This window comes from Lepidochelys kempii, chromosome 1 (genome assembly GCF_965140285.1).
Source record: "Lepidochelys kempii isolate rLepKem1 chromosome 1, rLepKem1.hap1, whole genome shotgun sequence".
Taxonomy (NCBI): domain Eukaryota; kingdom Metazoa; phylum Chordata; order Testudines; family Cheloniidae; genus Lepidochelys; species Lepidochelys kempii.
Genome location: NC_136380.1, coordinates 350464505 through 350586400, shown reverse-complemented (window position 1 = coordinate 350586400; position 121896 = coordinate 350464505). Strand labels below are relative to the sequence as shown.

Here is a 121896-nt window from a genome sequence, read left to right as displayed (position 1 = left end):
TTCCCACAGCAACGTTCCAGCCAGCTCACGACAGTGCGATCGTAGCGCCCGGCAGGTTGAGCCCAGGACCGAGACCCCACTGCGCTAGGCGCTGTACGCACACAGGGCGAAACGATGGGCCGTGCCCCTATCTGCATGACACAGCCTCACCATCGTCATGTTTCGTGTGGGCATCATGGCAGAGGAGAGCTTTAAGGAGGGCTCTGAAGGTGGCTGCCGAGGTGGCTTTGTGGATGCTTCCAGGGAGCTCTTCCCACACATGAAGGGCAGCGTGGGAGAAAGGACCAAGGAGCTTGTTGGCAAAGTTGACAAGGGGCTGATGGAGGCTGATGCCAGGAGCCGATTGCAGGCAGGTGTCAGATAGTGAATGAGGCCTGAGGAGTTGCACTTGAAAGTCAGTCTGGTGGAACTATCCTGGCTAGGGGTGAATACTACACGTGTGGACACAGTTATACCAGTATAAAGGTGCCTTGTACGGGTACTTTATTACCCTTCCCAGGCAGGAATAGCTCTATTGGCATCAAGTACCCATCTAGTAAAATAAATGCTTCTCCACTAAGGGGCTCCTACTGGTTTAATTACACCAGGAGAGTTAAAGCGATACAACTGCCTCGTGCAGACAAGGCCTGAGAGATGATAAGGGGGATGAGGCTAGGCCACGAAGGGGCTCAAACGTGCAGAGAAGCCACGCAAGAGAAGGGGGAGCCGGGGGAGACATGGCCAAAAGGCAAATGGTCTTTGCAGCGGCATTGAGCCTGGCTGGGAGCAGGGCGGGATGGCATTTGTCAAGGCCAGAGACGGTGAGAGGTCTGGCTGGGTGGATGGCCGGGAAAGGCCGGATCTTAGAGCTATTAGGCAGAAAGCAATGGCAAGATTCAGAGGTCCCCGGCTGGGAGGACCCACAGAGAGGGTGGAGTGCAAGATGACCCCCAGGCTATGGGCTTGTGTGCCAGGCAGGCGGGTGGTGCTGTTTAGAGAATGAGAAAGGACGGAGGAAGGGCATGGGGTGAAAGATTAAGTGCTCTGGGTTAGCCAGGTGGAGCTTGAACTTCCTGAGCTTCCCCCGAAATGTCTGGGTATGTGACCAGGCCTCTAGCTCCGCAGGGCCCGCTCTGCTGGGATGGCCTCTCCCCTTCCCCAGTGCGACCCACTGCCCGGGGCACAGGACAGGCCACTGGTTTGTGCCTCTCAAGGACACAGATACGAGTTCTCTGGATCAGCAACAAGATCCTTCTCCCACCCCCGCCCCTCCTGCAGCTGTCATTCCTTAGCTGTCAAAGGCTCACACATTAATTGCTTTCCCAGAGGCTACTTCCAAGCAATGAGAGTTTGGCCCAGGGCTAGTTAACTGGTGACTCATTGCGCCCTGGGGTCAGCACTTCTTCAGGCAGGTTCTGGCCAGTCCTAGGCCCTCCTTGCATAACTCAGGGGGTTTTATAAACCCAGAGAGACGCCTGCCCTGGCCCCAGAGACTACAGAGCTCCCCTCCTCACACACTCTCCTCCTCCAGGGGCTGCCAGGGTGAGGAGCCGGGATGAAGGTCATACGCTTGGTGAGTAGGGAGAGGCAGACTGGCCTGGGATCTGAATCCTAGAGGCAGCAGAGGAAAAGCCGTGGGGTCACTCCCATCGTGCCCAGCCATCGGCCCCCCCGCCTCCCATCCTCCAGGTCCGGATTTGCCTAGCGTCTATTAGCCAGGGCTAGGCCCTGGCTAGTTTTCAGTGTCCCAAGAGACAAGGCTCCCACTCATTCCATTGGGGACATGACTCACCAGCCAGGCTGGCAGGAAGGTTTTCCTGTGGTTCCCCTGAGATTTTCCTTTGCTGGGTTTGGTCCTACGGCTCCCTCTGGCTCCTCTGTGTACACACCCCACTGTACCTCCCCACCCCCATGCAGAGCTTGCATCTTCCACTGGATCCCCCACATGCAGAGAGACCACTGGATCCTCTGTGTTCAGACCCCACTGGACCCTGCTGGATCCCACACACAGAGATCCTGCTGCTTCTCATCTGATCCCCTATGCACAGACCCTACTGTCTGTGCACAGACCCCGTCATACCCCATCAGGTATCCTGCACACACAGACCCTAAAGGTTCCCAGATGTGTGTGGATGCTCCTAGTCAATCCTATACATATAGATCCTGCCTTCCCCCACTGGCTCCCACATGTACAGATCTGCCAGATCTGCTGTGCTCAGATGCTAAGGAGACGCCCAGGGCTCAGGGTCCAGCCCCTTCTCCTTGATCTCATAGCAGTATCAGGCACACTTGCCCACCTCTCACCCTTACGCTCGGGCCCTACAAGAGTTTGCTAGGAGGATAGGGGGATTCTTGTCCCCACACTCCTCCCCGCCATAGGTCAGGGCAAAATTGAGCCCTAAATAAAACAGTGAGCCCTTTAACCATCAGTAAAAGATAGACACACAGGCCAACGGATTGTTAGGGACCATCAGGAAATGGATAGGTAATAAGACAGAAAATATCATAGCGTCACTAGATAAATCCATGGTCTGCCCACAAATTGAATCGTGCGTGCAAATGTGGTTGCCACATCTCAAAAACGACATCTTGAAATGGGAAAAGGTGCAGAGAAGGGAACAAGCTTCCGAATGAGGGGAGATTAAAAAGACCGGGACTGTTCATCTTGGAAAAGAGACGACACAGGGGGGATAGGATAAAGGGCTGTAAAATCACGACCGGTGTGTGAATAAGGAAGTGTTATTTACCTGTACACAAGAACCAGGGGTCACCTGATGAAATGAATAGGCAGCCAGTTTAAAACAAAAGGAAGCACTTCTTCTTAAAGCACACAGTTAACCTGTGGAACTCATTGACATGGGGTGTTGTGAAGGCTAAACATATAACTGGGTTCAAAAAAGAATTAGATCAATTCCTGGAGAACAGGCCCATTAATGGCTTTTAGCCAAGATGCTCAGGGACACAACCCCATGCTATGGGTGTCTCTAAACCTCTGAATGCCAGAACCTGGGACTGGACAACAGGGGATGGATCACTCAATAATTGCCCATTTCTGTTCATTCCTGCTGACGCATCTAGCACTGATTGCTGTTGGAAGACAGGATACTGGGATAGATGAACCATTGTTCTGATCCAGTATGGCTGTTCTTCTGTTCTTATGACATAAGTAGTGACATCTCTGTACCTTTCCTCAGCATATATTTTTGACAGGTTTCCAACTCCCCTTCCCCCATGATATTGTCTCAATTAGACTTCAGCATTAGACCCTCTTTTTGGTCCAGTGAGTTGGCTGTATGTTTCTGGAAGTCCTTCCTATCATGCCCTCCCTTTCCAGGGCCCCTAGGGTTCCTTTCGAGCCACGTGTGCATTTATGGTGCCATGGGCCCGGTTGGGAAAAAAACGAGATTTAAAAAAAATGTTAATTAATTCATTCTTCTGGAATCATTAAAAGGAAATGACTAAATACATATTTCATGCCTTTCACTCATTTTAGAAAAAATATGCTTTTTATGCCATTACTACAATTCTAAATAAAGCCAAGTAAATAATTGTATGAAAGTGCTAGCAAAATTCTCAATACATATGTGCAAAAGGTTTAACAAAGGAATAAAAGTATCTACCCCCAGACACCCTCTCTATCTATCTATCTATCCCCAGACACCCGCCACATCTATCTAATGCATTTTCCTTTATTTTAGAGAAAAATATGCATTTATATTATTAGTTCAATTCTAAACAGATTAAACACTGGCAAAAAGGGTTAGTAACAGAGGAACAAAGAAGTGTTTATATATAAATACATAATGCCTCATGCATTTTCCTCGTTTTTCGAGAAAATATTCTTTTAAGCAGTTAGTACAATTCTAAATAAATTAAACACCCGCACAGACACAAACACTCACACACCACACTCTCCTTTGTGGCTGCTATTTAAAAAATTAAAGCCGAACTGCAGAGCGCCCTGGTTTAAACTCTCCCAAACTCCTGAGAAAAGCACCATGAGGAAAAAGTTATTTTCTTTGAAATCTTCCTGGCCATTTTGTCATTGTGTTGCTAGATAACACAGGTATCTTAAGTGTGAAGACAGAGAACAGGTGTTAGTTGCTTTTTGAAGGCCAGTAACAAGGCTATGCAGGACCTGCAGGATTGCCCTTCCCCCTCCCAAATTCCTCTCTCTCCACACCAAGCTCTGAAAGGATAAAGACGGCAGTGCTGCCTTTGGCTAATGTTAATGTCTGAAATACCGACACTCTTCCATAGCACAGGCTTCAGAGGAGCAGCCGTGTTAGTCTGTATTCACAAAGAGAAAAGGAAAAGGAGGACATGTGGCACCTTCGAGACTAACAAAAGGCTTTACCAGTTTCGCCACCCTCCAACGTAACACTTTATGTAAGCAGGGGGAATGGGCCTGCTATTGTGGGGAACTTTCCTGGCTTATACGCTAGCCCGGTGAAGTGGGCTAGGGAAAGGATCTGAGTCCTCACTCCCACTTCCTTTACCCAGGGGCCCACCTGACCTCGAGGGCTCCCCTTCCACCCTCCTGTGTGACGGAGTCCTTGTAACCCCGACAAGACTGGGCCCAGGATTCCTGGGGGGGCTCGACCCTCAACTTTGTCGTGGTCACTCAAGGCAGGGGGTAGGGTGTCCCCACTCTGGGGGGCTCTCTCCGCACTGGACATTTCCCTGACCCACTGATCATTACATATAGTTCAAAGCAAATACAACTGATTAAACAGCAAGCAACTTTCAAAATAAGGAAACAGTGGGAAAGGTGAAAGGAAAACCCGTCACCCCGCTCTGTGGCCCGGGGACATCGCACCCAGCGTCTCTGGACTGTCAGGGCAGTTCAGTCTGCTCCTCACAAGTCCCAGGCCCCTGCCCGGGCCATAGCTGTGCTGCAGGGATGCTGCGGGTCGGATCCTTGCTCTGCCGGTTCCCACACGCCCTCGGGCTCTCGGTGGCAGGACCCTTCTTCCCAGCGTCAGGCCCCGTCGGGGTTCTGATCCCCGCCTTGGCTGGGGGCGTCTCCCTGCGCTGGCCCCTCTGCCCAGGGTCCCCCACCCACCCTCCCCAGCTGCCCACTGCACCCGGCTCCGGACGGCTCCAGCCCCAGCCCCAGCCCCGGCCCCGGCTCCACTCTGCCTCAGCCTGGGTGCGGCTCTGCCTCCAGCTCCCTGGGCTGCTTCTCTGGCCCCTCTGGATCTGGCCCAGCTCTGCTCCCCAGCTTGCCGTGGGCCCCTGCTGTCTCCTTAGCTCAGCCCCAAGCTGCCTGCCCCAGGCAGTTCCAGCTCACAGCAGGATGGGACCCCCCCGACTCCCTGATTAGCCTGCCCGCCCTGTCAATCAGGCTGACCTAGAGCACTGGCCTCTCCCCATTGGTCCTGGGGACTGTCAGTCTCAGGGTCCTGATTCTCCATCGACCCTTCCCCTTTCTTTTGGTACTGGGAGCCAGCAACCAACCCCCCCCCCCCGCCCCCCAGTGTTAGTAAGGAGAGAACAGTGCCCTTGTATTTAGAAAACGATGCACTCTGGGCACATGTGGACAGCCAGTGCATGCATCACAAGTGCACGCAAATGGAAACTGGACATACGCAGAGGACCATGCGAAGCCCTGCTCAGCAACCGGTGTGTGCTGCCTGCACGTGGTCATATGGGGGTCGATAACAAGTTATTTCAGAGGAATCAAGAATAAAAACCAGGCAATCGCATGACACATGCGTGGAAGCCTGTAGACGTCCCCCTGGGTGCACACAGGCCATGCACAGACAATCCCCCGAAGTGTACACACTCAGACTTGTTTTTCAGCCCTAGTTTATACAACACACACAGAGCCCAACTTAAAGGAACTCCAACTGTGTAAAATTGGTCAATACACCCGGGCAGGAGACAAAATGCAGGCCTAGATGAAACTATTCCTACTCTATGTAAAAGAATTCATAACACTTTTTACTTTTCTGTCCACAGCTGCTGCCCGTTTTGTTAACCTGTAACTCGTTCAGTGTTTAAGGCGCCTGCCTGGAATGTATATTGATAAAACTTGGATTTAATAAATGAAAAAACAATAATGGAGTGTTCAGGAAACCCATATTTTAATATTTGGGAGGCGATGGATACAAACAAAATGTTCAACGCCTCTGAAACGGTTTAATAGTCAGTATTTTTACATTATTCACTTATTTGACCCATTGAGCAAAATACAAAAAAGAAATGAAAAATCCTGAAACGGCCACAAACACCTACATTTTATCTAACTTAGAGACAGGAATTTGGCAGTCAGATAAAACCCAGCTGCAAAATTATCACACTCTGCTCTCCCAGCACCCGGTTGAGCATCTGGTTTCGGGTCTGGCGAGCGCAGGCTGGGCCGAACCCAGTCGTGCCTTCAGAGACGGTAGTCTCCCGGTACTCCAAGGCCTCTGAGGAAACAGTGCTCAGCTGCTGAGGGATTTAAATACAAAACACAAGCCAGGTTTGATTTTAGTTTTTATGCCACACTTTAAAACCTTTACACTTTGTGTCAGGAGGCCTCTTGGGCCTTTACAAAAAATTCACCTCAGGCTGGTCTTGCTCCACAGACCTTTTGGCGGGTGTGGGGCAACCAACTGCTCTAGCAAGTTCAGCAACCATAGCCTGCTCTTCTCACCCCTACCGCGCCTTTTGTGCAGCGCCTTAAACATTCTTACATGCAGCTTCATAGATTCCAAGGCCAGAAGGGACCCTTGGGATCATCTCGTCTGATCTGTATAACACAGGCAAGAGAACATCCCAAAATAACTTACGTGTGCCTCGTCTCTTCCACCCCACTGTTTGAATGACTTGGGGTCTCCTGATTGAGTTTCAGAGCCTCAAACAACAGCGGGGCTGAGGAGCCATCTTCTGGTTCTCTTCCTCTGCCCCATCCTTGCGATTACTTTCATTGTCAGCTACCATGGTCTCATGGCTTGTCTGGCTTGGTGCTGGTGTGCCCTTCTCTGCACCTTTTCCAGTTCTAATATATCTTTTTTGAGATGGGGCAACCAGAACTGCAGGCATTATTCAAGGTGTGGGTGTATTATGGCTTTATATAGTGGCATAATGATATTTTCTGTTTTATTATCTATCCCTTTCCTAATAGTTCCTAACATTCTGTTAGGCTTTTTTACTTCTGCTGCACATTGAGTGGATGTTTTCAGAGAACTATCCATAGTGACTCTAAGATCTCTCTCTTGAGCGGTAACATCTAATTTAGACCCCATCATTTTGTATACATAGTTGGGATTATTTTTTCCAATATGCATTACTTTGCACTTATCAATATTGAATTTCATCTGCTCACTTTGCCTAAGAACATTTGGTGTGGGAACTTGTCAAAGGCTTTATGAAAGTCCAAGTACACTATATCCCCTGGATCCCTCTTGTCCACATGCCTGTTGGCCCCCTCAAAGAATTCTGTTAGATTGGTGAGGTATGATTTCCCTTTACAAAATCCCTGTTTACTCTTTCCCAGCATATTCTGTTCATCTGTGCTTCTGATAATTTTGTTTTTTACTATCATTTCAAGCTCACCAGCCTGTAATTGTGAGGATCACCTCCGGAGCCTTTTTTAAAAACAGGTGTTACATTAGCTATCCTCAAGTCATCTGGGATAGAGGCTGATTTAAGTGATAGGTTACATTTAACAAGTACCAGTTCTGCAATTTCATATTTGAGTTTCATATTTGGTGCAAAATACCTCTGAGCTTTCCGGTTTTCTTCCAATCCTCTCTTACATCATATCCTCTTTCACTTCAGCAAGGCCTTCAATCCCTCCCAAACCCCTCTGCGTTAGGGCTTTAGTCACCACAACGCCTCTGTTTTCAATGATTTCTCAGGTCTATCAGATGCTGTCTTGTGTATTTATCTCTATCAAGTATCTAGATCAGTGGTTCCCAAACTAGTTCCGGCGCTTGTGCAGGAAAAGCCCCTGCTGGGCCGGGCCGGTTTGTTTACCTGCTGCGTCCACAGGTTCGGCCGATCGCGGTTCCCAGTGGCCGTGGTTCGCTGCTCCAAGCCAATGGGGGCTGCGAGAAGTGGCAGCCAGTACGTCCCTCGGCCCACGCCGCTTCCAGCAGCTCCCATTGGCCTGGAGCAGCGAACCGCGGCCACTGGGAGCCCCGATCGGCCGAACCTGTGGACGCGGCAGGTAAACAAACCGGCCCACCAGGGACTTTCCCTGCACAAGTGGCAGGACAAGTTTGGGAACCGCTGCTTTAGGGTCACAGTTTGTGTACAATGTAACGTTTGATATAAGAGCGGGGGAATTATTTCTTGGGACCCCTTCAATGTGATGACAAATACGTAATTTTAAAAATTTAATTGTTCCTTTGCAGATACTGATACAATATATCACTGAGCATTTTTCTTGCCAGTTAGAAATGACCAAGCACGGTGTTTTGGCCTGTTATATGTAAGCAGTGTCAGGATGAGCTCCACCCTGACATCTGGTGGTGAGGTGTGGCAAGTTGTGGAAAAGAACTTCAGGGGCCGATCTTATTTGCATAGGCACACCCACCACGCCTAAAATGAGACCATAGCTGCCCAAATGGTCACTTTGGCTGCTGTGGGATCTCCAGTGTTTCTGTTATTGGGGCAGGAAGAATAAATTGTTATTACCCTGATTATGGGAACTGTGCTTGGAACTGTACGTGGCCTTTTGTTATGATGGAGGGATTCACCATCAACTAAGTAGCACTCGCTAGGCAAGGGTCATGGGTTCCAAAACTGTGTGAATGGAGAGAGGCTGGGGACAAGTTTTAATACTTGGTAGCATGGGCTCCTTGGTGAGGGTCTTACATGCTAATTGCACTTCCTCCTCTCTCCACTGTGGAATATCAGAGCTAATTTTGATTTCATTAGAAGTCTAGTTACAGGCTGCTGAGCTCACTTTGGGCTGACAGTGCACCAGCACTGGGGCTTCCCTACTACAAGCTGAATTCACCTAAGAGCTGAAATCACTGAGTGTTGTGTTAAGTAGTGGGGGAGCCTGAAGCTATATTGTGGAGCAGTTTGCGGGATGGCTGGAGTGCCTTGCGGACTGGCTGGTGAAGCAGTTCGATGCGGAGCACTATGTGGATGGCAGGAGCTGCTTGTGGGCTGTGGAGCGGAGCGAAGGAGTTCGTGGGGCGGCTGGCGGAGCGGAGTGCAGCTGAGCGAAGGAGTTCGTGGGGTGGCTGGCGGAGCGCAGCGCAGCTGAGCGAAGGAGTTCGTGGGGCGGCTGGCGGAGCGGAGTGCCGCTATGGGGCGGTCAGCTTCAGATCACGTAAGGTGCCTCTTACCCCCGTCCCATTTCCACACAGGTTGGGAGGTAAAGCTCAGCAGATAAACTTTCGAACTCTGGGGCTGCCCTGACCAGGGACAGAGACTTTTGGGGCATTGGACTTTTGGGGTTGCTGGACTCAAGAACCAAAGGGAAAAGGGCATGCCCAATTTGCTTGGGGTGGGTTTTTTTTGCACATGGGTTGTGTTATGAATCCTGTTGGGGGTGTTTCCCCAACATAATGCCACATTGTTTCTCTCTGTTATTAAAAGGCTTTTCCTACACTCAGACTATGTGCTTGCGAGAGGGGAAGTATTGCCTCTTGGAGGCGCCCAGCGGGGTGGTATATATTTGTCCCAGGTCACTGGGTGGGGGCTCGAGCCGGTTTGCATTGTGTTATTGGAATGGATCCCCTAGATATTGAACCCGGCCCTTGTTGCTGCCAACTCTGACGGGCAGAAGGGTTACATATATATGCCCAATATGTCCGATGCCCTCGTTAATGTAATTTATTTATTTCTCACTGCTGATCCCCTTGGGAAAACGATTAGAAAGACTGGCAAAAGAAAGGTGGGGAGATAACACCTCAGGAGGCAGGGGAGAGCTTTTATATTACATAGTGCTCACCTGTGCTAAAGTATGCCGACTGACAAACAAAGCATATAACATTTGCTTTGCTTTGCTTTTGCTAAATAAAGGTTCCAGACAGTTGTCAAAGTTTCCCCTAAAAGCCAGGTCTGATGTCTTATCCTTGGCCCTATTTATGAATTATACTTTTTAAAGGTTGGGTTACTCTTTCTCTTGCTGTACGTAGCATGTAAGAAATACTTTCTAAACCATTAATTGGGGTGATTTTTTATTTCATTAGACCTTTGACTAAAAATAAGATGTTTAGTAGAAGGAGATGGAGAGGACACAATTTTAATTACCAGCTATTAGCTTGAGAAAAATAGGGAAGGTGAGGTTGGGGGCACATGTTTCTTCAGATAATCACAAAAAATTCAGAAAAATGGAAGGGTCAAGGGAAGGTGCCAAATGTGGAACCTTTATCTCTGTCCTTCAGGCAGTCGGAAAGCCATGACTTAAAATTAGGGCTGTCAAAGCAATTAAAAAAATTAATCGCGATTAAAAAAATTAATCGTGATTACTCGTGCTGTCAAACAATAATAAAATATCATTTATGTAATAATGATTATTAAATAATAATTTTGGATGTTTTCTACATTTTCAAATATATTGATTTTAATTACAACACAGAGTACAAAGTATACAGTGCTCACTTTATATTTCTTTTTGCTACAAATATTTGCCCTGTAAAAACAAAAGAAATAGTATTTTTCAATTTACCTCATACAAGTACTGTAATACAATCTCTTTATCATGAAAGTTAAACTTACAAATGTAGAATTATGTACAAAAATAACTGCATTCAAAAATAAAACAGTTTAAAACTTTAGAGCCTACGAGTCCACTCAGTCCTACTACTTGTTCAGCCAATCACTAAGACAAACAAGTTTATTTACATTTTCAGGAGATAATGCTGCCCGCTTCTTGTTTACAATGTCATCTGAAAGTGAGAACAGGCATTTTCGTGGCACTGTTGTAGCCGGCATCACAAGATATTTATGTGCCAGATGTGCTAAAGATTCATACGTCCCTTCATGCTTCAACCACCATTCCAGAGGACATGCATCCATGCTGCTGATGGGTTCTGCTCAATAACAATTTAAAGCAGAGTGGACTGACGCATGTTCATTTTCATCATCTGAGTAAGCTGCCACCAGCAGAAGCTTGATTTTCTTTTTTTTGTGGTTTGGGTTCTGTAGTTTCCGCGTTGGAGTGTTGCTCTTTTAAGACTTCTGAAAGCATGCTCCACGCCTCATCCCTCTTAGATTTTTGGAAGGCACTTCAGATTCTTAAACCTTGGGTCGAGTGCTGTAGCTATCTTTAGAAATTTCACATTGGTACGTTCTTTGCGTTTTGTCAAATCTGCCGTGAAAATGTTCTTAAAATGAACAACATGTGCTGGGTCATCATCTGAGACTTTAACATGAAATATATGGCAGAATGCGAGTAAAACAGAACAGAGGACATACATTTCTCCCCCAAGGAGTTCAGTCACAAATTTAATTAACACATTATTTTTTTAACGAGCGTCATCAGCATGGAAGCATGTCTACTGGAATAGTGGCCGAAGCATGAAGGGGCATACAAATGTTTAGCATATCTGGCACATAAATACTTTGCAATGCTGGCTACAAAAGTGCCATTCCTGTTCTCCCTTTCAGGTGACATTGTCAATAAGAAGTGGGCAGCATTATCTCCCATAAATGTAAACAAACTTGTTTGTCTTAGCGATTGGCTGAACAAGGAGTAGGACTGAGTGGACTTGTAGGCTCTAAAGTTTTACATTGTTTTGTTTTTGAGGGCAGTTATGTAACAGAAAAAAAATCTATATTTGTAAATTGCACTTTCACGATAAAGAGATTGTATTACAGTACTTGTATGAGGCGAATTGAAAAACACTATTTCTTTTATCATTTCTAAAGTGCAAATATTTGCAAGAAAAATAATAATATAAAGTGAGCACTGTACACTCTGTATCATGTGTTGTAATTGAAATCTATATATTTGAAAATGTAGACAAATGTCCAAAAATATTTAATAAATTTCAATTGGTATTCTACTGTTTAACAGTGTGATTAAAACTGTGATTAATCCCTAAACCACATGGGGTAGCATCAAAGACTTACAGCCCATACTCGATGGGGACCCCATCCTGAAATAAATCTTTCCCGAATGCCCCTTCTGGCCTTCAAACAACCCCCCAACTTTGCCAAGTCATCATTAGAAACAAGCTCCCCACAGACTAGGACCCACCAATGCCAAGTGGCACCAGTCTCTGCCAGAACAACAAATGCAAAACGTGCAGGCAAATCTCCACTGTCATGATAATCAACATCCCCCATAACACACCTTTCAAAATCCATGGGTCCTGCACATGCCTATCACAACATGCAGGGTACTTCATCCAGGAGTGGCGGAAGCCCCTTAAAAATGGGGGGCCCACCATTGCCTGAACTGTGGTCCTGCCCTGCCCCTTCCCCCTGAGGCCCCGCCCCTTCCCCAGGGTTGGATTGAAGTCTTCATTCTGTGCAGTTCATGTAGGCAAAATTTTACTAAAATTATGAGGCCTCTTTACAGTGGAAGCCATTAGGGGCTGATTGCCATTTGGGAGAAGAGGATGATGCGTAAATGGAATAGGGAAATTTGGGGGGAAAGCCTGGTACAGTACCGTAAAAGGCTACGGGGGTCAAAAAAACCTTCTGACTGGTGCAGAAAAATGTGACGCACCCTAAAATTTTATGATGTGTGATTATGCAAAAGGCCGCGTGGTTAAAGACGACTTGCTAATTGGCTCAGGCAGGGGGGTGTGGTTTGTCGCCTGCTCCCAGAGCTGGGAGTTTTCGGTGGGGTAGATTCATAGGTTCATGGAGTTTAAGCTCAGAAGGGACCATTAGACAGGGCGGGCCTTAGGGAAATGGCACCCTGGGTGAACCTGTATTTTGATGCTCTGGCCTCCACTGCCTCCCTGAGCTCCCCACCCATCCCCCTAAGCCTCCATTGCCCCCCACTGATCCCCCCATTGCCCCTGGCCCCCACTGTCTCCCCAGGCTCCCCACCCATTCCCCCATCACCTATGTCCCCTACTGTCTCCTTGGGTTCCCCACTGCCTCCATATCCCTTGACCCCCGCTGCCTCCCCCACATTGCCTCGAGCTCCCTTCCACGGCCTTGCACCCCAGACCCAGCACGCTCCTTCCCTCTTGACCACAACATCCTGGGTGGTCACCCACATTGCCCACCCATAAGGCCGGCCCTGCCATTAGATCATCTAACCTGACCTCCTGCATTTCACAGCCCATTCAAATTCACGCAGTTCCCCCTGTATGGAGCCCAATAGCTTGTGGTTCACTACCGCATAACTTGTGGTGTAGCTAAAGTGGATCTTCCAGAAAGACAGCCAGTCTTGCTCTGAAGACCTCCAAGATGGACAAACCACCCCGCCCCCCCCTTGATAATTTGTGCCAATGCTTAATCCCCCTCACTCACTACGACAAAATGTGCCTTATTTCTAATTTGATTTGGTCTGTCTTCAGCTTCCAGCTGCTGGTTCTTGTTCTGCCTTTCTTAGCTAGAGTACAGACCCCTTTAGTGCCCAGTCGCTTCTCTCTACGAAAGTCCCTATACACTGGAACCAAGAGTCACCTGTCAGCAGCTTGTTGATGAGCTAAACAGATGGTGCTGCTCTTTATGTCTCTTGCTTCAAGGCATTTTCTCCCCCCGCTTTGAGTTGTTTTTGTGGCTCCTTTCTGCATCTTCTTCAGTTTTTCAACATCCTTTTTAAAGTGTGGACCCCAGAAATGAGGATTGTGGAATCAAACATTTTATGTCATGATCACTGGGCCTCTGCAACCACCAACTTCCAGTCCAGTGATTAATTCATCTTTGTCCATCATAATGAGGTCCAAAATATTCACTTTCTGTTGCGTAAATGGCTTTTCTCATCTTTCTCCCGACTCTCCCCATCCCTTTTAAAAACCTTCTTGGCCATCTCTGAAAGGCGGCTGTAGAACAACTAGATCCCGTGCACACGTCATTAATCCTAAAGTTATATTTACCCTTCCGATCAGGAATCCCTTGCAGCCTTTGTGCATGTGTGTAATGTAGTTAGAAATGTTCTAACTGCATACAAATATTTTTTTCTGAAAATTAGAAAAATGCATGATAGATATCATAGAATTATATATAAACATTTCTCCTTTATTCCTCTGTTATTAAGTCTTTTTGCATATATTTAATTGATTTAGAATTGAGCTAACTGCATAAGAGAATACATACCTTTAAAAATGAGGAAAAGTTATGTATATATGTAACCCTTCTGCCCGTCAGAGTTGGCAGCAACAAGGGCCGGGTTCAGTATCTAGAGGTTCTGTTTCAATAACACAATGCAAAACTGGCTTGAGCCCCGACCCAGTGACCTGGGACAATTACACCCCCTCTTCCCCCCAATCGCCTCTAAGGGGCAATACTTCCCCTCTCGCAAGCACAGAGTCTGAGTGTAGCAAAAGCCTTTTAATAAAGGAGGGAAACAATGAGGCATAATGTTGGGGAAACACCACAAACAGGATTCATAACACCAACCATGAGCAAAAGACCCTCCCCCAAGTAAGTTTGGCAGTGTCCTTTTCCCCTCAGGGTCTTAAGTCCAGCAACCCAATAGTCACCCGCCCCCCAACCCCAGTTTCTGTCCTTGGTCAGTGCAGCCCCCCAGAGTTCAGAAGTTCATCTGCTGAGTTTACCTCCCAGCCCGGGTGGAAGTGGAGGGAGGTGGGGGGCATCTTATATGCTCCGCTGCTCCGGTCAATGGCCAAGTGCCATGCCTCTCCATAGGGCTCTGCTGCAGTCTTCACCACCAGCCGCACCTCTCCGCCAGCCACCCTGCTATCCACGCCACTCTCCACGCCTCTCCGCCAGCCGCCCTGCTATCCACGCCACTCTCCACGCCTCTCCGCCAGCCGCCCTGCTATCCACTCGGCTCTCCACGCCTCTCCGCCAGCCGCCCTGCTATCCACTCCGCTCTCCACGCCTCTCCGCCAGCCGCCCTGCTATCCACTCCGCTCTCCACGCCTCTCCGCCAGCCGCCCTGCTATCCACTCCGCTCTCCACGCCTCTCCGCCAGCCGCCCTGCTATCCACTCCGCTCTCTACGCCTCTCCGCCAGCCGCCCTGCTATCCACTCCGCTCTCCACGCCTCTCCGCCAGCCGCCCTGCTATCCGCTCTCTGAGCTAGCCAATTGCCACGTCAGCTATCCGCTCCACTCCGCTCTCCATTCTCCACACCTCTCCGCCAGCTGTCCTGCTGTCTATTCCTCTCCGCCAGCCGCCCTGCTATCCACTCCACTCTCCCCGAGCTGTCCTGCTGTCCACTCCTCTCTGCCCGCCGCCCACACCGCTCTCACTGTCCTGCTGTCCACTCCTCTCTGCCAGCCGCCCACACCGCTCTCACTGTCCCGCTGTCCACTCCTCTCTGCCAGCCGCCCACACCGCTCTCACTGTCCTGCTGTCCACTCACCAAGTTGTCTTCAGCCCCCCCCCATTTAACACAGCTCTCAGCACCTTCAGCTCTCTGACTTTTAGCTGGTAATAGGGGGAGCCTCAGTGCTGGTGCACCACCAGCCTAAAGTAGGTCCAATGCTCACGCCCAGGTGTTAGTGATTTCAGCTCTGCAGGATAAAACAAGACTCCTAAGGGAGCCAAACGTAGTTCTGTTATTACACCATGGAAGAAGAGAAGGAATTAAAGTAGTGTTCAGAGCCTTCAAAAGGGCCCACACTCCCCAGTACATATACCTAACCCCAACCTGTCTCAATCCACTGGGTTTTGGAACCCATGTCCCTTGTCTAGCGAGTGCTCTTTAGTTGAGGGCAAGTCCCTCCGTCATAAAATGCCAAGTACAGTTCTACTGTCCTTGATTCACATAACCAGGATAACAACGCTTTATTACTCCTGCCCCAATAACAGAGAGACTGGGGATCCCACAGCAGCCAAAGTGACCGTTTGGGCAAGCAGTCCATCACACTAGGCAGGGTGGGTGTGCCCATGCAAACGAGATCAGCCCCTGAAGTCCTTTTCCACAGCTCACCACCAGATGTCAGGGTAAAGCTTATTCTGACTGCTTACATATATATATAACATAACACTTCTCTTTTATTCCTTTGTTATTAAGATTTTTTACATGTATTTATTCTATATAGACTTGTACAATTACGTAATTTGACTAAATTTAGAATTGTACTAACAGCAAAAGTGAGGATAATGCATGAGTACATATATTGATTTTTCTCATATATATATATACTATTACTCTGTTACTAAGCTTTGTTGCATGTATTTAATTTATTTAGACTTGTACTACTGTAGCGGTTGTGTACAATTATTTAATCAACTTGATTTAGATTTGTGCTAATTGCACACAAAGTACATTTTAAACGAAAAAGACGGAAGAAGGACGAGATTTATATTTATTGGTTTGTTTTGAATGATTCCAGTAAGGATACAGTAAAAAAAGTACCCCCCCAAAAAAATCTTGTTTTCCCCCCCAAAATGGCTGAATGGCGCTATAAGTGCACGTGACCAAACCTGCAACCTAGGGGGTCCTGGAAAAATAGACAGGACTTCCAGAGCCATATGGCCATCTCATTGGACAAGAAGGAGAGCACTGGAGTCTGATTGGTGGATTATAATAGCTGGGGGGGGCATGGAAACCTGTCAGACCTATAGGAGGAGGAAAGGTGTAGAGTATCACTACTGACACAGAGCTGGGCATTGGAGCTGGTTGGGAATTTGCCACTGGATCATGACTCCATCAGAAAATGCCGATTTGCTGAAGTCGAACTGTTCCATGGGAATGTGTCAATTGCAACAAAACTTTTGCAGGAAGCAGACGGGTCTGTTGCCTGTGGATGCACTTCCTGGCTCTGCGGAAGCCTGCCTGGTAGTCGGCTGGGGAGTCCGGGCTGCCGGGGTTCCCAGTGCCGGCCAGCCCGGCAGGTAGGCTGCTGCGGAACCAGGTCTCTGAGAGCTTTCAGGCTCACTGACAGGTTCTGTGGAACTGGGGGTCCACTGTGGAACACGGACAGACAGACACATGCACAGACAGAGTGACGGACTAACGGACAGTTGGACATACTGACCCAGCATACAGACAAACATACCACCTGGACATACAGTTTGATCTATTCAGGCAATAGCCCCTGGTAAGGACGACCTGGCCAGGGCCGGGTGGGAGGGGCTGGCAGGGAGGGGAGCAGGTGGGCGCTACCCTCGCTGGTCCCTCATGCCTTCCCTCGCCCCAGGACGCAGACCCCTCTGAAGTTTACCGGCCGGAGGCAGGGGCTGAGCATGGCAAGCTGAAAACAGACTACAGGAATTACACGGTGAGCTCCCGCCGCCCTGTCGTCTGCCACTGGATATCTGGGACCTACCTCATGGGCATGGGGTGTCAATCCCCCATGTCTAGGCAGAGACGGGTCCCGGTGCTAGGCGCTCAGGCTGGAGCCGATCTGCTCTGGCCAACAGGCTGGCGACCCGGTGACTGCAGGAACTGCACTCCCTGCTGGGGCTAGGAGGGGCCAAGGGGGAGGCCAGGGCTGGAATAGCCGGGAGTCCCCTATGGCCAGCGCTCCCGCCCCGCTCCCCACAGCGCCCTCTGCTGGGAGAGACCGGGACCGGAATAGCCGGGAGCGCCTCCCACAGCCAGTGCTCCCGTCCCGCTCCCCATAGCACCCCCTGCTGGGAGTGACCGGGACTGGAATAGCCAGGAGTCCCCTATGGCCAGCGCTCCTGTCCCGCTCCCCATAGCACCCCCTGCTGGGAGAGACCGGGACTGGAATAGCCGGGAGTCCCCTATGGCCAGCGCTCCCGCCCTGCTCCCCACAGCACCCCCTGCTGGGAGAGACCGGGACTGGAATAGCCGGGAGTCCCCTATGGCCAGCGCTCCCGCCCTGCTCCCCACAGCACCCCCTGCTGGGAGAGACCGGGACTGGAATAGCCGGGAGCTCCTCCCACAGCCAGCACTACTGTCCTGCTCCCCATGGCCAGAGATCCATAGCTACCTCCTGTGGAAGAGGCTGGGGCTGGAGTAGCAGGCCTGGGCTCTCATCTGAGTCACGGGTGTGTTGTTCCAGGCCGGGCCGCTGCTAGATCGCGTGTACAACACCTACCTGCTGATGCACACGCACCAGACCGTGGACTTTGTCCGGAAGAAGGTACGTCTCCTGGGGACTCACAGAACCCCACCTGTGCCCCTCCAGCACTGCTGATCCAGCCCCCCGAGATGCTGCAGACAGCCCCTTCCTGAGAGGGGACTATAAATCTCCAGCGGTTGTGTCTAGAAAAGGGTTAGCCACAGCCCGGCTCCCCAGGAGCCCCAGCCCATGGGAGCCCCCTCTGTTTCCCTCCCCAGCCCAACCCAGAGCCCCTTAGGGAACGCTGCTCCCCCGACAGTCCCTGGGAACCCCAGCCAAGGGAGTGAGGCTATTGCAGACATTTCCCCGCCCCATTTCTGGCCCCTAGAGCTGGCAGTGACCCCTGTGCTCACAGCTGGGCCTCACCAGCTCCCCTCTCCCCAGGGTGCAGAGTACGGGGCCTGTGCCCAGCGCCGAATGAGCATCATGGAGGCCTTGGATTTACTGGATAACGTGGTGGATGAATCAGACCCTGACGTGGACTTTCCCAACTCCTACCACGCGTACCAGACCGCCGAGGGCATCCGCCAGGCCCACCCAGACAAAGGTAGGGCCAGCCCCTCTGTGCGCTGGAACTGGGGCAGCTTGGGTGCGGGATCCCAGTTGGGGTCTCCACAGAGCTGGGTAGGTAGGAACCGACCCCCTTCCTTCTCTGGGACGAGAGGCTGCTGCATTAGCGGCTCCTCGTGGGTGCAGCCAAGAAACCAGCGTGGGTTTTTCTGCTGCCAAACAGCCCCGCGTGTGGGCTGCCCCCATCCCAGCCCCAGGCTGACCCCTCTCTGCTCTCTCTGTCACAGACTGGTTCCAGCTGGTCGGGCTGCTGCATGACATGGGCAAAATCCTGGCCCTGGCCGGGGAGCCTCAGGTGAACAGCCGTGGAGGCAGCGTGTGCTCCAGTCGAATGCACTCAGTATGACTGGTTACCCCCGTGTGACCCCTGGGGATCAGCCAGGGGAGGGGGAGTGAGGGGGGCAATGCCCTAAGGTGCTGGGTGCATGTGGGCCACCTGCCAGAGACACAGAGCCCTTTGCGACGGGAGCCAGTGGGGGCCATCCCCCATCCCTGGCCAGCTCCTCAACTGTGTGTTTCCAGAGGGATGGGCCAAGCACCCAGCAAGATTCAGAGGGAAGGGCCGCGTCCGTGGGTCCTATGGAGATCTGGAGCTATTACAGTTAATGCTCACAAATGCAAGGCGATGGGTGAGCTCAAGCTGATATCTGGCTACGAGAGCCCAGGATGGGGCTGGTGCAGGGCAGATTACCCTCCCCGCCAGCTACCCACTGAAGGGACCATGGTTGGAGCCAGGACACTGGGTTAGGTGGCCCTCAGCTCGGCCCTGGCTGGCGAGCCCTTTGTTCCCATGTTCTCTCTGCAGTGGGCTGTGGTGGGTGACACGTTCCCCGTGGGCTGCAGGGTCCAGGAGTCTGTCGTCTTCAGCGACTCCACCTTCCACGACAACCCCGACACAAAAAACCCCCTGTACAAGTGAGTCCCCTCCCGCCGCCAGAGCACCTGTGCCCTGGGGGTCCCTTCCACTAGGAAGTGACCCCTAGGCTCACCGCACCCTACAGGGCAGCCACCCACTGGGACAGCTCTGCCTGACCCCCCAGCCGCCCCTACACCCAGCAGCCTCCCAAGGTCTGCAGGCTGGAGCAGCAGAGCGCTGGGCCTGGGGTGGTGAGAGCAGCTGGGCACTGGGGCGGGTGAGGTGTAATCCCCCTCCAATGGCACAGCTGCAGTCCCGAGTCCCCACTGCGCCCCTCAGGGGCAGGTCTGGGTCCTGCCCCCTTCCCCCCCAATGGGGGGCACGAGGCTGAGTTTCCCCAACAATTAACACACCGAGTCGGCCGGTTGTTACTGCGGCTCATATTCCGCACCCGCCTGCAGGCACCTGGCCTGTGTCTCGGAGCCAGTGCTCGTGCCCTGTAGCCCTGTGGGGCGCTCCCCCAAGGAGAGGGGACGAGGCGGGAGGGCTGAGGCCCTGCCGGGAGCTCCGCTGACCCGCTCTCTCTCTTGCTCAGCTCGCAGTACGGGATCTACCAGCCTCACAGCGGCCTGGCCAACGTGCTTATGTCCTGGGGCCATGACGGTAAGGGCGTGCCTGGCGGGGGGCTCCTGGCTGCGGCCGAGGGCTGGGCCTGGCTCCGGAAGCCCCTTGGAGAACGGAGCTGGGGGTGGGGTGGGGATTTGCTTTCAGGGCCCCTTCAGGGTGAGGGTCAATGCACCAGTGGGAGCAGATCCCTGCTCCTGGAGCTCTCGGCTGCCCTCTCCTCCCGGCTCGCCCTCGTCTCGCTCCTTGGGGGTCCTCCCCTGCCCCTTGTGGACAGTGTCCCACAGGGCTCCGTTCGCACTATCTCCCTCACCCCTGGGACCACAGCTGCACCCCCCCTTCCCACCTGCAGTTCCCAAACCCACCGCCCTCTCCTGCCCCACTGTCCCACTCCCCACCTCCTGCGCGTCGGGCCCTGCTTCCCTGGCCCTCTTCTCACCTTGCTGCACCCTTGGCCTGTGCAACCCCCGCACGCCAATAGCCACCACCAAAGAGCAGCTGGGTGGCAGAAAAACAAAACGGTGGGTGTGGGGGCGGCTCTCCAGACACATGATCCTCTCCTCTGCCCAGAGCAACCGGGATCTTCCCCCCAGCAGCCCTTCCCCATCCATAGGGGCTTAGGGCACTGTGATGGAATACCCTTGCAAAGCATCTCTCCTGTCGCCCGCTAGCGGCTGGGCCACAGAGGATAGCAGCCTACTGCTGCTGCCAGCTAACAGAGGTGCGCCAGTAGGTAGTGCGTGACTTGTGTATCCCCCATTCACAGCTGGGGAAACAAAGGCACAGACTTGCCCAAGGTCCCATTGCAAATCACTGTCAGAATCAGGAACAGAAGAACCCTGTTCTGCCTTCTCCCACCCCTGCATCCTTCGGGCTGCACCCCTGCACCACTTTGCAGTCTCTTTGGTACTGTCAGCTCCTGCGATGGGTGCTCCGTCCTGACTGATCTGCACAGCGCCTGGCACCGGGGCTAATATTGTCAGATGTGGGCAGTGATCAAGGGTGCCAGCAAGAAGCTCCCAGGGCCTGGTTTTCAGCTGGGGGCCTGGAGCTGTAGGGCTACATGAACTCCTTACAGTAGGTTCATTTCTGGCTGCCACAGCCCACAAGCTCCGAGAAGGGTAGCAGTGTCTTGTGAGCAGACAGGCTGGGACAGGGCACTGGAGCCAGTCTGGGTGCCTGGGCTCATGGGACTAACACTGCTCTTTCTCCCCAGAGTACATGTACAAAGTCATGAAATTCAACCACTTTGCTCTCCCCCAGGAGGTAAGTGGTTTGGGATTTTTGGAGGTTTTTTGGGGGGTGGGGGGCAAAATGGGGGTATGTGGCTGTGAGAACTGGCTCATGCCTGTCCCACAGCTGAGCCAACCCCCCAGGACTGTCTCCTGCTGCCCCCAGGGACAGCATGCTGGGCATTTGCCCCATCGGCTTTCCCCTGCTGTCCAGCTGGGTTATGCTACCCCCTGCAGCAGCAGGAGGTCTTCACAGTCCGGTTCCTCAGCCTCCACCTACTCCTTGATGCCCCATTGGCACAGGGCTGATACCCCCCCCCCCACCCACGCAGGCTCTCAGGATGAGGTACCAAAAGCCTTGGGGACACAAAGGGGAGATTTGGGGATTGGAGAAGGAGCAGCTGCCCCCTGGGCTGGGCTGCATCAGAGTTGGTGGGATGGCTGGGTCCGGGCTGATGCTGGCCCTCTCACCCTTTCTCCTCGTGCAGGCTTTCTACATGATCCGCTTCCACTCCTTCTACCCCTGGCACACGGGCGGGGATTACATGCACCTGTGCAGCAACGAGGACCTGCGCATGCTGGCCTGGGTCAAGGAATTCAAGTGCGTGCCCAGCCCTGGGGAGAGGGGAAGGGGCTGCTGAGCCAGGCCCTGAGGATGGGCATAGCAGCCATGCAATCAAAGGCAGCAAATCTGAAACCGATACTAGGAAATACTCCCCCCCCACACAACACAGAGTACCAGCGAGCTGTGGAACTCTCTGCCACATGAAGTCATCAAGGTCAAAAATTTAAGATTCACCCAGGCCTTGGACATTTTATGTGGCCAATAGGAACACACAGAGTTATTGATGCTAACATGTTTTTGCACCGATATTAAGCTTTTGGGCTTGAGCTGTGCTCCAATTATTAGAGAGCAGGAGGGGACCTAATGTGGGATCCTCCCCCCTCCTCACCTCCTATTACAGAGTGCTTGCACCTTTCTCTTGCACAACTGGTTCCATCCCCTGTTGGAGACAGGATCCAGGACTGGGGGGACCTCAGGGCTGATCCCATCTGGCAGTCACAGGGTTTGAGATCAGGGTGAACAGAGAGAGGCTGGAGTGAGCAGGGAATGGAGGCAGGGCTGTGGCTGGGGAAGGGGGCAGGCTCCCTGGCTGAGGCTGGTCTCTGAGGGTCAGTGTTTGGGGACTGGCTTTGGCTAGGAGGCATATATGGAACGAGTTGCTGCGCCCACAGGGAGCCCTGGAGAGAGCTAGCCCAGTTACAGACATGGGACAGAACTGATCACCTCCATGCTCCACGGGGTGGAGACAGAGAGCAGCATTGGGGTGGATTATCCTTGCCTTCCTGGGATGTTTGCCCTGTTGCTATGGGGCAGGGTGCAGCCAGGTTCCTGGGAGGTGAATGGGGCAGGGACAGCAGAAGGGGAACAGCCTAGTTCAGCCTTTGCTTTCTGCTCCCTGCAGCAAGTTTGATCTCTACACCAAATGCAAGGATCTGCCCGACGTGATGCAGCTGAAGCCGTATTACCAGTCCCTGATTGACAAGTACTGCCCCGGCCAGCTGTACTGGTGACCCGCTGAGCAAGCACCCACCTGGCCCCGAGACAGCATCCCCACCCAGTCCCCTACCCTCACCCAGCTGGCTGAGCTCAATCCCTGAGCACAACAGGAGCCAGCCTTTAGGGAACAGCCGCCTTCAGGCCTGGCCCTGCATTCTCCCACCGATCAGCCTGCAAGGAGGTCCCCTAGAGCCGCTGGGCTGGGCTGCTGGGGGATCCAGGCACCCCGGGCCGGGGAAGGTACATGCGGGTGGAAGCGGTGAGAGGAGATGGCTCCATTTCTCATTCTGTTCCCCACTCCAGCTTGCGGAGGCCTGGGTACTTTACACAATGCCACATTGGCAAAGAGCAAGCTGCAGCCACCCACTCCCCCCGCCCTGGCCCACCCCCTGCTTAGAGACACCGCTTCCTCCACGAAGCACCCCTCCTTTGCCCCTCACTCTGCCCCTGCACAAACCCACACACTCATTATCAAGTGGCTGAAAGCCCCCGGCGCAGCTCAGTTTCTAGCCCCCTGCAGCCAGGGCGGGGTACGCAGGAGCAGCGCTGCTGTGTCTGATCTCCCCTTCAACCAGGGCGCCGCTGTGCTGGGGGTTGTTTTCAGAGCTCAATAAACAGGTTGTTAGCATACATGGTGCTGGACCTGTCCCATGCACGCTGCAGAGCCCTGCAGAGCTAGCATCACAGCAAAGGGGGTAGGGAGTTAGGGTACTGAGCTGATGCTGGCATGCTGGGGGCACCTGTAACTCATCGCCCCTGGCCTGGCTCTCCTGCTCCTCCTAGGGGGCAGCCGCCACCATTGCCTCAGCATCTCTGCAACCAACTGCCTGCCCCCACCCTTCCTCCTTCGCTACCAACACGCACCCTGGCCTGGCCCCCAAAGCTCCAACACAAACTCAGAGCACCAGGGCCCAGGCTGACCTGCTCCGAGCTGGCTAACAGGCCGCAGCACAGACCCTAGCCTCCTCCTGCCAGCTACTTTCTGCTGCTGCAGTAAAGAGCAGCAGCAGCTCTTCTTGCTGAACCCCTTTGCCTGGGCTTGACTCCTCTTCTCCCCCCGCTTCTGATGGCAGGGACCAGTGCCCTCTTGCCTTTACCATCTACTCAGACCCAGCCCCGCTGGGCTCAGCCCAAGGCCCTCGTGCAGCTTGCCTCAGCACCTGCTCTCCGGGCCTGCACACGCAGCATCTCCTCCTACACCAAGGCTCCTTTGTTCACCCCAGGGATGGTTCACATGGTGGAGAGCTTGGCTTTCTAAGGGGGCAGTGAAGGGCCCATGGCCCCAGGACACAAGCTGGGCCGCTTGAAGCCATGCAAGAGGCTAGAGCTGCAGAGAAAGGCAGCTGGCACTATCAGCAGCCTGCAGGAGATGGTACGGGGAGGATGTAGGCCTGAGAGAACAATAGAAACAGGTCCAAAGGCCAAAGAACACAGAGGCTCTGCGCTGAGTCCCTGACCAAGAAGGGGCAGGAGGGGAGGGTGGCTTTTCATAGCACAGTTGCTGTAGCAGCTGCCTCCCGTGTGGGCTCAGCCTTGGAGCCCAGCAGGGGAAAACATGAGCCGTCTCCAGCACCTCACACTGTTACGCTAGAGGTCAGGCGGCTCTATGGCGAGGATGGACAGGGGAGGGGGAGGGGGCACGGTGGTGTCATGGAGACAGCTAGGGCAGAAATCCTGGTACCACAGCTTCAGGGGGCAGAGCACACAGGGGCTAGGCCAGATCAGCCTGAGCCAGGCAGCTGCCTTGCAGTTTCTGCAGCCACATTTCCAGGGCCCTGCTGGCCAAGGATCCGGGCCTCAACATTCAGAGGAGGAGGGAATGTGTGCACGCACCCACCACGTGGCCCCGGGGGATTAGTATTACAACCTGGGGCAGCCTGGCAGGAACTGTCAGCCCATGCCCTATGCACCCCAGCTCCTGTCTCAGGCTGGATGCACTGGCTCCTGGGTGAGGGGCTAACCATCCCCCACTCCTGGAAGGGAGGCAGGGCTGGAATGTCAAAGGCTTTATTTAGAAAGTTACAGGAAATGTCTCCGCTCCATTAACAGCTGCTGGGAAGCACGTGCCAGCCAGGCTCTGTGCCCAGGGAGGGGCCAGGGCAAGCGAGACAGGTGCTCATGCCCCTGAACACGATCATGGGATTGCCCAGCAACCCTGGGCAAGCACAGCAACCCCCACCCCCCCACAGCAGGCTGGTACAGGAGGGGGCAGCATTAAGGCAGTAGTGGAAGGGGAGAGGATGGCATGGTTTCTATTGGGCCTCCTGCCTGCCTGTATGAGCACAGTACTGCTGTCCCTGAGCACAAGGGGAAGGGCTGGGCGTAGCTGGAGCCTGCAGCTTATCCAAGCTGGGCCACGGCTCCTTGCCTAAAGGCATCTCTGGGATGAGATCCAGGATTCCCACCCTGCCCACTTTACAGTGCCCCTAGGAGCTGGAGATCTGCCAGGTTGGGGCAATTCAGCCCCCAAGAGCCACTGGCCATGGGGGAAAAGAGTATGTGGCTCCTTGCCCTGGGTCTGCTGTAGGGATCCCCGTTACCAAGTACCCAACCCCAGTTCTCTTCTCAGCTGTAAGGGCCAGCTCCATGGGCAAAATAAGGCCACTGTTCAGCAGCAATAACCGGGAGTGCCCATGGCACTCAGGGGCAGCAAACTCCCCAGCGGGGAGGGAAGGGACTGACCTCACCGGTGTCCAGAGACTGCAGTCCTAAGGGAAGGGGATGACAACTGTTGCTCCACAGAGCAGGGTGGGTGAGGGGTAGGTCAGGGCATGGCCTCTCCTTGGGCAGACAGGGATGTAAGTGACATTCTACACCTTTCCTGAGCTGGGGCAGAGCAGCCTCCCGGAGAGCAGGCAGCTCCACAGCTCAAATCCTCAGGGCTATGGGGGAAAAAGTCCAGGCCAACATGGAGCCACTAGGGGTGGAGGCTGATAACCAATGGGCCCCCACGGTAAGGCCTGTGGCCGGAGCAGACAAGATCCATTTGCCGTATGGTTATGGAGACAGGAGAGCTAGGAGGAGCCATCAGAGTGGAGCCAGGCAAGGCGAGAGCGGCAAGTCCAGAAACAGGAGTTTAGAGCAGAGGTGATATCAGTCATTGCCTGGAAGAAAGGGGTGGGGGTCTAGGGCTGGCACCTCCGGGGCTACTTCTTCTTCTTGGTGCTACGGAGGCTATCTGAAAGGGCATCTCCAGCCCCTCTGGCTCTGCCCTCGACCTTCTCCTCTGCCTCCTTCTTCTTCACCTGCCCATTCTTCTCACTGCCCGCATGGTCTCCGTCTCCCTCTGCCACATCAGGCCGCTTGGAGCCTTTGTGCCGGCTGATGGGGGCGCTGCCCAGTGTCCTGCTGCTCAGCACTCGCAGGATGCAGATGGTGGCAGCAGTGAGGTAGAGAGACCACACCACGGCAGGGCCTGTGTAGGGGCGGCTAAGCTCCCGGATGAGTTGCAGGGTCATGGGCAGGAAGGCATCCGTAGGGCGCTTCAGGGGCGTCTTGTCCTGCATGCAGAGGAAGAGACAGATGCAGATGCAGTCACAGAGCTGGGCTGTTGGAGCCCTGGCTGCCCCACCAAGCCTATGGGTGGTCCCTGCTTCGGGGCAGACAAGCCTCTCTGGAGCCACCCACCACTAGGGGCTCAATTCCTCCATCACCACTTCGCTGAGATGCAGTGCTGAGTACCTGGTCTTAACACAGGGCCATGACATGTCTGTCCCCACTGCTAGGGGGCATGTGGGGCTCTGCTGCTCAGAAGTGATTCCAAGGCAGACATACAAGGTGTGTGCACACAGGGGGACACATTGCAATCCAACCCCATGGCAGGCAGCCCTCCCTGCTCCAAGAACACTCCCCCTGGAAGTGCCCAGGAAGTGGCCCAGGCCTCGTATGGCTCACAGCCTAGATGTGGTGTTCTGCCAATCCTACCTTCAGCCCGTACTGATTGAGCATGGCCTCCAGATTGGGGTCTCCCAGGAACACAGTGGGGTAGAACTCCTCCACGTGCTGCCGCCGCCACCATTGGCGGGGGAAGCCCCTGCAGAGAAGGGAGAAGAGGCAGGAGTTGCTCAGATCAGCCATGCTGAGCGGCAGGTGCGGTCCCAACTCCCACTCCTGGAGAGTTTTCCTGACAGCACAGCCGGCCCTGCCCTGAACGGTTATTGCATAAGGACCAGAATATTCCCACTTGCAGAAGCCAGGCTGGGAGGCAGTGGCCTCCGAGTGGTTAGGCCCTCTGCAGCCAAGAGTCTCCCCACCGCGCACACAGGACAGATGCCAGTATTTGCCCAACTCTAGTTCCATTATTCACCATCCCATTCCTCACATCCTAACAGCTTCTGACTGCAGCTGCAGTGCGTAGACAGCTGTCACCCAGTTCCATCTCAGGGGCTGACAGTTCATTTAGAGCCTTTCCGGTTAAGTGATTAAATGTTTCCCTCCAGCATGCATTACTTCACATTTAACACTGAATTGCATTTGCTCGCTTCTTGCCCATTCCCCTGATTTGACTCGGTCTCTGGAGTTCCTCACAGTCCTCTCTGGTCCTGACTAACCTAAAGAACAGAATCCTCTGCAAGTTTTGCTTCCTTGTTGCCACCCCCTTCTCAGATCATTAACATGTTAAGCACCAGGGAATGCTGGCCATGGGAATAAGCAGCGCAGGGTGAGCCCTGGGGACAGTGGGCTGTGCCTGCTGCTCAAGCCAGCTCCTCATCCCCTCAGATGGAGGCTGATGGCGAAAGGTGCTGGTGTCACTCACCCGGCCTTAGTGCTCTCCGTGAACCAGTACTTGTAGAGCTGGGCTCGGACGTAGGCAGGCGGCCGTGAGCTGAATGGGTATTTAGTTTCATCAACCTGTACCAGGTGGATCACTGCCAGACACAGAGGAGTTAGCGCAAGGCCCCAGCACACCTTTACCCCAGGCTGCTCCTCCTGCCCAGCTGCATTAACACCAGGCATCAAGGCCATGCCGCGGGCCCCAGCCTGTGGAGCCTGGTGATCTCACCAGAGTCTCAGCTCTCACATTAGGGTTTCTAGCTCTCAGTGCTGCAGAGAGAAGCTTGATGGCCACGACTCCAGTGCAGCCAATGCAGAGGCCAAGCGCTCCAGCAGGAGTGAACTCCCACGATGATGCATGGGGCAGCTAACTCCCTGCCCTGTCACTGTGGGGACCCCAGCAGGAGGAAGAGCAGAGCATGCCTTACCACCGCACCCCAGCTGCTGGGCTCACACGGGGCGGCCCCTGCTGCCATCCCAGTTTGCGCAGCTTGCCAGGTTTGGGCAGGGCTAGGGCTGGGACCACCTTAGCACAGGCATGCTCTGGCTGCACTGCATGGCACTGGGGAGGCAGGGCAGGAAAGCAGCAAGGACTCAGAGCGCTGGCCAATTTGAGGCTAAGAGGCAAGCAGGGAGTGGTATGGAAGACACAGCTCTGTTCATGTCAATCCTGACCCAGAGTTCCCCCTGCTATCCCAGCCCTGGACTTCTCATGCACGCAGCTCTGCTGGTGCCCCCAGCCCCAACCCACTGAAGTGACTAGCTCCGTCGACAAAGCAGAGTAACACCCACTGCCCAGGGCACCACGTGAATTTACTGGGTGGGCAGGGTGAGGGGCTGATCACAGGGTGAGAGCGCCCACCCCGAGCTCAGCCTGGGACACAGAATGGCTGGGCATGCGTGGCCCCCTCACCTTCTTTCTTGCCCTGCAGCAGGCGATAGACGAAGCTGGTGAACCAGGGGCTGTGAGCGTGATCCCCCAAGGCCGCAAACCACATCTGCCAGTCGAGGCGGGGCTGGTGCGGGGCCACCACAGGAGGCCCTGCGCTGATGTTCCCTGGCTTGTACATGAACTCAATCTCCTGCAGGGACAGAGGAGAATGGGGCAAAGGTGCCTCTGAACTGCTACCTCACCCCACATGCAATGGGGCTCGAACATTCTGGACCAACATGGTTGGAATGAGGATGCCACCGGCAACGCCCCAAAGCACTTTACAGCATCACTGCCCCATTCCTAAATGCAGCTGCCTATGGGGTGGAACACAGCAGCTGTTTAACAGCACACAGCACCAACACAACAGTTCAGGGCAGGAACTGAAGGACGCCACATCTAGATGCATGGGGCCTTAGACCAGAAGGCCAAACTGCAAATGGGGCTGACAGCCAGCTCTTGCTGGGGGAAAGGGGGGCGGCGCTCATTGATGGCCACATGGCACAAGCAGCACCTCCAGAGCACGTCACTCCTGTTCAAGCCCCAGGGATGGTCACCTCCTCTTCAGGGAAACACGGCCACCTGGAGCCGCAAGGGGTCAATGGGGCTAACTAGTGTTTATTTCACTGCTGATGTCCAACAGAGGCTGGGTCTCGTGGTTAACCTAGACTCCCCCTCCCCACACATCCCAGACGTATCCCGCCCCCTCCCCCCCCTTAGGGAAAAGCTACAGCAGCGGCATGAGATCACTGGCAGGGCATAGCAGCGAGTTACCGTCCAGTTCTCCTTGTCATAGCTTCCTTCCACCACCACCTCTGGCCGGCCCCCGACCCCCGTCATCCTGCGGAAGAGCCCGTATGAGTTCACCAGCTGGTAGCGGTCAACAGCACTGAACATCCGGTGGATGCTGGGCCACAGCTTCCCATTCGACTCATACTCTAGGTAGGTGAAGGGCACCTGGGAGGCAGCAGCAGAGAAGAGGCCGGCTTAATCACCCTGTGCAATAGGCACCAGGGAGGGGCGATGCAGCAGAGTGGGCCAGTTCATCTGCTGGCCCTGCCCAACTCACGCCAGGAAGCAACCCTGGCTGGTGTCTGCAGCAGTCAATATCCAATGCTGTCCACCCAAGCCCTGAGGATAGTGCCAGCCAATGCCCAGAAGATGGAGCTTTACCTTGACCTCAGGGCATGACTAAATCACCCCTGCAGTTACCCAGCCAGAGTATCTAACTCCCTGTTACCCATGGTGGGGATTCTGTGGGCTGGTCACATACTATGCCACACAGCATTTCCCCAGACCCAGCCAACCCTCCAGCACCAGTGGCCCTTCCAAAATTTGAGGCTGCCTTAGAGACAAGCCTCACCAGCGGGGAGAGCTGCCAGGACGCAGCCTTGGCAGCGTTCACAGCTTTGCTCCCCAGCGCAGGTTGTTCTGCCCGGCTGCATCGCCAACGTGCTCCCCCTAGCAGATGGCACTGCCCTCTACTACGCCTCAGGGGATGGGCCTGGGTCCAGTAGTCCGAGCCTGCAACAAAGCTAGAGCTGCAAGAGCTAGGTAGCGTGATCCGATCACCCGGGGCTTTAACCATGCTCCTGTCCCTCCCGCATCCTGTATGTCTTCTGACCCAGAAGGCCCCAATGCCTTGAGGCAGAGCCTCACCCTGAATTGTAATGGATGGTGCTCAGTCTCCACCTGCCTTCTCTTTTCCTGAAGTGCCCACAGCACCCTGAACCCTGCCCGCCCTCTACCAGCCTGGGCTCCCTAGAGGGTGGCTGCAGGAACCAGGCACCACCCCATGCAGTGACCCTGCCTGGCCTGTACTAGGTATGGAAGGGGAGTGACTAGCCAACCGCCAGTCCCCATATCACACAAGACATGATAGGCCGCTGCCCCACACCATCCCACCCACTCACCAGGCTGACAGCAAACATCCCTGCTGCTGCAGCAGCGAAGACAGCCCACTGGAGAGTAGCCCAGAGCTTCCAGGGAAAGCCCCGGACGCAGGCACACCTGTGTGGGAGGCATGAGAAGGACAGGTCAGCAGACAGGGCCAAAGTCCCCCATTAGCCACACGACTGGAAGTGAAGCACCACTGAACAGCAGAGCTGGGGGAGGGGCTGCAGACTTTGCCCCACTTCAAGAGGCCCAGGCTGCCAGACGACACCGCTGTACGAAGGGTTTGCCAGCCGCAGTCCTTAGCTGTGCTCTGGACTAGAGACTTTGCAGCAAAGACAACTGGAGTTTAACTTCAATCCCATCCCCAACCCCTTAACCCACAGAAGCGAGGCTTTTCATACGAGTTGCTGGCCCAGCAGGGGGTACAGGCTAAAATTCCAGTTAGTGCAACTCATCAGCTGCCAGCACAGCTGTTCTGCAGTGTACTGCAGGCTGCTCTCCTTGAGTGCAGGTAGCCCACCAGTGCCTCTCCCCTGACGCCCATGTGCCCAAGAGGGGCTGACAGGCTCCCCCACAATACCCTCAGAGCTAACTGCAGCACTAGGAACCCTGGGAAGTGCCCCAAAGAGCTGCACTCATGTGCTGCGCCACGCCAGTGTAGACAGCAGCGAGTGCTTTAAGCAGTGTGGCTGCTCTCACTCGAGCCAGGATAACTGGAGAGGGGTAAGGAGAGTGTAGACAACTCCAGCCAACTCTGCAGGGAAGTCTGACCCTGTGGGGCCCCTGAGGCTGTGGGTGAAGGGTTAAGCATAGCAGCGCCTCATCAGCCCATGAGCCAACCTGACAAGACTCTCCCAGGGCAGCCAGTGGCTACAGCATGAAACTCGATCTGAATGCAGTGTTCCTGCAGACCACGCCAACAACCAGGAGCTGTGGGGATCCTGGGATCCCCCAGGCAGACAGCCTGCCCCACTGATCTGAGGGGTGCCAATTCCCTCAGACCTGCTGTACTCTAGCTCCAAGTCAGGAGTAATCAGATCTGTGCATGGATTGGCTGCATTTTTCTACCACTCCAGACCCCATGGCTGCACCTCCGGGGCAGTTCCCCTCAGCTTTAGGAGGGGATGATACAGCAGAGAACTGATGCTTGCCACAAAACCCCTCCAGTTCAGAGGCACAGCAAGCAGCAGAGCCTGCCCCTGGAACAGTGACTCACCTGTACATGGCAGAGAGAATCTCCCAGGCCAGGGAGAGGAGGCCCAACCCCACTAAAGGGAAAGTCACTGTCTTCAACCACTGGATGAAGTCATGATAAGTGAAAGCTAGAGAGGAGGGGTAAAACCACAGGAGTCAGATAGTGTCTGGGCAGGGAAGGGGGGACGCACAAATCACCCCTTTCCTCCAGGAAGGAGTGCAGGTCATATGACACAGAGGCACCGAGGGGTGTCACTGTTAGCAACAAGGTGGCTCGTTTTGAGTCACTCAGCCAAAGTCAACAGGCTCACCAGGACATGGACCAACTTCACCATTGGGCGGAGTAAAAGGGTCGGGGAGCCAAGTTGCACCTGACCTGAGGGAGGCCTTGCCAGGATGCTGCCTGGATGGTAGCTGGGTCAGGAGCTGCTCAAGGTTGTGTCCTGCTAGTGTCACTCTTCTGGCTAAGCTGCAAGGCCCAGAGCGGATCACAGAAGAGATGGGATACCAGCCAGAGGGCACATCAGCACCCAGCTGTGGGCTGTGCATGCTGTCCCACCCTGCAGTGAAGGGAGGAAGCACCACACCTGTTTTGGATTCAATGAGCTGCTTTTCCCAGTTGAAATGCAGGCCGAAGTCCTGGATGCTCCAGTAGATGAGTAACCCATAGACAGTCAGCTCCAGCAGCGTGGAGAGGACAGACAGCAGGCTTGGAGGCCAGGCTGCAGGGTAGGGGAGGAAACAAGTGATGTTAAGGGACTGAGTGGAACTGATGCACAATGCTGTCTGCCAGAATCTGATCAGAGCCTGAAACAGCTCCAAGGGAAGCATAATTGTGCCATGGGGGCCTGCTCAACTATTAACTTTGAAACCCAACAATGGCAGTTTGAGAGGCACTGTTAATCACAGAATCCTAGAATATCAGGGTTGGAAGGGACCTCAAGAGGTCATCTCGTCCAACCCCCTGCTCAAAGCAGGACCAATCCCCAATTTTTGCCCTAGATCCCTAAATGGCCCCCTCAAGGATTGAACTCACAACCCTGGGTTTAGCAGGACAATGCTCAAACCACTGAGCTATGCTCCACATCCTTCAACAGCCACCTCTCCAGATCCAGCAGCTACCCCAGATATAGCAAGGAATCCGTTACTTACAGCCAGGCACCCAGGTACCACAGAACATGCTCCGAGGAGCAAGTCTGGGATGCACAACTTAACACACTTAAAACCGCCTTCACCAAGCAAGGCCTATCCACCAGAGAAGTATATTGCATCATGGAACAAGCGACACTAATAACCTGAGAGAACTTGCTTCAATCGAGAAAAACACCCACTGACCACACACCTCTAGTTGTCACCTACCACCCCACACTGGAACTTGTACTGGCACCTAATAATTACTACCCTGACTCGATTGGGACCCCATCCTAAAAGAAACCTTTTCCAACCCCTCTCTTCTAGCCTTCAAGCATGCACCCATCATCATCAGAAGCAAGTTCCCCATAATTGAGGGCACGCCAATTCAAAGCGGCACCAGACCCTGCCAGAACAGCTGCAAAACCTGCAGTCATATCTCCACTGCTACAATGATCAAGACCCTATGCAGGCCTATTGCAACACATGGTGTACCTCATCCAGTGCATCAAACTTCACAACAGCTATCACGACGTTCTTGGATGAGCTCATGCAGAAAAATGATAAGACAAAACCATCTTATCACCAGAAGTGAACATTTCTCACAAAGTGATCACTCCACACCTGAGCTCTCAGTCCTTGTCCTCAAAGCACCTTCCAAAGATGAGCCTGGGAGAACTCTGCTGAACACTAAAAATCATGAACTAAACAGACACACTAATTTTAAGTCTCATTACAACAATCTGTGACCTAACAAATCTTTTCTCTTATGACTGAAGGGTGTTAACGGCCCGCTGCACCTTGGTTTCTTACGTGTGTTAATTCCTTATGCTAACGTTTAGCTGAGACACTGCGCATGGCTACACTTCGGGTATGTCTACACATAAAACGCTGCTGCAGCTGAGCTGCTGTAGTAGCTTTAGTGTAGACACCACCTACGCCAACAGGAGGGCTTCTCCTGCCAGCATAGGTAACCCACCTCCTGGAGAGATGGTAGCTAGCTGAATGGAAGAATTTTTCAGTTGACCAAGCACTGTCTATCCTGAGGGTTAGGTCGACATTGCCATGTTTCTCAAAGTAGGATTTTTCTACACTCCTGAGAGATGTAGCTTTGCCAATTCAAGTTCCCGCTGTGGACCAGGCCTGAGTACCTTTTGAGACCTGAACAGCTGGGGAGGCTCAAAAGCTTATCTTGTATTGAACCAGCTCCTGCTGTTGACAGACATCATCTCACCCACCTTCTCTCTCACCATTCTTTTAGCAGATGCATGCAGCCAATGTGCTTCTCCCACAATTCCTGCCTACCCCACAGCACCCCTGATTGTCTCAGTGCAGCTGTGTTTATTAGACCTACAGCCCCCTAAAAGTTAATTATGGGACAGTTTAAAATAGCCCAGCTGAGTCTGCTGCAGGATCTCCTGTCTGCACCAGGGCGCTGCCCCCTTGCTACAGGGCTCAGAGCAAGCTCCTTGCACAGCACATGGGACTGATCACCGAGAATTCTGCCAAGGGCTCCCCCTCTGCCACTTCTGGATCAGCCCCAGGACCTGCCCACCCCCAGAGCAGGACCCACCTCACCCTGTGGAACAGCTTGAGCCCAGGTGAGCTGAGACCACAGCAGAGCCCTAACCCACACAGACTCACCGCTGGTGGGTCTCCTTTTGCTGCGCCCCAGCCCCAGGTGCTCGTCATCCAGCAGCGAGAAGCACAGGACAATGGTGAGCAGGTTGAAGAAGTTGTAGTTGCCTGTGATGATGATCAGCAGCTGGAGCAGGACCTGCGGAGGAGGGCAGGAACTCAGAGTCATGGCTTGGGTCCCATCACGGCATGAAGTGCAGGCCTGTCATCCCCAGCACCTCCCTTCCTGAGCCCAGGGACAAAGTGCCAAGAGAAACACCGAACATCCCTTCCCATGCACCCCCTCCCAGGCTCCCTGCCCAAGAGGCCTCCACTCTCAACATTCCCCCATGGAGGGGTCCTGCTCCCTGTAGGGGAGCTGCCCCACACTGGCACTGCCTGCCGCTCAGCCTAGGAGGCAGCTTGTAGACTCCAGAGGGTTAACAGAGATCCACACAGCAGCATGACCATCCTTCTGGCTGGCACCAGCAGCCAAAGGGCCAGGACCGTGGCACGAGAGGAAGGTATCCAGGGGAGAGGTGAGGGGGACCCTCCCTGTCTGGCCTTGCAAGGCAGGGGGAAACCCATCTTGCTTGTAAGCTGCACCCTTCAGTCTGAGGCTCTGCTGCCCTTTGCCTCCAGTGAGCAAGGCAGGAACACCTCCTTCTGGGCCCAGAACTTGAAGGGTCCAATGTCACTGGCATTTGACCATTGTGAGCCTGCAATGCATGATGGGAACAGACTGCTGGGATGCTCATTTCCATTGTATCCCCCTTGGTCTCCTGTCCCCTAAGTCTTATACCCGAAAGCGAGATCTGAACTAATGGCTCCCACTGGACAACACGTGGGACAAGCACAAGGCCCCCGAACTCTCTTTCCTGCTCCTATCCCCAGAGGCGCATCCGAAGTCTTCCGGCCCTCGCTGGCTGTGGACGTACCTGGCAGTAGAAGGCGAAGAGGCGGAGGCGGCGGATGGGGGAGAAGAACAGCAGGGGCACAGCGATCTCGATGACGTACGTGGCCACTACGCTGAACTTCTGGAACCACACAGGGAGCTGGTGGGCAAACCAGGCGGCCGGCGTAGGGATGCACTGGGTCTCGTAGTGATAGGTCAGGGCTGCGTGGGAGAGAGCAGGGTCAGGGCCATGAAGGGATGCATTAGACACAAGCAAGGAAGGAGGAGCCAGTGCAGGGTAATAACTGGATGTGCCTCAGAGAGCGGGAGAGCCAGGACCATATGGGGACAGAGGCCATGCAGGGATATGCAGAGATGCTGGAGCAAGCTGCACACAATATTAAGTGCTGCCCTGAACAAGTCACTTGGGCTGCACAGCAGTGCATTTGCCATGAGACTTGGTGCAGAAAACCCTGCCAGTGTCTGGAAATGGGAGCATGGCCTAGTGGGCTGAGCACAGGGCTGGGATCCAGGAACCTCTCTCTCATCCAGGCTCTATGGCCCACCCAACCTGTAGGAAAGGGTCAGTGACACTAACTCACCCCCAGGGGTGCTGGGGAGGAGCGCTTGCATGGGTTGAGAGAGCAGCCACAGCGATGCCGCCCCCACACTGTGGCCATGCCAAGCCCCTCACCTGTGAGCCCCCACCACGTGGGGCAGCGGCTGGTCAGCTTCACCACCCCCGAGGCGAACATGAGGCGAAAGAGCAGCCAGCGCATCAGCCAGAAGGTGATGTTGTCATGTGGCCGCCAGGCTGTGGAGCGCCACTTCAGTAGGTGCAGGGGGGGCCACCAGCACGGCCAGGAAGCCTGTCTCCAGCAGGAGGCTGTCCCTGCAGGGAGCACACCACACAAGGCATCAGAGAGAGGGGCCAGAGGCTCCCTGTTTGCTGGGGCCAACCTCCCCTCAACTGTCCTGGCCCCGCGGGTGCCTCATAGAAGCCCCCTCCACATGCCTCTTTGTCTGGCAGCCTCCAAGAGGCCAGGTCTGAAAGGTCACGGTCAGGCTGCTTCAGCTGGCTGCAAATCGTTTCTAGCCACCTGCATGCGGATAGCATGCATGGCTGCACAAGAGCGCTGACCACCCAGACTGCTCCTACAGAGTGCCCATGTCCAGGGGTGAGCAAGGCACTAGCAGGGGCTGTACTGCGACCAAGCCCCCAGAGGCTGCAATGCCGGGCACAATACAGCTGAGCTGCAACTCTGCCTACGTACAGCCACGGGGTCACCAGTGACTAACTGTCACCGCGATGAGGCACAACCCCATTTGCCCACCACCTGTACACAACACCCTAGGCAACCCGGAGTTTGGGCCCTCCTGGAGGATGTAGCAGTGGCCATCGCTAGGGTAGACTCTCCAGGCTTAGCTGGTGATCCCTCTTCCCCAAAGGGGAGGCGAGCTTCCCCAGCTGATGGTCTCAGTACCACTGCAGAGTCAGTGTCTTTCTCCTGCCTTTAGCATGTTACTGGAACCGTTTTGAAAATAGGACAAACTGTGGCCCACTCCCCACAATGCCTGTTTAAATGGCCCCAGCGAGCATTCATAGGGAAACAGGAGTCCCACAAACCTAGACATACAGCAGCCATCTTGAAAGAGAACGGCCACCTCCCCCACCCCAGGAGCACGTGGCAGGCGGTAACAGTCAGAACCAGTTCCTGGCACACCAGACCAAGCATGATTTACAAGTTGGATAGTTCCCAGGAATGCTCAGCACAAGAGGCCTGCCTGACTACACTGAGTTAGGACAGCAGTGTCCAGGCAGCACGGTGCAGGGATCTGTACTTCAGTGTTGCTTCTCTGAACTGATTCAGCACAGCACAAGACTTGCCACTCTGAACCCCTACAGAGCTACAGTGCAGCCACACAAGAGGTCATGTGAACACCTGCAGGATAGAGCTGGGGCTTCCACGGCCACCCATCGGGGGCCCATCTGCCGGGGAACCAAAGCTGTGCTTGGAAGGGCTGAACGACCCAACAGGAGTGGCCACGTGTAAATCTGGGGAGACGGAGTCACTTACCATGGAAGTACAGGAACACCTGCCCCACCTGTGGGGAGAGGGAGCACAAGGGTATCAACAGGTGACCCAGGGTGCATTACGGAGTGACAGGTACAAATAGGTTCTGATCACAGGATCGCCCCATTCCGGTTCTTCTCTATCCCACCCAAACTAGAGCGGAGAAGAGTGCAAAGAATCATGGGAAGACAACGCCTTCTCCTGGGCACATTTCAGGTAGCAATGCCAGCTCCCTTGTGGCAACAGGCCCCGATCCAACCCCTGGGAATTGAGACCAGGCACTGTCACACAGCCAAGAGCTGTGGGGCCACGGTAAGGCCCCAGCAAAATGCCTGGGTGAGGGGAGGGGTGCAAAGACAGAGGGGGCGGGGAGCGGGGACACATCTACGTCACGTGCTCCAACAAGGCTGGATGATGCTGGGAGCTACTGCACCAGCCTCCTCTCCGGAGAGTCTGCTTCAGGCCTCGCTTGTTCCAGTGGATGGGCTGTCTGGGTCAAGCCTGGCACCCAGATGATTATCCAAGGAAGACTCAAAGGACAAGGGACTGTGGTTGGGATTGTAGGGGTAGCAGCAGAACTGGGGGAGCCCAGGGCTGGGCTAGCGGGGGGCTGAGAGTCAGGATTGATGGGCATTTGCAGCTGAATCTTGCTCATACCAGCCTGCACTATGGCTGCCTCTAGGCCTGGTGCTATCAGCGTCTCACTCCCACTAACGCTTTAAGCACGCTCAGAGATCAGGGCAGGACGATCAATACTGACAGTGTAACAGGCTGACTCCAGAGGCCAGCTCCTGACTCGCCCACAGCTGTGGACATGCCAACACTATACTAGAAACGCAGGGGATTGGATTACTGCCAGATTCTGAGTCAGTGCTGCTCCAGAGGAGGAGGCGCCCTAGAGACTCCAATAAGAGGAATGATGTTTCTCTCAGTGTCACCTTAAAAGGGGAAGAGGCAGCAAGCAGAACATCCCTAAAGCAGGAAGGTGCTAGCGGGCCTGCGTGAAAGGGAGGCAAGACTCCTGGCAGAGGCAGGGGATGGTCCTCCCAAGCCTCTTGTTAGGATATAGATATTCAGGCCTGTCTGTAAAGGCCTATACGCTAAGAATTTAGGTGTATTCTTATCACTTAGATAGTTCTAGAGGTATAAAACAGAGAATCAAAATCACTGTCTGCAGTGTAGGGCCTCCCTTACTGTGACAGTCTGAGGCCCTGTTTCTTAGGCTAAGGCCTTTGGCTAAGCAACAGAGGCAGCCCTAGCTGGGAAGCAAACAGTCACCTCCTCACATTCCAAACTAGTCACATTGAAATAACATGCTATTGGGCTGTTAGGAATACAATCCTGTCCTGATAATGCCTGTCGCCTCCAGAGAAAGGGAAGTGCCTAGAAGATGTAAAAGGAAACTTAGTTTGATAGCATCTGTCTGCAAGAACTCACTTATCCATAGCTGGGATGTGAAATCCTCACTTCTGTATTGTTTTGTCATTATAGTTCCCACTTTGCTATTGTCTGTCTGTATAATCTCTGCCTGGTTCTGTGATTGTCCTGTCTGCTGTATAATTAATTTTGCTGGGTGTAAACTAATTAGGTGGTGGGATATAATTGATTACGTAATCATGTTACAATATTTTAGGATTGGTTAGTTAAATTTCAGGAAAATGATTGGTTAAGTATAGCTAAGCAGAACTCAAGTTTTACTATATAGTCTGCAGTCAATCAGGAAGTGGGTGTGTGTGGGGAAATGAGAACAGGGAATGGGGTGGGGAAATTGGAATCATGTTTTGCTAAGGGCAGGAATGGGAACAGGGACACAGATGTAAGGCTCTGTGGTGTCCAAGCTGGGAAGGGGGACACCAAGGAAGGAAACTGGATCATGCTTGCTGGAAGTTCACTCCAATAAACATCAAAGTGTTTGTACCTTTTGACTTAGGGTATTGTTGCTCTCTGTTCATGCGAGAAGGACCAGGGAAGTAAGTGGGGTGAAGGAATAAGCTCCCTAACACCTCGGCCCAGAGAGTCACTGCCCTGGGGACAGAGAGGGCCTCTGAGATACTGCACCTAGCAGACCAAACTCCATCAGTTTGGAAGGTAGAGAGCACCTCCCCATGGCCTGTTTCAGAGGCAGCTACCGTCCCAGCGAAGAGGACAGTCCAGTTACCTTTGCTTTTCCTGGCTACACAAAGCTGCAGCCAGATACTTCACTCCTCTGCACAGCTGGGACAGCACTCATGGCCACAATAAAGCTCCCCACCCTGTCCCCTTTCCACACCTACCACCGCAACAACTGACAGGGCTGCTACAAGCTGTGGGTGGGTTTGGCAGAGGTGGCTGCTGGCATTAGAGTACTTTGGTCAGACTGAGCCGAACTGGAGTGGAGCTCTTTGAGAGGCAGAACCACCCAGCAGGCTCTCAATGGGGACCTGGCTGGCTGGCACGGGCCAGAGCCCTATGTGGGGGTGAGTATAACATCAGCACAGTGTAGTGCTGAGCAGGCTGTCAGCACTCACTGCTTGGTGCACACAGGGGATACCAGACAGGTGTACGGATTTGGGGAGAGCACCTAGGATGCAGCGATCCCAGATGGCTGGTCTCCTTAGTGTCCCAAACTGACCCAACTAGCTCCACTCTCCTTCACCGATCCCTGCAGGAATCACTTCTGATTGAGATCTGCCAGGAAACGACTCCCGTCTCAGCAACTGGGAGAAGCTCTGTTCTGATCAGAGAGATCAGAGCCAGCAATAAATGCAACGCACTAGTATTAATGCAGTGTTAAGGCCAAAACATCAAACACTCAATAGCCAGGATATTCTGAAAGCTAAGGTAGCAATGACAGGGTTAACTCAACCACGCTGCCTACGCAAGGGAATTCAGGTATACAATACAGCAAGTGCACCTTTTGCATTTAATTCATCTGGTGTGAGAAGGAAGAGAAACCATGCTTACAAACTGCCAGGATACCTGACTCTCACCACAAGTTCCTCAATAGGGAGCTATGGGACCCAGGCAGCTGCAAGCACCACCAGCAGATTAAGATCCCTTAAGTGTGCTAAAAGTATTAGGCACCACTATGCTTGTGTGCAATATCCCTGTCCTCAGTGGTGGTGCACTTAGCGAAGTGATTCTTTGCAAACCTGGCTTGCTTTGGAGAGCTAAAAGATTTGGGGTTTTTGTTTTTTTGAAGAAAAGTATAGTGTGACGCTTCTAGCCCAAGGCATTAGTGAGTAAAATTCCTGCTAAGAGCAGGTGAGAATGTGACATACCCACTTCCCAAGAGGCTACTCCAAAGCCCAATCAGTAGTCACAGACCAAATATGGAGAATTTTAACCCCAGAAGGAACTGGGGGGACATTATGGAACCACCAGGAACAGGGGCAGGGATGGAGACTTGAATTCAACCTGAGATGGCAAGACCAACACCTGCTATGGAGAGAAAATCACCCACCCCATCGCCCTGGGCAGAGGTGAGGGAAGAGGACTGACAGGAGGAGAGCTGGGCTGCTTTAAAGAGTGAGAAGCTAAAGAAGAACAGCAGGGAAGAGGATCAGGTGAAACAAACCCTGCCCCAAGCACGGATTCTGCTAACCCACTGCTCTATTAGGACCCATGCTACAGGTGGTGCAGAGCAGCAAGGAGGGCACTCCACCATGTACCTGTCACAGATGAGAAGTCTTCCCCTGCCCCCTCACTCCAAGGGATTGCCTCTACCCCAACCATGTACTGCTCCATCCACCCCCCAGTGCCCACATACCTGGTAGAGCGAGAGGTAGAACACCCAGAGCAGCAGGAAGACGAGCTGTCCCGCAGGGGCTCAAGCACCAGGGCGCCGAAGGAGGTCAATATTCCCAGCAGACACAGCAGCTCCATGCCCTGTTCCGTGTCCAGCCCCAGGTGTGGGCCAAACCACAGCAGCGTTGGGGAGTCCCGCAGCTGCTCCCAGAAGCCCTTCCCGGAGACACGCAGCATCTTGCGGGCTGGCAGGATGCCATCTTTCCCATAGAGCCCTGGGGGGAGGGGGGGGGAGAGGAGACAAGAAAGAAAGTTGTAACCCCCAGCAACCTCTCCCCCCAGGTAACTATCCATCCGCTAGAAACATGCGGTCCTCCCTTCCCAAGGGACACCCAGCCTTTCTGGTGAGCAAGTTTGCCCTGGGAGGAGGTCCCACTGAATACCACCTTCTCCAGGATCAGAGGAACAGAGCTAGGTCCAGAAGCCTACCAACAACATTCAACCCTCCATTGCTGCCACTGAGCCTGGGAGAGGGAATGAACATACCATGGGAAACATCCACCTGCAGCTCCTGGGGTGAACAGCTGCCTAACGATCCATGGCCATAGCCTGCAGGGCTGCCCACGTGGAATGGTTACAAGGACTCTGCTCACCAAGCAAACCAGGCCTCTGCCCAGCCGACTGGGGGAGCAGCTGCAGGAGAGCAGAGTGATGCACATTCCATCCTGGTGGGCCCAGCAGCATGCAGAGGTATAGCAGCTGGGACCACTCACACCTGTTGTAAGGGCCCAAGCACACTGTACTCAGCACAGCCTGGACCCATATGTGATCAAGGCCTTAAACAGACTTGAAGCCTTTTAGTTTTTGCCGAGCAAGGGCTCTCTCTCCTTGTTTTTGCCGAGCAAGGGCTCTCTCTCCTTCCCCAGCCTGCAGGGTACGCTCCCTTGCGGGACGTGACTGTTTCAAGGGCAGGGGCCCAAACTGTGCCACAGCCATCTTCTTTCACTCTCTAGAGCAGCTCTGGACTCATGGGGGTGGGGTGGGGAATTATCCTCTCCCTGTGGATTTTAGGGGCCACTCCAGATTTAGAGATGCCAACATCAGAAAGACCCCCCTGCTATGCTCCAGCACAGCCTCAAACTAGGGAGATTAAAAGCCCTGCTCGGAGTGGCTAAGCACTTGGCCGCTCGCCCGGCTCCCAGCCAGCAACTGGCAGGAAACAGAGAAAAGACTCTCAAATAAAGTGGTTAAACAGAGGCTGGAAGTACTGGGCAAAGGGAGGGACCAGCTGGGCAGAGCAGAAGCTACTTCCTCTTAGTCCCCAGGAAGAAGGCAGCAGCTGGAAGGCCTCGAGGAACTGCTTCCCAAGGTAGCGGCACAGAACTCTGCACCTGGGATCAAGCACAGCCTGTATTTGCAGGCACAGCTCGCAGGGAGAGACGCAGCAGCATGAATGGTGTGATAAGGAGTAGGGTAGTGCAACTGGGAGCAGGGTAGCGCAACTGGGAGCAGGGTAGCATTCTGTGGGCATGGGTAATGTATACAGAAGAGAAGGGTAACGGGAAAAGCTATCAGGAGGGGGGTACAAGGTAAAGAAGGCACTGGGAGGGCACTAGCCTACAACTCAGGGTATCCTGGTCAATTCTCAGCTCAGCCAGACTTCCTGTGCAATGCAGTCTGTGTCTTGGGAGGAGATAATATTGTCCTACTTCAGAGTTAGGATTAAATACTAGTGTTTGAGGGGTACTAGCATAGTAGGGCAATGGGGACTCTATGCACACCTAGACAGAACCCCCTCATCCTCCACCTGGTCTCACACACCTCAACCCACCACTTCCAGACACCAACCAGATCTGGTCCAGGTGGAACCAACTCCTATTGACTTCAGGGGAGCTACACCTGCTTACACTGGGGGACAGGGGGCAGGATTTAGTCCCCACAGAACACCAGATGGAGGCAAGTTACATACCTTGGCCACTTAGCCATCGTGGGTCACTGCTGAATGAGGCCCTTCAGCTGGGAACTGCTCTGCTCCCCCTCACCCCAAAACAGCAGGAATCAATGAAGTGTAACAGAGGTTTCCCCCTCCCCGACAAGGGCCTTCACTGCCCATCCTCATGCCTTGGTCCAGGAGCCTCACTGCACTGAGCCAATCCTCCCCCAAGGAGCTACTGACTTGTTCCCCTTGTTTCCGCATTACCCGCCTCCCTGGTGTTTGGAGTCTCAGGGTGGCATCTGACCCTGCTACAGGCAGGAGACCAACACATCCTGGGGCGGGGAATAGCTCAGTGGTTTGAGCATTGTCCTGCTAAACCCAAGGTTGTGAGCTCAATCCTTGAGGGGGCCATTTAGGGATCTGGGGCAAAAATTGGGGATTGGTCCTGCTTTGAGCAGGGGGTTGGACGAGATGACCTCCTGAGGTCCCTTCCAGCGCTGACAGTCTAGGATTCTACGTCCTACCGCTCCTAGTTCATCTTCGGCCTCTCTGTCTGCTGCTCCTCTTCCTCCTTCCCAACCCCACCTCCAGGGAGCAGCCCAGAGCACCAGCCTTGGCCCCGCCAACTCCTGCATCTTTCCTCCCCTTTGCCCCAACGGCATCAGGGCCTGACACAAGAACCAACAGGAGCCACCCAGGCCATTCGATGGGTTTCTCCGCAGGCGATGAGATGACTGAGGTACCACAGCCCGTTCCCAGGGAACTCCCCGCCCCCCGGTGTGGGGGGCTGGGACCCCTCGGGGTCTGTCATAACCGACACCGTGTCGCCAAACCAGCGAGCCCCTCCCCCCGAGGTACCCCGCCGGGCCGGGCCTGTGTCCCCCTGGGCTGTGCTCCTCCCCCAGCCCCTCCCCCTGCGGTACCCCCCCAGGTCCCCCCGGGGCTGCGCTCCCCCCTCAGCTCCTCCCCCCGTGGTACCCCCCCGGGGCTGCACTCCCCCCTCAGCCCCCCCCCACGCAGTACCCCCCCCCGGGACTGCGCTCCCCCCTCCCCCTGCGGTACCCCCCGCGCAGTACCCCCCCAGGGGCCCCCCCGGGACTGCCCTCCCCCCTCGGTACCGCCCACGCCCCCCTGCGCAGTACCCCCCCAGGACTGCGCCCCCCAGCCCCTCCCCCCGCGGTACCCCCCCGGGGCTGCACTCCCCCCTCAGCCCCCCCCGCGCAGTACCCCCCCCCCGGGACTTCGCTCCCCCCTCCCCCCGCGGTACCCCCCACACCCCCCCCGCGCAGTACCCCCCCAGGGCCCCCCCCGGGACTGCGCTCCCCCCTCCCCCTACAGTACCCCCCACACTCCCCCGCGCAGTACCCCCCCAGGGGCCCCCCCGGGACTGCGCTCCCCCCTCAGCCCCCGCGCAGTACCCCCCCAGGACTGCGCCCCCCCCGCGATACCCCCCCGGGGCTGCACTCCCCCCTCAGCCCCCGCGCAGTACCCCCCCAGGGCCCTCCCCGGGACTGCCCTCCCCCCTCCCCCCATGGTACCGCCCACGCCCCCCCGCGCAGTACCCCCCCAGGACTGCGCCCCCCAGCCCCTCCCCCCGCGGTACCCCCCCGGGGCTGCACTCCCCCCTCAGCCCCCCCCCGCGCAGTACCCCCCCCGGGACTTCGCTCCCCCCTCCCCCCGCGGTACCCCCCACACACCCCCCGCGCAGTACCCCCCCAGGGCCCCCCCCGGGACTGCGCTCCCCCCTCCCCCTGCAGTACTCCCCACACCCCCCCGCGCAGTACCCCCCCCAGGGGCCCCCCCGGGACTGCGCTCCCCCCTCCCCCTGCGGTACCGCCTACGCCCCCCCGCGCAGTACCCCCCCAGGACTGCGCCCCCCCCGCGATACCCCCCCGGGGCTGCACTCCCCCCTCAGCCCCCGCGCAGTACCCCCCCAGGGCCCTCCCCGGGACTGCGCTCCCCCCTCCCCCCGCGGTACCCCCCCCCAGGGAGCTGCGCTCCCCCCTCCGCCCCAGGCCTCGAGCTCGCGGCAGGCCCCCCCCCGGGACCCGTTCCCCAGCCCCCCGGGACCGCCCCCGGCAGCCCCGCCCTGACGCCTGGGGACAGAGCCCCCCCGGGCCCCCGCCCCGCACCCGGTATCTGCAGGTAGAGCGAGGCGAAGGCGGCGACGTAGACGGCGGCCAGGCCGCCCAGCAGCAGCTGCCGGGCCAGGCGCGGCGGCTCCCCCATGGCGCGAGCGGCGGCGGCGGCGGGACCCGGCCTCCGCGCGCCCGACACGTCCCCGCGGCCCGCGCGCCGCCCCGCGCCAGGGGAGACCCGCCCCCGCCGCGACGTCACCGCGGCCCCCGCGCGCGCTGGCCGACGTCACCGCTCGTGAGCGGGAAAATCGAAAGGGCGGGCGGCCGGCCGGCCGGCCGCGGGGGCTGAGGCGGAGCGGAGCGATTCCCCCTGCGCCGCGGGGTGAGTGTGGCACGGTCCTGGTCTCCCCGACGCGACACCCCCCGCCCCGTGGTACGGTCCGGATACCCCAGTGCCTCCCCCACCCCTCCGGTACCGTATTGTCTGGATTCGCCCCGCCCCGGGGTGCGGGAACCGACTGGGGGCGGGGGTGTTCTGTTAGGTGCCGGTTTTGGGGGGACGCATTCCGGGAGGTACCGTCACGTGACACTCTTTGGAACGGGCGGGGGCCGGCGCTGGGGGCGGGGGGGCGCTGGGGGGGGGTGAGGGGCCGGGCGGGGGGGGGGCGCCGTGGGAACAGGTGGGGGGCAGCGCTGGGCCGGACAGGGGCCAGAGCGGGGGGGGGGCGCTGTGGGGATGAGGAGCAGAGCTGGGGGGGGGTGGGAGGCAGCTGTGGGGCTGGGGCAGAGCTGGGGGGGTGCTGTGGGGATGGGGGGCAGAGCTGGGGGGTGCTGTGGGGATGGGGCGTAGAGCTGGGGGGGTGCTGTGGGGATGGGGCGTAGAGCTGGGGGGGTGCTGTGGGGATGGGGCAGAGCTGGGGGGGTGCTGTGGGGATGGGGCAGAGATGGGGGGTGCTGTGGGGATGGGGCAGAGCTGGGGGGGTGCTGTGGGGCTGGGGAGTAGAGCTGGGGGGGTGCTGTGGGGCTGGGGAGTAGAGCTGGGGGGGTGCTGTGGGGCTGGGGAGTAGAGCTGGGGGGGTGCTGTGGGGATGGGGCAGAGATGGGGGGTGCTGTGGGGATGGGGAGTAGAGCTGGGGGGGTGCTGTGGGGATGGGGAGTAGAGCTGGGGGGGTGCTGTGGGGATGGGGAGTAGAGCTGGGGGGGTGCTGTGGGGATGGGGAGTAGAGCTGGGGGGTGCTGTGGGGCTGGGGGGATGCTGGGATGCTGTGGGGATGGGGCAGAGCTGGGGGGGTGCTGTGGGGATGGGGCAGAGATGGGGGGTGCTGTGGGGATGGGGCAGAGCTGGGGGGGTGCTGTGGGGATGGGGCAGAGCTGGGGGGGTGCTGTGGGGATGGGGAGTAGAGCTGGGGGGGTGCTGTGGGGATGGGTGGCAGAGCTGGGGGGGTGCTGTGGGGATGGGGAGTAGAGCTGGGGGGGTGCTGTGGGGATGGGGAGCAGAGCTGGGGGGGTGCTGTGGGGATGGGGCAGAGATGGGGGGTGCTGTGGGGATGGGGAAGAGCTGGGGGGATGCTGTGGGGATGGGGCAGAGCTGGGGGGGTGCTGTGGGGATGGGGAGTAGAGCTGGGGGGGTGCTGTGGGGATGGGGCAGAGATGGGGGGTGCTGTGGGGATGGGGGGCAGAGCTGGGGGGGTGCTGTGGGGATGGGGAGTAGAGCTGGGGGGATGCTGTGGGGATGGGGCAGAGATGGGGGGTGCTGTGGGGATGGGGAAGAGCTGGGGGGATGCTGTGGGGATGGGGCAGAGATGGGGGGGTGCTGTGGGGATGGGGAGTAGAGCTGGGGGGGTGCTGTGGGGATGGGGAGTAGAGCTGGGGGGTGCTGTGGGGCTGGGGGGATGCTGGGATGCTGTGGGGATGGGGCAGAGCTGGGGGGGTGCTGTGGGGATGGGGCAGAGATGGGGGGTGCTGTGGGGATGGGGCAGAGCTGGGGGGGTGCTGTGGGGATGGGGCAGAGCTGGGGGGGTGCTGTGGGGATGGGGAGTAGAGCTGGGGGGGTGCTGTGGGGATGGGTGGCAGAGCTGGGGGGGTGCTGTGGGGATGGGGAGCAGAGCTGGGGGGGTGCTGTGGGGATGGGGAGCAGAGCTGGGGGGGTGCTGTGGGGTGCTGTGGGGATGGGGAAGAGCTGGGGGGATGCTGTGGGGATGGGGCAGAGCTGGGGGGGTGCTGTGGGGATGGGGCAGAGCTGGGGGGGTGCTGTGGGGATGGGGAGTAGAGCTGGGGGGGTGCTGTGGGGATGGGGCAGAGATGGGGGGTGCTGTGGGGATGGGGGGCAGAGCTGGGGGGGTGCTGTGGGGATGGGGAGTAGAGCTGGGGGGATGCTGTGGGGATGGGGCAGAGATGGGGGGTGCTGTGGGGATGGGGAAGAGCTGGGGGGATGCTGTGGGGATGGGGCAGAGATGGGGGTGCTGTGGGGATGGGGAGTAGAGCTGGGGGGATGCTGTGGGGATGGGGCAGAGATGGGGGGTGCTGTGGGGATGGGGAGTAGAGCTGGGGGGATGCTGTGGGGATGGGGCAGAGATGGGGGGTGCTGTGGGGATGGGGAGTAGAGCTGGGGGGATGCTGTGGGGATGGGGCAGAGATGGGGGGATGCTGTGGGGATGGGGCAGAGATGGGGGGTGCTGTGGGGATGGGGAGTAGAGCTGGGGGGATGCTGTGGGGATGAGGAGCCAGAGCTTGGAGAGGTGTTCGGGAGCCGGGGGGGGCCAGAGCCGGGGGGTGCTGTGGGAATGGGCGGGGACAGAGCTGGGGGGCCATTGTGGGAACAGGGGGACAGAGCTTGGGGGATGGGACAGCTGAGGGGGATGCTGTGGGAATGGGGGGCAGAGTTGGGGCAGCACTGGGGGGTGGGGGCTAGAGCTGTGGGGGCGCTGTGGGGATGGGGGGGTGGTGTGGGTCGGGGAGCAGAGGTGGGGATGGGGGGTGCTGTGGGTTGGGAGCAGAGCTGGGGAATGGGGGGGTGCTGTGGGACAGGGAACAGAGCTGGCGGGATGCTGTGGGGATGGGAGGCAGCTGTGAGGAATGGGGGGGTGGGGATCGGGGTAGAGCTGAGACGGTTGCTGTGGGGATGAGGAGCCAGAGCTTGGAGGGGTGTTCGGGAGACGGGGGGGCCAGAGCCGGGGGGGTGCTGTGGGAATGGGCGGGGACAGAGCTGGGGGGCCATTGTGGGAACAGGGGGACAGCTTGGGGGATGGGACAGCTGAGGGGGATGCTGTGGGAACGGGGGGCAGAGTTGGGGCAGCACTGGGGGGTGGGGGCTAGAGCTGTGGGGGCGCTGTGGGGATGGGGGGGTGATGTGGGTCGGGGAGCAGAGGTGGGGATGGGGGGTGCTGTGGGTCGGGAGCAGAGCTGGGGAATGGGGGGGTGCTGTGGGACAGGGAGCAGAGCTGGCGGGATGCTGTGGGGATGGGAGGCAGCTGTGGGGAATGGGGGGGTGGGGATCGGGGCAGAGCTGAGACGGTTGCTGTGGGGATGAGGGGCCAGAGCTTGGAGGGGCATTCGGGGGGCCAGAGTGGAGGGGGGTGCTGTGGGGAAAACCCCAATCTGGTATCAGGGTCTTCCCCAAGATACACTAACCATCCTGAGTCTGATGCATCCCTGGGGAGATCCTGGTTCCTTTAGCCTTGTCCCCTTTTGCGCCTGCGTACCATGATCGGACGTCCCCTGTGTCCTAGGGCAGTGGTTCTCCGGCTTTCCAGACTACTGTACCCCTTTCAGGAGTCTGATCTGCTTTGCACAGCCCAAGTTTTACCTCACTTAAAAACTTGAGACTAAAAATACAAAAGTGTCACAGCACACTATTACTGAAAAATTGCTGACTTTCTCATTTTTACCATATAATTATAAAAAAATCAATTGGAATATATGTATATTGTACTTACATTTCAATGTAGAGTATACAGAGCAGTATAAACAAGTTATTGTCTGTGTGAAATTTTTGTTGGTACTGACTTCGCTTGTGCTTTTTATGTAGCCTGTTGTAAAACTAGGCAAATATCTCGATGAGTTGATGTACTCCCTGGAAGACCACTGCGAACCCCCAGAGCTACACGTACCCCTGGATGAGAACCACTGCCCTAGGGTCTGACCCCTCCCTGAGTCTTTATTGCTCCAACTTTTCACACTCCCTGACCCTCCCCCACCCCATCCGCTCTCTTCGCTCCTGGGTCTGACCTCTCCATCCCTCTCTGACAGCCAAATACTGCAGTCAGCATGGTCCTGTATGAGGCACCAAGGCCCACTACCTGACACTGGCTAAAAAAGGGAGGGGAGGCGAGGCACCCTCCACAGCATGGGAGGGCAGGATGGGGAGCAGGAGAGGTACATGAGATGGGCTGGTTTTGAGGAGAACGCTCAGGTGTGCAATGAAAGGCAGCTCCTTCCTAAAGCGTAAGAAAATCCTATGTGTAAAGTGAAGGAGGACTTGTGGCACCTTAGAGACTAACCAATTTATTTGAGCATAAGCTTTCATAAGCTACAGCTCATGTGATGTCCATGTTCAGAGCAGTCTGGCCATGAGTGAGCCTGCACCTGTGTAAAAACAATGAGGAGTCCTTATGCCACCTTAGAGACTAACACATTTATTTGGGTATAAGCTTTCATGGGTTAGAACCCACTTCATCAGATGCATGGAGTGAAAAATACAGTAGGGAGGTATAAATACACAGCACATGAAAAGAGGGGAGTTGCCTTACCAAGTGCGGGGGTCAGTGCTAACCAGGCCAATTCAAACAGGATGGATGTGGCCCATTCCCTACAATTGACAAGAAGGTGTGAATATCAACAGAGGGAAAATTACTTTTTGTACCAGACTGGATCCTAAGACCCAGGAGTCAGGTCATGTGTGCTTAATTGTTTGCAGAATTGGAGCTCAGGTGTGCAGATTAACTATCATAGAATCATAGAGTATCAGGGTTGGAAGGGACCTCAGGAGATCATCTAGTCCAACCCCCTGCTCAAAGCAGGACCAAACCCCAACTAAATCATCCCAAACAGAGCTTTGTCAAGCCTGACCTTAAAAACCTCAAAGGAAGGAGAATCCACCACCTCCCTAGGTAACGCATTTCAGTCCTTCCTACTGAAAAAGTTTTTCCTAATATCCAACCTAATCTTTCCCCACTGCAACTTGAGACCATTACTCCTTGTTCTGTCATCTGCTACCACTGAGAACAGTCTAGATCCATCCTCTTTGGAACCCCCCTTCAGGTAGTTGAAAGCAGCTATCAAATCCCCCCATATTCTTCTCTTTCGCAGACTAAACAATCACAGTTCCCTCAGCCTCTCCTCATAAGTCATGTGTTCCAGTCCCCTAATCATTTTTGTTGCCCTCCGCTGGACGCTTTCCAATTTTTCCACATGCTTCTTGTAGTGTGGGGCCCAAAACTGGACACACCACTCCAGATGAGGCCTCACCAGTGTCGAATAGAGGAGAACGATCACGTCCCTCCATGTGCTGGCAATGCCCCTACTTATACAGCCCAAAATGCCATTGGCCTTCTTGGCAACAAGGGCACACTGTTGACTCATATCCAACTTCTCGTCCACTGTCACCCCTAGGTCCTTTTCTGCAGAACTGCTGCCTAGCCATTCGGTCCCTAGTCTGTAGCGGTGCATTGGGTTCTTCCGTCCTAAGTGCAGGACTCTGCACTTATCCTTGTTGAACCTCATCAGATTTCATTTGGCCCAATCCTCTAATTTGTCTAGGGCCCTCTGTATCCTATCCCTACCCTCCAGCATATCTACCTCTCCTCCCAGTTGAGTGTCCTCTGCAAACTTGCTGAGGGTGCAGTCCACACTATCCTCCAGATCATTAATGAAGATATTGAACAAAACCGGCCCGAGGACCGACCCTTGGGGCACTCCGCTTGATACAGGCTGCCAACTAGACATGGAGCCGTTGATCACTACCCGTTGAGCCCAACGATTTAGCCAGCTTTCTATCCACCATACTACTTTAACTTGCTGGCAAGAATACTGTGGGAGACCATGTCAAAAGCTTTGCGAAAGTCAAGGAACAACACGTCCACTGCTTTCCCTTCATCCACAGAGCTAGTTATCTCGTCATAGAAGACAATTAGATTAGTCAGGCATGACTTGCCCTTGGTGAATCCATGCTGACTGTTCCTGATCACTTTCCTCTCCTCTAAGTGCTTCAGAATTGATTTCTTGAGGACCTGCTCCAGGATTTTTCCAGGGACTGAGGTGAGGCTGACTGGCCTGTAGTTCCCCAGATCCTCCTCCTTCCCTTTTTTAAAGATGGGCACTACATTAGCCTTTTTCCAGTCGTCGGGGACCTCCCCCGATCACCATGCGTTTTCAAAGATAATGGCCAATGGCTCTGCAATCACATCCGCCAACTCCTTTAGCATTCTCGGATGCAGCGCATCCAGCCCCATGGACTTGTGCTCGTCCAGCTTTTCTAAATAGTCCCAAACCACTTCTTTCTCCACAAAGGGCTGGTCACCTCCTCCCCATGCTGTGCTGCCCAGTGCAGGAGTCTGGGACCTGACCTTGTTCGTAAAGACAGAGGCAAAAACTAGTCCAACAAGGCCATAATTCTGACCAGGTGCTGCTAATGTATAAATAATACAATCAGTCATTTATGAAACATGCTTTATTTTGTTTAGCTTGGCTTGGTCAGTTTCACTGGGATTTCTAGTCAGTTTCATGGTCAGGTTTGTTTATTTCCAGGCATTTGTGTAGGTCTAAAATCAGATAAATATTTTTTTATTTGTAGGTTCTCAGACACTAGCTTACTGTTACCCTGTGTTGTGACAACACAGGGGAATGTTTATGTCAAAACAAAGCCCTGTTTTTTTGTTTGAGTTAAAACATTTTTATTAGTTTTACAAAAGCTGACTTTTTATAAAAACAAAATTGGAGCCAGCTTTGAGCTGACTGCATCCCATTGAATGACTACAGGCCACATAGGACAGCATTGTCAGCAAACTGATGGACCTGTGTCCTTGCTGTGTCCCCTCCTGGCAATTCTAGGGATCTGTTACGATGGAGGATGTGGAGTCACGCTTCCTGCACCTTCTGCAGCCCATCCGGGATCTCACAAAGAACTGGGAGGTGGATGTGGCAGCCCAGCTGGGGGAGTATCTGGAGGAGGTAAAGCATCCTTTCCTTCCACAAAGAACAGGGTGGCGGGGAGGAATGTCAGTATCCAAGTGCCACAGTGTGGCCAGTGGCCATGCAGCTGGAATTCCTAGCATGTGGTGCTTGTTTCGATCCCTAATGTTCCTGTCCCTCAGGCCAGCCCTGACACGTTGTCACTGGCATTAAACTCTAAATATCAAGTCCTGGACCTCAGATCTGTTCCTTTTGCTCCCTGCCCTCCCTGTGAAGTGCTCCTGGATCCACAGTAGTTTTAGAAATGATGCTCAGCACAGACCTGTTCCTCGGAGAACCATTGCCACCTATGGAAGAGCTCTAGCCTCAAAGGTTATAAGAGAATGCGTTCTCCATTCACTCCTCTCATCTCGTCCCCCAGGTGCCACTGCAGGTTTGCTGTGGGGCCAGGGCTTTGTCCCCTCCAAAGTATCTCTTCCTGCTGTGTTGTCTCTCAAACCCAGTCTGTGAAATCAGCTTATGTCGTCCCATGTGTGTGTTCTGTAGCTGGACCAGATCTGCATTTCCTTCGATGGCGGCAAAACCACGATGAACTTCATAGAGGCAGCTCTGCTGATCCAGGGTTCTGCTTGCATCTACAGCAAGAAGGTGGGGAAGCCAAGGAGAACTGCTGTGACTCACTCCTGCTGCCCCTGCATGGCCAGGAGGAGAGCTTCTGGGGAGTTTGCCAGCTGGAGGCTTGTACAGTGGGTGTTTTGGGGAGTTTTGCTTGATTCTGAAAGTGTTAAGCCACCTGCACATGTGCTGATTTATTAAATGTAGCCCTGAAACAATAGACATCACTCAGCCCCCAATGTGGCTAGCCCCATCTCTATTTGTTTATGGACGTGCAGCCTGCAGATGCTACCAGTCTCACCACATAGTTCTTTGTCCCTCAAGCAAAATGCTCCCCTAAGCTGGAGTTAAGGCTGAAAGTGTCAAGACCTGGTGAGGACACTGAAGTTATCAAAAACAAACATTGGGGCCTTTTTAAGGACCATGTCCACACTATCCCCTAATAGAGGCAGCCTCCCTGAGATCCTTACATCCCACCCTCTAACCCTCTTGCCTTATTTTGGCAGGTGGAATATCTCTACTCTCTTGTTTACCAGGCCCTCGACTTCATCTCCAACAAAAAGTAAGTAAAGATTTTCCTTTTCCGGGAGGTTGCCTCTTGCAAAGTCTGTCTGGGCAGGGTCCCACCATGATAATGATAATGACTTCCACCAGCCCAGCTCAGCAGGCTAATGCATCTCTTTCTGACCTGTAGCTCCTGTCCTTTTTATCACGTTCACGTTTCTTTGCCCCTCCCTAGACCCTTCCAAGCAAGGGTCTTGTAGCACTTCACAATCACTAACTAATCCTTCCAACACCCCTTCCCTTAGATATAGGTAAATTATCCTCCTTTTGCAGGTGGGAAGCAAAGTGACTTGACCAAGTCTACAGAGGAAGTCCCCCGCAGAGCGGGGAATAGACCCATGAGTCCTGACTCCCTGCTCAGATCATAAGGCATGCTCGGTCTTTATCTGGTTTTAAACTGTTGTCATCCAGGACCATCTCTGTGGCTATTTTTTGCTGGTTTTAATGCTAGGCTCCTGTCCTGCAATAGGATCCTCCTGGAATAATGTTGAAGTCAGTGGGTCTCCGTGCAGGTTTGAGGGGTCTCTGGTGGGGATCCAGCTGTAGGACTGGAGCCTTAGCTGGTGTGATCATTTTATCCCAAAAGGCTTTACAAGCAGTCTCAGTGCACAACTTAATTACTGTAACAAAACACACAATGCAGCCCAGTGAGTGAGGTATTAAATAGAAGGAGGATCTAGGCAGGATGGCCGAATAGGCCTGGTATATGGGGGGTTTTCGGCACCTCGCTAGCAGACGGATCCCATGTAGTAGCAGTTTTCAAATGTAGCATGTCGTCTCTTTAGTAACTTTTCCTTCCCTGTATATCCCCATTCGAACTGGCCCATGCTCAGTACAGGTCTTCGGTTAAGAGAGGAGAGATCTGTTCAGGGTGGATGGCAGCAGCCGTTCTGAAACGGAAATCCCCCAGACAGGTGAAGCTCTGCTAATGGCTCTGACTTTGAACAGGCACTTGGCTCCAGCCACACGAACCCACCTCCGAAATGGAATTCACTTTGGGCTCCTCTGCTTCTCTCAGCCAGAGGCCTGGCACACCGGGGGCACTTGGTAGGGCCTTGCTGAGGCAGGAAGGGACAGAACCGACAGGGAAGGATGCTGCTGGGGAGCTGGAGCTGCTAGAAATGGAGTGTGTTAAACAGTTCTCTCCAAGCTGCCTCGAAGTGAAACATGCCTCCATTTCCCCTTCCCCATTCCCTGACGGAAAGGGAATCGACTCAACAAATAAGGGATTTGCTGGCCAGGCCTAAGCCCCTCCTCCCTACTGCAGCCAAATCCCATTTTGCCACTTGCACTCCTGCACAGGAGTGGTGGGCTCCAGGTCCGAGCCAGGCCTGCATATAGGAATCAAGTGCACTTTAGTTGGCTCTCATCAGAAGAATAATTTACCAATGTGGCTGTCTCCCTCCTGGGCTATTTAATGCTGGGCCCTTCGATAGCCCTTCACAAGGACAAAAGAGGCCCTGGGAGCTTCATCTGCTGCCCACTCCCGGGCTGGAGGAGACATGTTACATCCCTGTGTCTTTTGTCAGAGTAACTGTTGCCCCAGGGCACACCCAACCAATGACTCGGACATCCTGGGCTCTGCCCCTGGGAACTGCCCAGCTGATAATAATGGTTTTAAAAAACTCCAGTGCCCTCTTGTGTTTCTTCCCTCCCTGACCCAGGCGGGACAAACAGCCTACGTCGGTGGGGGAGGACGGCACCGACGCTGATGTGAGCGCTGGGCCCAGGACGGAGGAGGAAGAGGTAAGACAGCAGGTGTGGTGTGTATCCTTCCTGTGTGCCAGCAGTGGGAGTGCAGGCAGTATTTGGATGGTCCTCTGCCTGGAGTGTGCTAGGTGGGTTAAATGGTGGTGGGTGACCTTAGGCTGCAGCCTCGGGTGCCAAGTCTAACTGTGCCCGGCCTGATTGCTACGATCACTTGCCAGCAGGCCACTCCCAAACTGCTCTTCTCTGGCTATGGGGTATTTAGACTCGACCCTGCCCCCAAACACCCTGGGCCTGAGGGTTTGGTCTCTACTCACCACCATAAGTGCAGACATAGCTGTAGAGTGCAGACACACCTGTAGCTACACACCAGAGCGAAAGGCTCCTGCAGTGGGGAGGCAGTGGGACACTGCACTGCTGAAAGTAGCCGTGTAGCCGTGGGAGGCCCTGCTTGGGCATGTGTATACCCCAGGGGTCAGGCCTGTGGGGGACTGTATTCTACTTGCCTAAGATGTGTCTACACTGCTAGCTGGGCATGCAGTATCTGTTCTCTACACGCCACCGTAAGTGTAGCTTTGTAGCATTTCACCCCTTCACCTTGTGGGACAGAGCCCTCAGCCTCTGCAGCCCTCCAGCTCCACCCCAGAGACTAAACGCTGGACCTCCATGCCTCTCTCCGTCTCTTGGGACAGAGGGCTCTCAGCTGAAGGGTGTGTGAATGCTTGCCGGGCCACTCTGAGGGCTGGGAGAGCCTTTAGCAGGTGCACAATATAGCTGTAATGGCTAACCAGCAGCGCGGCTTGTGGAAGCCTGGCGTGCTGCCCTCGGGGGAGCAGTGGCTGCCCTGTGGTGTCTGTGGAGATAACAGGTTCCCAGCTCCAAGGCCCCTGGGAGCTAGGGATGTTTCTCAGGGCCTGTTGAGGCTCCCAGGCTCAACGCACTGTGTGTGTGTCACACTGCCTCTATACAGATAACAGTGTATCGGTGAATTCTGCTGCTATCCCCAAACTCACTGGCCACTGTGTTCTAAGGCATTTCTGCTAAGAGACCAGCTTGCTTTGGAAGGAGTTTGCCACCAAGCATCTGGGAGCCCATAGCCCCTATGCACCGATTGGAGAGCTCCCACTGGCTCTCTGCCTCCTCTCCCCGGTCCTGGGTTCAGATGCGGATCTGCAGACCTGTTCTCGTTTGGGTCAGGATGGACTGAGCCCAGGGCAAGAAATCAGGAGTCACTCCATGACCTTGGGCATGTCACTTCCCTCCCCCGTGGCCCAGAGATCCCGACCTGCCTTCGGGGGTGCTGTGGGGATCAGCAGAGTGTGTCTGTATGGCATGTCAAAGAGACACAGCTCTCTGTGAAAAGTGCTCCATGTTACTGCTCTCTCCCTGCAGTTCCTCTCATTGGATGACATCAAGGACACCAACGTGGTGAGCGTGGACATGAAGAAAGATCACCAGCCTAATGTAAGTGACACGGTCCCCGTCCTTCATGCCCTCCCTGCCCCTCTCATATCCCTTCTGCCTCCTGATCAGGGGGTTTCCGAGACTAGAGTCTGCCGTGTCCTACGTGCCAGCTTGCCCCCCCCAGCACCCCATCTAACTGAGCAGTGCCGTTAGGGGAGACCTCTGCCAGCGAGGAGCATTTCCAGCCATTTCTGCAGACAGAACCCTCCTCAGCAGCAAGTGGTGCACACCGTGGGTACCAATGACTGTCATCTGGCTGGTGAGAGCTGGTGTTTGTACCCTGGCAGGACGGCATTGCCCAGCGCCCAGCCTGCCCTGATAGCCCTGAGAAGCAGATGAAAAAGCTCTCTGTATGTGTAAATGCTTATTCCCAGCTGCAAGGGCCCTGTCTGTGGAGTGCAGCTGGGCCCCTTTCTTCCCGCGATGGGCAGCTGGGATCATGCTGTCCTATCTTTGCAGACTGTGAACATTGTCCCCTTGACTCCGATGGCCCTGGTACCCCCAGAAGAGGCAGAAAAGAAGGACAACCCCTTGTTCAGGTAAAGGCTTCCCTTGTAATGCCTTTCAGTCACTCCTCTCTTGCCATCTGCTATCTCTCTCTCTTGGATTTTCTCACCATTGATGTTAGGGTCTGGCCCTACTCAACATCTTCATTAACGAGCTAGAGGAGGGAGAACAGCAGCAGGAGGGAAAGAATCCAGAGGGCTCCAGTGAGTTCAGAGATGTGGGCAGGACATCACATGAGATTCTTCATGGGAAACGCAACTGGGGGGAAGAACAATCATGGAGGCACAAGCCTGGAGAGCAGCCAGGGATGGAGGCGGGAGAGTGAGAAGCCAATCCGATTGAGATTGCCATGTGAGATGGGCCACCATGAGCCTGGGCTGAGAGAGGCCCTGTGTCCTGGAGCAGGGAGGGGATAGCCCCCCTCTGCCTGGCTCCAGGGAGATCCTAGCTGGGATTCTGCACTCAGCTCTGGCCCTATTGTATTGGCCCTATTGTATTGGAAAGAGGGGTTCCTCCAGTGGTGGGGGAAGTTCAGAGAGCAACAAAACATTTGGGGTGCAGAGGTTGAGATTTAGGAAGAGATGAGCGGAGCTAAACCTGCCCTGTCTGGCTAAACAACAGGGGGATGTGACACCAGTCAGTGCTGCTTAGAAGGGCATGGCCAGCCTGGAGACAAGGAGATCTTGGTCTCCCTTATGTAGGCCCCCTCACTGGGATCTGAGCCAACAGAAGTCCCATTCATTGCTGGCTTGGGGATGTGACTGGGCTCAATGGGACCCAGTGGGTCTCTCCCAGGTCTGGGTCTCTCTCCCTTCTTCCTAGCACCCCATGTGACCTTTTACGAACCCACGCTCTGGCTGCGCCCTGGAAATCAGCGATGGTGCTGGGTCAGAGCCGTTCTAATGCTGCTCCTTTTCCTCAGCCGGAAGGGGGAGATCCTGGCCAGCCGGAAGGATTTCCGCATGAACACGTGCACCCCTCACGCCAGCGGAGCTTTCATGCTGGAGCTGGCGGGCCTCTCACCTACACAGTGCTTCCAAGCCAGACACCAGGCTGGGGACCCCGGCAGTACCACAGGTGCAGGGCTGGGCTGGGGATCTCCCCTTACCTTCCCAGAGCCGCTCCAAAGACCTCCTGGGAGGGGATGTGGGAGCCGCAGAGCCCCCGTCCTGTTCGCTGCTCCCCCTCACATCTGTGGAGAGGCTCTTCATTCCTGCCCTGTCAGCATCCCTGTCCCCTTCCGTTCCCTGGGACGGGCCAGGTAGGCTGCTTAGCTCCTGCATGACTCCCGCGTAGGGCCTGGAGCACTCTCCATTGGCTGGACCTGCCTCCAGCGAGGATGCTGTGGGGACGATGACAGAGGCTTGCTGCAGCACGGCCTGGGCGGGAGAGACAAGGGGATTGGCTGAGGCAGCTTGCCCCAAAGGCAGCGATGCCTTCTGGGGGGGCTCTTGGGTTCTCCTGTGTTGTGGCTGTAGCCCTGTGCTAGGTGCTTCCCCTCCATCGGAGAGGCCGACCTGAGGGGTATGGGGGAAGCTGGCTATACAAGCCGGCCTCGTTTATGGCAGGCTGGAGTGAGCCTTGGTCACCAAACCAGCAGCTATTCAAGGGGGGTCCTCGGGGAGCCAAGGGATGAGATCCCAGCAGGGTAATGCTTGGGGGACATCATTAACAAGTCTCCCCCCTCCCCTGATTCTGCCTCATCCCTGCCAGGAGGGCAGAATGCCGCCCTGGGGTCTGGAAACGCGCCCATGGAGGTCAGTGCCTGTGAGACTCCTGTCCCAGTCTTGAACTTCTCTGAAAATGAAGGTGAGAGATGCTGCCAGTTTGCTGTGTGAGATCCGGGGTTTCAGAATTGAAGGAGAGGTTTCCTCTCGGGAGGGCGGAGGATGGATGGCTTCCAAGGCTGGTTGTGGCCCCATGGATGGAAAGGGACCCATCTCTTCAGGGACTGACTGTGCCCCTCTCTGGTAGGCGCTGTGGCACCAGAGGGTGGTGACGATGATGATGATGCAGGAGGAGGAGGTGATTTCTTGCCTGAAGCCCCAGAAGGGGGCGTGGAGACCAGTCCTGCGGCTGTCGAGCACATTCAGCCGCAGAAGGTAGGAGTAGGGCCGTCGTCGTGGGGGCGGCATGGGGAGGTGGGACTGCTGCACTCACTCCTGTCCAGCAGCCTGGGGTCCCCATAGGCCCAGCTGATCACTCTCGCCTCTGTACGATGCTTCAGGAAACTAACTGCCTTGTTCTCTGCCCGCTAGAGTGCGCCCGAGGGCAAGGGGTACATGCTGCGGGGAAGGGCCCCTGCCGTGGAGCCCAGCGCCCACGTAAAGGTGAGAGAGGTCTGTAGGGACCATCCAGAGGGGCAGCAGAGTCCCTTTGGGAATGAGAGCAGTTCCCAAATAGTAACTCAGGGGGAGGTTGGTGATCTCGGAACTTCCCCACTGCACTGTGTATGCCAGGGAGCAGCTGCCAATGGGCACAGGCCCTAGAGCTAATCGCTGTGAGTCCTGAACTGGCTGCCTAAGCCGTGCTTTGGTGACAACGGATGCTCCCTGCCTGCTCAGGGAGGGGGACTGCAGCGGGGAATTGAGTGGGAACTGACAGCCTGGCCATCAAGCTGTCCCATTCACTGTTCACTCATGTTCTGTGCCAGGAGATGCTGGATCTGTGGCGAAGCCTTGACCCCTTTGACGACTCTGAGGACAAGCCCTTTAAGAAAGGTAACGAGGGGCCAGCTGACCAGTGACTTGGCCTGGCTGCTCTCTGGGGTTTAGCAGCTGCTTGACCATAGCAGGGCCTGGGATGATATCCTAGCTTGGGTGTTTAGCTCCAGGAAGCAGGAACCACTGGAAGGGCTGCATGTGCTGTGAGCAGGGAAGCCCCCATCGTAGCACCTCCTGCTGTCCATGGAGCAAACTACCGTTCCCCCTAGATGGGCGTGGCTAGTGGAGTGAATGTGGCTGCCCCCGTCCTGAGCTGAGCCATTTGACAAGGAGCGAGTATGTGTCCCTGCCTGCCTGGACTGGAGCACCCAGCCTGCATTGCCTGCTGGGCCTGGGGGTCTCTCTGGGAAAGGCCCCTGCACTGACAGCGGGAGCGGCTGCAGTCCAGGCTGTCGAATATCATGGGCTGCACTTTGACACCCTGACGCTGGAAAGCAAAGGGAACTTCCTCCTTCCTGAGCAGTCCCAAACCTGCCTCCCAAGGCGCTTGCAGCACTGCTCTGTGCTGGGAAGAGGGGTGGTGTCAGGCCCCCGCAGCACGTCTTCCAGTGCAACAGAGCCACAACAAGTTTGGAGGTGCCTCTGAACTGAAAGGCAGATCATAGAATCATAGAGTATCAGGGTTGGAAGGGACCCCAGAAGGTCATCTAGTCCAACCCCCTGCTCAAAGCACGACCAATCCCCAATTAAATCATCCCAGCCAGGGCTTTGTCAAGCCTGACCTTAAAAACTTCTAAGGAAGGAGATTCTACCACCTCCCTAGGCAACGCATTCCAGTGTTTCACCACCCTCCTAGTGAAAAAGTTTTTCCTAATATCCAACTGAAACCTCCCCCTCTGCAACTTGAGACCATTACTCCTTGTCCTGTCCTCTTCCACCACTGAGAATAGTCTAGAACCATCCTCTCTAGAACCACCTCTCAGGTAGTTGAAAGCAGCTATCAAATCCCCCCTCATTCTTCTCTTCTGCAGGCTAAATAATCCCAGCTCCCTCAGCCTCTCCTCATAACTCATGTGTTCCAGACCCCTAATCATTTTTGTTGCCCCTCGCTGGACTCTCTCCAATTTATCCACATCCTTCTTGTAGTGTGGGGCCCAAAACTGGACACAGTACTCCAGATGAGGCCTCACCAGTGTCGAATAGAGGGGGACGATCACGTCCCTCGATCTGCTGGCAATGCCCCTACTTATACATCCCAAAATGCCATTGGCCCTCTTGGCAACAAGGGCACACTGCTGACTCATATCCAGCTTCTCGTCCACTGTCACCCCTAGGTCCTTTTCCACAGAACTGCTGCCTAGCCATTCGGTCCCTAGTCTGTAGCTGTGCATTGGGTTCTTCCGTCCTAAGTGCAGGACCCTGCACTTATCCTTATTGAACCTCATCAGATTTCTTTTGGCCCAATCCTCCAATTTGTCTAGGTCCCTCTGTATCCTATCCCTCCCCTCCAGCGTATCTACCACTCCTCCCAGTTTAGTATCATCCGCAAATTTGCTGAGAGTGCAATCCACACCATCCTCCAGATCATTTATGAAGATATTGAACAAAACTGGCCCCAGGACCGACCCCTGGGGCACTCCACTTGACACCGGCTGCCAACTAGACATGGAGCCATTGATCACTACCCGTAGATCTGGCAGGGACTATGTTCACGGGCGTTGTCCTGAGTCCCGAGGCATGTGACTGTATGACTGGGCGTCAGTGGCTCCTAACACCCACCCAGCTGCCCTGGGATCTCCCTGGTACCGGTACTGGTGGCTGCTGCTGCAGAGACTGGCAGAACCCCCTACTGCTTCCTTCCTTTCCCCACCCACTGTGACTGCAGCTCATTCCCTTCTCTGCACCCGGCTCCAGGCAGACCCTTCACGGTGCCGCGTGACCTGGACGATGTGCCCGGCAGCAAGCGGAAGAGGAGGGCACCCAGGAAGCTGCAGGACTTCATGCAGTGGTTTTCTGCAACCCGTGAGTATCTTCGCTCCAGGTCTGCTCCTGTCCCCTGCAGCCTGCTCCCTGGCAGGGCCCTTCTCTGCCGAGAGACATGGCCTCTCGATGCCCACAGCCTCAGCATCCTAGTCCTGTGGCGGCTGGTGGCTGGACTCTGTCCTGGGGACTCCCCTTGTCCTGCCGGTGTCACATGGGACTACAGCCCCACCCGTTCGGCGGCCCTTGTATTCAGCCTGTCGCCTGCCTGCCGTTTGGCGTGGATCACAGAACTGGCCCCAGGCTCCATCCAGCCCAGTGACGAGCACCAGCTGCATCAGGAAGGGACTGGAAACCCCAGAACAGAATATGCTGCTCACAGCAGGGCTCCGTGTGCTCCGCAGCAAGCTGGTCCTAAATTCTGCCATGCACCCTGGATTCTACTGTGCCCGGCGCAGCAGACTGGAATTCCCCAGCCGGGCAATGGAGGTTGAAAGGCAGAGTGGCCACGTCCACCTATTGTGATATCAAATTCCATTTAGTTCAGGCTGTCCCCCCACCTCAGGTCCACACGCACCAGAGACTCTTGCATTGCCCAGTGTAGAACTGTACTGTGGAGATTGTCAGGGGAGAAGGTGCGAGCCTGGGGAGGGGGTTAGAAATCATGGGATAGGCCATACTAGTTGGGCGTTCTTGCTGAAATGATCGGCAGTGAAATAATTAATGGTACTGACATTTAAAGTGTCATCATCACAATTCAGAGTCGGTCAAATGGAAAGAATGGTGCAGAGCTATTGGTTCAGACTGTCTGCAGACTCAGGCAGATATAGCTGCATCAGTTACGCGTGGGTCACATTGTCAAGGCTTTCTCTATAAAGCTGAGGGCCCACAAGCTTCCTAAAAATGAAAATTCATTCTCTGGAGCCCTGTTCCGCTGCCAGGGGCGCATTGCTCGTGGGCCCTGCCCGTAGGGGACGGTTCTTCCCAGCACCTCTCAATTAGTCTGGTTTCTATTCCTTATACGTTGTTCCCTGCCTAATAGAATTGTGGGTGTTCTCATCTACAGATTACAGATACTGAGTTCAGTAAGGTCACTACTACGAGAGGACTGAGCGCGGCACGTGGCGTTTCCTCTCATCAGTGGCTGCCCTTTGCCCGGGTATCATGAGAGCGCAGAGAGCTATGTCTGATGTGACCGTCCCTAACCCACTTGTTTGCATCCCTCTATCAGGTTCTCTTGCCGCTTCTTCCCCCCGTGGTGCAGGTCTCCTTAGGCTGCTCTGCCTCTCCAGAGAGGTTCTGGTAACCCTGTAACCGTCGTGTGGTAGCAGGGCTGGTAAAGGAGCTTTGCATGGCCCCAGGGCTCTTGGAGAGGAGGTAGCATCATCATCTGGCATCCATGTGTTTGTCCATCTTATCCGGGCCCTATTGCTGTAGTATCAGAGCCTTGCCACCTATAATATATTGCTCCTCCGCACCCCCCCTGAGGCCTGGCAGGGTATCCTCCCTTCTGGTCACCTGGGGACCGAGACCCAGAGACGATGTGACTCACCCCAGGAGGCAGAGGGAGTTTGGAAGAGCAGGGACTTGAACCCAGGTCACCCCAATCCTCGGCTGGTGCCTGAAGCACTGGGTCAGCCACACATCTGTCCTTAATCCCACTCCTGCCCCCAGTAATCCGCTGGCTGGTGTCTGACTGACAGGGCTATCCCCGCAGAACCCGGCTGTCTAGTGTTGCCCATTTCTGGTCTCTCCCCAGAGAACGACAGAGCTGACAGCAGAAGAACCAAGAGGAAAGGGCCCACGTTTGCTGGTGAGCGGGACGTGGCTGGTGATGTGCGTATGAGGCAACCTCCCTTCGCTGCCCACTCTGCTTGCGCTAAACGCCCCTCCCCTCCTACACCCAAACACCTCTGGAGCCTGCTTTTCCCGGAGCCTCGCAGAGCGAAACCAATGAGTGCATCAGCGCTGTCCCAGCCCCAGAGCATTCCTCCCAGCTTGTCTACACTGGAAAGCACACTGCAGTGTAGACATTAGCTATGCCGACGGGAGGGGTTCTCCCAACTGGCAGGCCAATCTGTCTCCTTGAAAGGTGGGAGCTAGGTCAACAGAAGAACTCGCCTACACGGGGTCTTAGGTCTGTGTCACTTCGGCATGTGGATTTTCACATCCCCAAGTGATGCAGCTCGGTCGACGTGCTTTTCTAGCATATACCAGCCCTCAGCTCCCACGTGGCGGGAGATCCAGCCGGTGAGGTGGAGGGTCGGGGAGAGAATGTGCCTCGAGCCCTCTCCCCACCTGGACACGCACGTCCCCACCCCAGGGAGCGCTGGGCCAAACTGCTTGGGGTGGGATGTCCAGCTAGCTGTCTCACTGAAGGGGGATGGGAACTGCATGCCCAGTTGGTTGGCAGCAGCTCCCGCCCCAGGGCTCTGGCTGCATGCGCCTGTCCTGGAGCTCTTTCTTCCCTCGGGGGTGGGGGTGGAGCCCAGCCAGTTTGTGACTACAGCCAAGCCAGGGCTGTGCCTAGAGCCTGCGGGCAGGAGCTGTGCCGGGCGTCCAAGCCATGCCGCCTGGCTCCGTCCGTCTCTGCCTGGCAGGGCAGTTCTCATGCTCCCACTGTGTCTTGGCAGATCTGGAGGTTCTGTACTGGAAGCAGCTGAAGGAGCGGCTGGCCGTGCAGAGGAAGCTGCAGAGGAGAACGGTGAGGCAGCAGCTACGTTGGGGCACGAGTGTGAATGTGGAGGTGCCCTTGGTCCGCCTGCAGAAAGGGGCAGGTTCCTGTGAGCACTCATGCTGCTATGGGGCTGGGTGGCACTTGGGCAGCCACAGAGATTGGCCAGTGGCTAGGGCACCTTTCCCTGGCGTGCTCCCCACAGGGCAGGGACCACGTGGGCAGCCCCACCCGGCACGTACTGCTCAGGGGCTGTGGGTGTCATGGCGAAGTAAATCCCGAGGACGGCCGCTGGCTGGTGGTAGGCAGGCACTCACATTGAGACCAGCGGTGACGGCTGGGCCTGTTACCTCTCCCAGGGCCTGCTGCTGGGGAAGCATCTGCGGGAGGAGGAGCTGTGGGAGGAGGCCGAGGAGGAGCTGAATGCCGTGGACGAGGAGCGAATGGACGACTACCTGGACCACGACGGGGGGGCAGGTACTCCCGAAAGCCTCAGAGCCTGGGGCAATCTGTGCACCATCACTGCCACCCTGGGCATGGGATCCTGGCCACTGTGCCTCACTCCTGCCCTGGAGGTCTGGGCCAGTTAGTGCCCATCAGAGGGGTGGCATTTGCTACGTTGGGCCCAAACCCGCTAGAAACTGGAGTGAGAATTCGTGCTGGGGCTGTTGCAGCTGTCGGACAGCGTCTGCTCTGACCTGGGCCATACCTGAGCTAGACAGGCAGGCTCTGTGCCCCGCTCTGCCCCTTGGAAGCCAGCGCAGGATTTCCTGGCCCAGGGCAGCTGCTGTGTGACGGCTTTGTCCTCTCTTGGGTGGGTCAAGGTCAGAGCAGGCTGCAGGGACTCCCCACAATCCTTGCTCCCCTTGGCTCAGCGGTTCCGCACTCAGCGCGTGAGAGCTAAACGGGGCTCGATGTCCGGGCAGGAACTTTCCCACGAACCTTTGACCAGAGTCCTCTCTCCTTCTGCAGATGACTTCTTGGAGCAAGAGGACATCCACCCAGAGGCCCTGGAGCAGCTGGCCGAGGGCAACCTGGGTAACATAGTCCCAGACTGGTGCAGCCTCATTTACCCCAAGGGGCCTGTGTGGCAACGTGCCCGAGCCTGGAGCTACAGCAAGGATGTGTAACACAGAGCGGGCATTACCATAGCTGGGCACCTGTGGACTACGTGTCCCAGCATGCAGTGCTCCGCCTTACATGGAGCACTGCATGCTGGGACCTGTAGGCTCCATGGGTTGCAGTTAAGTTAGAGATGCCTAGAGCCCTACCAAATTCACAGTCCATTTTAATCAATTTCATGGTCAGAGGGTTTAAAAATTGGTCAATTTCACATTTTCAGATGTTTACATCTGAAACTTCAGGGTGTTGTAACTGGGGGGTCCCAACCCAAAAAGGGGTCTTGGGGGAGGGGTGTCACAAAACTGTAGTAAGGGGGTCGTGGGATTGCCACTCTCACTTCTGCGCTGCCTTCAGAGATGGGTCTGATCTCTCTCAACGTCCCCGGCCCCGACCTCTCCCAGAGTGGCTGTGCAGGGGGAGTCCCATTCCTCCCCAGCCTGGGGGACCAGCAGCTGGAGCCCAGTGAAAGGTAGGAGTCCCGGGTGGGGGTGCCCCCAGCCCTGCCCCTCCAAAGCTAGATTTCACAGGGGAGGTCTGATTTCATGGCCCATGATGTGTTTTTCACGGCCTTGAATTTGGTAGTGCCCCAGAGATGTGGTTGGCTGCACCAGGCCCCATCTGGCCTCTGGGTTCATCAAAACCTGCCTATGTTAGGAGAGTGGTGTGTCTCCCCACCCCGAACACGTGCGTGTGCACATTTGCACATACCCAGCTGCTCAGGTAGCAAGCTCCATGCGCTTTCTGGGGACAGTGAGCCCCATGGCGCTGGGGAAGCGCGGTCCCTGTCAGTGGGTTGGCAGGGCGCCCGTGACAGCTTGCGCTGCTCTCAGCAACAGCTTCCCCTTTGCTTTCAGGCCCCTGCGCGATTCCTGACTCCCTGAGCTATGAGGAGCTGGTGAGGAGAAACGTGGTACGTACCCACCCCCTGGGGGCGGTTGGGGCAGAGCGCAGGGCCTCTCTGCCTCAGCCTGGCCCTGCAGTGCCACCTGCCCATCGGCCCTTCTTGCTGCCTGGGTAGCCGTGCCCTTCCTGATGGTGCAGCTAAGGGCCGTGGCTTTCCAGGGATGCCTGTAAATGTTCATTCCCTCCTAGCCCAGGAATAAGAGGGATGGTGGGGGGCAGGCTGGGCTTGTTAGCAGGTCAGAAAGCCTCGACCCAGCTGGGCCAGAGACAGCACTGGATTCTCTCAGCCTCTTAGCTGTCTGATTCCCCCATTTCTAGGCCGTGCAGTTAGAGGGCCAGGCCTGAGCTCTCCAGCAGAGATGGGGAGCTGCCCAGCTGCTCCTTGGGGTGAGCCCTCAGCGCTGAGAGGTGAGCACCACCACACCCATTGCAGCTGGGGGGCAGCCCCCCTGCCAGCGCCGCCTTAGGTGTGGGGAGCAGCCACGTCTGGCAATGCTGGCTCAAGTGACCCCTGCCCACGTCTCCGTGTCAATGTTCCCCTGAGCCAGTGGGGAGCTGGGAGTGAGGCACAGCCGGGGCGGATGCTGGAATCTTCCCCCCTCCTCCTTTTCCCTGATCCCCCATCTCTCTGTCCCCAGGAGCTGTTCATTGCCAACTCCCAGAAGTATGCCCGCGAGACGGTGCTGTCCCAGCGCATCCGTGACTGGGAGGACAAGATGGAACCCAAGCTGCAGGAGCAGGTGAGGCCAGAGCATGGGAACCTGTCCCCGGCTGTGGGGGAGCTGCTCCAGGTGGAGCACGGGCTGGGCTCTCTGCAGGGATGAGCCCCAGGGGTGGGTGGAGTGCGCAGCAGAGGGCTAGGAGCGAGGGTGGCTGGGCCCCTGGCAGTGGGGCATGCAGGGTGTTGCTGAAGTGAGGCTTGAGAGCACGTCCCCGTCCCCCCCAGCTCTGTGCAGATTTGGCCAGAGCTCTCAGCCTGGTACTCTGCTCCCTGCAGGGAAGCCCAGGCCTGGGTCCCAGTCCCTGGCGGGCACCTCCTCTCACCCTGTTGACCTAAAGGCCCTGCCACCCCACTGCACTACAGGCTGAGCGCGTCTCTGATTAGCTGCTGCCTGGGGAATGAACAGTGGCATAACCTAGAGCAGGAGCCCAGGCCTGGGGGGCTCCCAGCACTGTTGCTACCCCCTCTGCCAGCTGCCGGAGGCCCCCAATCCTGACCTACAGCCTGGGCTTTCCCCATAGCTCTGCCGGTGCCCCTCAAACCCAACCTGCTGTCCCGCCCTTGGCTCCCACCACAGCTCTTCTGGTGCCTCTCAGCCCTGGATAGAGACAGTTGTAATGTGGTTTAGGGCAGGGGGCTGCCTGGGTCATCCTCCCGCTCCCCCAGGAGTTGGCCAGCTTTTGCTAGTGGCCTTGGGTGAGTGGGGCTTGGCCTGGCCCCTCAGTGCTGGGCACAGCATCTAACTCCCCCTTTCCCATGCAGGAGGAGCGAGCCGCCTTCGACATCCACAGCTATGGGGACCAGCTGGCGGCGAGCTGTGGGCGGGTGGGCGAGTGGCACTCTTTCGCCAGCCTGGTGGCAGGGAAGCCGGCCTTCGAGGTGTGTCGCTCCATGCTGGCCTCGCTACAGCTGGTGAGTGTCTGGGCTAGGCGGAGTGCCCTGTTCCCCATGGACAGCAATCAGCCCCTCCACCCTGCTGTGGGTTGTGCGGGTGGCCGGCCTCCCCCCTGCGAGAGTTGCCTGCGGTTGGAACTCCCATGCAGGCTGCTGCCCATTACCCTTGGCTCTCAGCGCAACTCCCCAGGGCCACTCCATGCACCTGCATTGCTGCTCCCATGTGCCCCTCTGCAGGCCCTGACCTGTGCCCCCTCATCAGTGGTGTGCCCCAGCAACAGGCCCATGCCCCCACTCCTGGATCCCAGTCCTAGCCGGTCCCCTAACCCTGCTGTTGCCCCCTTACAGGCCAACGACTACACGGTGGAAATCAGCCAGCAGCCGGGCCTGGAGGAGGCGGTGGACACCATGAGGCTGCGACTCCTGACCCAAGAGCGAGCGCACGAGCGATTCCACACCTACATGGCCCCCTCTGTGTCAAACTGAGAGCGCCCGTGGGTTTCTGGGGTGCATGGCACCCCCAGGGCTGCTGCGTTCCTAGCGCCCTGCCTATTCCCTGTGTATATACTGAGCTCCGGCAGCATGCCCTGTACAGCCTGTCCCTTTCGCTGCCTCAGCTGTCTTCTGTGGGCCCAGCGCCTCCTCATGTGGGGTGGGCCCCTCTTCTTCTCCCTTTGCTCTGCCTCTTTCCATTGGCACAGCCTGTGCAGTAATAAACCATGGGTATGGTCTTGGGAAGTGCCTTCCCTGTGAATGGGGGGGATTGGGCCGCCAGGTGAGGAGCAGGGCAGGTTCAGGCTCCAGGGCGTATAAACAAGCTATGCCCTCCCCATTCCCAAGGTGGGCCCAGCTTTTGACCCCAAATGCTCACAGGCTGGGTGTGGAGGATCCTCTCATCCTTCCTATTCCCTCCCCCCAGTCCCCCAGCATGTAACTGTTAAAGAAAAACATGGCTCTGCCTGGAGTGATTCCTTCCTCAGCTGCCAGCATGGGCAGCCCCTGCTCCACGACCCTTGTGGCAGCCATAAGAATGGGATCAGACCCCCTGGCCAGCCGGCCCAACGTCCTGTCATCTTGACAGTGCCAGAGGCTTCTGAGGGGATGAACGGAACAGGGCCATTTATCGTGTGATCCAGACCCTGTCCTGTCCCAGCTTTTGACAGTCAGAGGTAAGGGCCACCCAGAGCATGGGGCTGTCCCTGACCAGCTTGGCTAATAACCACTGCTGAGCTGTCCTCCAGGAATTTACTTAATTCTTTGTGAAACTCAGTTCTATTTTCAGCCGTCACAGCATCCCCTGGCAATGCATTCCAAGGGGGCCTGGGCATTGTGTGAAGAAATACTTCCCTTTGTTTGTTTTAACCCTGCTGCCTGTTAATGTAATTAGGTGACCCCTGGACCATGTGCTGTGTGAAGGGGTAAACAACACTGCCTGGTTCACTTTCTCCACATCCTTCATGATTTTACAGGCCTCTATTCTATACCCCCTTAGTTGTCTCTTTTCCAAGTTGAGCAGTCCGTCTTTCTAATCTCCTCAGATGGAAGCTGTTCCAGCCCCCTAACCATTTGTGTTGCTCTGCTCTCTACCATTTCCCACTCTAAGAGCTTTGTTGAGATGGGCAACCAATGTTCCAAGTAGGGGCAGGCGCAGCATGGACTGAGCGTGTGGCCCGTGCTGCTCTGCCTCTCTTCTCCCCGCCACGTGAGCGCACAGGCTCCATAAATGCAATGTGCTGCCTGAGCCTGCCTGCCTGGGGGTGGTGGGGGGAGCTGCTGGACACACCTAGCCTGGGACCTGCTGCAAACTGGCCTAGTGGAAGGAGCAAAGTCCTTTAAGGGGTGGCATTAGAGCTGCAGGGTGCGGATTTGACAGCAGGAGACCTGGCTCCCCAGGGTGGGCTGAGCCCCACAGACCAGCCAGCTCCTCCCAGGAGACTTGGTGGGAAATACACCCCCCCCTCCAATATCCATCCAGCATGGCTTTGAATAATCCTTAGGTTCAGTGCAGCTTCCACCTCCCTCCACCATCCCGCCTGCGGCTTCCGGCACACGGTGCTGCATCAAGCCAACACCTACAACATACAGGACAGCCGCCCTGCTGTTGCCAGCGCGCCATCGCCCACAACCGCTCGCGCGCCCCTCACGCCGTTCTCTTTTCTAGGAGGCTCAGGGATTTTGGCTGCTCTGCCTGTGCTAAGGATTAATGATAGCACCACAAGCAGGGCTGGGAGCTGCAAAACAGCAGCTGGGTCTGATGGTGACAGGCCTGGTCCAGCCAGTTTTGAGAACAGCACTCACTGTGCAGCTCCAGGGGGATCCTGCCCAGCTGGCCCAGGAGGAGAGGAGCTCCTGTGGCTGTAAGGGGAGGGGGTCCTGGGGCTGCAGGGGTGTGTGTGTCTGTCTGTGTCCTGCCCACCTGGCCCAGGAGGAGACAAGCCCCTGCGGCTGTAGGGGAAGGATCCTGGCCACCGGGCCCAGGAGGAACCGAGCCCCTACGGCTGTAGGGGGTCCTCCCCACCTGGCACAGGAGATGAGCCCCTGTGGCTGTAAGGGAAGGGGCCCTGGAGGAGCCGAGCCCCTGCAGTTGCAGAAGGCCCCTTCCCCGCTGCCTGTTTCACAACGCTCGGCATGGAGCAGCAGTGCTGGGCTACAGAAAGGAGATCAGGCCCCGTCATTCTGCCCTAGCTGCAAGCAGGGCGTTTATTGCTGTGTGGTGCTCAGCTGAAGAGCGTCTGGTAGGTCTCCATGTGCCCCTTGATGCTCTGGACGATCTGCGCCTCACTCTTGCTCCGGTTGTAGTAGTCCAGGAAGAGCCCGTCGGGGCTGAGCAGGTAGATGATCACCGTGTGGTCAACAATGTAGTCATCGTCCTCGTCCCTGGGCCCGGCGCTGTAGTACACACGATAGGCCCTGCCAGCCTCCCGCACGTGCTCCGGGTGGCCAGTCAGCCCCAGCAGGCGCGGGTGGAACTCCTTCACGTACTTGGCCACAGCGGCCACATTGTCCCGTTCGGGGTCCACCGTAATGAAGACCGGCTGCACCCGGGGCAGCTGTGGCTCCTGGTCCAGCAGCTGCACCACCTGGCTCATCTTCTCCAGCTCCTCGGGGCAGATGTCTGGACAGTGGGTGAAGCCGAAGTAGAGCAGCACCCACTGCCCCAAGAAATCGGCCTTGGAGCGGGGCTGCCCGGTGTGGTCCACCAGGTGGAAGTCCCCCTGGCCGATGGCCAGCTTCTTCAGCTCCTGGATGCGCTGCAGCTTCTGCTGCCGTTCCTTTTCGGAGCGGATGTAGAGCCACGCACCCAGGACTGCCCCCCCAAAGAGGCAGGTGATGAGCAGCCGAGTCCTCAGCTGTATCCGTGTGGCGGAGCCGCCGGTTGACGGGGGCCCCTGGGCGAACAGTCTCCTGGTGACCCTGTTCCAGGAGAGGGTCTGACCTGCCCACCTTTGCTGCTGAGTCCCTGCTGCTGCACCTGGGAACCACCTTGCAGGCTTGGTGTACCCGCTACTGCCAACTTCCCAGGCTTTTAAGCAGGGTGACGGCCAGACTGTTTTATTGGCTGTCGATTCAAACCACCTGGCGCAGCCGGCTGGAGGGCGTCTCTGGGCACGTTCCCGGAAAGCCCAGGATTTCCCCTGGAGGCTGAGCTGCTGGGCACCGCATGGGGCAAAGGGCCAGCGGCTCCGGAGCGGGAGGGTCTGAAACATCCTGGGCAAAGCTGAAAGGACGAAAAAGCCTCAAGTAACGAGTGTTTTGGGCTGGGCTCATCCGTAGCATTCTGCACTGCGGGAATTGTGGGCGGCCTGCGGGCCAGGCCCGGGGAGATCGTGGGAAGCCAGAACAGAGATGGGAGAAACAACCGACTTTAGACCCGCATGGCAGCAGAAGCCTGGTAACGCTGGAGCTCAGGCTAGAGGCTCCTGGACCATGGGGCGACCCTCACCTCCCTCAGCTCTGTGCGGATAGACCTGGCTCCAGCCTTCCAGCCACGCCCCTCCCACTGCAGCACTGGGCTCCCCCCAGCACTGCCGATGCCCCACAGCCCCCTGGTACGCCAGCCCCACACTCCCCCAGCTCTGCCGGTGCCTGCCCCCCACTCCCGACCCACAGCCCCCCCCCCGCTCTGCCGGTGCCCCCCACTCCCGACCCACAGCCCCCCGCCAGCCCAGCTCTGCCGGTGCCCCCCACTCCCGACCCGCAGCCCCCCGCTAGCCTAGCCCAGCCCAGCCCCCCAGCTCTGCCGGTGCCCCCCACTCCCGACCCACAGCCCCCCGCTAGCCTAGCCCAGCCCAGCCCCCCCAGCTCTGCCGGTGCCCCCCACTCCCGACCCACAGCCCCCCCCTGCTCTGCCGGTGCCCCCCACTCCCGACCCACAGCCCCCCCCCCGCTCTGCCGGTGCCCCCCACTCCCGACCCACAGCCCCCCCCCCCGCTCCCGACCCACAGCCCCCCCCCCGCTCTGCCGGTGCCCCCCACTCCCGACCCACAGCCCCCCCCCGCTCTGCCGGTGCCCCCCACTCCCGACCCGCAGCCCCCGGCCAGCCCAGCCCTGCCAGTGCCCCCCACTCCCGACCCACAGCCCCCCCCAGCTCTGCCGGTGCCCCCCACTCCCGACCCGCAGCCCCCGGCCAGCCCAGCCCAGCCAGTGCCCCCCACTCCCGAGCCGCAGCCCCCCGCTAGCCCAGCCCAGCCCCCCCAGCTCTGCCGGTGCCCCCCACTCCCGACCCGCAGCCCCCCGCTAGCCCAGCCCAGCCCCCCCAGCCCTGCCGGTGCCCCCCACTCCCGACCCGCAGCCCCCCGCCAGCCCAGCCAGTGCCCCCCACTCCCGACCCGCAGCCCCCCGCCAGCCCAGCCAGTGCCCCCCACTCCCGACCCGCAGCCCCCCGCCAGCCCTGCCGGTGCCCCCCACTCCCGACCCGCAGCCCCCCGCCAGCCCAGCCAGTGCCCCCCACTCCCGAGCCGCAGCCCCCCGCTAGCCCAGCCCAGCCCCCCCAGCTCTGCCGGTGCCCCCCACTCCCGACCCGCAGCCCGGCGCCGAGCTCCCCCCTCCCACCTGGCGGCAGCGCCGTGCTCTCTCTCCACCGGCAGATTCGCTCCGAGCGCGCGCCGGGGCGGGGCGCGCCCAAACCAGGAAGTGCCGTGGCGAATCCCCCAACGCCAACACGCGCACCCAGGGCCCCGCCCAACGCATGCGTGGTTGTACAGCCTCCTCTCCTCAGAGCGCGGGCACTTCTCAGAGGCGGGCTAACGCTGCGCCTGCGCTCTGGGCTCCGCGGCTCATGTGTAATACCCGCCTGCCGGCAGCAGGGGGCGCTGCCCGCACAGCGCTGGGCGCGCGCGGGGCTGCGAGGGCTCGACCCCTCCCCCGACAGAACCCTGTACTGGGGGTGTCCCCCTCCCCCCCCGGTGCTCCCCAATTCCCCCCTCCCCACACAGAACCCCCATCTAGGGGTGTCCCTCCCCCCGCAGAACCCGGATAGCTCAGTGCTTTGAGCAGTGGCCTGCTAAACCCAGGGTTGCGAGTTCAAACCTTGAGGGGGCCATTTAGGGATCTGGGGCAAAAACTGGGGATTGGTCCTGCTTCAAGCAGGGGGTTAGATTAGATGACCTCCTGAGGTCCCTTCCAACCCTGACCTTCTATGATTCTATGAACCCGCATCTGGGGGTGTCCCCTCCCTCCTGCAGAGCCCCCAGATTGGGGGTGCCCCCCTCCCCACAGAAAACCCCCATCTGGGGGTGTCCACCCTCCCCCCACAGAACCCCCCAATTGGTGCCCCCTTCCCGCACAGCACCCCCATCTGGGGGTGTCCCCCACACCCCCCTCCTGCAGAGCTCCCTGCTGGGCGTGTCTCCCATGCCCCTGCAGAGCCCCTCCCCAGCCAGGGGGCTTTGTTGGGCATGGGGGGCAATGCCCCCCCATGGCTCCCCCAAACTTGGGGGTGCCCGATCCAGCCCCAGCACGTGACCCCTAGTGGGAGGGCTGCATGCACGTCGAGAGACCTGGGGTGGGCCCTTGCCAGGAGTGGCCCGTTGAACACCCCAGTGCAGGCCGCCCGCGGTCGAGGAAGGTGTCGAATGGAGTCGCTTTGTCCCCACGGGGGGCGAGGGCAGAACAGCAGCTTGCGGCAGCCTGACGTGAGCGGCCTGCCTGAATCGTGGTGGCAAGGCAGACACCCGAGGGTGCCAGTGACAGGACGGGCGGGCTGGGTCGTTCTAGGCGGCAGCACCCCTAGAGCCAAGTGTCCGGCCCAGCCCAAACCATCTGGCTGCAGTGCAGCAGAGGGGGAGGGACAGGCTGTTACCACAAATGGCCCTTGGGGGTAGCAGAGCAAGACGCTTTATTGCCCAGTCGTTAATGGTGGCAGGGGCTGGCCGGGGGGGCTGAAGGGTGGTGGCGAGTTGCACTGTCCAGGAGTCAGAGGGTCCATGGGGGCAGCGGCTGGGGATCCCTCCCTTCAGGCGGAGCAGAGCAGTTCCTGGCTGCTCCCCAAGCCCTGCTCCTCTGACAGCTCCTCCAGTGTCCGGCTGCCCTGTGGCAGGACAACCTCTGCGACCTTGCAGCTGGGCAGGAAGGGCTCCGAGCCTGCCAGGACCAGCGCCCCCTGCAGGGTCTGTCTCTGATCGTTGCTGAGCTCCGGGGTGTCGTAGTGAATCCGGATCCAGGGTGAACCTACAGAGGTGGGGGGCAGGGGCTGAGACACTTGTCACCCCCTGCTGGGCGTGGGGAAGGACAGCACTGGGAGGGAGCGGGGCTCTTGGGGTGCATCTGCCGGGGCTGGGATGGGCAGCAAGGGCCTCGTTTCCTGGGCAGAGATGGGATCAAAACAGGACCCAAAGTAGAACCAACTGGTTCCTAACCCAAGGGAGGGGACGCAGGCGCGTCCCAGGTCTTCTTGGGGTCTCAGAAGTCATGGGCTGGTCGGGGCTCTCCAAGTGGGCACCCCTCCTCACGAGTCCCTACCACTCCCTCCACCTGCTCTAATCCCAGCCAGTTACCCCGTTTGCAGTTTGGTAGGGGGTAGTGCCAGGTGTCTCTCCCCTCCTCAAGCCAGTCTCCAGCCCAGGGGCCCTCAGTCCAGAAGTGCCACCTACTCCCAGGCAAAGGGAACCCAAGTGAGCCCCCAGGCTCTGGACTACTGAACTGGCATTGCCAGCTGCAGAATAACTGCCAGGCAAAGGGCACTTGGGCGCAGCTCGGGATGGGTGCCCCAGAGCAGGTCAGATACCATGGGAATGGGCAGCGGAATAAAACCCTAAGATAGACAGAAGTCCTGGCCGGACTCTGCCCCCTTGTCTGGCCCCAGCAGCAGACCCCAGGGCAGGGGGTGGTTGGAGAGCCCTGCATGCTGGCGCCCTGGGCGGGGCGCGCTTGGCTCTTACCTTTAGCCACGCGCTGCCCCACCGTCACCAGCAGCTCGGCCCCCACAAGGTGGTTGATGGGCTGCCCCTTCTGGGTGCGGCCGGCGCCCAGCTCATGCAGCACCAGGGCGATGGGCAGGGCCTCGACCCGCTGCACTGTGCCTGGGGAGAAGGGCGGAGACGGGCCAGCAGTTACTGAGGCACCAGACCAGCCTGCGAGCCGGGGTCACAGGGAGCACAGATGTGGGGATGGTGGCGGGAATCTGGGGACATGGAGGTGCTGCCTATCCCACTGGCCTGCCCTCCCCTCTTGCCCAAGGGTGTCCCTCTGGGCCCGGGCAGGGGGCACTAGCCTGGGCCCCTCTCCCCAGCACCGGCTCCCTTGGTTCCTATTGCGATGAGGGGCAGAGAGCAGCTCCCCCTGCAGGCTGGGGCTGCCCCACCCTCGTTGCCCGCCCCTGCTTACCGTCCTGGGCCGCGGGCAGCTCCTCCTGGGCCCGAGCCCGGCCGAGCACCTGGTAGCGCTGCTCCTCCGTTCCTGTGCACAGGGCCCGGGCCACGCCGGCCTCCACCCCCTGGGCCTGCAGCATGGCCTGGAACTTCCCCAGCGCCGAGCCATCCGCCAGCGTGGCTGCGATGCGGGCAGCGCCCTGCCCCACCGAGCCGGCCTCCCCGCACTGCCATAGCAGACTGCCCCCTGCGCAGGGAGAGAGGGGCTGGGGTCTCGCTCCTACCCACGGAGACCCCCCTCCCTCCCGCAGCCCCCTCCCGCCCCTCTGCCCCAAGGTGCTGCTCCTCGTCCCGTCGTCCCCGACACGCCCTGCCCCCAGGCTTGCCCACGGGCCCCGTTCCACCCAGCCACCTTGCTGTGACGGGGAGCCCAATGGCCATAGCCGCTCTCAGCTACTGGGCTCTGCCCCCCACTTCTCCTCACGGGTGCGGGGGGATATGACTGTAGCCTGGCCAGGGGCAGGAGGGGACAAAGGGCTGGCGCTAGGAGGTGGCCGCTTTGTGTGGAGGTTCACTCGAGCACCTCCACGTCGGCTCCTCACACGGCCCGCGCGTCTCACTGACCTGGCTCCGGCTGTGGGGGGGCCTCGGAGCCGCAGTCTGACCCAGATAAGAGCCGCACGGCCCTGGGTGTGGGGCATGGGGGGGGGGGGCAGGGGCATGGGCCTGGGGCTGCTTGGGCCCCCCGCACTGCGGGCAGGTACAGGGTCTGCCAAGGCTCCCCACAATTGCCTGCCCGGCTCTTGTCATAGCTGGGCTGTGGCTCCAAGGGCCCCCCCAGCTGGAGCCGGGTCGGGGAGAGCTGCCCTGGGGGAGAGCTGGGCAGGCAGCTGGGGGCAGGCAGGGGGCTGCTTTCACCCCCACCTTTTGGGAGGGCTCCGGCGTCCTTGCCCCGGCTGGGGTTGGGGTTAGTGGGGGCCAGCCTGCAGCCAGGGATTCTGGGTGGCTGGAGCCAGGGCTCGAGCTGCCCGCCCGCCTGGCCTTCGGGGGCTGGAGCTGCACTGCCTGCCGTGCTGGGGGACGCGCTCAGCTGCTTACCTGCCTGGGGATTCAGGGCTGAGGGGAGTGGGGAGTACTCGGGTGGCCCGGGGCTGGTGGGGGGGCTCTGGGCTCCGGTGGGGGAAGGAGGGTGGGAGGTATGGGGCCCCTGGGCAGATGGGGCGGTCCAGCTAAGAGCTAGCCTCCCAAAGCCCCCGGGTCACCTGCCGCCCATGTTCATGGCATTAACCCTCGGGCAGCTGTTGTCTCCCCCAGCACTGCAATTCCTGAGCTCCCCACACCTAGCGTGGTGACCAGCTGGTGCAGATCCGCCGGCCCCTGGCCCTCCAGGCATTGCAGGGCCTCCAGCACCTCCAGGGAGTGGCCCACGCGCTGCCCAAGAGGCCCATCCATCTTGCTGAGCATGGCCACCGTGCAGATCCCCAGCTGGCTGCCCACCGACACCTGCAGGGATGGGAGGGAGGGGCCGAGAGTGTTTGGGACAGCTGGGCCTGGGGACAGGAGCCTGGCATCTCCCCAGGGGACGGGGGGTAGCTCCCACCCTGCATCACCATCTCACGGGGGCTGCAGACCGTGTGGCTGGCTGATGGTGCCAGCATCCCCCCTTCCTGCCCTGCCCGGCCTGGCCTGGCCTCACCTTGCCGTCCTGCTGCACATGGCAGACTCGGCTCCCCGGGAAGAACAGACCTTTCTCTGGGGGTTGTCTTGGAGTGACGGACACGTCTCAGCTCCCTTTGTGCCAGAGCACAGGTCGCCCGCCCCTGTGGCACAGGCATGGGAACGGGGCACGGCTCCCGGTGTCAGGGACCTGCAGGAGGCCTCTAGCCCCATAGGGAGAGGGCCGGGGAGGCCAGTCAGCACAGGGATTGTGGGCGGACAGGAGGAGCCTGCAAGCAGAGTAGGGAGGAGGTCAGGCCACTCGGGGCTCCTGGGGTGCGTGGGGATGGCTGTGCCCCCTGTCCCAGGGTTGGCGGGTCTGGGTGTTCACCAGTCTCTGGGCCAGGGTCCGGGCGCTCTCCAGGCTGGTGTAGAGGGCAGCGCTGCCAAACTTCACGTCCAGCACCAGGGCCGAGACCTTCTCTGCTGCCTTCTTGCTCAGAATGGAAGCTGCAGAGTCAGGGGGAGCCGGTTCAGAGATGGGGAGGCCTGGGCACCTCCATTGCTGGGGCAGGGCGCTGCTGCCCCGGGGACTGCTGCCACGCCCTGCCTTGATTTCTGCTCTCTGGCTCCCACCGACCGTCTCCGCTCCTGCGAGTCCCCTGGCACCCTCCGCTGGCCGACCCGCTGCTGGGCAGTGACGCCATGCACGGCACAAGGGGTGAGCTCTTTGCTCTGAGCCAGCCCAAGGGGAAGGAGTTCACACCAGGGTTGGTGGGGGCTGGACTTTGGGGTGAGAGGTCAGCTCTCTTCTCTCTGAACGTGGGTCTCCCAGCCCAACGGGCAGCCTCCTGGGCCCCCCACAGTCCTCACCATTCCCAGTCCCCCCTGGATCTCAGACATCGCTGACTGGGTGAAGAGCGTTGGCTCCCACTGCGCCTTGCGGGCTCTGCCACCCCAAGGGGGCAGCCACAGTGTAGATTCCAGGGACGCCTGCCCCATCGGTGCCACCCCACTTTCCTCTGCCCCTTGCAAAGGCCCCGGGGGAGGCAGCCAGGCGTCAGGATGGGGGCAGTTGCTGTGGTACCTGTGATGAGGGGCAGGCTGTCGATGGTGGCCGTGACGTCCCGCAGGCCGTAGAGCACCTTGTCTGCTGGGACCAGATCCTCGCTTTGCCCCACAATGCAGCACCCCACACATTCCAGGATGCTCCTCATCTGCAGCAGTGGGGAGGGGCTGTCAGTGTGTGACCCCATGCACCCCCCAAAGCCAGGTGCGGCCAGTTACCCCAGCAGGGCCCTTTCTGGGCAACAGCCAAGTGCAAAGCAGCTGGCCTGTGCCAGGAGGTGGGCAGAGCCTGGATGCCCGCCCCTGGTGATGGGCAGAGGCACTGGGCGCAGGATGCCCAGCTGTCTGAGGGGCTCAGTGAGAAGCCTGGATGAGGGGAGCACCAAGGCACTGACTGGCTCTCCCCCGTCTCAGGTCTCCCCCTGCCTCCATCAGACACCCCTTTCATGGGCTGAGCCCCTATGGATGCTTGCTCTGTGCCCCCTCCCATTGTCCCAGAGGCACGGGGCACCGGATTGGGGGCAGCACAATACCAGGCAGGCCCTCGGGTCTCCCTCCCCTGGCACGGACTCAGCCCCTGCTGCGGCCCCTCACCTGCTCGGAGCTCTGAGAGATGTTGAACCCTGGCACGGACTCCAGCTTGTCCAGCGTGCCCCCGGTATGGCCCAGACCCCGGCCACTGATCATGGGCACCTGGCAGGGGAGGAAAAAGCCACAGGCCCTGGTGAGAGGCAGCCGGGCAGGAGAGATGGGGAGGGATGAGCCCCTTTCCTTGGTGCCAAAGGGAACGCACACCGGGCAGAGGCTCTGCCAGGGCACCCATCTCTGCTGGCAGTTGTACAATGGCAGACCCAGGCCAGCTGCAGGGCCCCTGGGTGTACCCACTATCACGCTGCCAGCCCCACCTGCTGAGAGACACAGGCCTCTCCGGGTTCCCAGCACACCCATCTTCATCTCCACCCTTCTAGGCATGGCTATGGGGACCCGGGCAGGCGCGTGGGGTTGCCATGAACCCCTGGGCCCCACTCGGGCCTCTGCGCAGGGAGCAGAGGCTGCCGGGCCCTGGCACTCACCTTGCAGCCGCAGGCAGCCAGGGCCGGGGCCAGGGGCAGGCTGACCTTGTCTCCCACGCCCCCTGTGGAGTGTTTGTCAACCAGGAGCCTCTGCCAGCTGTCAGGCCACTCCAGGACCCTTCCCGACACCACCATCTCCCGGGTCAGAGTCAGCGTCTCGTCCGGATCCATGCCCCGCAGCCGGATGGCCATCAGCATGGCCCCTGGGGGACAGAGCCAGGGCTGAGTACCGGGGGTTGGAGGCAGAGCTCGGGGGGATGCACTGATGGGAACTGGGCAGGGTGTGATGGTCCAGGGTCGCACAGGTCTGGGAATGGGCAGGCTGGGGTGTGTTGTGGGGAGAGGAGGGGATGGGCGGGAGTCACAGCTCCTGGGGTGGGCTCTGCCGACCCTGTCCCCCCCCAGGGGAGCAATTAACTCCAGGCACTTTAGGGCCTCCTGTCCTGGGCAGAACCAGCCCATCGCTGCGTCGGGGCCAAAGCAGACGGGGCTCCCCTAGGATCCACGTCCAACTCAGTCTGGGAGCCCATTTCTCAGCTCAGAGCAGAGACCCCTGGTCCCCATCCTGCCAGGGACCTGCCTGCCCCCTGTGTCCCCTGTCCCCCCAAGACCTAATCCCCATCTCTCCAGAATCCACCTGACCCCTGCATCCCCCACCCCCAGGACCTGCCTTCCCCCTGGGTCCTCCATCCCCCCAGGACCTAACTCCTGTTCCCCATCCCTCCAAGGACCCGCGTGCCCCCTGGGTCCCCCATACCCTCAAGACCTTACCCCTGTCTCCCTCCCCTCTGGACTTGCCTGCCTGCTCTGTTCCTCATCCCCCCAGGACCTAATCCCCATCTCTCCAGGACCCACCTGCTCCCTGCATCCCCCACCCCCAGGACCTAACTCCTGTTCCCCATCCCTCCAAGGACCCGCGTGCCCCCTGGGTCCCCCATACCCTCAAGACCTTACCCCTGTCTCCCTCCCCTCTGGACTTGCCTGCCTGCTCTGTTCCTCATCCCCCCAGGACCTAATCCCCATCTCTCCAGAATCCACCTGCCCCCTGCATCCCCCACCCCCAGGACCTGCCTTCCCCCTGGGTCCTCCATCCCCCCAGGACCTAACCCCTGTTCCCCATCGCCCCCTGCCCCCCCTGCCCCCTGGGCTCCCCATCTCCCCAGGAAGTACCCCCCTGGGACCACCCCCCCGGGACCCTCGCGCCCGCCCCCGCCGAGGTCCCCGGGTCGGCTCTGGGGGTGCCCGGCCCATCTCACCCATCTGCCCCTCTTGGAGCCCCCCGCGGGTCACGGCCCGGACGAAGTGGCGAATCTCCTCATCCCGCAGCGTCTCCCCGTCCCGCTTCTTGCGGATCAGCGCCGGGAAGCTGCTGCCCGAGCCCGGGCCGGGCCGGTCCATGGGGCCGGGCGCTGCGGGGACAGGGCCGGGGCATGGGCGGCAGGCGGGGACTGCGGAGGGCGCTGCCCGGTCCCGCGGGGCGCTCAGCGGAGAGACCCCAGGCGGGGACTCGGGTCCCGGCCGGGAGCCCGCTCGCTGGGACATGGGGCGAACACTGGCCCGGGGCCGGTCTCCAGGCGTCCCTGCCCCGGGGAAGCCGCTGGCTCTGCCCCGACCGCGCCCCTCTCCCGGGACCAATCCTGGCTGAAGGGCCCCGCTGCCCCGGGCCGTCCCGGGCCGGGAGAGGTGTGTTGGGAAACTCCCATGTGGCTCAGCCAATCGGGGCTTAGTTAGAGTCATGCCGGGGACACCCGGCCGGGGGGGAGTTGGACCTGCTGCTCCAGCCCCGAGATCAGCCGTCTGGGCGGGTTTAAGGTGACCCTAGCCCGGGGAACCCTCCCTGGGGTGAACCCCCAGGGCCCCCTGCAACCATGGTTCAAATCTCAGGGCACACAGAAGACCCAGGCCTCTCTCCCTCAGAGGAGCGGTTTGCCCTGATGCCCTGGGCCAGAGTTCCCCGGCAGCGCCAGGCACTGGGCCCTCTCCCCTCTCAGCTGGGGTGTGGGTGCTGTTCAGGGGGACAGGTGCCTGTGAAATCCCCCTTCATTAAATCCAGTTTCCTGGCTCTCTTCCCAGAGGATGCTGCCAAGCCAGGGAGCTGTCCTTGTTTGCGGGGCATGGGGACAGGTGGGCTGCCCAGTGTCTGAAGTCCAAGGGTATGTTAGAAGTAATTTTTTTCTCTCTCTCTGGGCTCCAGGCTGGTCAGGTGACCTAAATTGGCCTTGTGAGGCCCATTTGGGCAGCTCCTGCCCTCAATGGAGCCGAGGTATGCAAGGACAGTAATAGCTTAATGCCATCAGCCAGTGCGGACTGGGCCAGAAATCCACCCACCTAGGCTCTCTGTAATCAGCTGAGGACCTTCCATCTCTCTCCAGGTACTTATATGACCCAGCCATAGTTCTGAGCTCCTCACCCTTGTTACTGGATTTATGGCCCCAACTCTCCAGTGAGGGAGGGCAGTGCTGTGGTCCCCATGTTACAGAGGGGAACTGAGGCACTGGGAGACACAAGGGCATGGCCAGGGTCACACAAGGAGTCTGCGGGGACTCAGCTTAGATCTTCAGAGTCCCTGTTCAGTGCCTGCACAAGGAGACCACCCTTCCTGAGCTCTAGACACAGGGGCCCGTCGCACGGGGACGGGACCAGAGGGAGGACTCAGAGAAGACACAAATTGCGGGCTGGGGTTGCACAGAGTCGGCCAAGATTAAATCCAAGCCCAGCTCAGCGTGGCTTGTACTGGCTCGGCCGTGGGGAGGTGATGTGGGGAGGAAAGTAACAGTCTCAAGTTGCAGTGGGGGAGGTATAGGTTGGATATCAGGAAACACGATTTCACTAGGAGGGTGGTGAGGCACTGGAATGTGTTACCTAGGGAGGGGGTGGAATCTCCTTCCTTACAGGTGTTTAAGGTCAGGCTTGACCAAGCCCTGGCTGGGATGATTTAGTTGGGGATTGGTCCTGCTTTGAGCAGGGGGTTGGACTAGATGACCTCCTGAGGTCCCTTCCAACCCGGATACTCTATGATTTTATGACGTCCAGCTGAGCCGGGATCCTGTTGAGAGTGGCGGATGCTGTAACTTACCGCGAGTGTGGTTATTAGACGTGTGCATGTGGGTTTATTGTACCCAGCCATCAGGGCAGCATCTGCATGGTGGCTTTTGGGCTGGGCTGGCGTTGGCTTCGCTTTGCGTTTCCTTCAGTCACATTGCACACGCTCAGGGCCGGCCATCTGAGCAGCTGCTCTGCAGCAACCTGCAGTTGACCTCGGTGTCAAGCAGGAGTGAGCTCTGCCTGGGTGAGAGGGTGGAGCTGTCTCCATGGCAGCAACTGAAGCAAATCCTCTGTCTAGGCAAAGCCTTAGAGGTTGGCCAAGTGTCATGGGCTTCCTGTGGGCTTGGGTGGGTTGTCTGTTCGGCACCCATGGAGTCAGCCCGTTCGATTTCTGTGCTGTGCAGCTGCCAGTCAGGGATGTTCCACCCGGTCATCATCTCAGTTTGCCACCTGGAGCTCATTACGGCTCCTGGAGAACAAAGCGTTTGCTGCTCGGCGGGAGGGAGCTCCAGGGCCTGGAAGGGCTGGTCTGTGCGTTGCTGGGCAGCGGGACTCGGCCCAGTTCTGATTGGCAGCTGTTGTTGCTGGTGTTGATTGTCAAGGGGTGCTCCCCTTGCCGCTTGTCTGGCGCCCCCTCCTGGTCACTCTGGGGATTAGCTCTCAAGGTCGACGCCCCTTCCCGTGCTCGCATGCCGTCACACTGTCTCTCTCCCAGGTCTGCAGCAATTCTCTCATCTCAGGACCTGCAGCGTCCTCTTTGTGACTCCGCCCTCCAGCCTGGTCATTCGCCAGTCCCCCCTTCTGGGGTGTATCAAAGTCTTTCCTTCAGCAGTCCTAGGTAGTCTTCCCATTCACTCCTCAGGTGCCACTCCCTCAGCAGCTGGCAGGGGAACCCGGGCTTGCCCTCTCTCCCGGTTTCAGTCCAGGGACCCTCAGGCCAGCAGTTCTGGGCTTCATTCTCCCAGCCCTCACTGCACCTCTCCTGGCCTGCTTCCTACAACTTCTGGTTTCCCTCCTTACTCTGGGTGAACTACTCCCAACCCTTCTCCCTCTTCACAGGGAGTGGCTGCCCTTTCCCAGCAGCTACCCCTGTTTGTTGCCAACTTCCTGGATTTATAGGCCCTGCCTAGTCCTGCCCAGCTGAACCTGCTTGCAATCCATTCCCACTCCCTGGCTCTTGCTCCAGGTGCAGCCAGTGAGGTTAATAGGCCTATCTGGCCACCTTACAAATTTCCAGTCCTGTGTGGTATGGACGCCCCATCACACTGACCCCTGAAGTGATCAGGGAGGATCTGTAGTTTTCGTAAAATATAATTCATCTGCCAAGCGTGCTTATAGAAATAATAATAGGAAGTAGGAGAATAGAAATAATTGGGTTGTAAGCTTTGCTATAGTAACCACGAAAGGGCAGGTACACTGCAAGTTGCACAAGTTAGAGGGAGTTTTGGTTTTTTTTGGAAGTTGGTAACTAACCAGTAAGACTGCAATAACGTATAGGAATTGTTAAGATGTTGGGGTAAGTTACCATAAATGCAGTATTGATAGCTGCAAGCATGCTATGGCTAAAATGTTGTAAAATATAACGGTATATATTGTTTGGGTATCTGTGTTCTAAATGTCAAATCTAATCTCAGCTAAGTAACATGGTGTTGGGATAAATATTAAATTGATCACCCTGACAGGAGGCGAGTGTTGACTCTGGACTGATCTTGAGAGAGCTGCCTTGGGTCAACCCATGATGGATAAGCTAATGTGCCCAGGCTTGTTGATTAGAGGTAGATTCAGCTCATGGTAATTAAAGCTGTGGCAAAAAACCTACGTTCTGCACCACGTATTCTGAAGTGATCGGAGCGGCTTGTGCACTGAAATTTTGAAGTGCACCCTGAGTTAATATTTGAATCATATTCTTTTTTGATTCTGCCTGGCTCTGCAATGCCCTGACATATTTTTCATTCTGTTATTTTTGAGATTTCACCTATTTAAATGGTTCACCCTCAAGTATGCTACTCTTATTTTATGTGGGCATTTTAGCCTTTTGCTGTAGTGAACTCCTTTATGTACACAAGATAAAAGGTCATTGTGAATGAATGCTTTGTATCTCCAAAACAACAGAGCTAATTTAGTAACCAGAAAGGGAGTGGGAATGCAAACAGGCTGTCACGTGTTTGTGAGCCAGCCTGTGACTCCCATGCACTTTCTTCAGTTCAGGGAAGTCAAAGGATTTAGTCCCTGATAAAAAGGCCTATAAAAGTTGTGGCACTCCCAACGGTGATGCAAGAGTGTGAGTACTAACCTCAGGGCAGATTGTTAAAAACCAGGGCACAAACCCTAAGTTGGTTGTTAATTTGAAACTGAGGGCATGGCTACACTTGCAGATGTAGAGCGCTTTGAGTTAAACCAGCCCTTGGAGAGCGCAGTAGGGAAAGCGCTGCAGTGTGTCCACACTGTCAGATTCAAGTGCACTGGTGTGGCCACATTAGCAGCTCTTGCAATGCCACAGAGCGCAGTGCATTGTGGTAGCTATCCCAGCATGCAAGTGGCTGCAACGTGCTTTTCAAATGGAGGTGGGGGGGGGAATGTGACAGGGAGTGTGTTGTGTGTATGTGGGGGGAGAGAGAGTGGGTTTTTGGGGGGCTGAGAGCATGTCAGCATGCTGTCTTGTAAGTTCAAACAGCAGCAGACCCCCCCTCCCACCCGACTTTCTCTCACACACTCACAGCAGCAACATATCACGCTAATGGTTGCTTTGTCCCGGAGCAGATAAGCAGCCGGCTGTCCGAAACGGAGCTTTGAAAGGGCATATCCCCATTCCTACAGCTGAGTTCAAAACAATGACAAGGGTGGCCACTTGACTTCAGGGGATTAGGGGACTTTTCCGGAGGCCAATCACAGTGCAGTAATGCAGCACCTTGTTCACACTGACGCCGGGGTGTTTCAGCTGAGGCGCACCCAGCATTATGCTTCTTGTGGAGGTGGATTACCAGGAGTGCTCTAGCAGCAGAGTCCCGATGCTCTAAGTGCCTTGCCAGTGTGAACGGGTAGTGAGTTAGGGTGCCTGGAGCTGCTTTAATGTGCTCTAACTTGCAAGTGTAGCCAAGCCCTGAGATTTTCACCAACCAACTGCTCCAAGTGCCAACTTTGCAGGCACTTTATCAGCTTTAACACAAAATCACAGACCGACCTCTTGGACACACTTGTCTGTCTTGTCACCCAGGTGAGTGAATCTCTGTGATCACCCCTTACATCAAGAACCGCAGCAATATTCCCGTTATTCCTAATCCCAAAGGACCAGGCAAAATAACCAGAGAGTTATTTACAAGGTTAAAGCGAGCAAGCATAGGCCAGGTCTACATTATAAACGTATATGGGTCTAACTACATCGCTCAGGGGAGTGAAATATCGAGATCCCTGAGCGATGCAGTTACACCGACCTAACCCACACTGTAGACAGCACTAGGCGATGGGAGAGCTTCTCCTGTTGGCATAGCTACTGCCTCTCAGGAAGGTGATTTAACTACGCCGATGGGAGAAGTGTAATACTATAACATCTTCACTAAAGCTGCAGGTCTATACATGAAGAGAAGCCCATAGACACATCAGTGAGTTACACCCATAGGTTTCCAAAGGTAATATAGGCTTCAATAATCAGCAAACTCTATTTGTCCTTTAGGGCTAACCCAGGCTAAGTAGCTGGGGACCTCTTGCTTATGCCTAGAAACACCTCCCCCCCCCAGCCCCCGAATCCAAGCAGCATAGAGATACCTAGTTCCTTTGGCTTGAGGTTTTTATCTCCCTCCTTCCCTGTGCTCTGAGCTGCAAACTCAGCTGCTGGGATGAGTCCCCTTGCCTGATTTATCTTCAGTGGGAGGAGAGCAGAACAATAAGAGTCTTTAGTCCTGTTTGATGCAGATGGTTTCTCAATCCAGGGGAGTTTCCAGTTGTAAAATCCAAACTGAGCCGGTCTTGTATCGATGGGTCTCCTCCTTCAGGAGGGGCGTAGCAATTTCTGTAGCTCTTCACAGTTCCCTTTCCTGAATGGTAATTCATACAGTCACAGAGGCTCACCCTCCACCCGCTCAGATATTACATTCGAATACGGAACACAGATTATAGAATCATAGAATCATAGAGTATCAGGGTAGGAAGGGACCTCAGGAGGTCATCTAGTCCAACCCCTGCTCAAAGCAGGACCCAATCCCCAACTAAATCATCCCAGCCAGGGCTTTGTCAAGCCTGACCTTAAAAACCTTTAAGGATGGAGATTCCACCACCTCCCTAGGGAACCCATTCCAGTGCTTCACCACCCTCCTAGTGAAATAGTGTTTCCTAATACCCAACCTAGACCTTCCCCACTGCAATTTGAGACCATTACTCCTTGTTCTGTTATCTGCCACCACTGAGAACAGCTGAGCTCCATCCTCTTTGGAACCCCCCTTCAGGTAGTTGATGGTTGCTGTCAATCCCCCCTCACTCTTCTCTTCTGCAGACTAAACAAGCCTAGTTCCCTCGGCCTCTCCTCGTAAGTCATGTGCCCCAGCCCCCTGATCATTTTTGTTGTCTTCCACTGGACTGTCTCCTGTTTGTCCACATCATTTCTGTAGTGGGCAGCGGGCCCAAAACTGGATGCAATACTCCAGATGTGGCCTCACCAATGCCGAATAGAGTGGAATAATCAGTTCCCTTGATCTGCTGGCAATGCTCCTACTAATGCAGCCCAATATGCCATTAGCCTTCTTGGCAACAAGGGCACACTGCTGACTCATATCCAGTTTCTCGTCCACTGTAATCCCCAGGTCCTTTTCTGCAGAACTGCTGCTTAGCTAGTCAGTCCCCAGCCTGTAGCAGTGCATGGGATTCTTCTGTCCTAAGTGCAGGACTCTGCACTTGTCCTTATTGAACCTCATCAGATTTCATTTGGCCCAATCTTCCAATTTGTCTAGGTCACTCTGGACCCTATCCCTACCTTCCAGTGTATCTACCTCTCCCCGCAGCTTAGTGTCATCTGCAAACTTGCTGAGGGTGCAACCCATCCCATCATCCAGATCATTTATGAAGATATTGAACAAAACCGGCCCCAAGACCAACCCCTGGGGCACTCCACTTGATACCGGCTGCCAACTAGACATTGAGCCGTTGATCATTACGGCCCGGCAATCTAGCCAGCTTTCTATCCACCTTATAGTCCATTCATCCAATCCATACTTTTTAAACTTGCTGGCAAGAATACCGTGGGAGACCATGTCGAAAGCTTTGCTAAAGTCAAGATATGTCACGTCCAGATATACGAGTTATTATAAGTTAGATTAATGCAGGCAGCGGCTCACAAGCATTCGATAGAGTCTAACTGCTAAACATTTTCTTATAATTGTAATACCTATTTTTTTAATATTAATCCACAGGTGAGTCAGATTGACTCCAGCTATGTATCTGCTAGTATCCAGGTGAGACATGGAGACCTTAGCATGCACTGGCCCTTGGCCTGCCAGCATCACAAAAGGAAAATAAAAATATTGGAAAAAACAATTTAGCAGTTAAAACTCTGAATGTTGGCGTTACCTTCACAATTTAGGGCTCCCAATCGCTACCCTCCCTGGGCCTACGGTTCAATGTCTCTCTATGGCTTGGTGCAGGGGTTCTCAAACTGGGGGTCGGGACCCCTCATGGGGTCACAAGATTATTACACGGGGGGTCGTGAGCTGTCAGCCTCCACCCCAAACCCCACTTTGCCTCCAGCATTTATAATGGTGTTAAATATATAAAAAAGTGATTTTAATGTATAAGGGGGGTCGCACTCAGAGGCTTGTTATGTGAAAGGGGTCACAAGTACAAAAGTCTGACAAGCCCTGGGTTGTGGGACCTTTTCCCAGTGAAAGACCCTTTACCCAATAATATCCTTAACTTGTATTTATTAACAATTAATCAACAAAGTTCACTAAGCACACAGTGCTTACCACTCCCGATACGGCAGACTAACTTCTCCTGATGGCCAGTCAGGATAGGATTGTCTGGGGTTCTGGCTTCTGCACAGAATGATGGTGCAGAGTATTGAGTTCTGGAAGGTTTGATCTTGGGCTGTGTCCAGTAGTAAGGTTCCAAAGAACTTCCTTTTGGACCTCAGTTTATATAGTTAAACGTAGGTCCTGCTTATCTGTACCTTAACCAATCATTTTTACTAAAGTATTATAATACAATATTTTAACCAATCCTAGCACACTGCGAAACAATTCTTTAACTAGTCCTAGCACATTACCCCTCTACGTACAAGAGTAAATTCAAATATTGTGAAGCCAGTTATGCAACAGACAGAAACAATTTAAGACCAGACAAAGTACAACAAAAGGGAACTATAGCTTTCCCAGCTTGAAACTGCTGATATGTGTTTCTGCCAGAGAGAGTGTTATCTTGCAAAGTTTTCCTTTAAACATCTTAATGTCTGTCTGTTGATCTGGCCACTGTTGGCGCTATACTTCCTTACAGCTGGAATGCTTTCTTAACAACCAGATATTCTATTGTTTTGTACAGTTTAGAAGGGACGTGACTCTCCACTTTTAGCTAATGGTTGTGTGATGGGGCAAGGCCAGATGGCTACAGAAAAGTAGTGGGAGATAGATATATTAGCTCCAGGCTAAACAAATCCCTGGTACCAGGTTAAGTGAAATGGAAGCTGCTCCAGGTCAATTAAGACACCTGGGGCCAATTAAGAACTTTCCAGAAGGCAGGGAGAAGGCTAGGTTGATTGGGACACCTGAAGCCAATCAGGGGCTGGCTGAAACCAGTTAAAAGCCTCTCAGCCAGTCAAGTGGGTGTGCGTGTCAGGAGCTCTGGAAGGAAGCTGCGCTGTTGGAGAGGCTGAGTAGTACACACCATGTCAGGCACAAGAAAGGAGGCCCTGAGGTGAGGGTGAAGTGGAGCTTGAGGAAGTGGGGGCTGCTGTGGGGGAAGTAGCCCAGGGAATTGTACGTGTCATGTTTCTAAAAGGTCATCTACCATAGCTGATACTATTAGGGTCCCTGGGCTGGAGCCCGGAGGAGAGGGTGGGCCCGGGCTCCCCCCGCACACACCTTTGCCCCCGGATTAATCACTGAGACTGGGAGACAACAGAGACTGTGCAAGGAAGGATAACTTCTCCTCACCTCTCCCTCTGGCTTATGATGAAAATGGCTCAGTAGACTGTGAGACAGAGACAGTAGACTGAGAGACAGAAGGGTTACGTGCAGGGTCACAGTGAGCCTCTGAGGCTAGTGAAATCTGCCAGGAAACACAGGACCCACGGAGGCAAGGACAGAGCTTTGTCACAGTTGCTACTACTGCTCCTCAATCCAAAAAGGCCTTGGACTACAGAGGTTCCCTCTGAAAAACATCAGGGACCAAATAACCCTCCAGTTGATTTTGCAGGATCACTGCTTCCTACACAAAAGAAAAACCAATATAATAAAAAATAAAATCAGAGCAAGAGACTCACATTACTGGTCAAGTATTCCAAGGTTATTGATGATTATTATAATTCTAACAGAGGGTCCCTTTCCCTTATCAGCCCCAGGTTTTGGGGACAATGCAAAGCACCAACCGAATTATGAAATTAAAAGATGGTTAAGCTGGTGCATTGGTATGTGTAGTAGAAAGAGAGCCTGAAACATAAGGCCTTGTATCAGAGGACTGGTGTGAGGCCTAAGCCCTTAACTAAAGGAGTGGTCAAGCTTTGCTGATATAAAGCAAAGAAGCAAAGTGCGCAGAAATCAGGCTCTGCCTGCGTGCAAGCTCACAGAATCTGACAAGACCAGGGCTGGTATTGCAGAAACACAGAATCCTAAGAGGTGCTAGGCACAGAGCACTCATACAAACACATTCCAGAAGGGTGGTACCAGAACATCTTGGGACCAGCACATTCCCTAAAGAGAACAGGAACACGCTGACTTATCCTAAAGATAAGATCAGAATAACAGTGCAATGGATAGAGATGAACAAGGTGATGGGTGATAAGTGGCTACATCAGAGGGTGTCAACTAACTACGTCAGAGGGGCAGTACATAACTTGTTTGTATTGATGTGTAAAATGGAGTCTCAGAGGGAATGTCTTTGGCTAACTGAGTGGGGAATGGAAAGTCCCGCCATTCACTGAGCTGCGTCCATTGTCATAGGCATACATGTCTTAGTATCCCCGTAGTCTTCCAGGTGCAATTACCGTGCTTTGTTGACAATAAACCTGGCTGGGCACCTTCGCACCTTAACGGATCTTGTGGTCATTGGGCGGTTTGCTGAAGGACTGCTGTGCTGTCTGTCTGTGCAGAGCTGGGACAGCACACAGAGAAAACACACACACACACAGCCAAACATCTACCAACAGTATGTTGCTGTCAAAAAGAGAAAAAGGAAAATAAAACACAAAAACCTTGGAGGTTGGTAGCCCTTCTCATATGATGTGTCAGAGCATGGCTGGTGCCACACGTGCTTAAAATCATATCACATTATTAACAAGCTTAGTTTAGTTGTATAATAAATTCAAATCACTGGTAACAAACAAAACGTAAATAGGTTTTGCCTTGCTAATTAATTAAAGCTGTACCAGGAGGAAGGTCTGTCCCCACAGAGAAGGGCCACAGATGAATCCCGAATCCTGGTGGGGCTGCTCGTCCTGCATCAGCAGTCTCCATGGTGCGCTCACCAACCAGGGCCTGGCTGAGTCATTTGCTTTGCACCTACAGCCAGGCAAAAATTCACATGCGACGTGCCACACGTAGAAAAAGAAGTTTTCACTGAAAGCAGCAATCAAGAGGTAACTTTTGGGACTGAGATTCAATTTCACATCAGTCAGAATCCAACCTTGTAACCTGTGACAGTCATAGCATTTGGGAACTGTTTATACATGTCATCCTAAGGAGCTTTAATAACCAAAATATGTTGCCTGTCCAGCTTGTATCAATGAAACTTTCGTACCAATGTATAATACTCCCACACATATGTCAGGTCTGTATGCAATAGGTATTCAGTTGGGTAACAAGAAACAAAACCAAATTGTGTTAAAGATGGTGGTTAAAGAAGGCTGATCAATGGAACACCCACATGTGAAGAGCCCTGCCTACCAGTATTCATGCAGGTGCAGTGTCTCTGAGGTGATCCCCTGTGTGTGGTCAGGAGGAGAAATAAAACGTGCAAGATGGGTCCAAAGGAGCAGCAGCTGGTATGTCATCATGTCTGGTGTAGTTGACAAGGTGGAAGATTCCATGCAAAGACTAACCTATACCCTGAATGCTCAGTATTGCCTAGTAACTCACTGAAAATGTTATAATTGTTGGGGGAACCAGCTGTGCTGTTATCACTCCAAAGCTTTGTTTTATATCATTGTTAAAAACTATTAGAGACCCACAGGCATTATTCTGGTTCCTGTTTTTGAGAACATCACCTGAAAAAGAAGATCAGGTCACTGCTAATTAGTGAAGTGTTGGGGCTACTGTCAAGATTATCACCCTAACAATGGGGGTCTGTTGACCCCTTACATGATGATGGAGAGCTATAGTTTTGGGTAAAATATAATTTATCGGCTAAGCATGCTTATAGAATTAACCATGAAAGTTATTGAAGCTGTAATAGGAAGTAGGAAAATATCAATAATTGGGTTATTGGGCTTTGTTATTGTTAAAGGCCTGTTATATTAATGTAAGGCCTTGTGTGACAGTCATGTTAGGGAGGGGTTTTTGGCTGAAATGATCAAGGCCTCAGGACATAACCTCAGGTCACAAGTTATGTCTTCTCATTGTGTGCAAGTAAACAAACAATCACAAAAGGACAGTTACACCATAAGTTGCACAAGTTAGATGCGGCTTTGGGGTTGGTTTGTTTTTTGCAATTTGGTAACTAGGCAGTTAGATCGCAATAATGTATAGGAATGATTAAAGAATGATTGACAGTTTACTAATATTAGTGATTAGAGGTAAGGTTATGAACACCTGGAATGCCACATGTGGGTAACAGGCAGGTATTAATCTTGTTATCCATGAAAATGGATCAAACATGGTTGTGTATCCGAAGAGTGACATAAAGAAGGGGTATGAAAAAATCCAATCTAGTTCCCTATTTTTGGGTTCTGCAGGTTCCTCAATTGTTGTCAACTAATTTGTGGCCTTCTGCAATATTTCACTGTCTATGTCCTCATCTCTTTATGTCTTCTGATTGTTGTAATTACTGTATGTTGTAAGTCTGTCATGCTTCCGGATGGGTTAAAAGCAGTGGCTCTGTGTGGGGCTTTCTGTTGTTTGGGTATACCAATGAGTAGAATCACATGGTTTTTAAGTAAGGGTTTAATTGAACAAATATATGTCACAGATCCCGCCAGACCCACGGTCCCTTCTGTGGAGCCCACCTTGGTAAAGAACTTTGATACCTGACAAATAGTGTACGTGGGGGATTATTAATAAACATCATAAGTGTGGAAAGTTTATAGTTTCATTGTTTGATTGGGCGAGACTGGAGTCCCCATCTGTGCACAAGGAGGCTGTTGAGAACGGCAGAGGCTGGGTTTTCACTGGGGTTGAATTGGTTGTTAAAGCTGAGCTTCTTTTGTTAGTTTTTGTGGAATAAATGGGCCCAGAGAGTCAAAGGTGTTACCAGGACCCTGTCGCTGTACAACACTAGACAGGAAAGCATACTTCAGGGTTTGGAGGATAGAGACCTCAGCCTGCTTAGTCACATGGCAAACACTCCACTAACACCCTTCACAACGTTTTATAAAAGACACAGAAAAAGAGAAGGAAAAACAGTGAAAGCATTTGGAAATGAAAGAGCTAAGGAAGATTTTCATTTGAGGACTCTCCCTTACTCCCTTTTCCTGGAGTTGTAGAGTTTTATAGCGAGAACCTGTCTGACGGGCTGGTATTAGGTGGTATTAGATAGTATTAAAGATGGTCCTAACTGTCCTGTCTGGGGAAAAGAGAACAAGTTAGTTGATACAGGCTGGAGCTGCTGCTGTTGTTAATATCAAATCTTGTTTCCTTAAAGACAAAACAAAACAAAACTCCTGCAAAAGGGCAGAGACAAGAACCTCGAAGCGAGAAAATGGAGCACCGGAAAACATCTCTGGTGCTGACTTTCTCTTGTAACCATGCTGCTGAAAAAACAGCAAAGAGTCTTGTCAGCTACCCTGAGACCTGGCTGACATGTACCCTCCAGGTCCAAAGCAAAAGCAATCCCCATTCTAATCCGCAGTTTGGGAGCATCTGGTTCCAGGAAAAAATTCTGCTATTAAAATAATACAGCCCTGTGCACACACACAACTGTAATGAGCCTGCAGTGCTTTGAAGTCCTTTGGTTTGAGGAAGCCTCTGATCATCGAGCATAATATCACTATGAGATCTGGTTGATGTGGAGGTGAACAAGCACACTGAGGTGAAGGTTACCCAGGGAGCAAGTGGCGAGGCAGCAATAAAACCAGTCACAGTGATTACTCACCCCCTGCTCACCACTGCTCCTGAACTGCATTGGGCAGTTACTAGTCAAGGTTACTGATATATCCCAGTGCATAGGATGACCAGACGTCCTGATAAAGTCGGGACTGTCCTGATATTTGGTTGTTTGTTCCGTGTCCTGACCGACGTACGCTTGGGACACCATTTTGTCCCGATATTTTGGCTTGGGGCTGGAGGAGTACACTGGTGAGAGCTTACCTGGGGTCCCAGAGGTGCTTATTTGAGGTGGCTCCCAGGAAATGGTGGGCCGCAGGACGCTGCGGCCCCTGGGTACAGGGGCAGCTGGGGGGTTGGGGAGAGGGAGGGGAAGAGGTGTCCTTGCATGCTGCACCTACCATAAGTGCTGGCTACATCGCGGGCCAGACAATGGGAGCTGCGGGCACAGGCAAGGTGCAGACCGCGCCCCCACCCCCGGCTGACCCTGACCCTGGGGTGCTGCATGCTACTCATGCCCCCAAATAAGTCCTGCCAGCTGGAGCCAGTGCTTGTGGCAAGCGCAGCACGTGGAGTGGAGACCCCGCCGGCCGCTGCTGACCCTAGGAGTCCGAGAAACCTGCTGTACGGGGAGATTTTGGCAAACCAGTAAAGTGTCTAAACCACTATTGCTTGTTGCTAACAGTAGCCAAGTCAGCAGGTCATAAATTGGTCATGCAGCAGCCTCAGCATACCAAGGCAAGAGGGGAAGGGGTTTTGGATGCCACAGACAGGGCAGCTTGACCCCACATCCTTCCTGCTAAGAACGTTGAAATTGCTGATCTACGTACTTTAGAAAAACAGGAAGTCTGTCTATATGTGCCCCCGGGAATGTCTGTCAGGCCCCCAAGGCATGGAGACTCTGGAAAAAAAACACAGCTGGTAAACTGATGATCATAAGAAAATCTCTTGCTTGATCTTTAAAACCTGCTTGCTTAGCAAGTTTTCTTTAAGGGATATGTCATTATGTTACTAATGTATAAATAAGGGGAAAAGTTTGAGGTAACTGGACTACTCAGAAGGGGCTCTTCAGGGACACTCCTCTGGACACATCTTGGGGTCCCCACCGGCAGACAGAAGTTTGGCCAGCAGAAGCCTGTTATGGTGCCACTCGAAAGCCACGCTTCGGTAATTATCGAGGGTTGGGGGTGTTTTACTAACCTGTTGCGGACGTTTGTAAGTGCTTGAGACTAAGTAAAGTTTAGTTTTAAGTGAAAGCACTCTTGTGTTGTCCTGTTTGTGCCAGCCATCGATCGGCCGGACAGTCGTGTCTCCCCTGATTTAATTCCCGATACCACCTTCGACAGAGTAAAAGTTACCGAGAGCTTTGGGTTGAAAGAACCCCGGGTAACAGAATTTGGAGGCCCCAGCGAGGATTGGTAGAGAGGAAGGAGACGGATGGCACAAACAGTTTGTAGTTTGTCCTTTGCAATAGGAGGTGAAAGAGGGCGAGGTGGGGTTGGTCCCTATAGTTCCCATGTCGCAGTTCATGAGTTAATCTATGGATACATTCCGTTAATGGGACTCAGAAAATGGACCCTGGAAGCCCGGGGCCTCCACTGGCCCCGGAGCCTTTCTGAAGCTCCACAAGTGCTGGGATATCCGGGTTAGTGCAGGAAGGTGGGGAGATCTGAATGTTTTGGCAAAGAAAAAGGCTGCTTTGCAGGGGTTGTGGGTGGTTGCAACAACACTGGATCAGGAGATAGATCGGTTAAAAGACCAGGGGCAGGAATTGGAAAGAATCAGAGCTGAAAGCAAGGGTCCAACCCGCAGCACAGCCAGGGTCCGGGAAGTAGGAACAGACTGTGAACTGCCCTTACACTCCAGAGACGGCTGTTTGTGGGGTGTCCCTCAGCCCACAGGGTGGAGTGACCTGTTCCTTTAACCTCTCCCATTTTTCCTTATTTATTTATGAGCTGCTGTTTAATAAATTGTTTTTGCTTTGAACTATATGCAATGATCAGTGGGTCAGGGAAGCATCTGGTGTGAAGAGAGCACCTTGGTGTCGGGACACCCTACCCCTGTCCTAAGTGTCCATAACAAGACTCGGGGCTGAACCCTCCAGGAATCCTGGGCCCAGACTTGTTGGGATTACAAGGACTCTGCCACACAGGAGAGTGGAAGGGGAGTCCTCGAGGTCAGGCAGCCTCTGGGTAAAGGGAGTGGGAGCAAGGACTAAGATTCTTTCTCTAGCCAATTCAAGTGGGGGAGTGTATAAGCCCGGAAAGTTCCCCACAATAGTGGGACCATCTTCAGCTCACATAGAGGTTACATCCTAACAAGGAAACCAGCATTATTAATACTATCCCAGCCATGTTCTGTGAGATATTTTTTTTAATGGACTGGAAATCCCAGGCATTAATGACAGAAATTTTATATATTGATACTTAGGGCTTGTCTAAGCTTAAGGCTAGATTGGCACTGCTGCGATCAATGCAGTGGTGTCGATTTAGCGGGTCTGATGAAGACCCACTAAATAAATGGCAGAGCGCTCTCCCGTTGACTCTTGTACTCCAGCTCCCCGAGGAGAGTCAGGTAAATCGGTGGGAGAGCGTCTTCTGTCGAAACAGTGTGGTGTAGACACCACTGTAAATCCATCTAAGTTACATCATAGAATCATAGACTATCAGGGTTGGAAGGGACCTCAGGAGGTCATCTAGTCCAACCCCCTGCTCAAAGCAGGACCAATCCCCAACTAAATCATCCCAGGCAGGGCTTGGTCAAGCCTGACCTTAAAAACCTCTAAGGAAGGAGATTCCACCACCTCCCTAGGGAACGCATTCCAGTGCTTCACCATCCTCCAAGTGAAAAAGTTTGTCCTAATATCCAACCTAAACCTCTCTCACTGCAACTTGAGACCACTGCTCCTTGTTCTGTCATCTGCTACCACTGAGAACAGTCTAGATCCATCCTCTTTGGAACCCTCTTTCAGATAGTTGAAAGCAGCTATCAAATCCCTCCTCATTCTTCTCTTCCACAGACTAAACAATCCCAGTTCCCTCAGCCTCTCTTCATAAGTCATGTGTTCCAGTCCCATAAGCATTTTTGTTGCCCTCTGCTGGACTCTTTCCAATTTTTCCACATGCTTCTTGTAGTGTGGGGCCCAAAACTGGACACAGTACTCCAGATGAGGCCTCACCAATGTCGAATCGAGAGGAACGATCATGTCCCTCGATCTGCTTATACATCCGAAAATGCCATTGGCCTTCTTGGCAACAAATGCACACTGTTGACTCATATCCAGCTTCTCATTCACTGTAACCCCTAGGTCCTTTTCTGCAGAACTGCTGCCTAGCCATTTGGTCCCTAGACTGTAGCAGTGCATGGGATTCTTCCGTCCTAAGTGCAAGACTCTGGACTTGTCCTTGTTGAACCTCATCAGATTTCTTTTGGCCCAATCCTCTAATTTGTCTAGGGCCCTCTGTATCCTATCCTGACCCTCCAGTGTATCTACCTCTCCTCCCAGTTTAGTGTCGTCTGCAAACTTGCGGAGTGTGCAATCCACGCCATCCTCCAGATCATTCATGAAGATATTGAACAAAATCGGCCCAAGGACCAACCCTTGGGGCACTCCACTTACTACCAGCTGCCAACTAGACATGGAGCCATTGATCACTACCCGTTGAGCCCGACAATCTAGCCAGCTTTCTATCCACCTTATAGTCCATTACTCCAGCCCATACTTCGTTAACTTGCTGGCAAGAATACTGTGGGAGACCATGTCCAAAGCTTTGCTAAAGTCAAGGAACAACATGTCCACTGCTTTCCCCTCATCCACAGAGCCAGTTATCTTGTCATAGAAAGCAATTAGATTAGTCAGGCATGATTTGCCCTTGGTGAATCCATGCTGACTGTACCTGATCACTTTCCTCTCCTCTAAGTGCTTCAGAATTGATTCCTTGAAGACCTGCTCCATGATTTTTCCAGGGACTGAGGTGAGGCTGACTGGCCTGTAGTTCCCAGGATCCTCCTTCTTCCCTTTTTAAAAGATGGGCACTACATTAGCCTTTTTTCACTCATCCGGGACCTCCCCCAATCCCCATGAGTTTTCAAAAATAATGGCCAATGGCTCTGCAATCACATCCGCCAACTCCTTTAGCACTCTCGGATGCATCGCATCCGGTCCCATGGACTTGTGCTCGTCCAGCTTTTCTAAATATTCCCGAACCAATTCTTTCTCCACCGAGGGCTGGTCACCTCCTCCCCATGCTGTGCTGCCCAGTGCAGCCATCTGGGAGCTGACCTTGTTCTTGAAGACAGAGGCAAAAAAAGCATTGTGTACATTCCCTTTTTCCACAGCCTCTGTCACTAGGTTGCCTCCCTCATTCAGTAAGGGGCCCACGCTTTCCTTGACTTTCTTCTTGTTGCTAATTGTTGCTATGATTCTATGATTCTAACATACCTGAAGAAACCCTTCTTGTTACTCTTAACATCTCTTGCTCGCTGTACCTCCAGGTGTGATTTGGCCTTCCTGATTTCACTCCTGCATGCCCGAGCAATATTTTTATACTCTGGTCATTTGCCCAATCTTCCACTTCTTGTAAGCTTCTTTTTTGTGTTTAAGATCAGCAAGGATTTCACTATTAAGCCAAGCTGGTCGCTTGCCATATTTACTATTCTTTCTACACATTGGGATGGTTTGTCCCTGAAACCTCAATAAGGATTCTTTAAAATACAGCCAGCTCCCCTGGACTCCTTTCCCTCTCCTGTTATTCTCCCAGGGGATCTTGCCCATCAGTTCCCTGAGGTTGTCAAAGTCTGCTTTTCTGAAGTCCAGGGTCCGTATTCTGCTGCTCTCCTTTCTTCCTTGTGTCAGGATCATGAACTCGACCATCTCATGGTCACTGCCTCCCAGGTTCTCATCCACTTTTGCTTCCCCTACTACTTCTTCCCGGTTTGTGAGCAGCAGGTCAAGAAGAGTTCTGCCCCTAGTTGGTTCCTCCAGCACTTGCACCAGGAAATTGTTCCCTACACTTTCCAAAAACTTCCTGGATTGTCTGTGCACCACTGTATTGCTCTGCCAGCAGATATCAGGGTGATTGAAGTCTCCCATGAGAACCAGGGCCTGCAATCTAGTAACTTCCATGAGTTGCTGGAAGAAAGCCTCGTCCACCTCATCCCCCTGATCCGGTGGTCTATAGCAGACTCCCACCACGACATCACTCTTGTTGCTCACGCTTCTAAGCTTAATCCAGAGACACTCAGGTTTTTCTGCAGTTTCATACCGGAGCTCTGAGCAGTCATACTGCTCCATTCCATACAATGCAATTCCCCCACCTTTTCTGCCCTTCCTGTCCTTCCTGAACAGTTTATATCCATCCATGACAGTACTCCAGTCATGTGAGTTATCCCACCAAGTCTCTGTTATTCCAATCACATCCTAATTCCTTGACTGTGCCCGGACTTCCAGTTCTCCCTGCTTGTTTCTCAGGCTTCTTGCATTTGTGTATAGGCACTTGAGATAACTTGCTGTTTGTCCTGCTTTCTTAGTATGAGGCAGGAGCCCTCCCCTTTTGCGCGCTCCTGCTCCTGCTTCCTCCTGGTATCCCACTTACATCAGGGCTTTGGTCTCCTTCCCCCGGTGAACCTAGTTTAAAGCCCTCCTCACTAGGTTAGCCAGCCTGCTTGCGAAGATGCTCTTCCCTCTCTTCGTTAGGTGGAGCCCGTCTCTGCCTAGCACTCCTCCTTCTTGGAACACCATCCCATGGTCAAAGAATCCAAAGCCTTCTCTCCGACACCACCTGCGTAGCCATTCGTTGACTTCCATGATTTGATGGTCTCTACCCAGGCCTTTTCGTACCACGGGCAGGATGGATGAGAAGACCACTTGCACCTCAAACTCCTTTATCTTTCTTCCCAGAGCCACGTAGTCCGCAGTGATCCGCTCAAGGTCATTCTTGGCAGTATCATTGGTGCCCACGTGGAGAAGCAGGAAGGGGTAGCGATCCGAGGGCTTAATGAGTCTCGGCAGTCTCTCCGTCAGATCGCGAATCCTAGCTCATGGCAAGCAGCAGACTTCTCGGTTTACCTGGTCGGGGCGGCATATAGATGACTCAGTCCCCCTGAGGAGCGGTGGTCGTGGAACCCCCATCCCTAGGACAGTGCATCCCATGCCTTCCAATCAGTGGAGTCTCCTTCTGTTCCCTTCCCTCAGACGTATCACCTAGTCCACTCTCCGCATTAGTACCTGCGGAGAGAACATGAAAACGGTTGCTTACCTGTATCTGCACTGCTGGTACATGGAAGCTCCCCTTTCTTCTTCTGGAGGTCACATGCTGCCAAATTTCTTCACTGTCCTCCTGTCCCTGCTGCGTGGCCTGCTCTGAAACTTCAGAACATTATGCCCGTAGAAGCATATCCTGACGTCTGTCCAGGAAATCTTCAGTTTCTCTTATGCAACGCAGGGTCGATACTTGTTTCTCCAGACCTTGAACTTTCTTTTCCAATATGGAGACCAGCTTGCACTTTGTACAGAGAAAGTCGCTTCTGTCCTGTGGAAGAAAGACAAACATGGCACATCCAGTGCAGGTCACAACAGCTGAACACTCCCCATCCATATTACCTTCCTTCTACGAGCTTCCTCAGGAGTTGTAGTAACTACTCAGAGAAGCTGGCAAGATGTAAGCCTCGGTGGGCTCTACCCGGGCAAACTCCCTCTGTTAGCCTCTCTGCTGTTCACGGCTCAGCTGATTCGCAGCTGACTGTCTTTTTATAAGAGTCAGGCCCACTCAAGGCTCACCTGGAACAAAGCACTCCCAATTCACACTTTTCAAACAAACAACCAATCAAGCACACGCTCAAACTGTCCCCACAACAGACACTCAGATACTTACCAACACAGCCTCCCTAATGCAGCCCTTAGCGTATCTCCTCTCAAACAGATCCCAGGCAAACTCCCTCTGTTAGCCTCTCTGCTGTTCGCTGCCTTCTTCAGTTACGTTACTTACATAACTTACAGCTGTAGTATAGACCAGCCCTCAGAGACAGGATATTTTTAGGTCAAAGAGAGTAACAAGGATTCAAAAGAGCTGATTAGGTCCCTCTTCCTTCCTTTATTTCTTTCTCTCTTTCTGTGTCTCTCTCTGTAGGTCTCTACATGAGCTCAGCTGCAATAAGAGATTATCATTAAAATTTTTATTCCACCAACCCATGTACCTTAAGTTTCCTGTCTTGCCAGCTGTGTGCTTCAGATTTATCTCCATGGCAGAAAGGCGCCTTGCGTCACAAATGTGTGAAGTGACATTCCACAAATCATGCGCGACAGCTGCAACAAGCCAGACGTAAGGCTGTGCCCTGACTCCACAGTGCTGATCCAACCACCACCGGCTTCATGACTTTCCCAGGAGCCATTCTCAGCTTCTTCCCTCAGGTGCAGCTGACATCAGAGGTGGGGATGGGGGCTCATGTGCTGATAAAGGCTTATAAAGTGATGGAGGATTATATTGTAACTGGAAGCAGGAAATGAATGGCAAGATACAGATCCAGGTCTGATCGCATAGGCCTGGCTTTGAGAAATGTTGAGTACACCGAACTCTGTGTGAAATAATGAGAGAGTTGCATGTCATCAGCACCTCTGCAAACATTCTTAATGTTTGCCATGTTACCCTTGATCATTTTCTTCTAATGCCTTCCTGGCTATGGGTTTCCTTTCTTATCAGCCCAGTAGGCCTGATTCTCAACTACACAATGGGTTTTACACCATTCTGTAAAGTGCAAATGGAGCAGGGGGCACAGTATGTATGTTAACTACATCTACATTGACTTGAATGCCTCTTTCCCATGCCACAGCAGTGTCGGACGGATTTAGTGTCAATGAGAATTAGGGCAGGTGATCTCCCATCCATGAATATGGAGCATTTCTTTCTTTCTAACAGCAGCTGCATAATGGAGAAGTTTTTTGAACTTCTGCTTTTATTGAGTTTTGCTTTAGTTGAGACTGACCAGGGTGAAAGAAGTAATTAAAAATGGTGGAAGAGAGACTTGAGTGTCAAACTCTACAGCTGCAATAAGGGAGTAAGAGAACTGTGTGAGAAATACACCACTTTGGAGCTGGGGATAGAATACAGCCCTTCATGGAAATATAGTCTTGTTACTCTGCTTTGTTTCTTTCTTCTTTATTTTGGCAATTTTCCACTCCTCTTTATTTCAAATTCAGATATATACCACAGCATACTATTGGTCTTTGGGTTTAATTGCTCTTCCATTTGCTATCATTTAATATCACCAAAGGCTTCCACATCTCTTGACCAAAAATGTCCTCCAGTTTGGGATACCCTCAGTTGGTGCACAAGGAAGGAAAACTTGTGGCCTCAAGAAATGTTGAGCATGAACAGCTCCCGTTAGCTTTAATGGGAGTTTTGAATACTCAGTACTTTAGAAAAATGGGCCCATAGCCTCTCTGATCAGGCATCTAAAATCAATGGCTCCTTTGGAAAGAGGTTGGCTAAGTTGCTAAGATCATTGGAATAGCTGCTGATTTAGCCCAGGCCCCAATCTGTTAAGTCGTCAGTCTTGCATGAAACGCTGTTACTTCAATTCAAAGGATCAGAGTTCCCAGGCCTTTCCATTTAAAAGAAAAGAAAAGGAAAGAAAAGAAAAAAGAACTAAGTAGATATTTTAGAGAGGCGTCTTGGCGATATTTGGGCATTTGTTCTCAATGAAGCTTGTGATCTGGTGGTGAAAGGCTCATTGCTTACTATCAAAAGGTTTATTCTTGGGCTGTTCAGGTCTTTAATGCTGCAGCTTTAAATTTGTTATTGATCCTGGTGTATCTCAAAGGGGCAGGAGGAATTGAGACCTGTCTGTTGGGGATGCAGACAGAATGGTGCTTGCAGCACCCTGGAGCAAATGGAGACTGAGATGGATTTACTGCATTTCTTCAAGTTTGGCAAGGGTATAAAGTCTTGTGCTTCAGGGTATCATCCAATCACAGAGACAGATCTGACTGACAGGGGATAGTATAAAAGTTCTTTTATGGGCAGGTGATCCCAGAAAAACTGTGTTCTGCTGGGCTTCTTGCACCTCTGAGTAAAGCATCTGGTACTGACAGATGTGGGAGAGAGGCTGGGTCTTCTGAAGCGATACCTATATTCTTCTGTTCCAAGGAGGCGTCCATGGATATGGTCCGATATTGAAGATTAGAGCTGAATTGCTTTTATACACAAAACCCATGGCCAAGACAGCTAAATCTCCCTACCTGAGTAGTGTATCATGTCCTTAAAGATGAAGAATGGTCTGGATAGGTATTTCTTTTTGTGTATTCAAATAAAAAAAATGATTAGTGGAAAATGTTCATCTTCTGGGAACTGAGAGCCACAAAAATGTTGAAGAAAAATGGAGTGGGAAATGTAATCTTTTTAATCTTCAGTTTTTGCAATATCAAGCCATGGTACATCCAGGGGATTTTATACAAGACTGGATATATGGTAGTGTAGTGAGTCACAGTTACCTCAAAAACCATGAGATTCTTGTATGGAATGAATGGTCTGGGCATGAATCTCTTCATATCACACATGAGATTCCTAACTCCTGCAGATGACATTGGCATAGTGTAATTTGTCTATATGGGCAGAACGGACTCAGTCAGGTGTGTTGGCAACATCATTGTGAAATCAACTTTTGTTCATGTCATTTGACCAAGGAGTGGACATGGCCGCTGACCAGCTGATAAACACATGAGGGCAAAGAAAAAGAAGATTAATTTAACTGAGTTTGATTGGGCCAATGAAATCCAAAATTTCAATATGAAGCTGAACTATTTCTGCCCCATTGCCCCAAATCTTCTCAGCTCATCTCCAGCATTGTGAAATTAATGCAAAGGTTGTGTCAAGCATAGACATGGACTTTTCTTTTTGCCAGTGGGTTCTTTTGAAGAGGTGTGTCTGCTTGGGGGTGTGTGTGTGGTAATTTTGGGGTAGACTATTTTCAGCATAATTATGCACTTTTTTCATATTCTAGTTATTGAATCTGTGTTGTGACAAAGCTCTGTCCTTTCCTCTGTGGGTCCTGCATTTCTTGGTGGATTTCACTAGCCTCAGAGGCTCACTATGACCCTGCACATAACCCTTCTCTCACTAGAGACAAGGGTCACAGTCTACTGAGCCATTTTCATCATAAGCCAGCGAGGGAGGTGAGGAGAAGTTATCCTTCCTTGCACAGTCTCTGTTGTCTCCCAGTCTCAGTGATTAATCAGGGGGCAAAGGTGTGTGCGGGGGAGCCCGGGCCCACCCTCTACTCCAGGCTCCAGCCCAGGGACCCTAATAGTATCAGCTATGGTAGATGACCTTTTAGAAACATAACACGTACAATTCCCTGGGCTACTTCCCCCACAGCAGCCCTCACTTCCTCAAGCTCCACTTCACCCTTACCTCAGGGCCTCCTTCCTTGTGCCTGGTACGGTGTGTACTACTCAGCCTCTCCAACAGCACAGCTTCCTCCCACAGCTCCTGACATGCACACCCACCTGAGTAACTGGCAGGCTTTTAACTCGTTTCAGCCAGCCCCTGATTGGCTTCAGGTGTCCCAATCAACCTAGCCTTCTCCCTGCCTTCTGGAAAGTTCTTAATTGGCCCCAGGTGTCTTAATTGACCTGGAGCAGCTTCCATTTCACTTATCCTGGTACCAGGGATTTGTTTAGCCTGGAGCTAATATATCTATCTCCCACTACTTTTCTATAGCCATCTGGCCTTGCCCCACCACAGTGTCTATCATCGGTATCTTTACTATTTTAATAATGATTACATTGTTATGAACTGCACAATTACATTATCATGAATTGCAGTATATTAAAATCATTGCAATCACCTACAAGCTGTCTTCACTAACATCCCAGTTGAAAGACATTATGTCTCACTGTAGCTTTCTGGATGAAAGGGTCAGCAATCTTATTTACATCTAGTTCCCTGGTATGGTCTTGATGCACGTTAAGGACAGCGGCATTACTCAGTTGCGTCTGTCCCATTGGTGACTGGAGATCATTTGTAAGTTTTCTGAAGCTGGAGAATGAGCGTTCCCGCAGTTCAGGATGATACAGGCACAGTGAGAAGGACTGTAATAAATTTGCAGTACTTGGAAGCATAGTGCTTTCAGAGTACTCCACATGACTCCAAGATCTCTTTTTTGATGGGTAATAGTTAATTTAGATCCCATCATTTTGTATGTATAGTTGGGATTATATTTTGCCATGTGCATTACTTTGCATTGAAAATTGAATGTCATGTGCCATTTTGTTGCCAAGTCACCCAGTTTTGTGAGTCCTCTGCTGTCAGCTTTGGACTTAACTGTCTTGTGTAATTTGATATCATCTACAAATTATGCCACCTCACGGTTTATCCCTTTTTCTAGATCATTTATGAATATGTTGAACAATGCTGGTCCCAGTACAGGCCCCTGAGGGACACCACTATTTACTTCTCTCCGTTCTGAAAATGGGCCATTTCTTCCAACGTTTTGTTTCCTATCTTTTAACTGGATTGCCTGGCAATGCTCTCAGCGTCATCTAATTATCAATTTAAGTTAATGACAAGCCTTTTGTTATCTTAATCGTCCTTCCTCTATTTATAAAAAAAAATCCCTGCCCTAAGGGCAGAAGCTGGGAGCAACACAGAACTTATCACATTCCACACTCAGGCTTAGGAGAACCTGGGTTGCTGTCCTGCAAAGACTCGGGCAGTCTCTTACCGCGAACCATGTGAATGGCCTTCTTCAGTGGTTCTCAAACTAGGGACGTCGCATGTTCAGGGAAAGCCCCTGGTGGGCCAGGCTGGTTTGTTTACCTGTCGTGTCCACAGGTTCGGCCAATCCTGGCTCCCACTGGCCACAGTTCACCGCTCAAGGCCAATGGGGGCTGCAGGAAGTGGTGCGGGCTGAGGGATATGCTGGCTGCCCTTCCCGCAGCCCCCATTGGCCTGGAGCAGTGAACCGTGGCCAGGGGGAGCTGCGATCAGCCGAACCTGCAGATGCAGCAGGTAAACAAACTGGCCTGGCCCACCAGGAGCTTTCCCTGAACAAGCGGTGCCCCTAATTTGAGAACCACTGGCCTTCTTGAAATCCAAAGAAAAAAACTTATGTTCTTAAAGTGAAAAATGTATCTAAGTCTTTGCAGGAAAAGACTCTTTGCTAAAACAGGTAATGCAAGGAGGAACTCCACCCTGGTACTCAGGGCCTGCAGAATGCTTTCAAGCACTCCCAGGGCCAGATTCCCCTACCACTCCAGAGCTTTGAAAATTGCAATTTGAGAAGTTCGGTTGTACTGGCTGCACAGGAAGAAATTTTGTCCTACGCAATTTTTAAGAGAGGAGGGAGGAACAAGGAGAACCAGAGACCGATATTATGATGCAGCAGAGTTTTTAATGTAAATGAAATTGGCAGTACACAGTTACAGGAAGAAATACTACAGAGCAGAAAGAATGTATTTCCAGAGTTTGAAGAAGGCCTGCGACCAATCACACGCCTCAGTAGGGTGCATTTCAGATAGCATGTTATTTTGCTTTCTTGCAGCTGTAGAGGTTGACAAAGAAGTCCCTTTTGTAACCATTTTAAGTTCTTTGTTTTACCCCAGTCGGTGGGAAATGAGACAAAGCAAAATAGAAGCAGAGGACTACACAGCTTCTCCATTATACATCGGTCGCAGCAAAGATCAAGGTGAGATGTTAAAGGTATATATTGATGGAAAGGATAGAACATATAGGGCCCAATTCTCCTTGACAGCAAGGTCTCTTTTTCCACTTGCAAAGGGACTTAAAGTGATAATGAATATACATGATGCCTATCTTAAGGCCCCTGTTTCCTTCACCCTGCGGGGTCAGCGTAGACAGCCTGTGTGTTATTCAGAATGAGTCCACATGTGAATAAGAGAATCAACACATGGCTGGAAAAGCACTAGCAGAAAGAGTCCTAAAGCGTAACGTTAGAAATGCAGCAGGGCTATCAGACCAAGGTGCTGAGCACACACAGCTCCCACTGAGCTCAACTGGAGCCATGTTTGCACAGCACTTCTGAAAGCCATGCCCGAAAGGTCAGCGGTGAATCTGGATCTTCCTGTTCATTTCCTGGTTCTTCCTTCCTCCACGGATGTTCGTGCTGGGTTTAACATGGTCCAGAATATCCACCAAGATACCTACGGCCATATCCCCCATATCCCCATAATCCCCCATAACCATAAAGGCCCGGGTAACCACAGTATCCCCCATGGCCCAATAATCCCCTGTAACCGTAAAGGCCGGGGTAACCGCAGTATCCCCCATGGCCCAATAATCCCCCGTAACCATAAAGGCCTGGGTAACCGCAGTATCCCCCATGGCCCAATAATCCCCCATAACCGTAAAGGCCCCCGTAACTACCATATCTCCCTAAACCATACAACCCTCCATAACGGCCTCCGTAGCCGTACAGTCCCCCCAAACCGAATGAGCCTCCCAAACCAGCTCCGACCACAGGTGCTCCTGCAGCTGCCACTTCGCTCTGCTGAGGGAAATTGCTGAGAATTGGTCCGGGGAGGGTCACAACAACCGGGGAGGGTCTGATCACCACTTCGGAGTCAGGGCACTGCCTAACGCAGGGCTCGTTGCAGCTGCCAGTGACTGGACTGGGTCGGGCCACCCCGCATTCTGGATAGCAGAGGCTGGAGAAAGACATCTTTCTGGGATGGAGGTAAACCTGGAACACAAAACAGGGACTAGAGTAAAGAGAAGGTACAAGTGCCGGTGGAAGAAAGGTTTCAAAGCTCGGTTACTATTGCAGCAAGGTCTGCATGGGGCCCGAGAGAGAGAGGAGAAGTGGCCTGAATCTCTTTTTGTGTGGTCATGTATTTGTTCCTATTTTCTCTTTCTATGCCTCTTGTCCACTCGCACTAAACTTCCCTCCCAGCAAGACCCTTTGATCCTCTCAAAAAGACTTTGTCTGAAAAATCTAAATTGCTAGCCTGGATCACACCTCTTGTCATCTTAATCCATTCTCTTGTCCTCAGGAGAGAGGGGTCACAGCTGCTTAATACAGTAGAAAACCACTGAATTGGCCCTTTCTGGACTAACCTGAGAATTTCTTCCTAATCCAGCAAAGAAAAAATGGCTAAATGACTTTCATAAATTACTGAAAAGATTTCAATGCTCTAATTCTTCTTCCAGTTAATAGGAAATATGTTTCTGAATTGCATGTGTTGCTCTTAAAGTCTCTCCTTTAGCTTCAGATCATCAATCTACGAGCGCCTGCAACTGAATCACGACTCAAGATAGTTATGGAAGAACTCCCTGATCCCTGACAAAAATCACAGTGAGCAGATGTAAGATTCCGTCTTCAATGAAAAGAGGCCCTATTGTGATACCTCTGTGGTTAGAAAGAGATAGAGTGGAATTGGACTTACCCAGTTCACTGAGGAGATGAAGTCTGGAGAAGTGTGTAGAAGAAATCTGAATCGTGAGTGCTTTTATACCGTTCCTAGGACTGCCTGGAGGATCTGAGATGCTGTTTGTGGAGGAGGTCCTAATCAGTTACCAAACAAACTTGATTTCCTTCGCAAGTCCTCCTTTGGATGGAGCTATTTTCCTCAGCGTTGGTGATTATTGGGCTAATCTGAGCCTCAGAGGGTGTGACATGCACTTTGCACTCTTCAGCTGTCTTTCATCTTAGAATGGTATGGGCCAACTGCATTTCTCGTATCATTCCAGAGATTTTATAGGTGCTGCCATTATAATGAAGGTCAAGGTGATGATTCTGAGCGGCATCAGTAGCACAAGCGGGTGTCATGAAAGGAATCCATGAAAGGAAAGTTTGGTCCTTGCAATTCATGCTGGTCATGATTAGGGGCATGGGGCAGTTCATTCTAAACATGCTAGGAAGGTGGGACCCATTTTTCTCCATTCTCACCACCTCCTTTCCCAGCAGGTCAGATCCAATTTCCTTTCAAATCAATGGGAATCATTCAATTGCCTGCAGTATGTTTTATGTGAGGACTTTAAGTCTGAAATTCACCCTCTGGCAGGGGGATAGTACGATGCCTACAGACAACTTGAGTCCAATTATAAAATTTCAAACTTGGTGTTAACAGGGTCTTAAGTGGAGCATGGGCCTTTGTGATGGCCATCTGCCAAGGGGTGACTCTTACCCTATGGTGATTAAAACTTGACCTAACATTGGACCTCCACTTGGGTCACCAATGCCGTCTGAAAGGGCTGCCTGGAGCCGATTTGCTCATGGGTGAAGAGGAGGGATGGCAGAGAGAGAAAGTAAGCAGTGCTCTTTTACAGAAAGGTTTTGAGTTAAGTCTTGGAACCTGTACTGTACCAGAAACCATCTCTCCGTCCATGAGCAGCCAAGGAATTGAAGTCTAGTTCGACAAGGCAGCTGAGTGAACCCAGCAGGAAGCTCTGGAGAGATTAAAATGACACATTCATGGTGAAGGAGGAGATGGCTGTGGGATGGGATTTGACATAGTATCTGACAAGACCTAGGGCATGTTGCAGAAAACATTCCTGCCTGAACCAGCCTGTTCAAAGTGTAAATGATTTCCCCAAGGCTGGGTTCCATATCCAGGGAAGAGGGCAGAAGTGTCTTGCTTTGGTTGGTAATTTACCCCAAGAGAGCACCTTCATTTTCCAATAAAATAATCCCTCCAAAGGTAATAGAGCCTCCGAAACCGGCGTTGACACCAGGGGCTCCTATGGTCCCACTTGGCTCTGCTGAGGGAAATTGCTGAGAATTGGTCCTGGGAGGGTCACCACTCCCAGTGAGGGTCTGATCACCACTTCGGAGTCAGGGCACTGCCTAACGCACATGTTGTTGAAGCCACTGGACTGGGCCGTTCTACCCCGTATGGTTTTTTAAAAATGCCAAAATCAAAACTATATTTGAAAGAAAATGAAATAGCCCCAAATTGTGTGGCTTAAATCATGACCTGATTAAGGTAATGATAAGAGAGACCTTGGCCTCCATTTTGTTTCTAGTGACTGTGCAGAGGTGTCTAATCCCAACAACAATTTATTAATATTCTAAGACTGGAACCCTTTGCGTGTGTGAAACACCACCGAGTGTTTGTGAGGGGCTTTGAACTCTGGAGTCCTGAGGATGCTTAAGAACTTCCAGTCTTACCACCCTGACTCTCTGAATTTGATAGGCCTAGAAACAGAGGCACGTTGAGGTGAAGGTCACAGGGGGAAAGCTGCAGAAACAGAAATATAACCCAATACTTCTGACTCCTCCTACCACAGGCTGAGGTCTAGGTTGATCCCTGTTATACTGTGTAACAAGATAATGTTAGTATCATGTCTGGTTACAAAATGTTTGCATAGGGATCAGGATATACAGGTTAGTGTTTGGCATGAGTAGTCCCAACTACTGGGGTTTATTTCTGACTCTGCAAATCACACCCTGTCTGACCTTCACCTGAATCTACCTCCCTTTACTTTGGTGGCAAATAGGTATAATTGTAACTTTCAGGGTGGATTGTCTGAGTCTTCCTGTGATCTCAGGATTTCAAAGCACTTCACAAACACTCATTAAATTGTATACAGCCAAAGAGATTAATTACTAAAGAAGTAATAACTTTTTACTGGGATTAGATGTTCCAACACTGAAGATTACATTCACTTTAAAAATATATGTCAAGGTCTCAGATGTCACTTCAGTGGTCAGTTTGTGATTCCTAACCTTTGAAATTGGGGCTTTTGGACTTTCGTTCAATGTACCTTTGCATTTCCCTTTTATACATATTTTAAAGTTTCAGGGTTGATACTGAGCCAGTGTAAAAGGGAAAAGTTCCATCAAAGCTGGATGAGCACATGTCCATGGGGCTGGATGCGATGCATCCGAGAGTGCTAAAGGAGTTGGCGGCTGTGATTGCAGAGCCATTGGCCATTATCTTTGAAAACTCATGGTGATAGGGGGAGGTCCCGGATGACTGGAAAAAGGCAAATGTAGTGCCCATCTTTAAAAAAGAGAAGAAGGAGGATCCTGGGAACTACAGGCCAGTCAGCCTCACCTCAGTCCCTGGAAAAATCATGGAGCAGATCCTCAAGGAATCAATTCTGAAGCACTTAGAGGAGAAGAAAGTGATCAGGAAAAGTCAGCATGGATTCACCAAGGGCAAGTCATGCCTGACTAATCTAATTGCCTTCTATGACAAGATAAATGGCTCTGTGGATGAGGGGAAAGCAGTGGACATGTTATTCCTTGACTTTAGCAAAGCTTTTGACACAGTCTCCCACAGTATTCTTGCCAGCAAGTTAAAGAAGAATGGGCTGGTGTAATGGACTATAAGGTGGATAGAAAGTTGGCTAGATCGTTGGGCTCAACGGCTAGTGATCAACAGCTCCATGTCTAGTTGGCAGCCGGTATCAAGTGGAGTGCCCCAAGAGTCGTTCCTTGGGCCGGTTTTGTTCAAAATCTTCATCAATGATCTGGAGGATGGTGTGGATTGCACCCTCAGCAAGTTTGCAGAAGACACTAAACTGGGAGGAGAGGTAGATACACTGGAGGGTAGGGATAGGATACAGAGGGACCTCGAGAAATTAGAAGATTGGGCCGAAAGAAATCTGATGAGGTTCAACAAGGACAAGTGCAGAGTCCTGCACTTAGGATGGAAGAATCCCATGCACCGCTACAGACTGGGGACCGAATGGCTAGGCAGCAGTTCTGCAGAAAAGGACCTAGGGGTTACAGTGGACGAGAAGCTGGGTATGAGTCAACAGTGTGCCATTGTTGCCAAGAAGGCCAAATGCATTTTGAGCTGTATAAGTAGGGGCATTGCCAGCAGATCGAGGGACATGATCGTTCCCCTCTATTCGACACTGGTGAGGCCTCATCTGGAGTATTGTGTTCAGTTTTGGGCCCCAGACTACAAGAAGCATGTGGAAAAATTGGAAAACGTCCAGCGGAGAACAACAAAAATGATTAGGGGACTGGAACACATGACTTATGAGGAGAGGCTGAGGGAACTGGGATTGTTTAGCCTGCAGAAGAGAAGAATGAGGGGGGATTTGATAGCTGCTTTGAACTACCTGAAAGAGGGTTCCAAAGAGGATGGCTCTAGACTGTTCTCAATGGTAGCAGATGACAGTACGAGGAGTAATGGTCTCAAGTTGCAGTGGGGGAGGTTTAGATTGGATATTAGGAAAAACTTTTTCACTAAGAGGGTGGTGAAGCACTGGAATGCATTACCTAGGGTGGTGGTGGAATCTCCTTCCTTAGAAGTTTTTAAGGTCAGGTTTGACCAAGCCCTGGCTGGGATGATTTAGTTGGGGATTAGTCCTGCTTTGAGCAGGTGGTTGGACTAGATGACCTCCTGAGGTCCCTTCCAACTCTGATATTCTATGATTCTTTGAATGCACTTTAACTAGCCCAGGATAGAGAAGCCTTGTACGGGGTGTATCTCTGTGTGCATACTCATGGTGTTGGTTACAATTCTGACCTACCTAGGGCATTCTGCAAGACCTGTCTCAAGTCCTCTGGTGGTGTAGAAAACTGTCTAAAAATACTCATGAGTCAGGGGTCTTCTAACCACTTTAACTTATTCTCCTCTGTGAACTAGAGAATCCTATTCAAGTCATTCTCTCCATAAGTGTTCAGATGAGGTGCCAGTGATCCTTTTAATTTAGGACTGAATCTTGCACAGACACTCTGTGATTCCGAACAGTGGGAAGAGTTTGGGGGTTTTTCAATTGTTTTCTATTATCGAGTTGCAGGCGTTGGTTTCTTCATGGTTTAGAAGTCAAGGTCTGGATTTTCAGAGCAAGACATGAATTTTAGACACAAGATCCTGTTGATTTTAGTTGGAACTTGGACATTCAAATTCCTTAGGGAGCTCTGAATAATCTCACCCCCAATTTTATTTTAGGGTTGTGGTAAATGAATGGCAGTGGGGGAGCTCCCTTTTATGGACACCCAGCCAGTTAGCTATAAAATCCCTCTGAGGAGCTGTTCTCTATTTGCTTTACCTGTAAATGGTTAGAAAGTCTATCGGTAGAAGGAAGGGAGAGGGCACCTGACCAAAAGAGCCAATGGGAAGGCTAGAACTTTTTAAAATTTGGAAAAAAACTTCCCCTTTGTTTGTCTGTGTTGTTCTCCCGGAGAGCAGAGACGGGGCTGGAACTATGCTGTAAGAGCTTGGGCCAGGTATGAAAAATCATCAGATCATACCTAGAAACTACTCATTTGGAACCCAGGTATGTAAGTAGATCAGGAAATGTCTTGGGAGACGCGATGAGGTTTATCTCTTTTATTTCTTTGTCTTGTGGACTCCTCTGTGGTAACCCCAGGTGCTTTTGTTTTGCTTGTAATCTTTAAGCGGGACCTCAAGAAAGATATTCTTGCTTCTTAATTTTAGTATTTGCCCTTTTTAAATCTAGCAGTAGCCTGAGTTTTTAGAGTTTTTTTTTTTAAAATAAAGTTCACCTCTTTTAAGACCAGGATTGCAGTTTTGTGTCTTCAAAGATTTGTGCACGTTGTTTAATTAGCTGGTGGCAACAGCTGATTTCCTTTGTTTTCTTACTTACCTCTTCCCCTGGTGTGTGTGTGTGTGAAATGGCTGGAGGGTACCCCAGAGGAAGGAATTCCCAAGTGTGCCTTCCTGGACTCTCAAAAGGGTTTTTGCATTTGGGAGGTGGCAGCATCTACCCACCCAAGGTCAGCGATAAACTGTAACCTTGGAATTTGAATACAAGCCTGGAGTGGCCAGTATTATTTTTTAGAATGCTCGAGGGCCCGCATCTTCTGCACTCGAAGCGCCAGAGTGGGGAATCAGTCTTGACAAGGTTTATGAAGAAACTCCCCAAGTTTTCTCCAAAAAGGACTAATTCATTGTTCTTCCGCTCTCTCCTGAAGCAGCTGGTGAGTGACACTCACTGAGACAGGATACGGTCTTAGATGGGCCATTCGTCTCTTCCAGCCTGGCAGTTGCTCTCTTCTCATGTGGAGGAGTAATTCTAGGTGCAGATCCCCGTCTGGTCTAAGTTAGTGTAGCTGCAGTGAGGCCAGTGAAACTGAGCCGATTTACACCAGGGGAGGAGGTGGGGGTTTGTGTTTTGTTTTGACTAAAAAACCCCATTTTTGTTTATTCATCCGCAAGTGTTGGTGACTCGCAGAGGTTTCCAAGCCAAAGCACCACCTTGTGATGCTGGACTGAACTTGTTTGTCAGCAGATGTCAGGGGACTGTTGGCCCCTTACTAAAACTTAGTGGGTTTTTTTCATGGCCCTCTCTCAGGACCAAAAGAAAGGGGAAGGGCCAATGAGAAAACAGGATCCTGAGAGTGAGAGTCTCTAAGGCGAATGGGGAAAGGCCAGTGCTGCAGGTCAGCCTGATTGACAAGGCGGGGAGGCCAATGAAGGAGTCAGGATCCTGGGGTCCCGTCCTCCGTGTGAGCGGGAGCTGCCTGAGCGGGAGGCCGAGCTAAGGCGAGAGCAGCAGCCAGAGCTGAGCTGAGCAGAGCCTCAGCAGCCTGACGGGCCAGAGCAGCAGCCCAGAGAGCAGAGCTGAGCTGGAGGCAGAGCCGCACCCAGGCTGAGGCAGAGTGGAGCCGGGGCTGGGGCTGGAGCCGTCCGGAGCCGGGTGCAGTGAGCAGCTGGGGACAGTGCCGGGGGGGCGGGGCAAGGGTCCGACCCGCAGCATCCCTGCAACACAGCCAGGGCCCGGGCAGGAGGCCTGGCGCAGGGTGAGGAACAGACTGTGAACTGCCCTTACGCTCCAGAGATGGCTGTTTGTGGTGTCCCTCTGCCCACAGGGTGGGGTGACTTGTTCTTTTAACCTTCCCCATTTTCCCTTATTGATTTATTAGTTGCTGTTTAATAAATTGGTTTTGCTTTGCACTGTATGTAATGATCAGTGGGTGTCCGGGAAGCGTCTGGTGTGAAGAGAGCACCCCGTTGTGGGGGACACCCTACCCCTGTCCTAAGTGACCACGAGCAGACTGCAGGTCGAGCCCCTCAGGAATCCTGGGCCCGGTGTTGTCGGGGTTACAAGGTCCCTGCCACAGAGGAGAGTGGAAAGGGAGACCTTGGGGTCAGGCATCCTGTGGATAAAGGGGGTGGGAGCGAGGACTCAGGTTCTTTCTCTAGCCAATTCCACTGGGGGAGTGGATAAGCTAGGAAGGTTCCTGGCTATTGTGGGACCATCTCCCACTCATATAGCGGTTACAGCCTAACAAGGAAAGTAGCATTATGAATGCTATTCCAGCCATTTTCTGTGGGATATTTTTTAATAGACTGGAAATCCCAGGCATTAATGATAGACATTTTATTTATGTATGCTTCTTAGAGACAGGATATTTTTAGGACAAAGAGAGTAACAAGGATTCAAAAGAGCTTCTTTCTTTCTTTCTTTCTTTCTTTCTTTCTTTCTTTCTTTCTTTCTTTCTTTCTTTCTTTCTTTCTTTCTTTCTTTCTTTCTTTCTTTCTTTCTTTCACAGATTCTGAATGAGCTATTTCCTGACATCTAGTGGTGAGCTGTGGAAAAGGATTTCAGGAGTTGATCTCGTTTGCGTGGGCACACGCACCCTGCGTAGGTACTCAGCACGGTGGGATTGATTGCCCAAATGATCACTTGTGACTACTGCTAAATCCCCAGGCTCCTTGTTATTGGGGCAGGAGTAATAAAGTATTGCTATTCCTGTTGTCTGACTAGAGGGCAGCAGAACTGTACCCAGGCCCTCGCAGCTTTTGAGGCCCCTAGCCATAATAAAAACGAAGAAGGATGAAACATGAAAACAAAATAAGGCACCAAAGAAAGGGTGAGACATAATTTGAATATTTTTTTATATAGCAAATGCTTTTCTAGCCTTTTTCTGTGCAAATGCACTAATTGTTGAGGAAAAATCTTGCTTTTGTGCAATGTCACAGTTGATATTAAGCATGGTGAGCCCATTCAAACGCTCTTGTCCGAAAGTTGAATGATGATAGTTCTTTACCTGCTTCAAGACGTTGAAGGCGTGTTCACCTGAAGCCACTGATGGAGGCAAACTGATAAAAATACACAATGCAACTGTGATATTAGGAAATACCCCATTGAGTCCAAGTTTGAATATTTCTTGAAGCAATTCCTTTGGCTTGCAATCCAATTGAAAGTTTGTGGAATATATTTGTTTGAGGAAGATGACCTCATCACTGAGATCTTTTGAGATTTCTGTGTTGTACTGTTGCTGAAATTGTTCAGCTACAGAAAGTATCGACATGTAAGACCTGATTGAAGAGAGTGAATGATGACAAGGAAGACATTGACCCTATAGTGCTGCTCGGTATTGGATTCAGTCAGTAAATTGCGATTGGTGGAGAACTCAGATTGTGGGGGAGGGATAGCTCCGTGGTTTGAGCATTGGCCTAGTAAACCCAGGTTCTGAGTTCAATCCTTGAAGGGGCCATTTAGGGATCTGGGGCAAAAATTGGGGATTGGTCCTGCTTTGAGCAGGGGGTTGGACTAGATGACCTCCTGAGGTCCCTTCCAACCCTGATATTTTATGATTCTATGATTGAAGTGAAATGCCAATATTCTGTGCTACTAATTTGGACTCAGTCAGGATCACATCGCATTGTTCAGAAATCTGTTGAATATCATTGATAAGACTTTCAGTGATATCCCTCTCAACATCAAGTGTAGCATGGCATGGTTCAATTACAGATTAGTTCGGTGGATCATTGTAAGTAGCTTCATCCACAAAGATGACATCAGAATGCATTCAAATGTGGACATGTGAATGAAGCAGCGTGAACAGTACAGAGATTGTTTTTCCGTATTCCAGCATAACCAGTCTCTTGTATAGGTCTCACCATTTGGAAGAGTTTTTGTGAGCAGACGAGTAGGGAAAGCATGATTCTCAGCATCTCGTGGAATGTTACTTGGAATTTCAAAACAACTAATTTGAAGAAAAGATTGCATTTGGGCAGCATTGCTCTTGTCAATAATTCCAATGTCAGTCACAGTCAAAGCTGTACTCATAAATTGCTCTTGCTGCGTAAGATCTACATCTTCCTGTTGGTATTGAGTTTCTTGATCGTCCACAGGATCTTCTGCTACCTCTGTTACTATTGACACATCTCCTTCTTGACTACTGTCGTCATGTTCGGGTATTGGCATTGAAATATCACCTGTTGCAGTTGCAGAGTTTTCATTATCTGTAGCGTTGTTTGTTGGGTAAGGTGCGTTTTCCAATGGTTTGAGAAATGAAGTTATTGGCTTTGAGCTCTTAGCTGCTGCTTCACTCAATTGGGTTTTTGCTGTCTTTTGCTTGCACCACTTTCAAATCTCCTCTTCATCGTGATCTATCTGGTCAATATGTAGCCGATCCACACTTGAAATATTCTGCTGTCAATAAGTAGCTTTTACTGTAAACATGTACACAAATGGTACACAAATGCTGAAAAGGCTGAAAACAAAGGAATACTAATTAAGAACACAAAATAAAACAGTCAGACATGTTGTTATCCTTTTCACTGAATCAAAACTCAAGCATGCAAGGTACAATATAACAGGCTGAGCTGAAGACAAAGGGATGACATATATATATATATATATATATATATATATATACTCACTCTACAAGATTGTCCTCACAACTTTTCACCTTGAATCTCGGCGTACGGACTACAAAAGACTATGATGATGGCCAAGCTACCAAGCTAGGGCTCAACCAACCAACCAACCAACCAGTCACCTCTCTTAGCTACCATATGAAGATAATAATGAGGAATTCTCACACATAAACAGTTCCTTAGGCAAGTAGACGTAAAACTATAAAGAAACTAAAATGTAACAATTCTCTACTTTTCCAGATGCACTTGGTCCAGCACGAGCCACTAGTTGTGGTTTGTTTATATAATCAGCTGATCTGAGAGGACACGTTCATCACGGTCTAATCTTGTGCCATCAGAACCAGTGTATTTTTATTAATATTTATGAACATTTTAAACTGTTTAATATGACAAAATCTATATCAGTTAACAAAAAAATTATGTCTTTTACCAAATCACATCTCTTATTTGCTTAAATTTGCAGCTGTAAGCTGAGAGAGTGTGTTCGACAGGGATGCACATAAAAACAAGTTGCAAAACTTATAAAATGGGAAAAAATTTATAAGTGTCTAAATTTGAGGCCCCCTTTGAGCTTGAGGGCCAGGCCAAATGGCCCTCCTGCACCCCTCCCCCACTGATTGACCTTCCCAGGAGCCATTCTCAGCTCTTTCCCTCAGGAAAGCAGAGCGGTCTCCTCGGGTGCAGCTGACATCAGAGGTGGTGATGGGAGCACATGTGCTGATAGAGGCTTATAAAGTGATGGAGGATTATATTGTAACCGGTGTCCCAGTGGTTATGGGAGATTATACAGTGTGATGGGGCAAGGCCAGATGGCTATAGAAAAGTAGTGGGAGATAGATATATTAGCTCCAGGCTAAACAAATCCGTGGTACCAGGATAAGTGAAATGGAAGCTGCTCCAGGTCGGGCTCAATGGGTAGTGATCAATGGCTCTATGTCTAGTTGGCAGCCGGTGTCAAGTGGAGTGCCCCAGGGGTCGGTCCTGGGGCCGGTTTTGTTCAATATCTTCATAAATGATCTGGAGGATGGTGTGGATTGCACTCTCAGCAAATTTGCGGATGATACTAAACTGGGAGGAGTGGTTGATACGCTGGAGGGCAGGGATAGGATACAGAGGGACCTAGACAAATTGGAGGATTGGGCCAAAAGAAATCTGATGAGGTTCAATAAGGATAAGTGCAGGGTCCTGCACTTAGGACGGAAGAACCCAATGCACAGCTACAGACTAGGGACCGAATGGCTAGGCAGCAGTTCTGCAGAAAAGGACCTAGGGGTGACAGTGGACGAGAAGCTGGATATGAGTCAGCAGTGTGCCCTTGTTGCCAAGAAGGCCAATGGCATTTTGGGATGTATAAGTAGGGGCATAGCAAGCAGATCAAGGGACATGATCGTTCCCCTCTATTCGACATTGGTGAGGCCTCATCTGGAGTACTGTGTCCAGTTTTGGGCCCCACACTACAAGAAGGATGTGGATAAATTGGAGAGAGTCCAGCGAAGGGCAACAAAAATGATGAGGGGTCTGGAACACATGACTTATGAGGAGAGGCTGAGGGAAGTGGGATTGTTTAGTCTGCAGAAGAGAAGAATGAGAGGGGTTTTGATAGCTGTTTTCAACTACCTGAGAGGTGGTTCCAGAGAGGATGGTTCTAGACTATTCTCAGTGGTAGAAGAGGACAGGACAAGGAGTAATGGTCTCAAGTTGCAGTGGGGGAGGTTTAGGTTGGATATTAGGAAAAACTTTTTCACTCGGAGGGTGGTGAAACACTGGAATGCATTACCTAGGGAGGTGATAGAATCTCCTTCCTTAGAAGTTTTTAAGGTCAGGCTTGACAAAGCCCTGGCTGGGATGATTTAATTGGGGATTGATCCTGCTTTGAGCAGGGGGTTGGACTAGATGACCTGCTGAGGTCCCTTCCAACCCTGATATTCTATGATTCTATGATTCTATGATTCTATGAATTAAGACACTTGGGGCCAATTAAGAACTTTCCAGAAGAAGGGAGAAGGCTAGGTTGATTGGGACACCTGTAGTCAATCAGGGCCTGGCTGAAACTAGTTAAAAGCCTCCCAGTCAGTCAGGTGGGTGTGCCTGTCAGGAGCTGTGGGAGGAAGTTGTGCTGTTGGAGAGACTGAGTAGTATACACCATATCAGGCACAAGGAAGGACGCCCTGAGGGAAGGGTAAAGTGGAGCTTGAGGAAGTGAGGGCTGCTGTGTGGGGGAAGTATCCCAGGGAATTGTACATGTCATGTTTGTAAAAGGTCAGCTTCCATAGTTGATACTAATAGGGTCCCTGGGCTGGAGCCCGGAGTAGAGGGTGGGCCCGGGCTCCCCCCGACCTTTGCCCCCTGATTAATCACTGAGACTGGGAGACAACAGAGACTGTGCAAGGAAGGATAACTTCTCCTCACCTCCCTCACTGCCTTATAACATGGCCCATATGGTTGTTGGGGAAAAGAGGGTTGGGGGGATCGTGATGGGGTCATTGGTAACTTAATGGAAACTGTGGGCCATGTTAAACCCAGCCGGCATATCCAAGGGAAAAGGCAGAACCAGGAAATGAATGGCACAATACAGGTTGATATCTGAGTGCCTAGGTGTGACTTTGAGAAGTGTTGAGTTCACCAAACTCAGTGTGAAATAATGAGAGAGCTGCATTTCATCAGCACCTCTGCAAACAGTCCTAATGTTTGCCATGTTACTCTTGATCGGTTTTGTCTAATTTCTTCCTGGCTGTGGGCTTCCCCTGTTATCAACCTAGTGGGCCTGATTCTCAACTACACAATGGGTTTTACACCAGATTGTAACCTGCAAATGAAGCAGGGGCCGTAAGGTGTTTTGCTGGGTGTCTTGCACCTCCCTGTTAAGCATCTGGTACTGACCACTGTGGGAGAGAGGCCTGATCTTCTGTAGAAATGCCTATGCTCTTTCGTTCCAAGGAGGGGTCCATGGGTAAAGTCTGATATTGAAGACTAGAGCTATATTGCTCTTACACAAAACCCTTGGCTAGATGGCTAAATCTCTCCTCCTCACCTGAGTATTGTATGATGTCCTTAAACAGGCAAGAAGGTCTGGATAAATTTTTACTTTTGTGTTGTCAAATCAAAAATTTGATTCGTGGAAAATGTTCATCTCCTGGGAAGTGAGAGCCACAAAAATGTTGACGAACAATGTAGTGGGAAGTGTAATCTTTTGATGTGCAGTTCCTGCAATATCAAGCCATGGTACATCCAGGGGATTTTATACAAGACCGATAATATGGAGTGCAGTGAGTCACAGTTACCTCAAAACCCATGTGATTCTTGTGTGGAATGAATGGTCTGGAAATGAGTCTCTTGATATCACACAGGAGATTCCCGACTTCTGCAGATGACGTTTGTGACGTTGCACCCCATAATGCTTTATAGAAATATGTTTATGAGTGTAAATATGACATATCTGGAATATGTTTTATGCTAGACATGCCATGTAACATATCTTTGCAAACATTATGTTCTGCTGAATGTATTCCTCCTATTCATAATCATGTATAATTTTTATATCTGAAGTTATGAGCATTGGCTCTGTGCTTGTATTTAAAGTGTTTGCTCTAGGAAGCACATAAGGCAGATTTGGTCAACATAGCGTGAAGGAGTTAGTTAAGTAATTGGGAGTACTTCATTAACAATGGAGTAACTACGGGGGGTGAGTGATTGTTGGAGCCAGAGTAGGAGGAAGTCTAGTCTGTAAAAGAAGCTTATTGGAACACCTCTGAGGGCGAGATTTACCTGCATTTAGTTTCCTACTTTATTAGACTTAGACTTGCATGTTCTATTCTATTTTGCTTGGTACCTTACTTTTTTCTGTCTGTTCTTACTTGGAACCACTTAAATCCTACTTTTTATATTTAATAAAATCACTTTTTACTTATTAATTAACCCAGAGCAAGTATTTAATACCCGGGGGAGCAAACAGCTGTGCATATCTCTCTATCAGTGTTATAGATGGCGAACAATTTATGAGTTTACCCTGTATAAGCTTTCTATAGAGTAAAATGGATTTATTTGGGCTTTGTATCTCGCTGAGAACTGGGTATCTGGGTGCTGGAGACAGGAGCACTTAGGGTGAGCAGATGTCCTGATTTTATAGGGACAGTCCTGATTTTTGGGGCTTTTTCTTTTTAGGCACCTATGACACCCCACCCCCGTCCTGATTTTTCACACTTGCTAT

At 53.8% G+C, this 121896-nt stretch overlaps 5 protein-coding genes and 1 long non-coding RNA gene across 7 annotated transcripts; 3 read left to right on the top strand and 3 right to left on the bottom strand.

The window, feature by feature from the left end:
* The first annotated feature begins 1444 nt into the window (after window positions 1–1444).
* MIOX (myo-inositol oxygenase) lies at window positions 1445–27345 on the top strand. Its single transcript, XM_073328994.2, has 10 exons — window positions 1445–1552; window positions 17171–17251; window positions 18002–18082; window positions 18446–18608; window positions 18859–18926; window positions 19437–19546; window positions 20083–20150; window positions 21328–21377; window positions 21832–21944; window positions 22810–27345. Exons 1-10 carry the CDS (start codon window positions 1535–1537, stop codon window positions 22916–22918), a joined length of 861 nt encoding a protein of 286 aa, XP_073185095.1. The 5' UTR covers window positions 1445–1534; the 3' UTR covers window positions 22919–27345.
* On the bottom strand, window positions 24896–45339 carry LMF2 (lipase maturation factor 2). Its single transcript, XM_078851211.1, is given in 16 exon segments — window positions 24896–26404; window positions 26829–26937; window positions 27661–27772; window positions 28591–28759; window positions 29383–29565; window positions 30522–30618; window positions 31721–31826; window positions 32286–32420; window positions 34474–34606; window positions 35385–35563; window positions 36036–36186; window positions 36188–36233; window positions 37416–37447; window positions 41165–41211; window positions 41214–41417; window positions 45211–45339. Coding segments are annotated over 16 exon segments (2154 nt in total). The 5' UTR covers window positions 45308–45339; the 3' UTR covers window positions 24896–26050.
* LOC140905525 (uncharacterized) lies at window positions 29383–35731 on the top strand. Its single transcript, XR_012156877.2, has 2 exons — window positions 29383–29550; window positions 33157–35731. It is a non-coding gene; the product is annotated as an uncharacterized LOC140905525 (long non-coding RNA).
* Window positions 45340–45451: 112 nt separating the features above from the next.
* Window positions 45452–69288, top strand: NCAPH2 (non-SMC condensin II complex subunit H2). 2 transcript variants are annotated; one of them, XM_073328986.2, is made up of 21 exons: window positions 45452–45538; window positions 52204–52323; window positions 52831–52932; window positions 53406–53461; window positions 55128–55209; window positions 56563–56634; window positions 57094–57173; window positions 58064–58218; window positions 58855–58950; window positions 59116–59243; window positions 59400–59471; window positions 59795–59861; window positions 61719–61826; window positions 63544–63597; window positions 64418–64488; window positions 64818–64935; window positions 65431–65496; window positions 66435–66490; window positions 67122–67223; window positions 67967–68116; window positions 68447–69288. In XM_073328986.2, exons 2-21 carry the CDS (start codon window positions 52216–52218, stop codon window positions 68582–68584), a joined length of 1881 nt encoding a protein of 626 aa, XP_073185087.1. In that variant the 5' UTR covers window positions 45452–45538; window positions 52204–52215; the 3' UTR covers window positions 68585–69288. The 2 variants fall into 2 exon arrangements, with proteins under 2 accessions (XP_073185087.1, XP_073185088.1); XM_073328987.2 differs by lacking the exon at window positions 52204–52323 and having other exon boundaries at window positions 45483–45538; window positions 68447–69287.
* Window positions 69289–70768: 1480 nt separating this feature from the next.
* SCO2 (synthesis of cytochrome C oxidase 2) lies at window positions 70769–73288 on the bottom strand. Its single transcript, XM_073328988.2, has 2 exons — window positions 73151–73288; window positions 70769–71816 (listed from the first exon to the last, which is right to left on the bottom strand). The coding sequence occupies exon 2, from the start codon at window positions 71803–71805 to the stop codon at window positions 70816–70818; it is 990 nt and encodes a 329-aa protein (XP_073185089.1). The 5' UTR covers window positions 71806–71816; window positions 73151–73288; the 3' UTR covers window positions 70769–70815.
* A 1129-nt stretch (window positions 73289–74417) lies between these two features.
* TYMP (thymidine phosphorylase) lies at window positions 74418–81381 on the bottom strand. The gene is made up of 9 exons (XM_073328985.2): window positions 80960–81381; window positions 79704–79906; window positions 79225–79323; window positions 78650–78779; window positions 77954–78072; window positions 77247–77409; window positions 75923–76153; window positions 75478–75618; window positions 74418–74767 (listed from the first exon to the last, which is right to left on the bottom strand). Exons 1-9 carry the CDS (start codon window positions 81243–81245, stop codon window positions 74553–74555), a joined length of 1587 nt encoding a protein of 528 aa, XP_073185086.2. The 5' UTR covers window positions 81246–81381; the 3' UTR covers window positions 74418–74552.
* Window positions 81382–121896: the final 40515 nt, after the last annotated feature.

Coding starts and splice junctions, on each gene's coding strand:
- MIOX (XM_073328994.2), top strand. Junction 17,252..18,001: donor CAGACTACAGGAATTACACG/GTGAGCTCCCGC, acceptor GTGTTGTTCCAG/GCCGGGCCGCTGCTAGATCG. Junction 20,151..21,327: donor TATGTCCTGGGGCCATGACG/GTAAGGGCGTGC, acceptor CTTTCTCCCCAG/AGTACATGTACAAAGTCATG.
- NCAPH2 (XM_073328986.2), top strand. CDS start 52,216: ATGGAGGATGTGGAGTCACGCTTCCTGCACCTTCTGCAGCCCATCCGG. Junction 58,951..59,115: donor GAACTTCTCTGAAAATGAAG/GTGAGAGATGCT, acceptor CCTCTCTGGTAG/GCGCTGTGGCACCAGAGGGT. Junction 68,117..68,446: donor TGCTGGCCTCGCTACAGCTG/GTGAGTGTCTGG, acceptor GCCCCCTTACAG/GCCAACGACTACACGGTGGA.
- SCO2 (XM_073328988.2), bottom strand. CDS start 71,805: ATGTTTCAGACCCTCCCGCTCCGGAGCCGCTGGCCCTTTGCCCCATGC.
- TYMP (XM_073328985.2), bottom strand. CDS start 81,245: ATGTCCCAGCGAGCGGGCTCCCGGCCGGGACCCGAGTCCCCGCCTGGG. Junction 78,780..79,224: donor TCTCTCAGAGCTCCGAGCAG/GTGAGGGGCCGC, acceptor CCACTGCTGCAG/ATGAGGAGCATCCTGGAATG. Junction 74,768..75,477: donor GGGGCAGCGCGTGGCTAAAG/GTAAGAGCCAAG, acceptor CCACCTCTGTAG/GTTCACCCTGGATCCGGATT.